Consider the following 121,896-nt stretch of genomic DNA (forward strand, 5'->3'; position numbering starts at 1 on the left):
TCTAACATTCTGCAGTTCTATGAAAATATATTGATGCTGATAATGCCCAGGAAAGATTTTACTACAAAATCACTTCTGTCTGACTCAGGTCCTACAACTTAGAGTTTGAACTAAGGATATTTTAAAGCCAAATAAGAATGTTTCTGCATTATTCATAAGCTGATTAACCAAATAAAGGAAGAACAATTTCTCCTAAGACTTTGATGATATGTTTTCTTAAAATAGTTTTGCCTTTCTTTGCTTTATTCTCCTTTCTTTTTCCCTTTTATTCTTTCTTATAATTATATTCTTTGGGGTGGTTCATATGTCTTCTCCCTGAAATATTAAAACTCCAGCTTTCTTATCACCTCTTTGACACTATTTTAACATGCTCTTAAATGGATTTCATAATTCATCTGCAATAAGCCATATTGTTTCATTTTGAACAATTAGACCTGACATCCATATTGAAGGAAAATGAATAGACACTTTAGTTGGAATTACTTGAATTCTTTTTTTTTTTTTGCCCTGTTTCTCTAATCCAGATAAAACTTACATTTCCAAAGAAAAGCCACCTATCTACTCACAGAATATTAGGAAACTAGATCAATCTTGAAGAAACAGGTAAGAAAACTTCACCATGAAATTTTCATTAAAATAAATGGTCCTGGAACAGAGACGTATTCGTTCAAAACATGTTTTTGTAGGTTCCAGGCCTTAGTTCCCCTATGGCAAAGATATTTCGTTTAACAACGAAATATTCATATTATAAAATTCGTACAAATTCAGTGAGCAAGACAGCAGTTGTTCTTTCAGATTTCTTTGAATTGGAAAATGTTCCTACACTATGTACTCTCCTCCTGCTAAAATAAATTCCAACAACCATCCTAACGGCATGCAAACAAGGTGTCATCTCCCTGATTCTTAGAAACACACACTCCCGCCTCCCGAATCCCATATTTACGGTGAGCTGCCGCCTCTCTCTTACATTCACGACCACACATGGGGCAAGACTGCATAGGCATTGTCCCCACTCATCTCTCGCTTCTGCCTCAGCCTACTACAGTCTCACTTTTGATCCCATTTCTCCAGTGAAAATGCACTTCCTCAGGACCACCAAGTTGGTAAAAGCTAATGGAAAACCTTCACTTTCCAAGGTCTTTGACCTCTCATTAACACGCAATACAATCGTCTGTTCCTTAATTCTAAGCTTCTGTGAAAACACTCCTGATTTTTCACCCACTTCTCTGGCTTCTTCTTCTCCACCTAAATTTAAATGTCCCATCTCCTCAGGGACTAATGCTGAACGCTTCTTGTTCCTCATTCTCCATTCTCTCCTTCAGTGGTCCCCTTCCCTTACGTGATTTTCTTATGCCAACTCCTCCCAAATTTACAGTTGGCTTCGTACTTCACTTCTAGGCTCCATGTACAAATACTCAACTCCTTAACATCTCAAGTTGGATGTCATGACAACTGATCAGCTAATTAGCTCCAATGATCATCGTCTCCCTTACCTGCTTCTTTTCTGTTATGTCATATCTAGTTTCCCCTAGAGGATATGTGAGGTCATCCTTGATACCTAACTATTCCTCATCCACATAACCAAACAGTTATCAAGTGCTGCTGGTTCTACCTCCAGTGTCTCACGTGTGTTCATTGTTTTCTCTATCTCCTGCCATCCACTCACCTGACCCACTATCATCGCTCCCCCAATCAGTCTTCCTAGATTGTCTCCCCATATTCATTCTCCATACATTATGAAAATAATATTTTTAAAGTTCAAATTCGATTATGCTACCAATTTAAAGGCTATCAATGTCTGTCCAGGAAGATTAAGATTACTAACCAGGACTACACAGCCCCCCATGATTGGGGCAGGACCTGCCTGGCTAGCCCTAATTTGTGCCTTTCCCCCTCACTTCACACACTCCTAGAAGTCTTGCCAAACAACTTTCTCTTACATCTCCTAGGCACCCCTAGCTGCAAAAGAGGCTAAGAAATGTGATCTTTTAGCTGGGATCCAAGAAAACAGGTTCTGCTATTAAGGAGCAAGGAGAGAATGGATACTGCGTAGCAGCTTGCAGACAGTAAGTTAATTCTTAGGAAGAAAATGAGAAAGTAAAATTGTGCTTATAGGTTTATGAGTTGAGATTCACATACCCCAATCTGCCTCTCTTGACAGATTGTAAACTTAGGAAAGCAGGGTCTATTTCTCTCGTGTTCACAATTTTATCTAAGCATCTAGCCCAATGTCTGCTACTTATAGGTAATCAATATATGTTTGATGAACAAATGAATAAAATAATTAAAGAAAAGAAATGGATAAATGAGTATACATGACCTTCCACCACACAATATCTCTTAAAACTTACTTGACGTTTTAATGCAGTATGACAGTGTTAGTGCTATTTACTGAGAATCTCTGGTGCCCTATATCTGGGTACATGGTAGGATTGCACATCCAGCACTCCTTGTGTCTGGGTGAAGCCCTGTGATTGTGGCCAATGAGTTGTAAGCCCAAGGATTTAATTGCCAACATGAGACCCACCAGCACTCTCATTCCCACTGCCAGAGCAACCAACAACTTAAGAGCTGGTAGTTTCTCCATTTGCTTGGGTTTCTGAGAAAGGTGATATAAAGCAGCCAAGCTTTAGTGAATATGTGACATAAGCAAGACCATATTCCTAGGATTCACAGACTTTCCCCATCATACAAATGTAAATTCTTTTAATATAGTCAACTGAGGAAACATTTTACTTGCTATGAAATACATTAAATTTATGTAGTGGATTCACAACTAACTTGACCTCTGAAACAATAAAGTCAACTTTTAAAAGTCAAGTTAAAAATAATCAGTTTGAAATAACTAGCATAATAAACAAACCCAGTGTGAATGAAAAGAGAACACTTAGGGTAAAATATATTTTCAAGAAAAGCCTTTACCTTAGTATTTTAAAGAACACAGAAATAAATTTTTTTTTAAAAATTAAATACTTGCATTTGAACCAAAGTAAGTAATAGCAGTATAACAAGTGGTACAATTAAAAGAGGTCTTTTTTATCCCTTTTGTTACACATATAAATTAAGCACGTGTAATACATTCACATGTAAATATTATTAAAGAGTACAATATAGAAATACACATTTTTTAGAGACAAAAATCTCACTGAGGTATCTTTAAAATATATTCATCTGGCTAATCTGCTTTGTTTCCCACTTTCTGAATCTATAATTAAATGTAGATTTAGAAAAATGATTAAAAGCTATCATATCTTTTATCCTGAAATTGTGTAGGCCATAAAAATTAAACATAATTTGGCTAATATCAAGCAATTTTTATCCTTCACAAATAGTACAATTAAAGCCTCTATTCTAAAATTTCAAGAAATTATTGTAAGACAATATTTAGCTTCTTCCAAACCAAGCAACTTTAGTTGCTTTTAACCATTTTCCCCTAACATATGAGTCCATGGTTATTATATTATATGATTTGAATCTCCTGTACAGCAATACATTTAACTAGATACTTAAGGCATGTTCGAGATTTGCTACCCTTTTCTGGAAGAGCTGATTATTTTCTATGAGGATGAAAAAGATGTTACATTGCAGTCAGTTGCTTTAGATGACTAATAGATTAACTACCCAAGCAAGAAGTATAAATGGAAATAATTGTGTGTCTCTTTCCTTATAACTTAATCTTATAACTCCTATGTAGATAGTGACATCTGAGTGCAGATTGAAGCTAAACTTGTTAAAGGCTCTGAGATTCAGGGTTGTACACTATTTTTATTCTCCAGTTCATTTCTAAATATAATAAATAATTAAAGAGTTTTATTATCAGTTCCTTAATATAAAAAAGGAAAATCTGAAGGAGTTTAATGGGGCAATGTAGGCAGTGAAAAGATGACACTGTGAAAATTAAAATATTTCAAGGGTCATGGATTTAAAAGATTTGAAGTATTCTCCATCAAACTTTCCAGCTTTTTTTTTCTTTTTTTTTAGCATACTCCATGGAATTTTGGGATCACGTTGAAGATTATAGATCAAAACTTCTCTGTAATGATGCCAGGAAATACAAGGACTGAACATTTCCAGATAACCCGCTGGCAATTCCAATACCCATGTATAAAAGCCTCATTTACTTTTTTTAAAGTGGCCTTTCACACAATCTGAATAAGTATCCAAAGTATCACCATTGTGATTCACATAATATATCTTTGCAAAGAGTCCTGAAAAGTCAGCACAAAACACACTACCAACCAGGCCATTTGGACCAGAAACCATATGCTCAAGTACACCACGAAAAACAGAATTTCAGATAGGGCAGATGCTTGGCAAAGCCTTGGATCACCAGCTGAGCCCTGCTTCCTCCAGGAAACACCAGCTGGGTGACAGTCGGCATCCTTCCAGGGGCAATGGTTCCCATTGGGCCATGAGAGAATGGATAGAGTTTGGGCCCCCTATAGTTCAGTCATCCATGGAGTCACCATGCAGACACACATTGTGAGCAAAATGTGGAAGTGAATGTGCCCAGCCTGATATTTCCCAATGTCTTGTTCTTTGGTGTCCTTTAAGACGACCCATTGCCACAGCCCATTTTGCAGATTGTTGGTCACTTAGACTTTATCTTTGTTTTTAATGACATAATATTCAGTTTTCAAAACTATTAGAAGTTGTACTCTGTGTCTCTTTTGACCTTAGACAATGTAAAGCTATTTCCTTCATAACCTTCTTAAAAGAGCCTTAATGGAATTTTGAATTTCTTTCTATTGTGAAAATTCTTAGGTTTTTGTCAAAAGAGATTTGAAATACCACAGGAAATGATGTACTCACATACCTCACCACCACCTCCAAATAACTGAATTACATAAATAAAACATTACATAGAAAGTGCTTAGCTACAATTTAGGGGACGTAAATTTAACAAGAGCTGGCTCGTTGTAGGAAAATTCAACTTAACTTTTCCTGATCCTTTTATTCTATACAGGGAAGGAAATTTATGTCAGTTAAAAAAAAAAATCTATTCCTGCTTCTCGTAATTGAATCCATTATTTTGCTCTGTGATCCATCAGGTAAAAACAAGAATAATAGATTGCTTTGACAGCAACTTGAACATAAATGTCTCCAAGAATCAAATGTGGTAAGTCAAACGGGTTTCAGGTAGTATAAAAACAAGAAAGGATAACTTTCTTTTTACATTTCAAAATCAGATCTTACTAAAAAATTTATTGTTATTAGCTGCTACAAAAAAAGTAAATTATACAGTAGTTGAATTTTCACAATGAAATGGGAATATTTTAATTCATTTCTGTATATGTTCAAGCAGGATTGAACTCCAAGAAATAAACTCAAAGAAAATGAGCTATTTTCTTTTTATTTTTAATAACTGGTTATTTATAATTTGCTCTTTGCATTAGATTCTATGACTTTAAATAAATAATTGAATTTGTCCTATACATAGTCAACTAATTAGAAAGATTAGTGTTGACCTTCCCTTACAAATATTTGCTGTTCATAAAGGAATCAAGGGGCTCTATAATTGTTAGCTCCATATGACCCATTTTAGTTTCAAAAAAGTTTAAGTGTATATACACATACATACACCTATTTTATATGTATAGTATAGATACTTCATCTCAGGGGACTTTCTCCTTAATGGACACCTACCCAGGATCCAATCTTCTCTAATTTTATTCAGATAAGCCAATCTCCCAACCAGTCTCCAGAAAAGGTTACCATATTCCCAGCTTCAGTGTGGCAGAATTTATTCTCAGTCAGCACATAAGAGTCTATTATTGGTCTAGGGTTAGGCACATGACCCCAGTTTGCCTGAACAGAAAAAATGATTTTTATGTAAGCTGAAAATGCAAAGAGAGAGGCTTCCCATTTTCTCCTGCTGGGTGAAGAGAAGAGGGAACCCCAGTTGGTTCTGAGAGCCATCTATGACCATAGGAATGAGGACAATGCTGATGGCAGAGGGAAGGTTGGGAAAGGACTTGGGTCTTTGTTAACATCATTGAATTGTTAATGGTATTGTGCATGGAGTCCTCTCTATCTTGTTAAATAACAAAAATTCAACTGAGTAAATTTAAAGATCAAATTGGCTTTATTCAGTGATTCGTGAATTGGGCAGCATCCCATTTAACAAATAGAAAGGAGCACGGCCACGCTGTAGAAAAGCAAGGGTTTTTAAAAGCAGAAATGGGGTGGGAAAAGAACATCATTAGCAAAGAATGCATTGTTTCTGACAAGGTCGCCCTCCTGCCCTCCTAAGTGGGATGGAAGGGGTCTATCATGCTGGCCAGGTAATTCCAGGTTGACTGGTTAAAGATTACATTTCTGGGAAATGCTGAAGCTGCAATTAGTTTAAGTATTAAGTCTTGGTTTGCTGATATGGGGCTTAGCACAGGCGACTCCATCTGGGGCCTGTTGTCTCCTTTTTAACAACTTCTGTCTTCCAGTTACAGAGTATACAGATTTACTTAGTGCTTAATCTACTTTGTGTTGGGGTTTCTGTAACCACTTAAAAATGCTCTTCTTCCCCTTTAAAGAAAGATAAAAGAAGATACTCAAAATATTCTCAATATACTCAAAATTGTCTTATGAATTTTTTCATTCATATTGCTTTACATTAGAAGATCTTTGAATATATATTTGATTTTGAAAGCCCCTTTGAGAGCTCTCCCTAATCATCTAATGAGGCACAGAATTTGATACACCCATTGCTTAAGAAGAAATAACATTCTTACAAAGGTTAATGAAAACTTAAGATGAGTAAAAACCCTCTTGTCCTATCACACAAAAAATACAGTTTCATAACCAATGTTATGAAACCTTATTATTCCTTATTCCTACTCTCTAGATCTGAAAGAGAGTTTGGCCTGTTTTGTAGCCTATATAGCAAAGGTACATTTTTAAAATTATTCAGAAATCCCAGGCCTTAGCAATCCTACTGCTCTCCTCTCATTTTCCTAAACTATTTTGATACTTATTTCTCAGATCTGGCAGGCTATTAGATGTTTCTTGCATATTTCCAAGATAATAACTCATCAGCTTTGCAAGCTGATTCTTAGCATTAAGAGATTAAAACTAATGTAGATGAATCTCAGATGACACATACCGAGGTAGAGAAAAATTCCATCATTTCCTTCTACAAAATGAGAGAGATTTTAATTCTTTTTCTCAACAGCTGCTTCATTTTTTTATGCATAGGAAAAAAAATATGTGCAATTACTCCAAGTACAATCAAGTCATTTAACATGTCTTTGCCTTCATTGTAGTTAACAGGATATTTTAAAAGAGAAAAAAAATCTCAAAGCACAGGTCCTGCTGTGCAGCAAAGCAATCAGATTTCTTCATAATAACAGCCTGATGGGATTCAGCAATCCGAGGAATAATGAATAACCACCTTAATCAGTAAACAGGAAAATGCTACAACAGTCACTGAGTAAAAATTCGCTATCATCTGTTGATCCTCTTGAATGGCATTTCAAACAATAAATAGAAATGTGTCTTTTAAGAAGGAAAATAACTTTGTTTAGTGCATTTGATTTTGCCAGGCAGTGGGGAGATGATATTTCATCTTAGACTGTCCTGCAGTATTGCCCAGTTGATAAAATGTGCATATAATCTTTTCTGTATTATATGGCCAAACTTACCTTATCACTTGAATATGTCAAGATAAATTCATTTTTACAGTTGGTTAATATGATTGTATTTCTGAACTGATTATTGAACTCTATTGCTACTCCATTATTTGATGTTCTTCAGTGTTCATCATGCAAAGTTATTTGTATCTGAATCTGAAGAGTCTGTTTCAAAATAATCCTCAAATTTCCAATGCAGTTTCTCAAATGTTGGCCGGTCCTTAGGCTCTGCATTCCAGCACTCCAACATGATGTTGTAGAATTGCAATGGACAGTTAGATGGTTGAGGGAGTCTATAGTTTTGACCCAACATCTGGATTACCTGAGCACCTGTCATACCTAAAAAATATAAAATGGAACCAACAAAAAACAAGTTGGAAATCAGAGTCTTAAATTAATAGATACTGACACTCTAGAGGACAAAGCAAATTGACTTCCCTGGAGAAACTATGAAGTCTACCATCCCCTTCCCAGGCTGCAGAGACTAAACTAAATCCTACAGCAAGTAATGTCTATAAGACTGCAATTCAAGAGCAAAGAAGGAGGCAATAAACCCCCTCATTAATGCAAATCATCATCATCAAATTTTATCTGTTATGCTCCCACAGGCACATGGTGTGGTCAGCCTCATAACTCTGCCCTCTAAGTCTGGGCAAAGCAGTTAAAGTCACACCTAAGTAAGTGACCTGCAGCAGAAAGGCCCACTTCAGAATTAATTACTCACCACTATAAGGCATTTTGCCATAAGTAATGATTTCATAAAGAAGGATTCCAAATGACCACACATCAGACTTAATGCTGAATTTATTAGTACGAATGGCTTCAGGCGCAGTCCACTTCACCGGCAGCTTTATTTCGTGTTTAGATTCATAGATGTCTTCATTATCTACCTGTTAATGCATTAAGGAATCAAGCTAAGTTAAAGTGGGGTTTTTTTTTGGTCACCCTCATTCGTCTGTAACTTGCTTTGCATTAAAATTTAGAGGGACAAGATTCAAAATGAGTTTAGTTCAAATGATAATTACAGTAGCAAATTCCAAATCTGACACACAAGACTGAATAATCTGTGGGAATTCATTAATGAAATATTATTTGAGAGCCTAATATGTGCTAAAAGTAGCACTGGAAGGAGCACTGTAATACATATGGGAAATTCATCTCTGATGACACTGGCTTTACACCTGGTCTTTAGCAAATATAGAAAGTGAAAGCAAAGCCTGTTTTCTGATTTACTGCTGGTATTGAAGAGACACTGACGTTGATAATTACCATGTAACCATTTTCTAATACTGAAAAGTAGGGTCCAAATGATTTAAATTAATATATCAACTCACTGGGGATTTAATTAATTTACAAAGAGAAAAGATGATAAATTCATAAAGATCAAAAGAGAATCATTTACTTGTGTTTCATGCCCCACACTCATATTTTTATGATACAATGTAGAAATAAAAAATTAAATTCAGAAAAAAACACCTACTATTATATCTCCTATATTAGTGTCTTTTGGCCTAATGTCATAAAATGGGAGCGGGGGTGGCAGGATTTTAAAAGCCAAGGTTTGCTGAAGAATTTTGGCAGCATGCCTGGCAGCATGCATATTAGTCTGGCATAAAGTGAGCAACAATGGATAGGGTAACTCTGTACAAAGAGTGCTGCCTTTTTTAAGGGAAATAGAGGCAGACAAACAGAGGCTACTGGTACTGAAAAACTGGTCATTTATTCAACTGCAAACTTAATTATGTACTTTCCCATCTGGTTGATCATCGTTTTTTCTGTTTCTTTCTCTTTGGTGAAGAAATAGAAATAGGGAGTAGTTTGTCTGTAGAGCCCTGGGATCCTGAAATGGTCTATGGACCAATAGAACTTGGAGAAATATGTTGAAAAATAACATAAATCTATTAGTATACTGGTCTAGCCTTTTGACCCATTACTAACTAGTTAAAACAAAGCCAAATCTACCTTAAAAACTCTTGCAAGTCCAAAATCTGCCACTTTGTAGATACTATGTTCACCAACAAGGACATTTCTGGCAGCCAGATCTCTATGGATGTAGTTCTGGGACTCCAGATAGGCCATTCCAGAAGCAATCTGGGCTGCCATGTCTACCTGCTGCATCAGATGGATTTTTGATCCAGCATCATCTACGTAAAAAGAGAAAATAAGAGATTCACTTTGGAGAACATTTTAACTATTGAAGCAAATTCTAAGAATTTTGATGAATGAGCTATCAGTGGGATTAAGTGCCATAGAACTGAGAGAAAATAAATATAACAAGTACAAACCGTTCCATTTCCTGTGAAGGGTTAATGAGGCAACAATTTTCAGAGCTCAAACACATTTCAAAGCTGAGGCCCTCCCTTCCCTAAATGAGCATTATTGGGAGAAAGGAGCAACAGTACCACATGATCCAAACACAGGTATAAATATCCGAAAGAGTCCAGGTATTGCCATTTTTAATACCACACGTCACTGACTCATCTCTTCATGGAAATTGTTACTTGGTTGCCTCTGGATTTCTTTGAAACATTTCATAGTTGTTTTAGTCTTTAAACCTAAAAATAATACTAATTTGCATGGCTGAACCAATGAAAAGCTCTCATTCTTCCATCATATTGTTCTTAAAAACTAGCTCACAAAATAATGAAGGCTCTATATATGTTACATAGTTATAAACTGTGTATATTACATTTGTACTCCATTAAGCTTGATGCATGCATTAAATTTTCCTTTCTTAGCCTGTTATTCTTAGAATAGGTTGCTCATCTCTCTAAGAAGAGAAGGTATAGGCATGATATACCTTTCGTAGACATAGTTTCTCCTCCTGCTGATTCTATATAACTAAGTATAGGAAATTTATGTAGTAGAGTCAGTTTGATCATTACTAGAGAGATTAGTGTTATTTTGTGGTGACTTTGTGAAATGGGGTCAGCCATCCCTGGATAAGTGTTTAGCTGCCATACTGTTAGTAGAGCTCTTCAAATTTCTGGAGAACTGAAAAAGTCTCATATAAATCCAAATTATCATTATCCCTATCTGAATAAGCCAAATATTACCAAAAATGCATTGAATTTATGGTCAAGAGTCCCAGACACAATTCCTGACTTGAGCAACTACAGTACAGGAGTGAGGAAGATTGGTTTGAAGCTAGAGTGCCACAATTTGAATCAAGGCTCTGCCTTACATTTCTTCCTGACTTTGGGTGAGCTGCTTAATACTCCTGTGTCTCAGTTTCTCCATATATATAGCAATAATTATCATAACCTTGTGGTATTATTTGTTAAAATGAGAATTAAAATGAGTTAATACATGTAAAGCACTTAAAACAGTACCTGGCACCTAGGAAGAACTTAGTAAAGCCTACCTGTTCTTATTATCTATCATTGCTGCTGCCTGATCAGAATTAAACAGTTTAAGATTTGTTAAGCTAGAGATGCATATGGATTACCCAAGAGGGAATATCTAAAAGAAGACAAGCATATGGTTCTGAAGCTCAGAGGAAAGCATGCAGCTAGAAATATGGATTTAACAGTCATTGTTTAGGAGCAAGAGTTAAACATTAAAAGTGGGTGAGATTGCTAGAAAGTGATAGAATCATGAGAAATGCCAACATTTACAGTGGGCATATAAAAATAAACCTGCAAGAAAACTGAGAGGAATCAGCCTAAAGAATGAGAGAAGAACCAGAAGAGAACATCATAACAGTCAAAGGTTTGAGAAGAGAAAATCACCACCATTGTCAAATAAGTCCAGCAAGATAAGAACTAAAAAGCATTTCTAAAATATAATAATTAAGAAGTTACTGGAAACATTGGTTGCAGAAAGAGAGTCTCGCTGGAGATGGAGTATAAAGGGTTAAGGGCTGAAGGGGAGCTGAGGATGTGGAGGTAGTAAGAGGAGATGTCAATTTCCAAAATCCTAGTCAAGAAGGGAAGACAAGAAGAAGCTAGCAGAGAAAAATGTAAGTCAAGGAAGGGAAAGCAATTATCATGAAGTTCCTGATAGTGAGGGATTGTCATTGATAAGGTAGTAGAGGAGTTTCTGGGCTGCTGGCTATGTTCTCATTCTTGATTTGCATAGTGGCTACACAGTTGTTTACTTGCTCACTTTATAATTACATGATAAATATATATGTAGAAAGGACGTAAATCGTGCATGTCCCTTCTACATGTATGTCATCTTTTACAATTAAAAAAATGAAATAAATGGAGTCAAGGGAAGTTTTCAAATGGGAAACACCTAAGCACAGTTTGTGTGTGAGTGTGTGTGGTTTTTTAATGCAAGCAGCATATTTAAATAGGCTCTGAGTAATAAAGGCCATTTATGACAAACTTGCAGGTAACATCATACTCAATAGTGAAAAGCTGAAAGCTTTTCCTCTAAGATCCAGAATAAGGCCAGGATGCCCACTCTCACCACTTCTATTTAACATAATATTGGAAGTACTAGCCACAGCAACCAACAAGAGAAAGAAATAAAAGGCATTCAGATTGGAAGAGAAGAAGTCAAACTTTTACTATTGGCAGATGACATGATACCATATACAGAAAATCCCAATAATAAATAAGATTCATTTATTATTAGAACTAATAAATGAATTCAGTAAAATTTTAGGATACAAAATTAATATACAGAAATCTGTTGTATTTCTATACACTAATAATGAACTATCAGAAAGAGAAAACAATAAAACAATCCCATATGCAAGCAAATAAAAAGAATAAAATACCTAGAAATAAATTTAACCGAGGAGGTAAAAGACCTGTAAAACTAAAAAACATTGATGAAAAAAATTGAAGATGATACAAATGAATACAAATGAATGGAAAGATGTTATGTGTTCATGGATTGGAAGAACTAATATTGTTAAAATGTCCATTTTAACTACCCAAAGCAATCTACACATTCAATGCAATCCCTATCAAAATACTCACAAAATACCGACAGAGCTAGAACAAATAATCCTAAAATGTGTATGGAACCACAAAGGACCCTGAATAGCCAAAGCAATCTTGAGAAAGAAAAATAAAACTGGAGGTATCACACTCCCTGACTTCAGACAAAGCTATAGTGATCAAAGCAGTATGGTACTGGCATAAAAACAAACACATAGCTCAATGGAGCAGAATAAAGAGCCCATAAATAAACTCACGCTCACATGGTCAATTATCTACAACAAAGAATATATAACGGGGAAAAGAAAGTCTCTTCTATAAGTAGCATTGGGAAAACTGGACAACTACATGTAAAATAATGAAACTAGACCATTTTCTCATATACAAAAATAAATTCAAAATGGGTTAGAGACTTAAATGTAAGACCTGAAACCACAAAACTCCTAGAAGAAAACACAGGCAGTAATCTCTTTGACACTGGTCTTAGCAATATTTTTTTGGACCTGTCTCCTCAGGCAAGGGCAACAAAAGCAAAAATAAACAAATGGGACCAAATCAAACTAAAAGGCTTTTGCATAATGAAGGAAACCATCAATAAAATGGAAAGACCGTCTACTGAAAGGGAGAAGATATTTGCAAATGATATATCCAATAAGGGGTTAATATCCAAAATACATAAAGAACTCATACAACTCAACATCAAAAACAGATAAACAATCTGATCAAAAAATGGGCAGAGGATGTGAATAGGCATTTTTCCAAACAGGACATACAGATGGCCAATAGGCACATGAAAAGATGCTCAAATCACTAATCGTCAGAGAAATGCAAATCAAAACCATGAGATATTACCTCACACCTGTAAGAATGGCTATTGTCAAAAAGACAAGAAATAGGGGTTTCCCTGGTGGCGCAGTGGTTGGGAATCCGCCTGCCAATGCAGGGGACACGGGTTCGAGCCCTGGTCCGGGAAGATCCCATATGCCGTGGAGCAACTAAGCCTGTGCGCCACAATTACTGAGCCTGCGCTCCAGAGCCCGTGAGCCACAACCACTGAGACCACGAGCCATAACTCCTGAAGCCTGGCACCTGGAGCCTGTGCTCCTCAACAAGAGAAGCCACCGCAATAAGAAGCCCACGCATCACAACAAAGAATAGCCCCCCCACTCGCCGCAACTAGAGAAAGCCCGCTCACAGCAACAAAGACCCAACGCAGCCAAAAACAAAACAAAACAAAAAAGACAAGAAATAACCAGTGTTGGCAAGGATGTGGATAAAAGGGAACACTAGTGCTTTGTTGGTGGGAATTTAAATTAGTGCAGCCACTATGGAAAACAGTATAAAGATTCCTCAAAAAATTAAAAATAAAACTGCCACATGATCCACCAATTCTATTCCTGAGTATTTACCTGAAGAAAATAAAAACACTAATTTGAAAGATATATGCACCTCAAAGTTCATAGCAGCATTGTTTACAATAACCATGATATGGAAGTAACCTAAGTGTCCGTCAACAAATGAATGGATAAAGATGATTGGAACCCCGGCTGACACCGTGACTGCAGCCTTGTGAGAAACCCTGACCCAGAAGACCCGGCTCAGCTGCACCTGGATTCCTGACCACAGAAACTGTGAGATAATAAATGTTTGCCACTGTAAGCCACTAAGTTTTGGGGTAATTTGTCGTGCAGCAATAAATAATAGTTGGATATTAGGAGAATAATATCAGTGCTATGTATATGGTTAAAAGCATGGACTATGGAGCCAGATTTCCTGGGTTTGAATTCTTGTTCAACCACCTTGAATAAGTTACTTAATCTCTCCATACCTCAGCTTCTTCAACTGCAAAATGGGGATGATAATAATAATACTTAGTTCATGAGGTTGTTAGAAGAATGAACTAAAATAATACTTGTATAGGACTTAGAAAAATTCCTGGCACACAGTAAGTGCTATATAGTGTTTTTTAGAGGAAAAAAAATTAAAATATATATGCTCCTCTCCTGCCACTATCCCATATGGTTGATTTTCCAGTAAATCACCTCATTTAATACTCAGAACAACTATAGGAAGTATTTTGCCCTGTTTGATCGGTGTCCTACCACTCAGAGGAACAGGTAATAATTTATAGAGTAGAGATTCAAATCCAGGATATGTTGGAGGCTGAAATCTCATGCGTCATAAATTTATTCTGTACTGCCTCCCTAAAATCCACCTTACACTCCTGAGCACCCAAAGTCAGGGGCTATGAAGAGACTTCCATTCATGCAGACAGCAAATAGTTATGGAGTTGTGTTCAGTTAAAGGGTATCTCAGTGAAAGCATTCCTGTCTCCTTCAATCCACTTAACTGAACTGTCTGTGAGAACGATGAACAACATGCTAGGACTTGATTTGTAAAACAAAGAAAATATACTGACATATACTAGATGCTCTAGAAGTATTTATTGGAAAGAAAACAAGCCCAGCTAAAGTAAAAAAATTGCAGATATTTATCCTCTTTAAACTTCAGTAAGAAATACCAGGCATCAATTACCCTTAGTGCTAAAGTTTTTTGACAAGCCTTTTCCATTTTGGAGAAATGTATTACAAAAAAATATTCAGCCAAGCTTAGGGACTACAAAGATGGTTCTATAGAGAAATGTGTGTTATTTCAGCTATCAAATACAACATCTAATCCTATTACAATAGATATAAAAAGGTTTTCACTGACAGGCACAATAGTGAAGGAAACTGAGTAGTAACATATTTCCTTCCCTGAAAAGTACAGTGGCCTAGGAACTGCATACAACCTCAGAGCACATTTCTAATACAGCAGCCAGATGTCAAAACTGATATAAACATTCATAGACCTGTGACAATTTGCATCTGCAGCAAGGAAATATTTTCAGTTATGTTCCATTACTCAAGAGCATTTCAGCTTAATAATATTTATCATTATGGGATGTTTAAGAGTGGCAGATACATTTTAAGATCACTTTGTTGAAATCAAATCCTCTTGATTGGGAAGGGATTATCTGTAATGAGCATGCCTTCATTACTCCCCCTGGCTGCTAAGTATCCAGGCAAATGAAGGCCTCTGTAAACTTGACCCTGATAGTTCAACCCAGAAGACGACAGAGTTTGTGCTCAACCCTGAGTAAAACACATCAACAAACCACAGAAATCCTCAATGTCAAAGGAGTTTGCAATATACTAAGCGTATCTTTGCAAGCTGATACCAAGCGCAACAAAACAAGTCCCAACTGTATTAGGTTCAGGATAGCCCTGACTTAATCTATCCATTAATTTATTCATTCACTTAGTCAACACACAATTAGTGTACACCTTCTGTGTGCCTGACACCGTTCTAGCACTAAAACAAGGAAAAATCTCTGTCCTCTCCAAGTTGTATTTTAGAAGACACTAAAATAAGCTACATAAATGTGTCATGCATTATATGACGACTAACAGCTAGGAAGAGAAAACAAAAAGCAGGAAAGAGGAATACAAAGAGTCAGCAAAGGGAGATTAAATCTTAGAATTTAGAGGGTGACCCAGGAAGGACTCGCTGTAATGGGAATACCTGAGTAAAGACTTTAGAAAGTGAGGAAATGAGCTGTGCGGATAAGTAATGGGAAAAATTTTCAGGTAGAGGAAACGGCAAGTGCGCTGGGCCTGCAGCAGAGCACATGTGGAAGATACAAAGAGCAGCAAAGAAGGGCAGTGTAGTTGACAGAGTGAACCAGGGCAAAGCTGTGGGAGAGGGGGTCGGAGAGCTAATGCAGAGCCGGGTCAGGCAGGACTTTATGGGTTACACAGAGAGAACCAAGGAGTCACTGAAGGTTTGGGGCTCAGGAGGGACGTGACCTGACTTACATTTTAACAGGATCTCTCCAGCTACTGTGTTGAGACGAGACTGAAGGGGTCAAGAACCAAAAGAGGGAGACAAATTAGAAGGCTACTGCAGAATCCAGGAGAGAGTTGATGATGACTCGGACTGGAGTAGGAGTGTTGAGAAGTGGTAAAATTCTGGATATATTTGGAAAGCAAGCCAGTGGGATTTGCTGGTTGGTCATATAGAGGATGTGAGAAGTAGAGGTGACTCCAAGATGTTAGGCCTGTGTGTTGACATTGTCAGAGAAGGAAAGACCACAAGAGGTGCAGATTACTGAGGATAATATCAGAGATCGGTTTGGGGACAAATTATTTTGAGATGTCTAATAGACATATGTAGTAGAAATGAGAGCTGTTTGCAAACTTTTGTTTTTTCCTGCTTTTAAGCACTTTAGAGGGCTGTACTCCCCTACTCCCTTTGACTTGATTTAACCAAATGAAAAGGGCACAGAAATTACCTCTGTCACTCCTGGTCAGAAACTTTAAGAGCCAGAATGAGAATAGTCATATCCCCTACTGCTGCCAAGGTGATCAAAAGACCTGAGCCACCGGCCAATCTATATCTCACATGTAGCATGAGCAAGAATAAACACCTGTGTTAAGACTCTGAGATTTGGAGGCGTGTGTTACTGCATCATACCCATATTATCCAGACTGATACAGTGCTCACGTGGAGAAGTTAAGAAGGCAGTTGGATATATGATTCTGAAGTAATGGAGGGATATAATTTAGGCAATTGGTAATACATAAATGTTATTAAACAATAAGACTGGCTGAGATTAGCAAGGAAACTGGTGATGTTGCAAAAGAGTCTTGGAAAATTCCAAGATATTCAGAAGTGTAGGAGATGAGAGAAATCATATAGATTGAGAAGAACTGGCAAGAAAGGAAGATAAAAGGACATTGGATGAAGTGTCCCAGAAGCCAAATGAAGGTAGTGTTTCCAGAAGGTAGTGTTACCAGAAGGAGACAGTGTCCATTGAATTGAATACTATTGATAGATCTGAGGATTGAGAATTTACTGTGAGATTTAACAGCGCAAATGTTTATAATTTGACAAAGCATTTTCGTTAGAGATGACCTGAAATGGCTCCTGTACTTTTGTCCCTGGGAATAAGGCAAAAGGAGTCAATGGCTGAGGTTAGTCTCTCTATGGTGGGTAACACAATCTAATACTGTTAAATTTGATATCTTTCTGCAAGGGAGCTAGATTTATTTTTGTTTTTAACAGCAGTTAGCAAGTCTTATGTTCTTTGTTCCTATCTAGTCTTGCAATTTAATATCACCAGCTTCACAAGTCACCCTGAAATGAGAGAATACTCCTATCTTTCCGATATGTTTGCTCCATTATTCTCACCTCCCTTTACCTCTAGACATTCTATCAGTCCCACTCTGACATTCCAAGAAAGTATAGAAAATGCCTCTTTTTAAAGCATGAATTATTCTCTCAGTACTTCATCTCCACTTCTTTGAACATCTCATTTTAATGCTTATAATATTGTGCTTATTAAATTATTAATTTGTAATAAACATCAAAAGTCTACAGTGCCCTTAAGTCTTCTCAGACTACAGGAAGCAGATGTAAAAATAAAGTAATAGTATATTTCTGCTTTTTAGTCTGAATATTCTAATGTTGCCTAGCAGTTGGAAGTATTTTAAATTCCAACAAGCACAATGTTGTGCAAAACTGGCAAAGAGAAAAATGAGGGTACCTTTCCCTCCCTTCCCCCGAAAGCATTCCATGTCCCCTAATTCTGGGCCATAGAAAATACTGGTCCATGACTGATAATGTGCAATTAGTTATTGTAGGAAACAAAGCATCGTGAAAAACATCTCTTCTTCAATTTTCCACATGACATTTAAGTACTCTGATATGTCTATGGTGAACAATTTGTTCTTCCACTACATAAATATTTTTCCTCCCTTTGAGTACACAGTATATATCCTATTAAAGAGTAGTTGAGCAATTCAATGGTAAGACATTCATTGTCACAGATATACCATAGTAGATATCCTTTGGGTTATAGAAGCCTTGCTAAATTGACATTTATAGGACTAGCTAAACTAAATTCCTCTTTTTTCCTTTTATTAAGTCTTTAGCTTACTTTGGAGATATTCTTGCAGACTTCCATGTCTCATCAACTCTGTAATAATATAAATAGGCTCTTCTAAAGTGCAAACAGCATAAAGCTGGATAAGCTTTGGATGTCTTAGGTTCTTCATTATCTGTGCCTCCCTCAGGAAGTCATTTGGATCCATTGAACCTGAAACAAGAAGAGGGGAAATCACTTTATGTTACTGAGGCATTCCTATCCTCACAGAAGCCTGGTGGGGATCACCAAGATCGCTTCCTGCCTCTCAGTAAAGTAAGAGCATCAGTGTCACAAATCTTCAGATTTATCAAGGAAGAGAATCAGTTCAACCAGGGCAACCTAATAACTGATGTGTTGGTGCATCAGGGCTGTGCAGCTTATGTATTATGACCTGTAGGTGAAGAGAGGTTGATTCAGGTCCATGTGAAAAATGAAGGAAAAAGGAAACACTGATGGTCTAACTGACAAAACAAGGCAGGCATCTTAGGAACACAAAGAGAAGACATTCTATTAACATGAACACTGGAAGACACTGAATGTTTAATTACTGCAGCGAGTTTTTCTGTCCAGGATGCAGAGAAGACTAATAGTTGCCCTGTCCTTGGTACCCACTGTGGGAAGAGCTGGATAACTTTTCTAAAAAGCAATGATATTCTACCATATTTATGTCTTTAATTCTGCAAGGACATATATCCATAGTATAGGCCAAGTAGAAAACATTCAAGGGCCACTCCCAAAACTTAGTGTTTTTTTCCTCCTCTTGAAGCTGATATTCAACATTTTCTCCTGTATTAATATCTCCACAGTTGGTTTTAATAGCCTGACCAAATGTTAAGGGAGATATTGGAGCCTATTTTGAAGACTGATCTACAATTAAATTGCACTTAAATGGCTCAACTCTGACTCACCATGCAAAGTGCCAAGTATCAACAGTTAACATCAAATAAAACCTAAGAGAAAGAAGAATACCTGGAGTTACCTTTCATTAGTCATTTAAAAATCTTTTATTTCTTTTAGGATATGATGTTTCAGAGCCATTGTTGTAACTGAAGGAATACTGTTGTTTCACATCTCAGTATTCACTATGGATAGTGCAAATATCATTTTCACTGATGCTTAAAGAGTCTGTTTCGTTCCTCATTCTCTCATATAGAAGACTTCGCAGCTAATATTTGAACCCCAGGGGCTTCCCTGGTGGCGCAGTGGTTGAGAGTCCGCCTGCCGATGCAGGGGACGCGGGTTCGTGCCCCGGTCCGGGAAGATCCCACGTGCCGCAGAGCGGCTAGGCCCGTGAGCCATGGCCGCTGAGCCTGTGCGTCCGGAGCCTGCGCTCCGCAAGGGGAGAGGCCACAACAGTGAGAGGCCCGCATAACGCAAAAAAAAAAAAAAAAAAAAAAAAAAAAATATTTGAACCCCAGGCATGGATAAGCTTTGACATTCCAAGCTAACACTCTGACTGTTTATTAATATGCAGTTAGGAAGAGTTACATGTGACCTGCAGATCATTTCACATAAAGCATTTAGGCAATCTATCCTTTGGTATGCCTTTTGAGAGTCTAGAAGTTCACTACCCAGGCTCGATCAAATCCTAGCTCACTGTGTGATCTTGAACAAGTTACCAAATGTCTCTGAACTTCAGTTTCTTCATCTCTAAAACATGGCTAATAATCCTACTGACATAAAATCATTGTCAGGATAATAGCATTGTCATGCTATTATCCATATACATATGTGTTCAATGAGTGTTGACTATATTTGTATTATTATTAATAATAGGCATATTCTTAGGAAAACCAGACAGATCAACTGTAAGCATTTCTTCACAGGCTGAGGGGAAGAGGCAAGGACTTACAGAGGGAGAATAGGGGGAAATGGCCTATTCTGTTCTCCATCAATTTTTGCTGAGCTCCCTCACTTCCATCTCTACCACTGTTCTGCTCCACATAATCAAATAGGATTAAAGTCATGAATCATTGTGGCAAAATGGAGCTAAGAATAAAAGAGGCATCCAAACCATAATAAAGGACTGCTTTTGGTTATTATAAATAGTTTGGCCTATGGTTAGTTACGGATATAGTAGGATCATTCCCCCACCCCTAAACAATCTGATTGATGAAGTTTCCAGTGATAGCAGCAATTATGATCTCCATTCAGATGATTTATTTACAATATGTTTCTATGTTGATGCTTTGGGTGGCCATCAGATTCATGGAATGCAGGACACTTGAATCATTGCCAAATCACACCATTCGCTAGAGCTGAAACCATATACGTCAGGAGCCTCTGCAGGGGAAGCCTGCTCAGAGCACTCCTTAGCTATGCTGGTTACAGCTGACAGCTGCATAGCAAAAGAGACCCAATCTCAACTCAGCTAGTAATGCAACATTAAATATTAATTTTTGCCTGTCAAAGCTACTGTGGGAGTTGATTTCAGGCTCGTCTTTATTGCGTGGTAGTCTGCTAAGCAATAAATAGCTGAGAAGATTGATTAATGGCCCCAGTGAAGTGAAGACATTTAAGCAATCACCAAAGCTGTTTGCTGCTATTACACTGTAAATCAATAATAATTATTCCTCTTGGAGAGAAAACTATCATGGCGCTATTTTTTAATATAAGAAATCTGATTTTTTGTTCTCTTTTGACCTCCAAAAGGCCTTCCTTAGAGAGCAGTGTTAGGATGGATAGCTAGCTGCTTCTTTTTTGGAAAAAAAATGATCAGATTGGACAATAAAGTTTAGTCTCCGTTGTTAATAAGATTAGGATTCAAAATCATAATCATACCTGCAGTAATTCTGAAAATCTCAGGTGCTGGGATAGATCATTGTGGTCACTATAGAAAGTGATTATAACATTTGCTTGGTGCCCACACTGGCTGTCCCATGACCTCTTGGACATTTACAGTGGCAAGTTGAGCTTATAAGTATCAACATATGCCATTTAACCTTTGCCATTCTTGTTCTCGTACCTGGTTTTAATGTTTTTACTGCTACCGGAGTGGTATTGTTCCATAGGCCCTCCCACACTTCGCCGAACTGACCAGATCCTAATCTCTTCATAAGTAGTATGGAGCTGCGGTCAATCTCCCACTGGTCCACGGTTTTATATGACAAATCAAAGGGAGCTGGGACTTGTATCTGCTTCACAGAATAATTAGAATACTGGTAAGAAAAAAGTTATATTCAACAATTTTTTGGTTGAAAATAACAGTCTAGGTACTTTTAAAAAGAGACATCATTTTTAAAAACAAAATATTGTAAATTTTATTCTAATTACTTTTAAATGGAAAGCAATTGTGGTAGAATCTATATCTTTGCCTCTTCCAGCTGATCTCCCAAATCCTGCTAAGTCAGGCACCTTGCTGTCCATCTGTCCCAAATGACACCCAAATACCTCCCTCTCACCTATGTGGTGGGAGTTCTCTTTGCCTCCTTGCCTACATAAATCAAGTTTCAAGGCTAAACTGAAGTTCCATCTCATCCATAATTATCTCCCCAACTCTTTGGCCTATAGCATTTCCCATATGTATCACAAAATTTCTCATAATTAATTTCATCTTTTTTCAAATTCATTTACTTATTTGTTCACTCATTTACTCATTTATTTAATAAATAAATATTTTTCAAGCACCAACTAGGTTCCATTCTGTAAACAAAATAGGCAAGGTCTCTGCTCTCCTAGAGTGCATAGTCTAGTTTGTCATCTGCCTTTAGAAATGTATCTTATCTCCTCCACTAAGTCATCAGCATCTTGAGTGCACAGAAGGTCACCTATGCTTTGTAAACCCTTTTCCCTACCAGAATTCAACAATATTGGTTAAACTAAAAATTTTTAAGTCATATCTTTGTATCAGTTGAACTATTTCTTAGCATAAGCTTAGATACTCTTGTGAGGTCATTCCTATTCCATCTAAGATGTACATACTTATACCAAAATTGCCTATTCACGTCTCAGGATTTAACTCATAAATTCCCTGCATACGGGACAGAATTCTTCAGCTTCTACTTGTCTGTAGAATTCTAATCAGGCATCACAAGGAAGCTTTCACCGGTCATCCAGGTATAAACCACAGGGTTGGCTATACCACTGACAGTACATGAGACCTGAACTCTGATGCGGAGCTGAGGGCTTGCCCCACTGAGGTGTATGACCACTACTTAGCTTTAAATACATTTAGGTAAAACATGCAAACAACGGAATTTAATGACAGATGTAGATTAATTCTATAAATGTTACCTCCTCCCACCAAACAGCCAGGCCAAACAATCAAACTGTTAGAACAGTTAAATGATATCTATATGCAGACAACCAGATAATGAACCTAGTCATTTCATGTTAATAATCTTGAATACAGATCATCTAAGTAAGAATTGTATTCCATAACTTTTTTCCCCTCCAGCCATATCATTAAATGCTGCAATAACAAGATACCAGATTAGTTTCTTAGTGCAAAGAATGAATATTTTCTGTGTTCAGTGGTTGCTTGAGGTCAGGACTTGGCAAACTTCTTCTGAAAAGACTGAGATGGTAAATATTTTAGGCTTTGTAAGCCATATAGTCTCTGTTTCAACTATTAAACTCTGCCATTATAGCAAAAAAGCAACGACAATCTGTAAATGAATGAGCATGTCTATGCTCCAATAAAGCTTATTTATAAAAATAAGTGTGGGGCCGTATTGGCTCAGGGGCCACAGTTTGCCTATCCATGACTTGGGTATTCAATGACCTTCTTTTTCTGAGCTGACATATCACATGACAAATAACTCCAACACCTGAAGGAAAAAAATTAACTTCAAAAATAAAGGAAGACAGTTTGAAAGCATTTCACCTTTAAGCATGGTTTTTCCAGCTGGACACACAGGCCATCGCTTGTCTTGGTGTAGTGACTCACAAATTCATTCAGTGTTGAGAAGGTTCTTTTCCGGGTGAGGAAAAAGCCCCCTTCATCCAGTCTTCTGATTCTGTAGTGTTTCACAACCCCTTCGTCTAAAACTGGAACCCAAAATAAGTCCTTTTAATAAACTTCTTGCCAAAGCAAAGGAGATTTGCTTGTTTTGTGATGATAGTTTCAATGCATGGAATAAAATTTTAACAAATTCTATTTATTTCTCAACTTTGTTTCAGAAAAGACTTCAGGAAGCTTATAAAGGACATACAGCAGACTAAAAAGGAAAAATGAATGCGGAATCATATTTTAAAGGAAATATAAAAATAAAAGAGTACAGTTAGCACCAAAAATAAACTGTGATTTGAGGCCTAGTATACTTGTTTAAAACAAGCTATAAAATGGACTCTATCATTCTAGCAATATTAAGAAGGAAAGAGTTTCAGAAACCACAGTGTTCATAAGATAAAATCACAAAAGATGTTTAGAAACAGTTCTTTCTGGTACAGAGACAAAGGAGAATTTCCTCCCATGAAATTCTATAACATGGACACTAAAATAAAATAAACAGTGTTCTCAGAAAGCAAAACCTATGTGTAGATATAGATATAACTACAGGTAGAGATGGAAAGAGGGAGAGAGGGAGTAAGGGAGAGAGAGATATTATTGAGCCTTAAAAAAAGAAGGAAATCCTATCATTTGCAACAACATGGATGAACCTTGAGGCTATTGTGCTAAGTGAGATAAGACAGAGGAAGACAAATACTGTGTAGTATCACTTATGTGTGGAATCTTTTTTTAAAAAAAATTAAACTCATAGAAACAGAGTAGAAAAATTGTTGCCTGGGAGTGGGGTTGGGGAGAGCAGGATTAGGGAGAAGTTGGTAAAAGGGTAAAACTTCAGCTATAAGATGAGTATGTTCTAAGCATCTAGTATATAACATGGTGACTAAAGTTGATAACACTGTATGATATAGTTGAAATTTGCTAAGAGAGTAAAACTTACATGGTCTCACCAAAAACAGAGAGAAATATGTGAGGTGATAGGTATGTTAATTAACTCAATGTGGGGAGAGGGAATCCTTTCAAAATGTATATATATTTCAAATCATCATGTTGTACATTTTAGATACCTTTTAATTTTATTTGTCAATTATACCTCAATAAAACTGAAAAAAAGCATTTCATCTGCATACAGGAGAATATTTTATTTTCAGTTCTTTATAATAAAATGCAGAGAACAGGCAAACATTTAGCTCCTCCAAAAGTAATATAAGCTTCTTAAATTACAATTTTTTAAGTGTCTGGAACACATCTTTGTACACTCTGATCTGTCAAATTACCATTCCCACTGACTATAACTCTTGGGGCAATGTTAATTGCCTTATATAATCATCACCAAACGGAGGGGCTTTATTAGGATACAGAGCTAAGCTCATTACAGATTCCGTTTATGGATTAAAAGGCTAACAAAAAAATCAAAGAGAGATGTAAACAATATTAGCCCCAATTCATTTCTCCACAAAGTAATAAAAATATTAGAAGTAGAAAGGTAGCTAAGTATAAATTATACGTGCAATTTATATAAATTGTTGGCCTGAAAATTCGTTTGCCATTTATCAAAAAGAAAAGTGCATAAAGTATGACTGAGATGTCTAGCAAGCCAACAGATCTATAATTGGAAATGATGGGAAGCAATAAAAAAATTCTCCTTTTTTAATCAATATGGACCATATCTGGTTCCAAACTGAAGTGGACTACATGGAAATTAAACTCAGGAATTCCCTTTTAATGCATCACAAAAGACTTCATGATTTCTAAGCTAGAAACTAAAGTCAATAGACGACTGAAGGGTTAAAATACTCTTTGTGATTTTCTTAATAAGGGATGCAAATCCCAATGATTGATATGGCTTTGGCAATTGCCATTGATCATAAAGAAAGCCTAAATAAATGTTTGCCAACTATTTGTAGATAAAGGTTTAAACTCTCAACTGTAAAAACCAATACTTTCAGTACATCTAGAGTTGTCAAGCACAATAAAGGTAATTTTGTTTAATAGAAAAAAGCTATAGACAGGAAGATGGGAGACCCAGGTTACAATTTAACTAGTATGTGACCAAAACATGGCAATGTCACTGGGCCTCCATTTCTTCATCATTAAAAGAGCAGGCTTTAAGAAAACTCCAAATTTCCAAATGTTTCCACTCTAATATTCCAACATTTCTAATGGCTGTTGCTTTCTCTCTCTGAATTCTCATTTATTTCTGTAGTGCTTTCAGAAAACTACAAATTGTGAAAACTACACATTACCAAAAAAAAAGTAATTCTCACCTTGGAGCCTTGAACACCACTTGAATGCTTTTTCTATGAATTTTCTAGTAGCCAGCCCCTCTTCAGGTCTCAATTTAAATCCTCAGAACCAGCCTTCCCCATCACCCTGTTGCATGTACTCCTCCCAGCTCCTTTCTGTCACATTACCCAGTTTAATTGTGATGGTGGATTTATCTCAGTGGAGGCAGCTCTGTGAAGGGCAGGGACTCTGTGTCTTGAACTAATACCTACTCAGAGCCTGACACAGAGTAACAACTAACATAAACATCTGCTAGATGTCACTAACTCTTGGATTTGAAGAGAAATGTAAGCTTCTGCAATGTCTGCTGCAAAATTAAACAGGTAATTATACAAATACTTTTAAGTCAAGTCTTCCCTGGAATTTTATTTTTAAATAGAGGAAAACAAACTTAGTCCCAGCATATAAATACTATTAGAGGACAGTCATTCATGTTTATATCTAATTATTTGAGCATTGCAACATAACACAGGAATAAGTACTCCATCTCTGACTAGCGTCATAGATTACTTATATGCAGTTCATTTAAGTTTTCAGACTAGCCCAGTCTGAAATATATATATATATATATATATATATATATATAAAATTTTAAAATTAGATCACAGAAGCTACATCAGAGAAATTCAATACACCGTAGTCAGGATGAAGGCACTTTTAATATTGTATTCCTGAGTAATCAAATCCAAAATAAGTGGGTTTTTTTAAGTGATTTTAATTTGTTAGTAGTGAGTCCACACATTTGCAAACTGTCATTCTTAATAAAGACTGAATTCAGAAGGTCTCAGAACTAAGGAGAAATGAATTTTCTATTCCTTTTCTGGTTTGCTTTGATCTTTATTATTGAACCAAACCTATTCCAAATTCTACAGGCTATAAGTGAATGATAATGCTTGTGCCATTCTTATTGTGAATTACTATGAGTTCAGATTAGTTAAGCATTTTAGTAGTTTAACTGCAAAACATGTAAACATTATATAAAATATAACGGAATCATCCATCAACAAACTCAGTAGCATCACAATTGAATGAATTGAGGTACTAAAAGCCAGGCATCCTGAGTTTACATCTTGACTCTCATTTATGCTGTTTGACCTAGGGGAAAATGTTTCACCTGTCAACTGCTTAATCTACCAGAACATGTCCAAGAATTAGGATATATTGCAGAGATGCAGGTAAGTATGTATGAAGAGTACAATAAAGGTTTGTTGAACATTGAAAGAATTCAGCTATTTCTGCCCATGACCTTCTATAAGGACCATGGCACTGGTCACCTGATTATTTGGCCACCTTCACATCCAGGGTAACTGATTCTGCAGGAACGCATGTGATATAGATGGAGTCTTATGATTTCAGTCCTAAATGCCAGGCCCAAATGAATTTAGAAGGAGTTGGTGGCAGACGCAGAAGCCCAGCTTTCTCCTAATGGTGAGATCTTATCGTATAGTCTCTGATGATAGAAAAGAGTTTGTCTACTACTGCACAAAGGTGTGAGATTTCATCAAAAAATACTTTCAAAGAGTTTTTATCCTCAATTTACCACACGACTAACACATTATTCAGAACATATTACATAATTATAATATTCCAAAATTAAGTTTTTAAAAGACAGAACCCCCAGAAATTAACTAAAGTTAATTTTAGTACAATATAAACATTAAGTTAGAGGCTATGTCTGCAAAACGTGAGACAACCTATTAGGCTTAGTGAAAAATATCAGTATAACAAGTAGTTTGGCATTTTACAGATAAACAAATGATTGAGCAGATTTTCATTTTTCAGCTAGTCTTCTGGCATCATCTGGGCACAGCCTTATTCTTACTGACTGAAAATAATCTGTTCCCATACTGGGTAAAACAATATGACTTAGATGATTAAGCAAAGGATTGAAAATCAAGAACTCACTGCCCTAATCTAATTCTCCCAGTGATTTGTTCTTTGACCTTTGGCAAGGAATTTCATTTCAGTTTCCTTATCTAGAAAATGAAAATAATGATCTTATCTATATACTCTCACGGGGTAGTTTGAGTGTCTTTATTCACAAAGGATGATAGACATTTCTAAATGTGCAATGTGTGAGTACTGTACTAGAATATCAGTATTATCAAATAGCATTGTCAACAAGAGAGCCACTTCCAAAGTAAAAGTTTCCACTCTTTGCACAATAAAGGCTACATAACATAGTGGCTACCAAACATATTAAGTGAAGAAACTGCCATTAATTCTGTGTGAGAGAACTCCTACACATGTAAACTCCTGTTTATTTGATTTTTCTTTGGAAGGGTGGTTTGTACTTTTCAAAACTATTATAATCATGATAACACCTCCTATACCATTGCTTTAGAAATCATGTGAAGATAGTTCTACACCAGTAAGTAAATAGCATTAAATTGAGTTAGTACAGTGTATCCCCCATTAAAACAGAATCTAACACACACACCCATTTTACACTGTGTTTTGTTCTACAGCAAACAGAATAGAATTCCTGTATGAGTAGTTTTGAAAGAAGAAATTACACCTGTCTCAAAATATTAAAGTGGTATCATGTAGAAGACTTGTTCTTTTCTGATGAAAAAAAATCCACTAAACCAAAAGGAACAAACAGATTTGACTCTCTTCATGCATAAAACTCAACTACTGGGTCCCCAAGGTCACCTGTCTCCCAGCCAGGCATATTCAGTGTTCTGTGGACATCAGTCAGTAAGTTTGACTACTAAACTGCTAGGTTAAGTGAAGACTCATTAAGAGAATGTCTACATTAGGTGACTCAAAAAACTTAAAAAATCTATTTGAAGATACATCTGATAGCTCTCATGTCCTGAGGGCTTCAGCATTGTTACTGGTCCAATAGACCAGCTGAGGTACTTTTATAGTCAAAGACAACACAATCAACTACCCTTACGTGCAAAAATCAACTATCTCTTCCATATTATATAGCATGGAAATCCATGAGCCTGAACCACATATCTGTCCAAATACTTAGGATATTTTTGAGAAAACTGTTGGTCTTATCCTCAAGACCCCTATGGTCTAACTCCTTATTAAAACAGGCCAATCCCCAATCAAAGCTGGCTCTTAAATTTTCAGAACAAAATGTCAGTTTTGCTGTTTATACATATGATATCTTATGAAGATGAGCATCACTTTAATTAATACACAATTATAACATTCAATATTTTGTCATATAATTTAATTAAAAAGCATCTACCACAGTTTTACATGAAAATAGCATTTGCAGCAATTAATATTGCACAGAAAGTCTCTGGAAAACAACTTGACTCTTTATTCCTCTTGGGACTCTTAACTTCTCATTCAGCATTATATCTGCTATAAATCATCAGGAATTTACATCCGTGGATTATATTATCTCAATTTCCTACAGAAAGTCTTTCACTGGATTAAGATTTAATGTGACATGAAAGCCAGTGCTTCTACTTTTCAAAACTTACCCTAAGGAAATAATCCAAGTATTTGCATGCATTCATTTAGTTATATATTTGCTTTGTTCCAGAAAGATCCAAAGGCTTGCATAAATTATCAAAATAAAATGAAATTTAAGATAAGTGGACAAAAAGGAAAGGAAAGGACAATGACTCCAGGAACAAGGCTGGTATGCTTTATGTAAGGTATTCTTTAGATTTCCGTCCATGTTTGCTAGATGTGGGCCAATTTTTGACAGCTCAAAACCATGAGAGAAACTCATTCAGTTACCTGATTCCCTGAATAAAATATTAATAAACTGTTACTCAAAAAAAAAAAAAACCCAAAACACTATTGCTGGTACTGAAATGAGAAACTTTTCACATAGGTCTTCATAAAACACACACACACACAGAGAAAAATGTAATGAGCAATATCATCATCAAGATTCTTAATAGTAGGGCTTCCCTGGTGGCGCAGTGGTTGAGAGTCCGCCTGCTGATGCAGGGGACACGGGTTTGTGCCCCGGTCCGGGAAGATCCCACATGCCGCGGAGCAGCTGGGCCCGTGAGCCATGGCCACTGAGCCTGCACGTCCTGAGCCTGTGCTCCACAACGGAAGAGGCCACAACAGTGAGGGGCCCGCGTACCACAAAAAAAAAAAAAAAAAAAAAAAGAATATTAAGTATCATTATAGTCAGTGTCTTGAGAAGTATATGTGGACATCGTCTTAGGAAGTTAAATCTTATGTGGCCTCTCTAAAAAAGTGGGAAGCATTATGTATATATTTTTATTTTAAATTCACTATACCTTCATTACAGTTGGTTTGGAAAAACAGAGTGAGTAAAATACTCACAAATCTGCCAATCTAACTCAGGTGTTACCATGTTGGCAAATTGAATCATCTTGGGCCTCATGTGATTATGGTTTTCACAAGGAACCTCAGCTGGGTTCCTTCAGCAGGAAAAGGCTCCAGGATGTGTGAGCAGCCAGATGTATCCTCATGTTTAAAATAATACTATTCTCTTAATTTTGTATCCCAGTTATTTCACTTAACACATTTTATTTCACTTAACACATTATCTATTTTTTTCTTGTTGCTACATAATTTTTATGATTGTAATATTAACTCTTAATTTTCAGATTTGCTGCAATTTTCCAGTCATTTAATGCTGTAAAAATGCTGCAATGAACATTCTTATACATATTGCTTTCCCTGTTTTGGCTGATGAACAGTAGTGAACAGCCCCGGGCTCCACACGCGCAGGCCCAGCGGCCATGGCTCACGGGCCCAGCCGCTCCGCGGCATGTGGGATCCTCCCGGACCGGGGCACGAAGCTGTGTCCCCTGCATCGGCAGGAGGACTCTCAAACACTGCGCCACCAGGGAAGCCCCTTGATATTCTTTATATAAAGACCCCCATGAACTCATTTCTCTTTGAACTTAACGCTTAAGATATAATGCATCTCTTCTTACGTAACCCAGTGAGAAGCACAATATGGTTCCCTTTCTGCCTTAACTGCCAGAGAACTCCCAGCTAAACTGATTTCTAAACTGTGATACTTATCTCCCATTTGAGGCTCAGCAAGATCTATTTCTCTGTTCTTTTTCATTGATTTGCCTTTTTTATGTTTAGCTGTATTTTGCACGGTGTTTCAGCAATGTAAGCCAACTTAAATCCTTTCGTAGAAGTAAACAAACACATTCACAAATGAAGTGATAAATAATCAAATAAAATGGCACATCTACTAAACATAAGAAAGAATTTCTCATGAAATGAACTGTCCAACACCAGAATAGGCTGGTTCTCTGGGGTTTCTGTTCATGGGAGGTTTGATGCTCCCCTTAGAAGTTTCAAATTATAAGAGATCTCAGAAAGGGCAATATGAGACTAGACAGTTTTTGCAAATCCTACTATTCTATCAACAAAAGGAGAATATGATATATGAATGACAAGAAATTTTAAAGATGATTTAGTCTAAATTCCTCTTTTACTGATGAGCCTAGAGTTTCAAAATAAACTACTATTTGTTCGCAGGGTTGGAATCCAAGTCTAGTCATCTAGGGTGTCCTGTGAATGACAGTAGAAATAGTAGAAACCTTTAACTGTTTATTTCTTGTTTCCTGTTTTGTTTAGTTGTTTTCTATTTTTTCAAGTAATAATTTACTAATTTCTCAGAAGAATGTTTTAGGACTTTTAGAATGCCATCTTTCAAACTCTCCCCAAACTCTTGGGAAGCCTTTTCTATTATGAAGGAGAACTCAGTCCCTGAATCTCTCTTCTTCTCTGAACCCCATTTCGGTAATGAGGAGACATGCTAAACAGAGTGAACATGAAAGTCCTGGAGATATGTAATGGATGATAATTGAAATACCTTGAAATCAATTTTTATCTTCTTGTGAAAATACAAAGGACCTTCTTGTGTATTAGCTAATTGATTTTCACAGCAGAATACTGTCTCCTTCCATTTTTTCATTGCTTTTACATATGCAAGACAACTTTTGGTAACTTGCTCATTATTCCTTCGCGTTTCCAAAAGCAGAGGGCTCTCATTCTTGGAAATTGCTTCATATTAAATGAGGACCCTTGATATAAGATACATTCCTGCTATTTATTTCAGACAAGTATTAGGCAAAGTTTACACAAGTCTGTTTAGATTTGGTTTCATTTGTCATAACTTCCGGCCAGCACAGTTCAGGCAGGTCATGTTCAGGTAACACTTCATATAAAGACAAACCATCTCCTAGTTACAGGCTACACTTTGAAGGCTGGCCAACCATCTTCCTAATGACTCTCATTAGTTCAGGGGTGAACCAGGTAAACAACCGTGGGTACTCAGGATGATTCACCACTACCCCAGAAAAACAGTTCAAAGTACACGTTCCAATGCAAGGTGGGCCAACAGCTCCATCTTTCTGTGCAAAAGGTAGTACTCTTGACGCATAAACATAAAAGCAATTGGATTTTTATTGAGCACCTGCCTTAAGCAAGCACTGTGCTAAGTGCTTTTTCATGAAGTATTTTATTTAATTCTCATACCAACCCTAAGGGATATGGATATTATTTTCATCATTTTACAGAGGAGAAACTAAAGTCGAGGGAGATTAAGTACTTTTCCCCTGGATACAAAGCAGGTAAATATTCATTTTGTGAGTCAAAACCAGGGAACAAGACTCTGAATCCCACACCACACTCTTTTTTTTTTTTAATTTTTTTTGCGGTACGCGGGCCTCTCACTGTTGTGGCCTCTCCCGTTGTGGAGCACAGGCTCCGGACGCGCAGGCTCAGCGGCCATGGCTCACGGGCCCAGCCGCTCCGCGGCATGTGGGATCTTCTTGGACCGGGGCACGAACCCGTGTCCCCTGCATCGGCAGGCGGACTCTCAACCACTGCACCACCAGGGAAGCCCCCACACCACGCTCTTAATCCCTCCACCAACTGTCTCCTTCTACTGCCAAACAGCAAGTATTTTTAGGCAACTCTCACAAGACACTGCTCACAGCTCTGGGAGCAAGGAGGCTTATTGGTACTATTTAATCTTGAGATGAGGATAATGCTGCTGAGAAGGTCTATTTCTGCAACTGACACCTTTAAAGGGAAACACAGGTTGAACATTCCTCCATCTAACACAGTGATTCTACTTTTATTCTTACTGGTTCTCAGGCTTCTCTGCCTCCATCTTCTTCTATATTGGTTCTCACCTGGGCCACCATATCAGCTCTCACAACCATTCTTAGTAATATTGCAGACATTTGGCTTCTGATGACTGTACTGAATGTGTAATGACTCCCCAGTCTCTCTCTGCTAAGCTGCTCACTCAACTTCCTAGCCAGCACCTCAAATGTACCAAGTCAAAATTTTAATTCACATTATCTTATTCCCTAAGTTTCCTCCCCAGCTTGAATATTCTATCTCAGTGAATGGCACTGCCATCCTGAAACCCAGACAGTAAAGCTAGAGATTTGAGGGTCATGCCTCTCTCTGATGAGCATGAGAGAGAATTCCTCTGTCTCCCTGATTTCTCATCTCTGACCGAGCATTATGTCCTGTCAGCCTGTCAGTACTCTCCACTGCCATCACCTTGTGGCGTGCCCCTTAAAGTCTCTCTTCTGGACCACTGCAGTAAGCTCATATACTGTTTTCCCTGTGTCCTGCAACACTGTCCAGCTTCCACAGTCTCCAGAGTCATCTTCTAAAACACAATCTGAATTTGTTATTCTCCTTTCTAAAGCTCTTCAAGTGCACCCCATTGCCTAAAGTTCACACGCCTTAACGGAATTCTCTCCTGCACCCTACCCTCAAGGTTTAAACACTTATCTGTAGTTTCCTGAATGCACCATGGTGTTTTCTGTTTCTGTGCATTTGCACAGACTATTTACTCCAACTACGATGTCACTCTATTTACGTGCTATAGACAAGTTCATTTTTCAAGGCCCATTTCAGGCGTCTCCTCCTCGATTAAGCCCCTGGACTCAAGCAAGCAGAGCAGCTCACTTGGCCCTTCATATCCCACTGCACATCGACCTCTGCTATTGAATTCATTCACAGTATTGCTCTTGTAATTTATACTGTACCTCTCCTACTGGATTTTGAGCCCTTTGACTGCATTTACTTATATGAGACATGAGGTCAGTGAATCATTCTCTCTTGGCCTTTGCAATGGCTTGCAATAGGTGGAGCATCATTCCCCATCACATTAACTTAGGATGCAGCTTTGTGACTTGCTTTGGAATGTGGGCAAACACAATATATGGCACATCCTAACAGAAGCTTTAAAGAATCTGAACAGTATGTCCTCCCCTTCCCCCCTTGCCCTTCAAAGGAGAGTGCCATACCCAGGCTGCAGAGTTTATTACTGTTTAATGGGAGAATCCAACTGACACTCTGATGACCTCATCTTCCCAACCAAGATAATCTTAGCATAATATTCTGCTTCCAGATTTCTCTCAAATTTCCAATGTAGGAAAGCAATCCTCATTTCTACTCCAACCCATCATTAGTCTGTAGAGAAAATTAAAGTGTGGGACTTCTTTGGTCACGCAGTGGGTAAGAATCTGCCTGCCAATGTAGGGGACACAGGTTCAATCCCTGGTCCAGGAAGATCCCACATGTCACTGAGCAACTAAGCCTGTGCGCCACAACTACTGAGCCTGTGCTCTAGAGCCCATGAACCACAACTACTGAGCCCAAGCACCACAACTACTGAAGCCCATACACCTAGAGCCCGTGCTCCGCAACAAGAGAAGCCACCAAAATGAGAAGCCTGTGCACCTCAACAAAGAGTAGCCCCCACTCGTCGCAAGTAGAGAAAGCCCCTGCGCAGCAACAAAGACCCAATGCAGCCAAAAAATAAACAAAAATTTTTAAAAAAGAAAGAAAATCAAAATGCTTTCCTTGATTTCCACTATTTGCTTAGTCTTGTAAAAACCAGAGTAACACAACAAATAAGTAGATATCTTTCCTAAACGAGTGTGTCTTTTCTATTTAGTTGGCATCTCCCCTCCACTGCCAACTAGAATATACACTTCATGAGGTCAGGGATGGTCTTGTTTACCACCGTAGCCCAGCCTTCTGAATACCAACTGCACATAGTATGCATTAAATAAGTATCTGATGAATGAATGAATGAATCCCAAGTTCTTTAAGGCCTGGATCATCATTTTGTTCAGGATTATACACATAAGAGATATACAGAAAATGATGCTTACTAAAATTATATGAAAATAGGAAAATAATTTTTGCTTCTTTTATGTTTTTGCTTCCTGCATATTTTATTTCTAGCAAAACATTTTTAAAAGCATCTGCAGGTGAAAGGGAGATAGCTAAGAGAGAGGATTTAAGGAAAGTCCCTGCCCTGGTGAAAGAAATAAGGAAATAAATTTAGTCTCTGTCATGCATAGGCTTTTAAGACAACAGAATACTTTCTTAAATTGTAATCCCTGTGCCAAAGCGCCTAATAGCTTAATGCAAAGCACGTTTCTAAAATGCATTAGAAATGACTTCATGATAGATGCAATGCTGACAAATAGAAAGTAGCTAATACACATATATCATTTTTAATACACTGTTTAAAATTAGAGCCTCTCTTTTATTAAATTGGACTGTATTTATTTCATTCACTTTTTACATTATGATCACATCTTATGTAACTTTCATTACAAAGAAACTAGATACCTGAATCATTAAGAAAAATGTAAACCCTGGTCAATTTTTTGACATTAATAAAGGAAGATTACTGCCAGTCGGGTGTTTTTAATATTTATAGTACAAGTTGCTAGAGGTATTTTAAAATTATAAACTTCTTTTCAACTAAAATCAGATATTCTTCCCCTTCCTATAAATTAATGGGTCATGAAAACAATCTAAACTACTGTTTCCATGATGGCATGCAATTTCTTGACATGCCACAAGAGGGGGCACATTTTGACTGAAAGCCCTCAGTAGCTGCAGTTGTAAAGAGTGGGGAGCAGAAAGCAGAAGCCAGTATGGTGTTTTGGTTTTAAAATAAAGGTACACATATAGCATTCAGCATTGCAGACAATGTCCCTGTTTGTATAAACACCATGTGAAATATTCTGGTTAAGCTTAATTTTACAATTTTTTTTTCAATTACACATATTTGCCACTTAGAGTAACAAAAAGAAATTGCTTAGATACTTTAAGAATCAGGTAACCTTGAAATGTAAACGTCTATTTAGCTATTATTTCACTGAAGTATAAAATGGACTAAATTGCTCAAGCCTGGCGGTAAGGAGGAGTAATTGGAAGGCCTGCTGGTCTCTGACTTTCTGTTCAACCCAAAGTTCAGCACCATGCCTCAAATGTTCTTCCTTATCTATACCTCCTTTTGTATTCCACTGCTCAACTCTGCTTTTAATCCTTCCCCCTTTTCCCAGTTTGAGATCATTAAATTTATATATTATCAAAGTCCAAGATCCAGAGAGAACTGGTCGGGCACCTCAGGTCTGGTAATGTCTTGCTATCCAAAAATATAACCCATATTGAATTTATCATGATCGCATTTATAATACATACAATCTAGCACCTTGTTAGTTATTAAAGCATGCTGATGGCAATGGATGAACAATTTACAGATCTCCGTTTTATTTTTTAAAGGGTTCAAAAGTGCATCACAGAAAATGATTTATTTTTAATCTAAGGAGCATCACCTGATTTTTCAAAGGAAGAAAGATTCTTAAGAATGAACATTATCTAAAGAGAAAAATAAGTTTTATGCATGCTATTGTCCATTTACTCTTACTCATGATTTGGTATAGTGTTGACTGTTGTCTCATGTCCCTGTAAGGCCCTCCTTTTTTAATCCCTTTCAGAAAATAACAGTTCTCTTTTCAGAATTCTTAAAGCACTTTGCATATTAGTGCTTTATATGCATAATAATCAAGTGAATGTTATAGTGTGAACTGCTTAGTTGTTTACACAATTATGCCATATAGCAAACACAAATGAAAGTTCTATGATGAACGGGTGAATGAATGAATCAATGAATACATGAATGGTTAAAAAATAATTCAAAATATTCTTGCCAATATTTTTGAAAATTGAGTTTTTATATACAGAACCAAATGCAATGCATAATCCTTTATTGCATCAAAAAGCAAATAAATAAACAAAGGGCTAGCAAGGACATTTGGAGACATTTGAGTATGTATTCTATGGTAGATAATATTATTGCATTAGTGTGAAAATTTGGGGGGTTAATAATGGGGTTATAATAATGTAAGAGAGGGTCCTTATTCCTGGGACATACATACTAATACTAAAGCTTTTAAAGGTGAAGTGACATAATACCTGCAACTTACATATATGTTACATATATGAGACATATATAGATATGTGAATGATGGAAAGTAAATGTCACCATGTGTTAACAATTGATGAATTTAGGTGAAAGGACATAGTTATCTTTTCAACTTTATCAATAAAGTTAGGGAGAAACAAAGACTCTATATGTTTATATTGAGTTTTGGTATTTAGTGGTGTGGAGTTGTTTTTTTTTTTTTTTTTCCTGGACGCTCAGAGAATTTTTCCTTTATGCCTGATATTAAAGTACTTTGAAAAGATACCCTAGGTATGTATCTTCTCATTTATGCTACTTAGAACAAGTAGGAGTACTTTTAATCTACAAGCACAGATTTTTTTTTAACTCAGGAAAGTTTTCTTCTACTACATATTTAGCTGTTGCTTCCATTTAATTATTCTACTACATGTCAAAGAAATGTCTGTTTGTGCATGATCTACCCTTACATATTTTCATTGATTTCTCTCCTCTCTCCAGAGAGCACCTCAAGTCTGCTCTTTACATCCCTAAAGTGACAATTTCTCTGCTTCCTATCTCCCATCTATTGCCTTTTCATGCTCCTTTTGATGCCTAATTTCATAGTTTGTGCTTTCTTGTATTTTATAGTTTCAAATCAAATGCTTTCAATTTTTTCTTCTGTTTCTTTTAGTGAATATGTCTCAAAAAATGAGTTTTCTCTACATCTTCAGGTTATTGTTTATCATCTGTTACACAATTATTTTTTCCCAAATCATGTTTGAGAGAAAAAGAAATGGTTCTATGATCAAGTAATTTGGAAAACTCTGGGTTGAAAAGCTAACTTTCTTGGCTGTAGGACTTCTGAGACTTTAATGTGCTTTTGTTGAGTCAGGGCAGAGAGGATATAATATGAGGTGTTCTTCAAATGTATTTAACTCCTGAACCCTCTGTCCCATGGAATGCTTTTGACTTACCAAAGAATTCCTGTTCTAGAACATAAGTTGGAAAATTTTGTTATTGAGCATCCAGAATCTCATGACTTTTGTTTTTATTATACTCATCCTTGAATGCAAAGAAATTTGATGCTCAGGAAAAAAACATATGCAACCGGTCCTCCTCTCCATCCACTTAGATGAGTGTACATTTCCTTCCCTTAGCACACGCACAGCAGGGCTGCTAACACACCAAACCTCTAAACATACTTCCGATGCCTAGCAAATGTTCAGCTCCTGTGGCTTTGCTGGAGGAAGGGTGGATATTCTCCTACTCACTTGGCATGCCTGCCATAAGAAATAGAATCCATTCCTTTGTAATTGTTATGGACTGAATGTTTGTTTTCCCTTCAAATTCATATGTTGAAGCCCTAATCCCCAATGTGATGGTATTAAGAGGTGGGTCTTTGGGAGGTAATTAAGATGAGGTCATGAGGGTGAAATCCTCATGATGGGATTAGTGCCCTTATAAGAAGAGAAAGAGACCAGAGCACTCTTTCTCTCTCTCTCTGCCATGTGAGGATACAACAAGAAGGCAGATCAGGAAGAGAGCCCTCACCGATATCAAATCTGCTGGCACCTTGATCTAGGACTTGCAGACTCCAGAACTGTGAGAAATAAATATTTGTTGTTTAAGCCACCCAGTCTGTGATATTTTGTTATAGCAGTCCAAACTAAGGCAGCAATGCTGAGTTGTTTGTTTAACCAGAAGATTGTATGAAAAACACAATCACAGGAGAGCAGAGTTCTTATTTCCTTCTTTCTTTAAGGTTAACTTCACCTAATTTGCAACACACAGTCATCATCTGTCATCTTCTGCCCTTATAACATTTACTGGATGTAGAAAGGTGGGGGGGGGGCTATGCACAGATGCCCAGGGAAGACCAAAATCACTAAGTCGGTTCCAAAACAGTGGCTGCCTGGTTTCCTGGTATCTGCATGTCCTGCCTCTCTAAGATAGGGGCACATACTGAGCAGGGGTCAAAGCAGCCTCGCACCTTCTTTATGACTAGCCCTGACCGATGCAAAAGTCAAAGTCTACTCCTATATGTCAGTTCACCTGTATTCACACTGAAGTTAGGAGAATATTTACCTAGAGTCTAACAAATCATTGATTGATAGACTCAGTTTACAGGGCTGCTCTGATTCTGTATCTCTTATGTATATTCTTGAATAGAATGTAGGGGATGCTAACTTAAATGATTGTTAGCTAGCCGCTATCTTCATTTGAAGTACAACATTGGACAAAATGTAAATAAAGGATCAATTTAATTTGTCAGCCAATAAAATGAAAAAAAAATAAGAGAATGGAATATGTCATGAAGTATGAAAAGGTAGCAATTTCACCAACCTCCACATGACTTATCAACTTCTTATTTATTTAATATCTGGAATTGATTACTATAAAGTTACATTCAAAGGGTAATAATATGCATCAGTTCTTTGTTGTGCTTGCCTCCAAATAGCTCAAACTACTCATACAGAAAAGATATTTTTAATAAACAAAATAAGGTAAGCAGAAGAGAAGAGAAAACTTAGATGAGTCAACATGTGGTGTTCACAGAGAAGCAAAAGAAAAAAAAATGCAAGCACCCTAAATAATACTGCAACTTCTAGAAATGCTAGCCATGGATTTTCAATAAAATAAAAGATTTCTCCATGAGCAGTGCCCTAGAGAAAAAAGTTCTTTGCCTGTGCATCTGTGTGTGTATGTTTGTGTACACACACAGACACAGGTATATGTACTATATAATAAAATGTTAATTTAACTTTATAGAGTATTTAAAACATCTGAAATATAATTTATCAGTAGTAACATTAAGAAAAGGCAGCATATACGATAACTGACCCAAAAAGCCACTTGCTATTATAGGCAATGATATTTGCAATTAAGTTGAACACAACTAAATTATGACTTTAATTAAAAGGCATTTTCTAAGATGGCACCAACATGTTTAAAATTCAATACATTTTATATGAGGTACTGGAGTTATTAACAAAAATTTCTTTCTGCATCTTGTATATTTTTTAAAAAGCAAAACATCATCTCTAACCAATATCAAAGTGCTCCCAGAATCCATAGACATTTCATTGCATAATAAATTCAAGGAGCAATTTTTTCCAACCATTTAGTACTTGCCCCTCCTTGGGATATACAATTGTATTTACATCCATGGTTAATAGTAATAGAATTCCTGACACACTCTTATGGCCACTATGTCCACATTAATTTTAAATGAAGAATAAATGGAGGCTCAGAGGACTGACAATGAAACACACAGCCTTTTGCCATTGGTCAGCATCAGATTAGAATGAATCAGCAGGTCTTAAAAAAGTTTGGGAGAAATAATGGTATCTCAGTGGCTGCTGGAAAGTGAGTTTGGGTCTGAACCCTGTGCCAGGCAGAGAGAGACAGGGTCACAATGCAAGTGACATCCTTTTCCAATTTTGTCTCCTCTACAAAAGTCTTGTTACTGGGAAACAACTAACGTGTTAAGGTGAGAAATTGTCTTTCTAAAATAAATCTGAAACACAGCAAGGAAGAGGATTATTTGTGATCTTACATGGTCCAGACTTCAGAGGTTTAAGAATATGACAATGGCCTTGCTTATCTTTGCTCTTGGTAGATGACAGGGTAAAGAGGTGTTTGAGCATCTACTGTCTTTACAAACTGTACTAGAAACTATGGAGATAGAGAAGAAGCATGAAACAGAAGAAATAAAAGTATGTTGCTTCGGCTCAAGGACTGTATAACCTAGTTTGAGAAGCATATTTTTACCTACAGTGAAAGAGTTACTCATAAATATAAAAGACTCTTTGAATACGTAAGTTCAACATGAAGGATACACACAAGGTCAACATGAACAGATACACATCTTCCCTAATGAAGCTGCTGTTATTCTCATTACTTTTTGAATTGCCTTCAGAATTAACCTGTAAGGCATGCAGAAATATTTACAAAGTTACAAGTCCATGGTTTAGCTCGGGTTAATCATCCATATTATTCAGAAAGTGGCTTCAGATAATTCTGGCCACTTCCAAGTATCAAAGTTGCACTTAATGAACATATAATTGCCCAGCTAAGGCCTTTAACATAAAGTGATATCCTTTCTGTAAAGGGAGTTCTACCATTTGTGCAATACTTAGAATAACAGCAGTCTATTCCTTTGAAGTATAAAACATTTATTTGGTTCTAAAATTTCTAGTATATTTATTTTAAAATTAAATTATGTTGCTACAGAGACCTACCTATATTCTCAAGAACGGACTTCATAGCAATCACAAAGTACTATTACAAAAGTCCTGCACGTTCCATGGGACCTACATGTTCACTGTAATGGAGATGTATCACAGTGAGTTCTCAGCTCAAAATCAGCAGACACAAGTCAAAAAAGAGATAATGGCCCCTTGTATGTCCTCCTGCAATTACTTCAAACACCTCTGAACTTAATTCCTATGGTCCCCTCTTCTCTCTTCCTGTAAGTATCTCCTCCCATGGACCTCATCTTGGCTCAATTGACCACTATCCCCCCATCACTCAAGTCAGAGATCTGCAAGTCATCCTAGATTCTGCATTCTCCCTTATTTTACCCCATTTCTGATCAACTACCAATTCCTGTTGGCTCTATCTTCTAAATATTTCACACCTCCATGCCCTACCCTCTATTTGCCAAAACTGCCCTGGATCAAGCCATCACCTGTGGAGATAAACAAGACTCTCTAGCAAAGAGCCCCAGGAGCTCCTTCTAGATGGCAATGGTAATGGGTCCACTGGGCCTGTCCCACCATCGCCCCCTATTGCCAGCAAGAAGGACTGCAGCTGAATTCAACTTCCAACAGGCCCTATGGTTTCCTTTTCTACAAAAGAGAAGCTGCAATTTCGCATGGTGCCAAAGTCCAGAGGTGCTGGGCTTTTCAAACCACCCTGCAAATAGTTGATGTCCAAACTCACTTTTTAGCACCAAAGCAAAGACTGCTATTGAGAGTCCTAAGGCCATTCCCACACTTGCCCCATAAAAAAAGGAGAGCAACAGAGGGGCCGTGAGGCATCTGTGGACAGAGGAGCATTAGTGCAGCCAGCTGAGTGTAGGTTCCCTGGCCCTACTCCGCAGAATGCTAACTGACTCTTCTGTCTCACACCTGTGACTTCAGACAGCAGCAAGTGATGCCTCTCTGTTTGCCCCGTCACTCCTCCCCAGACTATTATCTATAAATCTTTCATCCGTTCTGTTCTCCACTCTGTCATCAAAGGTCAGACCGAGTCACTTTCTGCCTAAAACTTCCCTCTATATTTGGACCTGTAGAAAAAGCTCCAAATTCCTCAGCATGGTGTACAAGGCCCTGAACAGTCTAGTTCCAACTTTCCTTTCCAGGCTCATTTTTGGCCATTCCTCCTCTCCTCCACCTCTGCTCCCCATCTACACACACGCGCACACACACACACACCTGCACTGGCCTCCCCACTCCCTACCCTCCACTCTGTGCATTTGCCTTGCCGGGAATAATCCTTCCCATGCGGCTACCTTGTGACTCAAACTGAACACAAGTGCCGCCTCCTCTGTGAAACCTTCCTAACTCTCTCTGAGACTTGGCCCCTGCCTCCTCTTGTCTCACCAGACAGCTGTGTTATCACCTTCCTTGAGACTGGGCCAGGGACTGTGCCTCACATTCCTTGCTGCCCTAGACCTAGCAAAAGCCTGGCACAGACTAGGCACTCAAATATTTGTTCAAGAAATAGACAGTGTATAAATAAATGATATCAGCTACTAGATGCATCACCCTGAACACTGCTGATGAGCTTTTTTGCCTCATGTCCTCTGTCATTTTTCAACTATCTTCAGTCTATTATCATTCGTTCTTAAAAAGCTTTCGCTGAGGATGAATCTGGAATTCCCTCTACTACTCTAGAGATTTTCCTATGCAGAGCTGCCTAAAGTAAAATTACAATGTGCAATGCAAAATCCTTTCTGAAAAAACTCGCCTGAAATTCAGTTTTATCCCTCAAGGTGTATTTTTCCGAAAGTGTACTTTAAGCAATAATATAAATGCTCATGGAATGCCAAACATCAAATTTATATTAATGGCAATAACAATAATAATTTCCTTTAAAGTAAATGATTGAAGTCAAGAAATAGCCAAACCAGTTGACATGCAGTCAGAATTTTATATTTTTCATCAGAAAAACAATTCTCTACCAATGACAAATAACAGTAAGGCCCCTAAAACTACCTGTCATGCATCTAATGAAGACGGATTCTCTGGCTACCACGTATAATACGTAATATCCAAAAGCACTGCTGTAATTCACAGCTAATTAGTGTCTTGCCGTTATGAGAGGTGTCATAGCCCTAACTCTCTCCCCAGCTCTCTACTCAGACCTCACAAGAGCTGACAGCCATGCAAGGATCACAACAAGCCAATTAGCACCCACCCCAACCTTGGGCTGCTGTTTCTCAGCAGCCTGCCGCAGCATCAATAAATCATGCCCCCTCATGAAGCATTTCTCTGACAGCTGCGAGCCATTGTCGCCTGAGGAATAAAGACAATACTTCTAAGGAAAACTCATGTGGGGAAGACAGAGATAGAAAAGGGATATTATTTGCCTTCCTTTAGCAGCATAACTGTCAGCAAAATTGAAGACCATCAATTCAGACTGATTAGGAGACAACTGCCCTGAGAAATAAATCTATGACTGGTATACCTGAAGATCCTTAGTGGTAATCAACAGTCAGCAATCGGGTTGTTCACTTGTTTGTTCGTTTTAATGTAGATTATATCGAAGACCCTTTTCTTTCCATTTTTCTCCTGTATAGCCCTCCTTCTGGCTAATAAGAAAATTATCCTTTCAGTAGACATAATGGTCTGCATTTACTTTGTCCCCTAGTGAATACACAGCCATCAGATAATTTGTTTGAAAGACTCTAAATGGTTTGACTTCATTGAAAAGGAATCTATAATGTTACGCTAGTCTCCAAGTAGGGCCTACAAAGCTTCCTAAACCCATAAGCAAGGATTACAGTATTCTCAGCACATAACAGCCAATATCCTTGTAATTTTGTCCTAAGCCTGTAAAGCTGTTTTGCTCCATAATATTCTACTAAGAAAGTGTTCAGAATAGTCACTATAGCTTGGGAATTATTCAAAGATATGACTCAGTTAATTCTACTTTTTCTTTGTTTTCCTCATGGAAATATTCTACTTCTATATTTTTAATGCTAGAATCTAAAACATTTAATCTAGCTTTTGGCTAACTAATGACTACCTAATATATAAGCACCTGTAACACTTAAAGATAATTCTCAGGTCTCCTGTGCTTTTTCTTTCCTAGGGTATTGTAAAGTAAACATGCACTTGACTCTCAGTTGGAAAACTACATTTGACCGAATGTTACATGTCATTGGTTAATTAAGCACATTTGCATTCAGCATTTCAATTCATTTTCTATTTACCAGGCAAAGACAAATGAAATGCAAAAAGAAAAAAAAAAGGTATTATGGCAAGATCAATTTTGACAACAGTTTGGATTTTGCTTCTTTTTTTTTTTCTTTTTGCGGTATGCGGGCCTCTCACTGTTGTGGCCTCTCCCGTTGCGGAGCACAGGCTCCGGATGCGCAGGCCCAGCGGCCATGGCTCACGGGCCCAGCCGCTCCGCGGCATATGGGATCCTCCCAGACCGGGGCACGAACCCGTATCCCCTGCATCGGCAGGCGGACTCTCAACCACTGCGCCACCAGGGAGGCCCTGGATTTTGCTTCTTGCTTATCATTTCCCTAAACGGATAGGCTCCTAGATAATGCAAAAGCGAGAAAACACAGGCAGATCTATATATTTTTCATCTCATACCTAGAGTGTGTGTATTTGAAACATTTATAGTCACATCTAGCCACAGACAGAAATTGTTTTGCTAATTTTTATATTACTCTTGAGTAGTTCAATAGATTTAATTTTGGTACTATTGTGAAGATAACAGATAAGTCAAATTTAAAATTAACATGTCCATGTTCACACAGAAGGTTCATGACTACAGACTCTCAAATCCACATTTAAATCACACAGGACAATGCCCATACCTGAAAGGGAGAAGTTGCCTTTCTGACTTTCACTTTCTCTGATTAGAAAAGCACCTGTCTGATTTTCTGAATATAATAGTTGTTTTTCAGCATCTGCCCTCTTGATTGCTCCAAAGAACCACCTAAAAAGAGAGAGATATAAACATTAATTAACCAGTCAACATTCTTTTTTTTTTTTTTTTGCAGTACGCCTCACTGTTGTGGCCTCTCCCGTTGCGGAGCCGGACGCGCAGGCTCAGCCTGAGCTGCATGTGGGATCTTCCCGGACCAGGGCACGAACCCGTGTCCCCTGCATCGGCAGCCGGACTCTCAACCACTGCGCCACCAGGGAAGCCCCGACATTCATTTTTTTTAAGGAGCAAGAAGTTTGGCAAGAAAGTTCCAATATCAGAAGGGCTTATACTCTTTAGTGAAACTATAACAGGTATAAACGGCAGTTTTTGATACTTGACATGATTTTTCTGGATGTCTGCTACACTCACCAGGAGTCTTTAATATATTACAAAATAGGAATTTGGCTGATGCCTCTGCTACCACATGTCTTCTCACACCTGCATTCTGTCTGAGAAACCCTGTGTTCTCCTGTCAAATCCAAAGCTTCTAGGGCGGGCCCACCACTCAGTAAGTTTGCCGTGTTCCACGCTCTAAAACTATTCACATCACCATCAGACTGTCCACTGCCTCTCCTAACACCTTCTAGGTGTTAGTAGGCAAACATTCCAATCCAGGGATTCATATATTTCACATCAAAGTGTGAACAGTAAAAATGTAGTTCTCTGGGTTTTAATTCGCATCTTTCTCCCCTCCATCACTGCCCAACCCCCCCGCCCCCCATAACATAAGATGGTTTTGCATGTTTAAAAGAAAATTTTCATCGGTGGAGAGATTATGTGAAAAAGATACTTCTGCCTGCGATGTGTCTTCTTAGTGTCCCCTCCACTTCTCATCTTTACACTCTTATCCTTAACATTCCAGAACTACAAGAGTCAGTAAATGTGAATGTGATCAACCCCAACAAAGCATTACGGATTTTAATATCAGAACCAGTTTAAAACGTATATCAAGTCAGCAGACATTAATGTGATAAGAGGAAACCGAGACAGCCAGCTTTGCGTTAATGACCTTTCCCTATAGGGTCATAATGTCGATCTTTATCATAACAGACTTCAGGTAAAACATTTATCTTTCTAGGCATCATCTTTAAAAATTTAAACACTCAAAGAGAAGAAATGTAGGCTTGAGGGAAGAAATACAGGCCAGGTGAGAAATTGAAGGCTGGGAGAGGACCTCAAAAATTGGTTCCAATTGGTTTGACAGGCCATGGGTATTGGGGAATACGAGTACATTAAGGGTGACACAATTGAAAGGAAGAGGGGAAGAAATTGAAAAAAAAGAGACATTAAAATATAATTACCTTCTAACAAAAGTAAGATGTTTGTTTACCATTTTTCCAATCATCAAATTGCAAATTACACAATATTAACTTTATTAGCCAGGAAATGCCAGATTATATTGGAACAATGAACAACTCCAAAAGTCTCAGTGGTTTAAGACAACAAAGATTTGTTTTTCACTCAACTGCACGTCCACTGAAGGTCATCTGTGCCATGTCCATCTCTATGTCCACCAAAGAATTTCCATCTCCATGCTTCCAAGATTGACTAGGCAGGCTGGATTGGAAAATGTGGCAAAACACAGGCTGGTTCCTGGAGCTTCTATTTAAAGCTTCTGCTCAAGAATGAGCCCACTGAGAAATAAGTTGTATGTTCATACTAAATTCAAAGAGAGTAGAAAATGCAATCCTACTATTTCCCTGAAGGCAGAAAACTGGAAACATTTGGTAGACTACACTAATGACTACCATATTGATTCAATATCAGGAACCAAATTAATGTCCATAGGCTATTGTTTGTCCAAATGAAATTTTAAAAGGCTTGGAAACATTCCAAGGTGGCCATGGAATGAATTCACAGAAAAATAGAAACATATGTTTTCCACTATTGCAGAAATAAATAAATATCAATAGAATAATGGAACATAATAAAAAACTCAAACAGACCCAAACATACAAATTAGTGATGAAAGGATGGATTAGTCAATAAACGATGTTGGTATCAATCATAATCCATATAAAAAAATTAATTGTGCTACCTATAGCATACACAACAATTTTACATAGATTAAAAATGTAATGTAAAAGGCACATTCTAAAACTTTCTGAGACTATAAGACTAAGGAAGTTTTCTTCCACAAGACAAAAAGAAAAAGAAGACATACAAGCCTTAAGGGAAAAGATTAATAATATTTATTACACCACAATTAAAAACTTGCAACACCAAGATTACCATGAAATAAAATTAAACTATAAGCCACAGACCTGGAGGAGGTATTTGCAGAGCATATAAACAAGAATAAGATTAGTATTCAGGTTATATAGAGACCTATAATCACTAAAAAAAAAAAAAACACAGTAGAAAAACTGACACAGTATATAACTGGATAGATCACAGAAAAGAAAAACCCAATAACTAATAAAAATAAGGAAAGAAGTACAGTCTCTGTCTATTGCCAGTAATCAGGAATATTAAGAATATTAAATATAAAAAAATGAAATGCACTTTCACACTTTTCAGGCTGGACAAAATTTAAAACTCTCACATTCAGGCACTGGGAAAACCGTGAAACAAGAACCTTTATATAATACTAGTGGCAATGTAATTTGGTACAACTAATTCAGAGAACATTTGGCAATATCTAGTAAAGCTGAATATTTGTATGCTACTTAATTTCACTTCTAGATTGTATACTCTATGTTCTCAAGGAAATATACCACAAGCACATTCACTGAAGAATTCTAGCATGGAAAATTGGAAACAACCTAAATGCCCATCATAGGGAAATAAATAAACTTAATTATGGATATAAAATGGAATACTATATGGCAGTTAAAACAAATAAATTATTGAGGGACAAAAGGAAGTTGAAGAATGATACATACCTTTATAATACTATTTATATACAGTTTAAACAAACACATTAAAAACATTAGATATTTTTATGGATAGCATGCTTAGTGAAAGCTAATAGTTAAAATACTCAGGCAATTTTTTTTTAGACTTCATTTCCAGCAATGGAAAAATTTCTTCACACAAATATTTCAAGCAAAGAAGCAACATGGATCAAATATACTTATCAACCTCATGCATTTTCCTGATTTCTAGTGCATTAATTATGCAGCATCATTAAAATGTTTGGTCCAAATATAAGTATGTAAACCTTTACAAGAATTACAATTTATCTAACAGATTAAATTCTTAGAAGTACAATTATATCTCATATATCTCATAATTCTAAAGAATAAATACTCCATTATATAAGCTTTACATATATACATTACATTTGTATTTTGGATAATCAAGTTTATAAAATGATGTCTTTTCTCTGCTTAATATATGTATAAGCAAGCAGGTTTTGTAAATCAAATGATTAAAGATATAATAATTTTACTACATTTTTAGAGAGGAACTGTGTGATGAATTTTTTTTTAATTCTCTTCTGTCTCACCAATTCTGGATTCTTTTTTAAAAAATTTTTAATTTAATTTTATTTATTTTTTTATATAGCAGGTTCTTATTAGTCATCCATTTTATACACATCACTGCATACATGTCAATCCCAATTGCCCAATTCATCACACCACCACCCCCACCACCCTGAATTCTGGATTCTTGTACAATCACTTTACAAGGCAAATCACATCAGTAATGAATTGATAATAACAATGAAATACATGTAACTATTTGACTGGATGCATCAGCTCACTTAATACCTGGAATTTTACTTGGCTGAGCTACCATCAAGAAGTGAAGAAAATAAATAATTGTTTTCTGGATGTAGTGGCATTATAATGCCATCTTTCATACTCAAAGATGATGCGTCTGCTATAGATTGTGATTGCTAGAGCATGTGCTGCTGTACAGACTAATGGGCAACCGATAGTTCGGGCCACCCTCTGCACAGGTGAAAACCGTTCCTTAATTTGTGGTTTGAGCCATGGGCAGAACTGTCATTCTCCTCAGTTCTGCCTTTAGAGCCCCTGCTGGTCCCACTCTGGAAGGGCACGTATACCCCAGGCCTCGTTGTCCACCACAGCCATTTTCAATGCTCTCTTTAAGCTGTAGTTCTTATGTGCAGTAAACAGTGAGTGCTGAGAAGAGATCAGGATACCCTAGGAGGTAGAAAGCATCAGGGGAGAGTCTTATAGATCGTGATCCTCGAAACGTGGATCAGCATCAGCATCACACGGAAACTTGTTGGAAATTTGCAGGCTTCACGTCATACCAACTGAATCAGAAACTCTGAAGGTGGGGCCCGGAAATCTGGGTTTTAATAATTAGTCCCCCAGTAAATCTTATGCACACCAAAGATTGAGAACTACTGAGGTACAGAAATAGTAAAGAAGTTGGAAATTTACACAAGACATCCGAAAATAAGTTAGATTTGGCACTTACATGTAAAAATTATCCAATAAAATGATACTACACACACTCACACATACATATTTTATTGATATTTAATGAAAATAATCTTTATTACTATGCCATACCTGCCATGAAAGAGATCTTGATTAAGAATAACCAAAAAGGAGAGGAGATCCATAATAACCTATAACCTTGGAGAAAAATGCTTCAGTTAGGTGAAAATGGAGCAAAAACTACACTGCCTGTTTTAGATGAAAGGAGTATGTAATTGAAATCTAAGATTCATTCTGCAAACATTTTGAGTGTCTATTGTGTGTAAATTCTGTAGCATGGACACAGAAAGATCTGCAAGATATACTGCTGAATGAAAAAGGGTAAATTGCAGAGTACTAGGAATATTATAGTCTTATTTATATTTTAAAAACCAACAAACCAAAAATTATATGTGCTTACTTCTCCAGAGATTAGGGAGAGATGACAAAATAGATGACAAAAGACTTTCACTTTTTACTCTGCATTCTTCTCTATAATTGGATGTTTACGATAAGATGTAGTTATATCATTTCACAATTTATTTATACACAAAAAAATGAAAGAAGTCAATCAGGTATATGCTACAAAAACCTACATGTCATAAAGATCTGGACTAGAGATTTTAGCAGTTAGAATTGATAGTTAAAAGAAAAATCTCAAAGGAATATGGGATGGGTGATTATAGATGAGCAGTGAAACAGATGGAAGATCAAACATGACACCAGGGTTTCAAATCTGCATGACTAGAGGACAATGTACTCAGCAGCACATCAGAAGCCAGAGTGTAATAACAGGTAATAGCTACAGCATCTCACTGGGAAAGTTATGCCTGGATTTTCTCATTTGTAAGTGGGACTAATAATCATTACCCTATAGGCTTGTTTTGAGATGAAGAAAAATAATGTGTGTAAAGTGCTTGATGCCTGGCCACATTCACACTTAATAAATAGCACCTATTTTAAGAGAACTGATTTAATGGAGAAATTATATATTTGGTTTTAGACACGATGGATTTGAGGTAAAGATAGAACATGAGTGAATATGTGAACATGATCTCACTTCTCTAACTGTATATGTACTAACTTTGCTGTTCTGCCTGCCCAGTCTTGACTAGGTCATGCTGCCACCAGGTGGCAGTATACCATTTTATTAAACCAAAAAGGCTAACGAAAGCTATATGGTGATTAACTGGACGTTATTTTACAAAAAAAGGCACAATGCGTCTTTTAAAAACAAAAAATCAAAATTTATGCAGTGTTACTGAATATCAACATTTAAATAATATATATCCACCAGAGGGCAAACAGCGGAAGCAAGAAGAACTATAATCCTGCAGCCTGTGGCACAAAAACCACATTCACAGAAAGATAGACAAGATGAAAAGGCAGAGGGCTATGTACCAGATGAAGGAACAAGATAAACCCCCCAAAACAAGTAAATGAGGTGGACATAGGCAACCTTCCAGAAAAAGAATTCAGAATAATGATAGTGAAGATGATCCAGGACCTCGGAAAAAGAATGGAGGCAAAGATCGAGAAGATGAAAGAAATGTTTAACAAAGATCTAGAAGAATTAAAGAACAAACAGAGATGAACAATATAATAACTGAAATGAAAACTACACTAGAAGGAATCAATAGCAGAATAACTGAGGCAGAAGAACGGATAAGTGACCTGGAAGACAGAATGGTGGAATTCACTGCTGCAGAACAGAATAAAGAAAAAAGTATGAAAAGAAATAAAGACAGCCTAAGAGACCTCTGGGACAACATTAAACGCAATAACATTCACATCATAGGGGTTCCAGAAGGAGAAGAGAGACAGAAAGGACCCGAGAAAATATTTGTAGGGATTATAGTCGAAAACTTCCCTAACATGGGAAAGGAAATAGCCACCCAAGTCCAGGAAGTGCAGAGAGTCCCATACAGGATGAACCCAAGGAGAAACATGCTGATACACAAAGTAATCAAATTGGCAAAAGTTAAAGGCAAAGAAAAATTATTGAAAGCAGCAAGGAAAAAATGATAAATAACATACAAGGGAACTCCCATAAGGTTAACAGCTGATTTCTCAGCAGAAACTCTAAAAGCCAGAAGGGAGTGGCATGATATACTTAAAGTGATGAAAGGGAAGAACCTACAACAAAGATTACTCTACCTGGCAAGGATCTCATTCAGATTTGATGGAGAAATCAAAAGCTTTACAGAAAAGCAAAAGCTAAGAGAATTGAGCACCACCAAACCAGCTCTACAACAAATGCTAAAGGAACTTCTCTAAATGAGAAACACAAAAGAAGAGAAGGACCTACAAAAACAAACCCAAAACAATTAAGAAAATGGTAATAGAAACATACATATCGATAATTACCTTAAACGTGAATGGATTAAATGCTCCAACCAAAAGACACAGGCTTGCTGAATGGATACAAAAACAAGACTCATATATATGCTGTCTACAAGAGACCCACTTCAGACCTAGGGAACCACACAGACTGAAAGTGAGGGGACGGAAAAAGATATTCCATGCAAATGGAAATCAAAAGAAAGCTGGAGTAGCAATACTCATATTAGATAAAGTAGACTTTAAAATAAAGAATATTACAAGAGACAAGGAAGGACACTACATAATGATCAAGAGATCAATCCAAGAAGAAGATATAACAATTATATATATATATGCACCCAACATAGGAGCACCTCAATACATAAGGCAACTGCTAACAGCTATAAAAGAGGAAATCGACAGTAACACGTGTATAAAATGGATGACTAATAAGAACCTGCTGTATAAAACAATAAATAAATTAAGTAAAGAAAAGAAAAGCAGGATGTGCTTATACACACTCTTGAATATTTATAAAATATTTGTGGAAGGTTACCCAACACTGTTTTGTACAGTTTATTTTTTGATTGTGTGTATGTATTACATTTTTCCTAAAGAAAACAACATTTAAATAATATAGATAGATATCAATCAACATTGAGGGAACTCAACCTGTTAATCCGTGTGGTATCTCCATGAATGTTTCCTCATTTCATTTACTGGAACTGGAGTCTTATTCTATCCACCCTGCTGCCTCACTGACTGGCATGAAGTAGGACACTCATAATTCCAATCAGATGGAGGTAATTTCCTCCTACATTTTTAAAAAGGGAAAACCCATCCTTAGTAACTGCTGGCTAAGGTTTACAAAATTTAACAAACAATTTCTTTCCCCAATGTCTCCCTAAAATCCAAGACAGCTGGCCTTAAACCACAGTAGACAGACCCTCAAAAAATAAACTCCTAAAACAAGTCCCAGAAAAACACATGGATCTTCCCAGAAACGGCAAAAGGGAAAGTGGGTAGATCAACTTGACACATAGCCACCACTGGGAAGGTACCCTGGGCGCCTCCCCTGGTGGAATGCAGGCTAGGGGTGTTTTTATTGTTGTCATCACAGTTACACACGTTATCAGGGATAAACCCACCTATTGTCCTCACCAGTGTGGTTTGGGAGGATCAGTGACACTAACATTTTTGCAAAATAACTACAGTTTGCCGGGTACACTCAAAATCACATTTAGCCATTTATGGTACCTAAATGTAAGGCTTGGAATCATGACCCCTTGAGCTATGGAAGTTCTATATGGCTCGCCTGCATTGATCTGTGTTTCAGCAACATTGACAGGAAAGCCTCTATCGAAGTTCCTTATGGTCCAGGTAATCATGTCCCTTCCCCTCTCTAAAAATCTCCTTAGGCTCAGCATCCCTCTTGGCTTGCAGTAAATGAACCCTGTCACTTTTCCCCACTCCCCTACCGTGATAAGGACAAAATAATAATAATAATACTGCCCCGTGTATTTTCTTATTCTTTCCTTCCTTTCCATTTCCCCCACCGCAAACTTTGTCCAATGCATCATCACTATTTGGACTCTGGTAATATTTTACTATCTCTTATCTTTAATCTTAATAGCTTCCACTTCCAGATCACACACAAGGAGACAGGCACTGTTGCTACAAGTTGTATGTGCATCACCTCAGTCTCTCTCCCCCTTGCTTACACCACCACCACTAGATTAATCATCTGAAAATATGACCTGCTACATCTCACTGGTACATACACATTTTAAAAGTTTTAAGGGTTCCCTTTGCTTATGAACGAAAACCCTTATTAACCTGGAATTCCAAGCCCACCTCCATCTAGATGCCAGCCATTTCTTCCATCTTATCTTCCCTACATCAACTGTGCTCCAGCTAAACACATCTTCTCACCGCTGTTGGTGGTAGCATTACTTAAAACTGCCTACTCACAATTCCCACAGTTCTCAGCCTCTACCCCTCTGGTTTGGAATGGAGCACACAAAAGCTAGTGCTGCACAGTTTTACTTTTTATTTTTAGATTATTCCCTGTGTTCACCTGAGGCTGCAGACTTTCTTGGCACAGAGACTGAGTCTGATAACACCACATATGCCTTTTGGAGCAGTTAAATAAATACTTGTTGATGAACAGTTAACAAGTTGTACCTCAATGTGGGCATCTTATATAGTCTTTTGGTTTATACTGAATGTTGGACTTTAGATAACACCTGTGTTTTCATGTAACCTTTCATCTGTGCTTGCCACAGTGCGTGGAGGGTAAAGCACTTACCAGAGAAGCCTTATCTGCTCTGGGCCAGTTGCAGTACAGATTCGAATGTTAATTGGCCTCAGACCACAGATTCCAATCTGACCACTCTCTTCTCCCAAAGGGGAAAAACACTTCCACATGAATGTAGAGACCAAAAATGAGGCTGACTCTTCTGTTCTCCAAAACACAAGCATGTCAGGGCTGCACACATGAAAACCGTGCATGATAAACTGACAATGTCACATCCAATATCTGAAGTACGTCTTGCAGTCACAGAGAAAACAGGAAATTCCTTGCATGGGTCATTTGATAAAGCTTTTTTGTTGCTATTATTCACCTTTATAGTCATCACAAAAGGGAACTTTTGAAGGAATTTTCTTAGGGAGGAAGTAGGGTGAACTAATTGGTACTTTCCCCACTTGAGGAAGGTGTGTACTGTGTGTTTATGAAAGAATCTGATTGTAACCTGAATCCACTTCCCTGAGTCCAGTCATCAAAAGTATGCAATTCCTCACAAAAGATTTACAAAGAATACAGCAAAGTTCAGATGGGCATTTAATCTCAAGGCAGTGTTTTTGCTTCACAACAATTCCCGACTGTGTAAAAGGAAATAAAAGCTAATATTGATGTCTCTTTTAAAATAAAAAACAAGATGTGCACATACATTATGGTATTTCCCATCATCAAGCCTGAGATAAAAGCGTAAATTTTAATCTGTCTGCTTTGTTTTTGTACAACATTTGTGATAATGTTTGTCCCAGAAACTAGAGGAATATGGATTAGAGTTGAAAGCATTAACCATTAAATAGTTTCTACCTTTGTCCCATCCAAAGAAAGTATATGCAGTTGATTTTATAATTCCTGGGGAAATGCTTTACTTCACAAACACCACAAATGTTCATTCGGATTCCTTATATCAATAAGCTTTGGGGTAGTAGCGTTTCTTTTTAATAGTTATATGGGTCACTAATTTCAGAGTGACAGCCCCACTTAGTTTCCTACCAAAAACATAGTTACCTACCTTCATGAATCATTTCCTTTCTCACTCCAAGACAAAAATAAAAGGAACTTTTAAATTCACTTAACTTTAAAGAATTTTAATTTCTGGTGTCATGAATGATATTATCTCATCTCACTTTATTTAAGCCACTGAGTATCCTTTAACAAGCTACAAAATAACTTGTTCTTTGGGAACTACTTTCATGGAATAAACAAGACCAAACATTTCACTCTAATCAGCTGGCAGTCCCTGTGTGCATCTGCTCTGGATGGGTTAATAATGCTATGCTTTGGACTTGCAGCCCAGTCTGCATTTACTGGATACAGGTTTCTCATACAAAAAGAAAAAATGAGGAGTATCTGTCTTCTTTTTTGCCAATATCGGAGGTGATATTCAAAGTATTTTATGACTGATACAGCACAGGTACCCACTATTAGAACAGACACCAGCAAAACCAGAGGTTCACATCCACATTTCAGCCGTGGTACTTATCATTTTAACACTAAAGGATGCACTGTGTCATCCCTTACTTTCATTAAATCCTTTATCCAAATAAAAGATAGTAAACATCTTTAAAATATCTTAACCTTCTTATTACCCTACAGGGTAATATTGATATAATTTTCTATGTGCTTTATAAGCTGAAATATATCAGTAATATTTACTTCATAATATCTATATGGAGAACAGGTGAAAAAGCAAAAGAGGAAAAGAAGGGTGTATTTCCTTTCCTTTGAGAATCTTAGAGTATCGAGGGAGGGATAAAAGACCTTTTTATCTGAGTAATAACTCAAAAAGAAAGTGATAAAACAAAAAGAACATTTAATCACCAAGAGTGTACCGCCAGAGATATGAACAACTAACAGTGAGTCAACGATGGAAGGCTTCTTAAAGAAAATACACTTTAAGTGTATTTTCTTAAGTGAATACGGATTTGGAAAAGATGAGAAATCCAAAGAAATGAAGGGCAAGGGCATGTGCACAAGTAAAGAACCAGCAAGGTGTCTGTGAGCAGATTGGTTTGGTGGGCAACAGTGGGGGAGAAGGGTCCATTAAAGGAAGAAACAAGAAAACCATTTCTTTGATGTTTATAGGTAATTCCATGTGGAAACTACTAACTCCATGGAAGAAGTAGATCTTCAGCAAAATTCAAAAAGTTCATTAGGAGGATAAGATATTGCATTTAAGATTTAGCATGGTAGAGAATATTAAGTTTGGGGCACACCAGCAAAAATGGTAGAAAACTTTGACTTGTTCTTTAAAACTTATTTAAACAATAAATTTAAGAGATGACAGTATGGAGGGTGGGAACAAGGAAGAATTCTCCTGTGGGAGGACACAGCAGAGTTGATCAGAAGGTTAGAGCTGGAAAGAAATTTTTATCTGGGCCCATAACTCTTTGAAACTCACTGTAAATGTGTTTTAAAGAGTACATGCATTTTTCTGGGAAAAGAATCCATCATTTCATTAAATTCTCAGTGATGCCTGTGACAGAAAATACTCATCTTCCTTAGTAAGGCTAAGTGTTTTTTCCAGGTTCACACAAGAGCTGGTGACAAAGCTATAACCAGAGTCTACCACCATAAAATTCATTCACTCATTCATTTTTCATTCAACAATTACAACCATTCATTCAAGCACCTACACTGCACCAGGCACAGTTCTAGTTGGTAGAATTACAGCAGTCAATAAAAGAAACAAGAAATGCTGCCTCTGTGGAGCTCACGTACTAATGGGGAAAGACAGCAACAAACAAAGTAAATGAGTGATTATATAGTGAGTTCGAAGGTGATAAGTGCAAAGGAGAAAGAAAAAAGAAGCAAAAGAAGGAAGAGGGAGAGTGCATTTTTAAAACCACTCTTAGTAGGCAGCAGTAATTCCAGAGGGTTTTCCTGTGTGTTCCTAAAGTCAAAGTAATCAGAATAAATAGAGCTATGGAGAAAAACTGAATTGAATCTTTGAGAGAAGTAAATGAGTGAGGATCATAATCCACTCTAGGATTGAAGTCAATATCCAGGTTTTTCAACTGCAGTTTGGCCAAGATCTATCAGCAGTTTTTTTTTTCTAATTAAGGAATAAACAGTGTCCATCAACTCCACTCATTTCTATCACTGATGTTTATGGAAATGCAAAACACCAGGAGCTATGAGTATCCTCCAAGGGTCTTCTTGGAAGCAAGGGCTCGTTAGCCAAAGAAAAGTAAGCAATCTGTTTAAAGGGAAGAGCACCATTTTATGAAAAATAACTATACACAGAATAGAAATAATATTTTTGATTCTAATAGAATAAATAATGTAGGATTTGTTCATAGATATCTCTTAAATCCATATAAAAATCAAAATGTTTAAATGAAATTGTCTTTCACATTTGGCAAACATACAATGAAAAACAAAATCTCTACTGGCTAATCTTTATCCCTATATGGCACAGAGACACACACATATATGTGGATGTGGAAGTATAAGTGTGTGTGTGTATGCCTGCAGCCACCATCACAGATGTGCACTAATTTCACTGCTTTTTTAGGGGTTTAAATGAAGCAGGTGTTCCCAGGCAGACAAAGAGTGAGACAAAGAGTTCACTAAAGGTCAGAAAAAACAGTTTTTTTCTTTTCTAATAATTTGACCCTGTGCACCCAGCTACCCACTAAAGATGATATCATTAATAATTACCAATAATAATGCTAGCATAAATAACCGAAGTTTATAACCTATGTAAATGCCACCCACTGGACTTTGAAATGGTAGAAGCTGAACACGTCCACAAAGCAGCTGGTTCTTGTCAAAAGGAAAGCCAGAAGCAGTGCCAGAAAATACACCTTTTGTTTTCAGTGTCAACAAGCTATTTGTCAGGAAACAAAAGGAAGGCTTTGCCAGCCCTGGAGGATTTTTCTGAACCTGAAAATTGGTTTTCTGCTTGTTTTTGCTTAGAGTTAGAGGAAAAGACAGTTGCACAAGTATATTAAAGCTCCATTCCTGGGAACTGTTATGAGGAAAGGCTGCTGAGAAAAGCAAAACTGTCCCTCACCTGCCGCACACACACCAGGGCCACTTAACTTCCTCCAGGGCCTGAGTTTCCAACCCCAGTTTGCCTAAGAATGCCAGGAAGAATGTGTACAAGGCAAATGCCCCCAGGCCTGAGGTGGAGCTCGGGATGCTGCAGGTTCCCAAGAGCAGCACACAATTCAGAGGCTTGGAACCAGGTACCATGGTCTGAGAAGTACAGCCCTGTTTTCTGAGTGGAAAGCCTTTCTCTTATGTCTGTATCATCGACCCCAAACCTTTGTTCCCTCGGGTCTACTCTGCCCCACACTGGACTTCACTCTCTCATTATCAACCCATCCAACAAGTTATAAATTCAGTCCAAACTTTATGCAAAATTTGTGAAGAGCAAAGATTTAAGTACAATCTAGAATAGAAAACAAGTTCAAACATGTATCAGAAATCTCTGTTCTTAGAAATTTATATCCTCTCCCCTGAGGAGAAAATTTCCCATCACCTCTTTTCCCTCAGGTCCAGGGCCACCTGCTTTTACAACAAAATACCCTCTGCTTTTGTATGCAGAGCAATTTGGTTCTGGGGCTCCTTCTGGATACTCCAATAGACATTAAATTATTCTGTCCAATAAAGGCCCATCCACTCCAGGCCTTGATTCTCATCAGCACCAACAGTCAGAGTTTTGAAAATAGAATTTTTTTCAGCACATCAAATCCTTAGGCAGAGCACCTCTCACACCATAGCCCATATCAGAGGGCGGCGATGTAGTTACGCATTCTCTTGCTGACAAGGACAAGGACACACCCAAGCGTAAGGGTGAAGGGGCAAAGTTTCATCCAGTTACAATTTATGCTTTAAATAATGCAACTTTATTAAAATAATGAATTTCTTGAATTAGGTTAAAATATTTGCTCTCTCAAAGTGTCTTCATAAGGGGACAAACTCCAATGATACACAATGTAAATATTACTTATAAATAGCACATAAGCTATTTGTACACAAGTCTGTGTTCTAAGAAGCTGAAACATGCCCTGCATGGATGGCCACCTTACTCATTAGCCAATTGCACTTCAATAAGGTTTCATTTCATAATTTTGGTGATACAAAGACTTTTCCAGCCACTAAAACACTATGCTAACATCTTGGCCTGGGATTAATTGAAGAACTCAGTGAAATACAGAGTACACTAAACTCTGACCTGTCAGTTGTGTCCCAGAAAAGAGATTTTTAAATCTTACACATTTGAAAAGAATTGCTGTTGGAATGAGAGCACAGGACAGGAATACCCTAGAGCTTCAGGACTGGGGCCCTCAATAAGAATGAGGGGCAGGTTTTGGCGAGGCTGAGTGATGGTAGGTTTATTATATGCGACACCTCCTTCCCATTCAACTCCTACTCCTCCTTTGGATTGCAGCTCAAGCCTCTTGGGCTAGGAAATCCTTGTCTCCGTACAATACTTGTAAGTGCCAAGAGAGCAAACCCCTATCTTTCTGCTCATCACTGCAATGCTCAGAGCCTAGCACAACACCTGGTATTAAATATACTCTCAATAAATACCATGAATGAATTAACAAATTATTATTTGGGGATATGAGTCTTACCAAGTTAAAGTGAGGCTTACGAAGTTAAAGCTGACCAAATAACTTCAAAAAATAGATCATTCTTATAGAGAGAATTGTCTGAAGGTTTGGAACAGAGAGCAAAAGAATAAGTCAGATTTTATCAGTCATGAATATCCTCATAGCCAATCAGATGATCACAGTCCTATAAAAAAGGTGACAATAACAACAATCACCATAGGATAACATTTGGATTTCACTTTACAATTCACAGTGTCATCACCTACATCATGGCACTCATTCTCATGGCAAATCTTGGGGGAGTCAGAGCAGGCGCTTCAATATCCCCATTTTGTGGAGGAGGAAACTAGAGAAATGGCATAACCTGATCAAGTCATGCAGAGAGCAACCAGTGCCAGTGTGTTGGTAGATGTCCAAAGCAGTTAGGTATGACCTCTCTAAAACTGTGCAGAATGTGGAGTAGGAAATGTGGACTTGTCCTCAAATCAAAATTTTACTCTACAGAGTGGGTCAGAAATATAAAGAAACGATTGCATAAAGAGGAGCATCAGGTTGAAACTATTATAAAAAGACATTTTTAAAATGTTACCTAAATTCTTAGAAAACTGCCCCACAATGTGGTCTTAGTAGAAAACAGGATGTTTGGGGACACATCCCTTTCATTGTGAATAGATAAGTTCTCTTTTAGCTATCTCCCAGAGAGAATGCTAAACAGAGTGAACCATTGCTTTGGACTATTGTAACAAATCATATACTTTCATTTTTCATTTTTTAAATTTCCCTTCAACTTCACTGATTTCCCACCAAAAAAAAAAAAAAAGAAAATCACATGAGGATATTTACCCTTCATTTTCTTTGACATTCTGCCTAAAAAAATATTATATACAACACGAAGTATTGTTCACTTTCAATAGTTTTGACTTACTAAGAGCTAACTTATTAAAAATGTTCCCTCAGGGACTTCCCTGGTGGTCTAGTGATTGAGACTTTGCCTTCTAATGCAGGGTGTGCAGGTTCGATCCCTGGTCAGGGAACTAAGATCCCACATGCCTCGCGGCCAAAAAACTAAAACAGAAAACAGAAAAAATATTGTAACAAATTCAATGAAAGACTTTAAAAATGGTCCACATCAAAAAAATCTTTAAAAAAAAATGTTCCCACAGAATAACAGAGTATACTTTTTTAAAGTTAAACACTAATTCCTGTTTGTTGTTCAGAGGTAGGCTTGGTTACATAAGGATCAAAACTTGAAAATGGAAAGCAAAATAAGATTCAAATACATATTTAAATAAGTAAAACAATCCTAAAATTATAGATGATATTGCAAATAATGAATTATGAAGCTTAAAGCAGCTTTTCTATACTATCAACCAAAAAATTGATTAAACATCTCAAAAATAAAACAAAATTATCACTTATTCTTTCTATAGAAAATGATATTACAAAATCATTTTCACATGAAGAGCCAATCAAAGAAAATGAAGTCAAAAAAAGCAGGGGAAAACTTTATAGAGAATGTAGTTCATTAATATCTTACTATAGTTATAATGTTTATTATTTGTCAGCTTCGTTAAATAATTTGTAGTGATTTCACCTTCTGCTCTTGATAAATATTCCCCTTCTTACCAAATTTTGTCTACATAATTTTGAATTCTTTTTTTTAAAGAGAACCTCCCCCTCCAAACTATATAAGCTATAGGCCCATGAAACCTAGATCCACCCATGTTCAGAAATATTTTCTTAGACAGAAAATCTCAATGTCAAGACACAAGTTTCCCAACTCCTTTAGTTTCCATGTACATACTCATAACATTTTTAAACTTTGCATTATAGTAATTTTCAAAGACAGTCCAAAGTGCAGAGAATAGTTTAATGACCCACTTTTATCCAATAGCCAACTTTAATAATTATCAACATTTTAAAAATCTTATTTCTTGTAGCACAGGCATACCTTGGAGATATTGAGGGTTTGGTTCCAGACCACTGAAATAAAGTGAATATCACAATAATAAAGCGAGTCACATGAATTTTTTGGTTTCCCAGTACATATAAAAGTTATGTTTACACATTGTAGCCTATTAAGTATGCGATAGCATTATGTGTACAAAAACAATGTAATACCTTAATTAAAAAATACTTTATTGCTTTAAAATGCTAACCATCATCTGAGCCTTCAGTGAGTTGTAATCTTATTGCTGGGGGAGAGTCTTGCCCCCATGTTAATTGCTGCTGACTGATCAGGGTGGTGGTTACTGAAGGCTGGGGCAGTTGTAGCAATTTCTTAAAATAAGACAACAGTGAAGTTTGCCACATCAATGGACTCTTCCTTTCATGAACGATTTCTCTGTAGCATGCAATGCTGTTTGATAGCATTTTACCCACAGAATTGCTTTCAAATTTGGAGTCAACCCTCTCAAACTCTGCTGCTGCTTTATCAACTAGGTTTATGTAATACTCTAAATCTTTTGTTGTCATTTCAACAATCTTCATAGCATCTTCACCAGAAGTAGATTCCACTTTCTTTGCTCATCCTTAGGAAGGAATTCCTCATCCATTAATGTTTTATCATGAGATTGCAGCAATTAAATCACATCTTCAGGCCCCACTTCTAATTCTGGTTCTCTTGTTATTTCTACCACATCTGCAGTTCCTTCCTCCATTGAAGCCTTGAACCCCTCAAAGTCAGCTATGAGGGTTGGAATCAACTTCTTTCCAACTCCTTTAATGTTGATATCTTGATCTATTCCCATGAATCACAAATGTTCTTGATGGCATCTAAAATGGTGAATCCTTTCCAGAAGGTTTTCAGTTTACTGTGCCCAGATCCATCAGAGGAACCACTATATGGCAGCTATTGTCTTATGAAATGTAGTTCTTAAATAATAAGATTTGAAAGTAGAAATTACTCCTTGATCCATGGGCTGCAGAATTGATGTTGTGTTAGCAGACATGAAAACAAAATGAATCTCATTGTACATCTCCATCAGAGCTCTTGGGTGACCAGGTGCATTGTCAATGAGCAGTAGTATTTTGAAAACAATCTTTTTTTCTGAGCAGCAGGTCTCTAAAGTGAGCTTTAAATATTCTGTAAACCATGTTGTAAACAGATGTGCTGTCGTCCAAGCTTTGTTATTCCACTTATAAAGCACAGGCAGAGTAGACTTAGCATAATTCTTAAGGGCCCTAGGATATTTGGAATGGAAAATGAGTGCTGGCTTCAACTTAAAGTTACCAGCTACATTAGCCCCTACCTAACAAGAGACAGCCCATCCTTTCAAACCAATTCTCCTATCTAGCTATGAAAGTCCTAGATGGCATCTTCTTCCCACCTAAGGCTACTTCATCTTCATTGAAAATTTCTTGTTTAGTGCAGCCACCTTCATTAATTATCTTAGCTACATCTTTTGGACAACTTGCTACAGCTTCTACATCAGCACTTGCTGCTTCCCCTTGCATTTTTAGGTTATGGAGATGGCTTCTTCCTTTAAGCCTCATGAACCAACCTGTGCTAGCTTCAAAGTTTTCTTCTGAAGCTTCCTCACCTCTCTCAGTCTTCGTAGAACTGAAGAGAGTTAGAACTTTGCTCTGGATTGGGCTTTGGTTTAAGGAAATGTTGTGGCTGGTTTGATCTCTGTCTAGACCACTAAAACTTTCTCCATATGAACAATAAGGCTGTTTTGCTTTCTTATCATTTGTGTGCTCACTGAAGCAGTACTTTTAATTCCCTTCAAGAACTTTTCCTCTCCATTCAGAATTTGGGTGTTTGGCACAAGAGGCCCAGCTTTCAGACTATCTTGACTTTCAACATGCCTTCCTCACTGAGCTTAATCATTTCTAGCTTTTTATTTAAAGCAAGAGACATGCAACTCTTCCTTTCACTTGAACACATAGAGGTTATTATAGGGTTATTAACTAGCCTAACTTCAATATAGTTGTGTCTCAAGGAATAGGGATGCCTGCTGGAGGAGAGGAAGAGAAATGAGGGAACAGCTGGTTGGTGGAGCAGTAAGAACACACACAACGTTTATCAAGTTCTCTGTTTTATATGTGGTACATGGAGCCCCCAACAATTACAATAGTAACATCAAAGAGCACTGATCACATATCACTGTAATAAATGTATTAATAACAATAAAGTTTGAAATGTAGCATGAATTACAAAAATGTGACACAGAGACACGAAGTGAGCAAATGCTGTTGGAAAAATGGCACCAATAGACTTACTCAACACAGGGTTTCTAATATTTGGTGGGAAAATTGGAGTAAAAAAAAAAGAACTACAAAAATTTCAATGGTTTTACGTTGCTTTTAAAAATGATATTTTATGATCAACTAACTTTTAAAATCAGATTCTTCATATTCTTTAGAAACTAAAAAAATAAATTTTAAAATGTTTTAAATGCTGAGAAATATCTAAAAGGAAAAACGTTAAAATAAATAAACATTTACTGAGGCCTACTCTGAGACTATGCTTGCTTTTACAAATTTACATTATAATTGGAAAAACATACATGTAGATCAGGAAAAAAAAGAAAAAAAAGTCAAAACATTTACACTACCTAACCATATCATACATCATTTTGATGTCAGATAATTGGAGAAATACATTTTAAAAGAAATGTATTGTGAAGTGTTTCATAATTGACATGTATGATCAATATGTCAATGGTGCAGAAAAAATTTCACATATAGTGGCTGATAAGGCAGAGACTATAAAAAAAAAAGACTAATGCTGTATATTGCCTGAAATATATAACTATACCTCTACTTTCAAATTAAAGTGCTATTTTTAGGAGTTTGATTTGATTTTTCTGCCTTATAATTTCTCCATGCTGCCTACAATCTTCATGTCCATTGTATGTAATTAACTGAAATTAAATTACAGCAGTAAACATATCACTTGAAAAGAAATCCCTGATAACAAAAATAAGATTGCAAAACTGTTTAACATAAATTTTCTAAGCAAACGTATACATATCTTCCTAGTGCTTTTTCAAAACCGTACCAGAGAGCCCCTTTAAACATAATAGAAAAAAGAAGAACAAATTGAACCTAAGAGACAGATGGAAAGAAATAATAAAAACAACAGTGGAAAAAACAAAAAATAGAAAAAATCCACAAGACAAAAATTGATTTTTTTCAAAGATTAATAAAAGGTATAAACCTCTAGCAATATTGTTCAAGGAAAAAACAAATTATCAATATCTGCAGTTAAAGAAGGGACCATCACAGATTCCCACAGACATTAAAATAACAATAAAGGAATATTGTTAACAACTATATGTCAATAAATTTGACAACTTGGATGAAATAGACATGTCCCTTGTTAAATACATCTTACCCAATAACACAAGGAGAAATATAAACTTTTAATAACCTTACATTCATTAAAGAAATTGTATTCATAATTTAAAACCTTCCCACAAAGGAAACTCCATGTCCCCAAGGCTTTACAGGTGAATTTTACCAAAATTTAAGGAAGAAATAATATCAATCTTACATACAAACCATTTCAGAAAATACAAGAAGAAAGGATATTTTCCAATTTATTTTATAAGGCCAGAATTACTGTGATATCAAAGTCAGACATTTTAAGAAAAGAAAACTACAGATAAATATTTCTCATTAGCCCAGATGCAAAACCTTTAAAATATATTAGTAAATTAGATCCAAATATATATATATATATATATATATATATATATATATATATATATATATCACAAATCAAGTGGGGCTTATCCCCACTCGGGGATAAAGACAGTTGATTTATATTTAAAATTCAATGTAACTGACCATGTTAATGGGCTAAAAATAAAAACTACATAACCTAACCTAACATCACAGTCAATGGTGAAATAAGAACAGGATAGAGATACAAGTAGATATATACCTTGTAAGAGGCAAAGTGTGCAGCTAAAGCCCAGTAAGTTTAACTATCTACTAAGATAGAATGCCACTAATTCTCAGAAGAATGTGACAGAATCTAGAGTAGCTGCAAGAATGTCCTGTATTCAACCAAAAATTAGCAGTATTGCAAAGAAACAGGAAAGTGTGATCCACACTCAAGAAAAAAATGCAGTCAATAGAAATTAACTCCAAGTAGGCCCAGATATTGGGTTTAAAAATGGGCAAAAGACTTGGACAGGCACTTCACAAAAGGAGGTATAAGACTGGCCAACATCCAAAGGAAACGGTGTTCAACATCATTAGTCATTAAGGAAGTGCAAATTTAAACCACAGTGAGATATTTATACCCAGTAGAAGGGCTAATATTAAAAAGACCAAGAATATCAAACACTGGCAGGATACAAAGCATCCCTCATATGTTGTTGTAAGAGTGTAAAATAGTACAACACTTTGAAGAACTATTTGGCAATATCTTATAAAGTTACACGTACATTGACCCTATGATGCAGCCATTCCACTCTTGGGTATTTACTTAAGAAAAATGAAATCATGTCCACAAATAGACTTGCACAAAATACTGATAGCAGGTTTACTCATGATGGGCAAAAATGGGAAACAGCCCAAATATCCATCAAAGAGAAAATGAAAAGGCAAATTGTGGTACAGCATACAATGAACTAGGACTTAACACTAAAAATCAAACTAATGGTAATACAACAACATGGTTGAGTCCCAAAACCATTATACTGAGCAAAAGAAGCAAGACACAAAAAAATAAATGTAGAACTGCACTTATGTGAAGTGCCAGAATAGGCAAAACTAAGAAATCACAATAGTGTTTGTCTAGGGGCAAGGGAAGAGGGAGTGTCTGGAAAAGGACTATGAGGGAACTTTCTGAGGTAATGGGAATGTTCTACATCTTAATTGTTGTGTTGTTTATATGGGCGTATGTATACATTTATCAAACTTCTTCGAAATGTAAGTTTAGGATCCATGCATTTTGCTGTGTGTAATCTGTACTTCATAAAACTTACTTTAAAAAAAAACATACTATGTAGTTTTTATAATGCCAATATTTCCTTAGTTATACTTGAAAATAAGTAGGCTGGCATTTGCAAAAAAGATTCACTTGGAAAGTTTGACCTCCTCAGAAATCTCCCTTTAATAAAATGTATCTGTGCTGCCTTGTGCACCTACAAATGTCCACCCTTTTTAGATGCCCCATATGAATATAACTGTCCTGGCTCTGCTTCTTTAGGATTCTATTCTCAGGTAAGGGATGGGTATGGAAATGTGAGTCTCTTGAGGATATTAATATCTACTTCCCTGGTAAGATATTTACCTTTTTAATAAAGATCTTCTGCATAGAAGGCTTTAACTCAAAGGACAGCAAAAATTCCAGGCTCCATGAAAAGGAGAAGCTGGGATTAGTGCAGCCTCATAACATCTGTCAAATGATACCACATAGGCTGCCACTGCTTCTTTGATTATGACAGTATAGACATATTCACATTTTCAGGAGACTAACTGGTGCTCAAAGCCTGAAGTCAAGAAAGTAAATATCTAATCTTCAATATGTCATACAAAGCTATGCTTCTGGTTAGCTAGTTTTTTTAGAAAGGAAATATTAAGACCAAGAAGTAAACAAAAATACATTGTTTGCTTTCACTTTTATTTGAAAAATGACTATAAACTTCATCTTAAAATCTATATATGAACTCTATGCTTATTTAACTGTAAAAAATTATTTTAATTTTCAGTTCTAAAAGGAAATTACCACTACTGATGAAGGCATTGTGAACTTATGCCTGAACCTTGAACATATTTTCAAAGTAATCAAGCCCTTTTCAGAAATAATAAAGCTTGAAGCCACACCTTTATAATTTTGACCTTTTTAAAAGACCAGGCTTATTAGAAGGCCCAAACACCCAAGGTATGTGATTATATCTTTCTCTGATAGTCTATTTTTCAGCAATGTTTTTACCTATTACTAACCTTTCATGGGTTATAATCCTTTGTTGTTAGGAGTCATGTTACATTGATTCTGTGATTCTGTAATACAGGACAGTAAACACACTTAGGAGAACAAGCTAAAAGTTCTCAGTTTATGCTTGAGTCCAAAGTCTGCCATTTACTCTCTGGAAATGAATATGTTTTACATGCTGCATGACCTCTGACCTCAGCTTCCTTCTCGACATTTCTATTGGATGCCTCTTATTCTGGTAATCTACCAATAACTCTATAAGGCACAGAGAGCAGGAGTCCTATCAATCCATGATCTTCTTCCTTCATGACAGTACCTATAGTAGAGGCACTTTGTGTTTCTTCACAATGCTAAAACCATCAAAAATATTTTTTAAAGACTCCAGCGACATAGACTATGGCTAATTCATACATTTATTCATTTACATAGTTTTTGACTTTGGAATCAAGACTACTGATTTCACTTCAGAGGAGTGCAGCAAGTAAGTCTCCAATTAAAATGCACTAATGTAAAATTAAAAAAAAATCTTCAGAATCTAGGGCTATGCAAAGAGATCTTAAACTTTTCACCAAAAGTATGATACATAATAGGCAAACATGATAAAATGAACCTCAGCAAAATTAAAAACTTTTGCTCTGGGAAAGATCCCATTAAGGAGATAAAAAGACAACCTACAGACTGAAAGAAAATATGTACATTATATGCAAACCACATATATGACAAAGGGTTAGTGTCTAGAATATATAAAGAATTCTTAAAACTCAACAGTAGAAAAAAATCCTTTAAAAAAATGAGCAAAAGACATAAAGAGACACTTCATGGAAGAGGATATACAAAGGGCAAATAAACACATAAAAAGATCTTCAACATCATTAGCCACTAGGGAAATGCAAATTAAAATCAAAAGATATCATTACCACTTATCAGAATGGCTAAAATAAAAAATGACAATACTAAATGTTGGTAAGGATGCAGAGCAGCTGGATCACTCATACATTGCTGGCGGGAATATAAAATGCTGCGGCCACTCTGGATAACAGTTTGGCTAATTTTTATAAAACTGAAATGCAACTACCATATGCTTAGCAATTGTACTCTTGGGCATTCATCCTAGAGGAATGAAAACTTATGTTCACACAAAAACCTGAGTAAGAATGTTTATAGAAGCTTTACTTATAATACCCAAAACATGTAAATAACTCAAATGCCCTTCAGTGGGTGAATGGTTAAACAAACTGTGTGCATCCACATCATGGAATACTATTCAGCAATGAAAAGGAACAAACTACTGATACCCACAACAACCTACATGAATTGCCAGGGCACTACACTGGGCGGGAAAAAAATCCAATCTCAAAATGTATAATTCCATGTATGTAACATTCTTGAAATAAAACTAAAGAAATGGAGATTAGTAGTTTTCAGGGGACGGGGCCAGGGGCTGGAGGGACCAGGACTGGGGTGGTGAGAAGCAGGGAAGTGGCTGACTATGAAAGAGTAAGAAGAGGGATTCTTGTGGTGATGGAACTGCCTGAATCTTGACTACAGCGACATCAATATTTTGGTTCTGATATTGCAGTATAGTTTTCAAGGATGTTACCATTAGGGAAAAGAGGGGAAAAGATATACTGAATCTCTCTGTATTATTTCTGTCAACTCCATGTGAACCTACCATTATCTTAAAATAAAATGTTTAACTTAAAAAACTGATGTTTACAACTATTACATTTACAATGGATAAACAACAAGGTCCTACTATACGGCACAGGGAACTACATACAATCTTCTGGGAGAAACCATAATGGAAAAGAATATTTTTTAAAAATGTCTCTGTGTGTATAACTGAGTCACTTTGCTGTACAGCAGAGATTGGCACAGCATTGTAAATCAACTCTACTTCAATTAAAATAAAACTGATTATACACTACCAAACGTAAAACAGATAGCTAGTGGGAAGCAGCTGCATAGCACAGGGAGATCAGCTTGGTGCTTTGTGACCACCTAGAGGGGTGGGATAGGGAGGGTGGGAGGGAGGGAGACGCAAGAGGGAAGAGATATGGGAACTTATGTATATGTATAACTGATTCACTTTGTTATAAAGCAGAAACTAACACACCACTGTAAAGCAATTATACTCCAATAAAGATGTTAAAAAATAAAATAAAATACAATAAATAAATAAAACTGATGTTTACAAATTGCCCAGTCTCTTAAAGCTCAGAGTGGAATCAGTTATCCCACTTGCTTATAATTTAATATGCCTTCTTGTTTAATAAATAAAAGAACTAGAAAGAAGAAACTGAGGTTTATTTTATATATGCTGCAGGCATTAATGGTTGTAGCAATTATAAATTACTGTGGCACAAGATGTCAAAATATCAACTGTGTGATATATTTAAAGGTATCCAAATTATTAGTTGAAATTGAGTTGCTACACTTTTCAAGGAACCAAATTTGAACAGCAAGCTAAAATAACATATATTGATAAAGTAAAAAAAAAAAGGTAAAGAAAAAGAACAAGGAGGAGATAAACATCCATTTCTAGAAAGATGACAGAGAAAAACCCACAGGGCACCAATTCCTGTGCCCCAGTTTTCCAGTAAAATGTTTGAAGTCAGTGAGATGACAAACAAGACATACTGATAAGTAAGGAAATTCTAAGTGACTGAAGAAGAGATGCACCTAGAGTAATTCTTGAGTAACAGTGCCCAGAAATTTGATGTTGTTGCTGTTGTCGTTTAAGTAGTTCCCATATTCATGGCCAAAGCATAATAGGGACAATAAAGGGGCCAGAGTAGATCAAACATCAGTTACCATAAGAAAATAACAGATGATAGATAGATAGATAAAGATTTGTTTTCACTGATGTAAAAGTGTCAGGTATGTGAATAAGGGGTCCTTCAAGGAGCCAAGTTCTTAGGGATTCAAGTTAGAGAAAACTGGCTACTCTTCCCACAAGAATAATCAGAAAAGGAAAGATCTTGAGAAGACAAAAGGTGAGTTATTAAAGAGATAATCCTCACAAATGATTTACCAGAAGAAGGAAAATGCAGCCTGTAAGTAAAGGATGCCATGACTTGGGACCTGGAGAAACAGAGAAAGGTGTCAATATGGGGCAAGAAATAAGGGTATGGAGTAGGGAAGAGATGATAAGGAGTTCATAATAAATCTCAAAAAGTATTGGACACGGCCATCATGTTTGCTTTATGCAGAGTGATGTGCTCCCACAGGGTTAGGATCAGGCCTTAAAGAGTTGGCCATGGACCACCCTAAACTGACTGATATGTCGAAGATAATAATTACTAATTACATGATGAAAGGACTAATGAGAAAACATATTTAAATCATCTAGCAGTGTTTAAACACTTCTACTGGGGGAAGGGTAAGCTGTGACAAAGCGAAAGAGAGGCATGGACATATATACACTACCAAACGTAAGGTAGATAGATAGTGGGAAGCAGCCGCAGAGCACAGGGAGATCAGCTCGGTGCTTTGTGACCGCCTGGAGGGGTGGGATGGGGAGGGTGGGAGGGAGGGAGATGCATGAGGGAAGGGATGTGGGAACAGATGTATATGTATGACTGATTCACTTTGTTATAAAGCAGAAACTAATTAAAAAAAAAAAAAAAAGAGAAATCTAGAAACAATAAATGCTGGAGAGGGTGTGGAGAAAAGGGAACACTCTTGCACTGCTGGTGGGAATGTGAATTGGTACAGCCACTATGGAGAATGGTATGGAGGTTCCTTAAAAAACTACAAATAGAACTACCACATGACCCAGCAATCCCACTACTGGGCATATACCCTGAGAAAACCATAATTCAAAAAGAGACATGTACCAAAATGTTCATTGCAGCTCTATTCACAATAGCCCGGAGCTGGAAACAACCTAAGTGTCCATCATCGGATGAATGGATAAAGAAGATGTGGCACATATATACAATGGAATATTACTCAGCCATAAAAAGAAACGAAACTGAGCTATTTGTAATGAGGTGGATAGACCTAGAGTCTGTCATACAGAGTGAAGTTAGTCAGAAAGAGAAAGACAAATACCGTATGCTAACACATATATACGGAATTTAAAAAAAAAATGTCATGAAGAACCTAGGGGCAAAACGGGAATGAAGACGCAGACCTACTTGAGAATGGACTTGAGGATATGGGGAGGGGGAAGGGTGGGCTGTGACAAGGCGAAAGAGAGGCATGGACGTGTATACACTACCAAACGTAAGGTAGATAGATAGTGGGAAGCAGCCGCAGAGCACAGGGAGATCAGCTCGGTGCTTTGTGACCGCCTGGAGGGGTGGGATGGGGAGGGTGGGAGGGAGGGAGATGCATGAGGGAAGGGATGTGGGAACAGATGTATATGTATGACTGATTCACTTTGTTATAAAGCAGAAACTAATTAAAAAAATAAATAAATAAACTTAAAAAAAAAATGGAAAAAAAAAAAAAAAAAAAAAAAAAAAACACTTCTACTCTTTAAGATGAAATAACTTCTATCTGTCATATTAGTAGAGCAAAATAAAAACAGTCCCAAAGAAAGACCCTCGATAGAAAAGAGACAAGGAGCTATAATTTTTAAAGTGTCAAATAGGATGATAAATGACAATACTTATAACAATAAATATTATGTAAGCAAATGAATATTATATAATGAATAATGGATATAAGCAGCCTAAATGGTCCATCAAGTCATAGAATTTAAGACTGGTTTAAAAGACCAAATATAACTGCATGTTTTACTATTTGGGGCACCAAAGGTAAAAAGATACAGAAATAATAACAGCAGAATGTTAGATAGATGCTTATCCACTTAATTTTTTTAATCTTGAAAAAACAATATTAATTTAGAAGAAGTAGACTTTGGAGGTTTTTGAAAGCATCAGAATAAAAAGGTCACTGTAATTGATAATCATAATTAAAAATTAAAATATGCTAATATATATAAAATAGTATAAATCAAAATAACATAAAGCAAGAAGTACTTGCAATTAAAAGGGAAAACAGAAGATTTTTAATCCAGTATTATAGGTCTACAACAGATTCAGTAAACAAAAAAATGTTAATGGCTTAAAGAAGAAAAAATATGATTAAAAAGATTAAGATTTCTTAAAATTAGAAGAAAACTTCAAAGTGAAACAAGAACTTTTAAGGGTTTTTTTTTTTTCGTTTAATGCTAATATACAGGAGTAAGTCAGGGTAGTTAGAGACACTGGTCAAAAAGAACTATTCAGAGGTAGGATCAGGGGTCGAGGGAGAAGCCAGCCAGTATCTACAAGAAAGGAAAACTGAAAATCATTATAATATTCATAAAAAATGTCCAAGGTGGGGACTGTGCAACATAATGTCATGAGAGGATGAGCAGCTAAGGCACAAAGCCATTCTAGCCACAAGCTGCTTGAATGAAAACTACCGGCATAGACATTATAAGTGAACAGAATCCACAAATAGCACCACCTGGGGAATGCTTTTTTGCTGAGTTCTTGGATTCATTGGAAGTAAGTTAGCAATATCATAGAGTGCCAGGCATACCACACCAAAAGAAATAGCATTTTGTGGGACTCCTGAGGTATTATTCTCCCTCCTTTCTGCTTCCCCCCTCAACTCCCCGGTGCACTTTGGGACTTAAGAAAAATAAAATACTAGCATAACCAAAATCAAAAACAGAAGTCAGCTTTGCTTCTCCCAGAACCACACCTCTAATCAGCCTCTCACCCTGTATACTCAGACCATGGAACCTGTCCTCAACACCACAATAGCCTCAGGAAGGAGTAATATCTACAGAACAAATATAGCAGAAACTCAAGATTCATATAGTAGGCATAATAAACCTGTTTAATAATGCAGCATTCAAAAACAAATCTTTAATAAGCATGAAGTGTATTGATGAATGTGCCTAGTCTACTCAGCATTGTTATTACACTTCATGCTTAAGGCACTTTACATTGTTAATTAATGTTGTTAATATTCGAAGTCCTTTTAATTACAGCTAAAATGTCAAGTAGCATTACAGCAAGAACGTATTTATTTATATTTTCATGTTTGTGTTTAATTTCTTAGGGGAAGGAGAAACATATTTGAGATGCAGAAGGTAATTTTACATGATGACAACACATAATTACTCATAATTTTTGTAGCTATTTTTAGATGTGCATACATTGCATTGAATTCATTAAGAAAAATTCTCCTATAAAGACATAAATAAGAGAAAAGCAAATGCAATGTCAAGGATCTTAAAATGCCTGGGACTGAAATCTAAATACCTGTTTAGTAATAACACAGCCTTTTGCTGATGTTAGTACAAGAGGCCAATTTGTTCAACTCCCAGATTTTCCCCTTTTGCCCTCAGCATCAATGAGCAAGAAAGACTGTGTTCTCAAAACTACACAATGGCACATAGGCTGTCCCTTATTAAAGAGAATCAGTGTGAAATGCCAAACACAGATGAAACATCAGCACAAGCTAATTAAAAGGACACTCTTCAATTCCAAAATCTAAGTGAAAATAATAGTCTTTCGTACCTGATCAATAGACCTGAAACTGGTTATGTTCTCCAATATTCTTAGGATGAATATACATATTCATGGACCAAGGAAGACTTCCTCTCCTTAATATCAAAATTAATGATTTAGGAGTAATTTGGCCACACCTTGTATATCAATGGTTCAGGGTAGAGCAAGTTATTGCATCTACGAGAACACCTACAAAGTTCTTTATTTCTCCCTATGCCTTACAAGTTTAATGAGCAATAAAAATTCAAATTCCAGACTCTAAACAAAATTTTACAAAATCATTTTCAGCTAGATCCACACTCCCCCTCCCCCCAAAAAAGTCATGTGGCAGAGGTAGAAGCCAGAGGGAAAGAAATGAGGAGTGAAGTCAGAGAGGTAATGGTAGAAATGGGGTGGTGGGTCACTGCAAGGAGACTTGGGAGTTAGCTCTGAGTGAGACAGGAAGCTGCTGGAGAGTTTCAAGCAGAGAAGTAATTTTAATTTTTTGGCATTTTAAGGGTCACTCTGCCTGCTGGGTTGGGCATAGATTATATTTTAAGGCAACAGTCAAATCAGAGAGGCCAGTTAGGATGCTATCACACTAAGCCAGATTGAAAGATCAAGATGAGTTGGACCAGACAATGGCAGGGGCTGGTAAGGTACTGATTTGTGGATATTTATTGAGGATAGAGGCAAAATGATGTTCTGACTGATGAGAAGTGAGGTCTGAAAGGGAAATGGCAGTTGGTGATTCCAAGATATTTGGCCTGAGCAAATGGACACATAGTTGCTATTGACAGAGCTGGGGAAGACAGTGGGACAGGTTCATAGGAGGAATGTAGGAGCTAAGTTTTGGAAGTGTTGGAAATGACTGGAATTTGGAAACTTCCATTAGGATATAGTGATGTCAAGTATACATGTCTCAAGTTGAACGAGATGACCAAGAAAATGAGGCCAGATAGAGAAGAGGATCAAGGTCAGAGGACTGGGCACTCCGATATTTAATGGTCTGGGAGAAGAGAGGGTGCCAGCCCAAATGTCTCAGTCAGTTATGCAGGAGAAAACCAGGTGACTGGGTATCCTGGAGATCAATTAAAAGAAGTGTATTAAGGATGGTGGAGTTATCAAGTGTGTTAAATATTATAGTATTGGTAAGATAACTAAGATGAAGACTAAGAACTGAGCAATGGATTTTGCAATGTGGAGTTTCTTGGTGAGCTTTAATAAGAGCAGCTTCCTGGAGTGATAAAGTCTAATTACAGTCAATTCAAGAGAGAATCAGTCAGCAAAATCCAGCTTGGGAAGCAAAGGAAATACATTTCAAGGAATGAACCAAGAATGAACATAGAAGAGGAATCCAAGTTAAGAGAGATTAAAAGGTACAAATAAACCAATTGTAATGTATGGGCTTTATTTGGATTCACAAACAAATCACAAAATAAATCCACAAAAATTTAGACTCAAACCAAATATTAAGAAAAGGTTTATAAAACTATGGGAAGTTTCACACTGACCAGATATTTGATGATATTAGGGTTACTTTATATTTTTAGGAGTGATCATTATACTCTAATTATGTTTGTTTGTTTGTTTGTTTAAGAGTATTTCATGTATTTTATAGATACTTACAAATGAATTTACAGATAGAATTATATGATGTCTAGGATTTGCTTCAAACTAACCCATGGTGGGGTGGGAGTAGAGGTGGGAAAAAGGAGTATAAGGATATTTGTTGAAGTTGAGTGAAGAGACATGGGGTACTGTTTTCTACAGTTTTGTAAATGTTGGAAAATTTATATAGTAAAAACATTTAAGGAAGGAGTGTGGTTGAGAGAGAGATAGAGAAAAAAAAAATGAAAAAGACCCCAAGTAAAGGCAACTTTTTCAAAGGTTTGCTGTAGAGAAGAGATTATGTGCAATAGCCAGAGGGGGAGAGGAGTTAAGGGTTGTTTTTAAGAGTTAAGACTGTTGATTTTATTTGCTTGCTGCTGCATAGCTTTCCAAGAGGAAATGAGTTCTGAAAAATAATTTAATTCTTTACTAACTGGAATTTAAATTATAGTGGTGACCTTAAGAGAGGTCAAGAATTTTTATAAGAAATGAATATCCATAGATTCAATTTCAGTTGAAGCTACAGAACGCTTAAGGTTCAGGCCCATTCTAAACTTGCTAATTCTTTTTCAATATGCCCCCTCAGCCGTTATTCACTCCTATGCACCCACCAAAAACATACTACCAGAAACTTTTCACCTAATAACATTGATTGAAAAATTCTGTTTCAAAGTTATAATCTGCTAACATATTTGATTAGCAAAGTATTGTGCATTATAGTCAATACATTTGGACTAAATGTAACAAAATGACTGAATCAAAAAAGGTAGAAGAGAAACTGTCATATAAATTGTGTAGCCACTCGTTAAAATCAAGCTTTCCAACTCATTGACCTCTTAATCGAGCTATTATTAAAGGTTTTACTTAATACTCCACTGTACTGATTTTCTTTTTTCAATATTAGTGGCTAAGCTAACAGGTAATGAATTTTTGTGTTGCAACAAATTCTCACAAATAAATAGTGAGCAGGGTGAATGTCTGTTTCTGTGGTTTCTATTAACAGTACAGAAGAACATGCTCAGTGATTGTTTGACACTTGTTACTTTCCTTTGTAATAGAAATTGCCTTCTCCTTCCTTATGCTCTCCTTCATCTCCTCTGTCTTGTCTTCATTCCATCTATTTTCTTTCTCTTCATCTGGCTTTCTCAATGACCATTACCTCTAAGTTCCATTAAACATGATTTCATTTCAATTTTCCATTCTAGGAAAAGTGTCTGGACAGAAGAAGGACATGCAGTAGATCTGTCTGCTCTTTTTTTTTTTTTTTTTTTGAAGTATGCGGGCCTCTCACTGTTGTGGCCTCTCCCGTTGCGGAGCACAGGCTCCGGACGCGCAGGCTCAGTGGCCATGGCTCACGGGCCCAGCCGCTCCGCGGCATGTGGGATCTTCTCGGACCGGGGCACAAACCTGTGTCCCCTGCATCGGTAGGCGGACTCTCAACCACTGCGCCACCAGGGAAGCCCTGTCTGCTCTTTTTTAATAAGTTTGTCAGACCAAATACTTGGTTTCTAAAAATAGAAAAGCAATTTAAGAAGAAATGACAAAGTTACCTTCTTTGCTTGGACAAAGCCTCTCTCCATGACAAAACCTCCAGTGATAAGGATAGTTTGCTCCCCTCTTTCAGCAGGGACTGAGATCCATCAGATGGGTTAAGCTCCAGGAATGCAGTAACCTTGCCAATTACTTGGGTTACCCTTAGCAAATACTTACTTTCTGCTGGATCAAACTAAAGTGTATATTATTTATACCCCTATTTCTTTACAATGGCACAAAATTATAATAACCAAAAGTTACTAAAATATGTCGAATGGATAAGAACATAGGTTTGAAAAACAAGTTGGGATCATTTTTCTCATAACAACCCCTGTACAAAACTAAAACACTAAGCATGTTCAGTGATCTCTGTCAGCTGCAACAATGCAGTTAGAATGTTAAAACGAAACGCTTTTTGCAATATTTTATCTTCCTAGAACTGTTAAGCAAAGATTCCTGGGAGATGTTCTTTCTTTGCATTTGAAGATTAGCTTCTATTAAGTTAATTTCAAAGTCAAACTGAAAATGTTCCTTTGAAAAGGAAAAAAATAGTATTTTGTGCATTAAATAAATGAAATAGCTTTACAAGAAAAATATTAGTCTTCTTAACTGCAAATGTAAATGTATAGATAAGGTAAGCAAAGTAAGTGACCTCTGTCCTAGGAAAAGTCATCATTGGAACTGTGCAGAAGCTTATGTAAACCTTCCCTGATAAATGTTCAGCTATCTATTCTTTTATTTCCTCAAAAAGAGATTTCATAGTCTACATGTGAACATGTCAGCAGAACAAAAGTTGGTTTTACTATTATGAACATAGTATTTCCCTAACAATTAAATCAGCAAATAATAAATCCTTGTTTGCCCTAATGGAGTACTTTCTTTGTGAGACCTTCTCAACCAGTGGGAGCAAGCAAGGCTGTTAATTTCCTCTAATTCCCTACAGAAGTCTTCTGTTTTACCGCTTTGCCTATACAGCCAATTTTCCATTAGTGAATGTAAAAGACTTCTTATATCACTATCAATTTGCTTTAATCCAAATTGCCCACAGTCCAGGCAGGAGGCCAATTCATTGTTAGGTCCCTGAAGTCACTTGGTTTCATTCTCTGTATGATGAATACGCATATTTTTGTGGGTTTTTTTCTTTTTACATTGTGAAAGATGATGAACCCTAAAATATAACAGATCTTTTGGGTGGTAGAAAGAGGGCATAGAATGAGGGAAGAAAAGGGTTTAACTCACTTTCAGTGACAATGATTAGCATTTTATTTTCTTCACTATGGACCCAACAGAAAGCCTGCCTTTGAAAAGTTACGTTGCCTATAGTCTCCTTAGTATAAACGTTTATGTAACACAAAAGCAAAAGCTCCAGGAATACTTATTTTAATACAGTTAAATACAATAAGCCTAGAATCATGAACTTCCCTACAGAACACATTTGTCTGACATACTTCCATTCTTAGCATGGAAATGCTAAGTATCCTTACCTAGTCTTCCCTCAACTACAAACCAAGCCATATTGTCTGTCTGCTCCTCAATCCTCTTTCCTATTCTCTCTAATTTCTCACATACTCTCACTTTGTATTCCTTAAACATTAGCTTCATTTTATTTTATTTTATTTTATTTTAGCTTATGGGATCTTCGGTTTGTTCCTTACATCTCCTTTTCTGATGTTTATTAAAAATTCATCTGCCTTTTTTACCGACATTTTAAACTACTATGTCCCTTCCTTCCCGTTGTCTCTATTTTTTTTTTTCTTGGCTCCTTGTGTGTTTCTCCTCTAAAGCATGTGGGTCTTACACAGGGCTGAAGCCTCTAGTGAGGGCACTTTTCTGCCTCACTCTGCAGATCAAGAGATAACCAGAATGAATCCTACACATGTGCATAAACGCAAGCTGACTGCAATCCAGGAAACAAGGAGAAATGGTGGGGAGGCTGTATCAAATTCTCCAGCAGACAAAGATGTGTGCCCTTGGTTGAAATTGAAAAGCAATGAAACAAACAAGTAAGAGGCAGGGGAGACAGCACCAACCAGTGTTAGAGCCAGAAAAGCAAAGTGGGAGCAAAGTAAGGGAGTAGCGAAGTAGGTTTTTGGCCAACAGTCTTTAATTGTATTCTATCAAACTACCTGTCAGTTTGGCTTAGAACCAGTCGCTCAACAAAGCTCAGAAAGACAATTTTTTAAAGTACTCTTTAATTAGTATATAAAGATATAAAATTATTTTTATTTATAATTTAAGATCCTAAAACATAAAACATGTCTAGACTGATCATCAGTATTTACGTATTAAAGTAGGTTATAACAACAGACCCCTACAAAACTCAATATTATGTTCTATAAAGTAGAAATAAAAAAGAATTCAAAAAAAGAAAGAGAGAGAGAAGGAAGAAAATAAGCCAGAATTAAGGTCAAATACAGTTATTGTGAACAAGCATTTAACTGGACTCTGAGCTTCCTCGTAGCTAAGAATAAAAATGTGATGTATAATAAATTAAGAATTTATTATTTGCTATAAAGAAGTAAATAAATTTTTCAAGAGAAACAAACAAACTTTGCCTGTGCTAACTTTACAACAGGTTCTTACACTTTTTAAACACCATTCCTTTTAGAATATCATAAAACCTATAACCCCTTATCCTAAAAAATGCACAAATATACATCACACAAATTTTATATGCAATTTCAGAGGGTTCATAGACTGTCTCAAGCCCCTCTCTGGAAACTTTAGGAGTCCATGGTCTAAGGTTAAGAATTCTTGTCACTGGAATTCGGGGAAGGAGTATCTTAAAAGTCAGAGTGGATAATGACAACAGTAATTGCAAAAGCTATAAGTTTTTTTTTAAAATAAATTTATTTTTTAATTTATCTTTGGCTGCGTTGGGTCTTCGTTGCTGTGCGCGGGCTTTTTTCTAGTTGTGGCGAGCTGGGGGCTGCTCTTCTTTGAGGTGTGCGGGCTTCTCATTGCTGTGGCTTCTCGTTGCAAAGCACGGGCTCTAGAGCGCAGGCTCAGTAGTTGCTCACGGGCTTAGTTGCTCTGCGGCATGTGGGATCTTCCCGGACCAGGGCTCGAACTCATGTCCCCTGCATTGGCAGGTGGATTCTTAACCAATGCACCACCAGGGAAGTCCCCAAAGCTATAACTTTTTATGCCTTTCTTATATTAGGAGGGTAATATTAAAGGATAATTCAGTGAAAATAGTATTGTGAGGAGGGCAGAGTCATAAACAATATCTGATCAATCACAATATCTACATTTGAACTTTTGGCCAGAATATTTGTTACCTTTACTTTTCATGATTGAATCATGAAAATCATTCTTTTAATCGTTTCTTTAAATGTTCAACAGAAGCATAGAATCTACAATACTCAGATAAGTAAATCAAATAGCTGTTTATCATTCCCCTACTTTATTTTATAGTTTACTAATATACATGCCCAAACAATATATGATTTGGTTTTATTTGCAGACTTCATAAACTAGAATCATATTATATGCCATCTCTTGAAATTTACTTTCCACTCAACATATTTCAAAAGCATACCTATGGGGCTTCCCTGGTGGCACAGTGGTTGAGAGTCCGCCTGCCGATGCAGGGGACACGAGTGCATGCCCTGGTCCGGGAGGATCCCACATGCTGCAGAGCGGCTGGGCCCGTGAGCCATGGCCGCTGGGCCTGCACGTCCGGAGCCTCTGCTCCCCAGCGGGAGAGGCCACAACGGTGAGAGGCCCGCGTACCACAAAAAAACAAAAACAAAAAAACAAAAAAAAACATACCCAACCTGTTGCATGCCACTCACTTCATCGTTTTCACTATTGTATAATATTTCATTGAATAAATAAACCACAATTTATCCCTTTCCTATTAATGGACATTTGGATTGATTCCAGTCTTTCGCTATTAGAAATTGAGTTGCTATCAACATTGCCTAGGAAAAGGTTTTACTATAGAGATGGGGGAGGGGAAGAACTCATAGACTCATTGTTAGTAATAGTCTAGTCATAGGCTAGCTGGTTAAATGGATGTCCATTAATCATCATGCTTTAAATCTTACCTTAAAGTTGCACATATTATTTTCTATTTATCAAACATGTTTTTTTAAAAAAATAAAGTTGTTGTTTTTTTAAAAACCATCAGTAAACTAGAATATTTTCTAATATTAACATTTTCAGAAAATGGACAATTATGCTTTAAAAGATATCAGGGGTTTCAGTAAGCACCAAAATTATCATAAGAGAAAAATCACCTGTTGGGATCCTTTGATCTCCATTAATTATCATGTAACTATTTTGCTTTCTACCATTTTACCAGGACCTGCGAAATTAATGGCATGACTTTCCATTTTCCTAAACTACTGCTTTTTAAAGTGAGGCTTTTAATAAGAGGTAGTACAGAGTTCAGAGTGATTCAGCATCAACCTCAATATGTGCCTGATTCCTATAAACTACTGCCTAACACAGATACAAGATACTGAGTCACTTTTCTATTGTTTTTATCTGAAACATCATTGTATTCTCTGCATGATAATAGCCTGAAGTTAAACCGAGGAATATCTTATAACTATAGTATGTCATAGAAGACAACAGGGCTTACCTTCACAGACAAACTTCTTTAAAAGTTACATATATTTGCTGCCTGTACTTTAAGACCTTGAACTAAGCTCAGTCTTTCCACATGACCCCAAAACTCGGAGAATAGCACTGAAGAGAAAAATTCTTTAACTTTGCCAACAATTTTGGGAAGGCCAAACTGCACTAAAGGTAAACTTTGACTTATCCTCACTCTGCACCAACTTCTAAATCTAAATATCTAAACTTACCAGAGGATGTTTAAAAGCTACAACTTTGATGCCCTAGAGAAGGTGAATTTTTTGGTAAATCCCAACCAAACAGACATAGTCCTTAGGACCCTGCATACTCTGCTCAGAGACAGAGGCAGCTAAGTTCCACTGCCTCTTTTAATTTTGCTTTTCCTCGGCTCAGGTTCTCAGGATGGACCCAAGTCCCACGTGTAGAGCCCTATCATACAATACTTTTTCTATGGCTCAACCCAGCCAAAACCTCCCAATGCAGAGTCCCAGACAGAGCATGAAGTTCCTTGTTATAACTCGCTCACTCTCTTTACTGAATGACATCATCTGTATTTACATTATAAAACTGCTTTTTAGTGTCACCAGTAATCTTCCAGCAAATCTAATGGTCTTTACCTCTTCCTCATCACTCTGACCTTTGTTTAGCATTTGACCCAAAACCTCCTTCTTGACATTTTATCTTATTTTGAGTAAGAGGCTCATTGTTTCCTTCAGGGGCTCTTCTTCCCTGTATGAGTTAGGTTTTGCTTCATAACAACTACAGTCTTCCCTCCTTATCTGAGGGGGATTGGTTCCAGGATACTGATATCTGTGGAGGTTCAAGGCCCCTATATAAAATGGTGTACTATTTGCATATAACCTACGTACATCCCTTAAAGGTACTTTAAATCATCTCTGGATTACTTATAATACCTAATACAACATAAATGCTATGTAAACCGTTGCCAACATGTGGCAAATTCAAGTTTCACTTTTTGGAACTTTCTGGATTTTTTTTTCCAACTAGTTTTTATCACATTTAGCTGAATACACAGATACAAAACCTATAGATATGAAGAGCTGACTGTGTTTGGTTAACTCAGGAATCTAAAGGTGAGCAATTTGGGATGGGCTCCACTGACCTTAGCTGGGTTCATGAGTCTCCACTCAGCTGGTAAGCCAGCTGGGACAAAATAGGGCTTCTCTTCACATGGTCTTCCCTCCTCCAGGAGGTTTACTTGAGTTTTTTCATAGTAGTTACAGAACTCCAAGAGCAATAAGGAAGCAAGCCCCAACATGCAAGCCCTTTTCAATCTCTCTTTTTGTCACGTTTACTATCGTCCCATTGGCCAAAGCAAGTTCCGTGGTCAACGAAGATTTTGTGTGGGAGGAGACTACCCGAGAGTGTGTAGTAAGGAGGTATAAAACACAGGGCCATTACTACAATCTACTCACCGCATCTACTCACATAAATTACGGGCATTTCTATAGAGTTAATCTTTGGCCCCTTCTCCTGTGTCTTAGAGTCTCACACTATGGTTCTCATAATCCTTGCAAAGCCTACAATGCCCTGCAGTTCATATATTCCTGTAATATCTATAACACCTCAGTGTGAATGCCTTCAAAAATCTATCTTCACAAAATAGACATTTCTTTTTGCCCAAAGTTTTGTATTGCTACATTTCTCCTGGATACTGTCATTGAGATGACTTATTAGTACTTCATATTCAACATACCTAAAAGCGAATGTGTTGTCAGCTTTTGTTTCAACCACACCCCCTAATGAGAAGTACTTTATGAAATGTATATTTCTCTTACTATTTCACGTGGTCCCAAATAACATTTTTAATTCTCTCTCTTTCTCTTCTACATCTAATTTGTAGTTTTGCCTCTACTATTTACCAGATAAGAATGCTCTTGGATTTATTTAAATTTGAGTTTCAATTTTCTCATCCTAAAAACAGTGATAAGAAAACCTGCCTTGCAAGGCTATTATAAAGATTAAATTAGCTCATATATATGGTTTTGTGTGCTCAGCACATCAAAGGTACTTAAAAATGCTAATTATTTCCCTTCCCCTAAGTCCTCTCAATTTTTCATTCCTGAGATTGTTCATATTCCTACTCTTCTTTTTTTTTTAACAGTACCACAATTAGAAATTAAACCCTGACAACCTCATGCTGGAGACATTTGGTACAACTTCCTTACTCCTGCCTAGCCTCTCTCTTCTCCATTCCATTCTCACATCATCACTGCCTTTTCAAAGTTCTGATTTCCATCTATTTCCTATCAGACAAAACTCAAACTCTTTAACGTGGTACACATGGTCTTTTCCAAAACCTCGCCCCAACCTCTTTTTCCAGATTTCTCATTGCTCTCTCCATAAATGCTGCAACCAAACTGTACAACTTCCCATTCCCTGAATATACTTTTTTATTTCCCTTCTGCCATGTTCAACAATTTGTACTGAATTGTCCCGTCAATAAGCACTGAGTAAAACTGAATGGGACAGTGCTTCTACTACACAGAATCTACAACTTCAAGAGGAGATAGAGAGTCTCACCTCCTGAGATTATAAATTCGCTGGAGCACAAGCACTGTCTTAAATAGTTTTCCAGGCATGATACAGGAAACACAAGTATCCTGCCCTCAAAGACTTCACAGTCTTATATGAAAGAGAGAAGTTGTACAACTAGCCATTATACGATAAAAGTACAAGCTCCAGAGGCAGGCTGGAAGCAGGCAAATCTTTGAGCACTTTACTTAAAACTCTTTCAGCTTCAGTCTCCTCATCTGTAAATGCAGGTAATAAAAGTATCTACCTCAGCAGGTTGTAACATATAAGGTACTACAAGTGCAGTTATTTTGTGTGATCAGTAGCATAATTGTAAACTCTCAATAAACATCAGTTATTATTTATCACTGCTCTACTAACAAGATATATAAAATCATGGGGGAAAAATATGAATTCTTTTTATGAAGGTTAGAAAAAGCTTCTTAGAAGGGGGTCATGAGAGCTGAACCCTGAAAGAAAGGTGTGATTCTCCCCCAAACCAGGACTTGTCTCTTCTATGTCTGCATACATTCAGCCATGTATTTGTTTCCTCATTCATCCATTAAGATATTATTTTTAAGTGCATGCTATGTGACAGACAGTTGTGTGACTCTACAGCATTTAGCAGCATCTGTATTATGCTGGCTGAAAAAGAGAAAAGCAGACCCTAGCGTCCAGGAGTTTGCCTGGCACTTATGACTAGGCCTGGGTGTTCTCCTCTTGAACACAAAAAATGTCACAGAATACCAACATCAGAAAAGGCCACTCTGTGACCATGATGGATCAGGACAAAAACAAGATCGGATTCTCTCTCTCTCTTTTTTTTTTTTTAACATCTTTACTGGAGTATAATTGCTTTACAATGTTATGTTAGTTTCTGCTGTATAACAAAGTGAATCAGCTATACATATACATGTATCCCCATATCCCCTCCCTCTTGTGTCTCCCTCCCACCCTCCCTATCCCACCCCTCTAGGTGGTCACAAAGCACCGAGCTGATCTCCCTGTGCTATGTGGCGGCTTCCCACTAGCTATCTATTTTACATTTGGTAGTGTATATATGTCAATGTCACTCTCTCACTTCGTCCCAGCTTACCTTTCCCGCTCCCTGTGTCCTCAAGTCCACTCTCTACATCTGCCTCTTTATTCCTGTCCTGACCCTAGGTTCTTCAGAACCTTTTTTTTTTTTTTAGATTCCATATATATGTGTTAGGATATGTTATTTGTTTTACTTTTTCTGACTTATTTCACTCTGTATGACAGACTCTAGGTCCATCCACCTCACTACAAATAACTCAATTTCGTTTCTTTTTATGGCTGAGTATATTCCATTGTATATATGTGCCACATCTTCTTTATCCATTCATCTGTTGATGGACACTTAGGTTGCTTCCATGTCCTGGCTATTGTAAATAGAGCTGCAATGAACATTGTGGTACATGACTCTTTTTGAATTATGGTTTTCTCAGGGTATATGCCCAGTAGTGGGATTGCTGGGTAGTATGCTAGTTCTATTTTTAGTTTTTTAAGGAAACTCCATACTGTTCTCCATAGTGGCTGTATCATTTTACATTCCCACCAACAGTGCAAGAGGGTTCCCTTTTCTCCACACCCTCTCCAGCATTTATTGTTTGTAGATTTTTTGATGATGGCCATTCTGACTGGTGTGAGGTGATGCCTCACTGTACTTTTGATTTGCATTTCTCTAATGGTTAGTGATGTTGAGCATCCTTTCATGTGTTTGTTGGCAATCTGTATATCTTCTTTGGAGAAATGTCTATTTAGGTCTTCTGCCCATTTTTGGATTGGGTTGTTTATTTTGATATTGACTTGCAAGAGCTGCTTGTAAATTTTGGAGGTTAATCCTTTGTCAGTTGCTTCATTTGCAAATATTTTCTCCCATTCTGAGGGTTCTCTTTTCATCTTCTTTATGTTTTCCTTTGTTGTGCAAAAGCTTTTAAGTTTCATTAGGTCCCATTTGTTTATTTTTGTTTTTATTTCCATTTCTCTAGGAGGTGGGTCAAAAAGGATCTTGCTGTGATTTATGTCAAGAGTTTTGTGCCTATGTTTTCCTCTAAGAGTTTTATAGCGTCTTGCCTTACATTTAGGTCTTTAATCTATTTTGAGTTTATTTCTGTGTAAGGTGTTAGGCAGTGTTCTAATTTCGTTCTTTTACATGTAGCTGTCCAGTTTTCCCTGCACCACTTATTGAAGAGTCTGTCTTTTCTCCATTGTATATCCTTGCCTCCTTTATCAAAGATAAGATGACCATATGTGTGTGGGTTTATCTCTGGGCTGTCTATCCTGTTCCTTTAATCTATATTTCTGTTTTTGTGCCAGTACCATACTGTCTTGATTACTGTAGCTTTATAGTATAGTCTGAGGTCAGGGAGCCTGATTCCACCAGCTCCATTTTTCTTTCTCAAGATTGCTTTGGCTATTCGAGGTCTTTTGTGTTTCCATAGAAATTGTGAAAGTTTTTGTTCTATTCTGTGAAAAATGTCATTGGTAGTTTGATAGGGATTGCATTGAACCTATAGATTGCTTTGGGTAGTAGAGTCATTTTCACAATGTTGATTCTTCCAATCCAAGAACATGGTATATCTCTCCATCTGTTGGTATCATCTTTAATTGCTTTCATCTGTGTCTTATAGTTTTCTGCATACAGGTCTTTTGTCTCCTTGGGTAGGTTTATTCCTAGGTATTTTATTCTTTTTGTTGCAATGGTAAACGGGAGTGTTTCCTTCATTTCTCTTTCAGATTTTTCATTGTTAGTGTATAGGAATGGAAGAGATTTCTGTGCATTAATTTTTTATCCTGCTACTTTACCAAATTCATTGATTAGCTCTAGTAGTTTTCTGGTAGCATCTTTAGGATTCCCTATGTATAGTATAATGTCATCTGCAAACAGAGACAGTTTTACTTCTTTTCTGATTTGGATTCCTTTTATTTCTTTTTCTTCTCTGATTGCTGTGGCTAAAACTTCCAAAACTATGTTGAATAATAGCAGTGAGAGTGGGCAACCTTGTCTTGTTCCTGATCTTAGTGGAAATGGTTTCAGTTTTTCACCATTGAGAATGATGTTGGCTATAGGTTTGTCATATATGGCCTTTATTATGTTGAGGAAAGTTCCCTCTATGCCTACTTTCAGGAGGTTTTTTTCTTATAACTGTGTGTTGAATTTTGTCGATAGCTTTTTCTGCATCTATTGAGATTATCATATGGTTTTTAACCTTCAATTTGTTAGTATGGTGTATCACATTGATTGATTTGCGTATAGAGAAGAATCCTTGCATTCCTGGGATAAAGCCCACTTGATCATGGTGTATGATCCTTTTAATGTGCTATTGGATTCTGTTTGCTAGTATTTTGTTGAGGATTTTTGCATGTATGTTCATCAGTGATATTGGCCTGTAGTTTTCTTTTTTTTTTGTGACACCTTTGTCTGGTTTTGGTATCAGGGTGATGGTGGCCTCATAGAATGAGTTTGGGTGTGTTCCTCCCTCTGCAACATTTTGGAAGAGTTTGAGAAGGATAGGTGTTAGCTCTTCTTTCAATGTTTGATAGAATTAGCTTGTGAAGCCATCTGGTCCTGGGCTTTTGTTTGTTGGAAGATTTTTAATCACAGTTTCAATTTCAGTGCTTGTGATTGGTCTGTTTATATTTTCTATTTCTTCCTGGTTCAGTCTCAGAAGTGTGCTTTTCTAAGAATTTGTCCATTTCTTCCAGGTTGTCCATCTTATTGGCATATATTTGCTTGTAGTTATCTCTCATGATCCTTTGTATTTCTGCAGTGTCAGTTGTTACTTCTCCTTTTTCATTTCTAATTCTATTGATTTGGGTCTTCTCCCTTTTTTTCTTGATGAGTCTGGCTAATGGTTTATTAATTTTGTTTATCTTCTCAGAGAACCAGCTTTTAGTTTTATTGATCTTTGCTATCATTTCCTTCATTTCTTTTTCATTTATTTCTGATCTGATCTTTATGATTTCTTTCCTTCTGGTAACTTCCAAAATTTTTTTTTTTGGTCTTCTTTCTCTAAATGCTTTAGGTGTGAGGTTAGGTTGTTTATTTCAGATTTTTTCTTGTTTCTTGAGGTAGGATTGTATTGCTATAAACTTCCCTCTTAGAACTGCTTTTGCTGTATCCCATAGGTTTTGGGTCGCTGTGTTTTCATTGTTATTTGTTTCTAGGTATTTTTTGATTTCCTGTTTGATTTCTTCAGTGATCTCTTGGTTATTTAGTAGCATATTATTTAGCCCCCATGTGTTTGTATTTTTTACAGTTTTTTTCCTGTAATTGATATCTAGTCTCATAGCACTGTGGTCAAAAAAATCCTTGATACAATTTTAATTTTCTTAAATTTGCCAAGGCTTGATTTGTGACACAAGATATGATCTATTCTGGAGAATGTTCCATGGTCACTTAGGAAGAATGTGTATTCTGTTGTTTTTGGATGGAATGTCCTATAAATATCAATTAAGTCCATCTAGATTAATGTGTCATTTAAAGCTTGTGTTTCCTTATTTATTTTCAGTTTAGATGATCTGTCCATTGGTGAAAGTGGGGTGTTAAAGTCCCCTACTATTATTAAGTTATTGTTGATTTCCCTTTTATGGCTGTTATCATTTGCCTTATGTATTCAGGTACTCCTAGGTTGGGTGCATAAGTATTTACAATTGTTGTATCTTCTTCTTGGATTGATCCCTTGATCATTACGCTGTGTCTCTCTTTGTCTCTTGTAATAGTCTTTATTTTAAAGTTGATTTTGTCTGATATGAGATTTGCTACTCCAGCTTTCTTTTAATTTCCATATGCGATATCTTTTTCCATCCCCTCACTTTCAGTCTGTATGCGTCCCTAGGTCTGAACTGGGTCTCTTGTAGACAGCATATGTATGGGTCTTGTTTTTGTATCCATTTACCCAGTCTATGTCTTTTGGTTCGATCATTTAATCCATTTACATTGAAGGTAGTTATCGATATGTATATTTTTATTACCATTTTCTTAATTGTTTTGGGTTTGTTTTTAGGTCTTTTCCTTCTCTTGTGTTTCCTGCCTAGAGAAGTTCCTTTAGCATTTGTTGTAAACTTGGTTTGGTGGTACTGAATTCTCTTAGCTTTTGCTTGTCTGTAAAGGTTTTAATTTCTCTGTTGAATCTGAATGAGATCCTTGCTGGGTAGAGTAATGTTGGTTGCAGGTTTTTCCCTTTCATCACTTTAAACATGTCCTGCCACTCCCTTCTGGCTTGCTGAGTTTCTCCTGAAAGATCAGCTGTTAACCTTATGGGGATTCCCTTGTATGTTATTTGTTGCTTTTTCCTTGCTGCTTTTAATATTTTTTCTTTGTATTTAACTTTTGATAGTTTGATTAATATGTGTCTTGGCGTGTCTCTCCTTGGATTTATCCTGTATGGGACTCTCTGTGCTTCCTGGACTTGATTGACTATTTTCTTTCCCATATTAGGGAAGTTTACCACTATAATCTCCTCAAATATTTTCTCAGTCACTTTCTTTATCTCTTCTTCTTCTGGGACCCCTATAATTAGAATGTTGGTGTGTTTAATGTTATCCCAATGGTCTCTGAGACTGTCCTCAATTGTTTTCATTCTTTTTTCTTTAGTCTGCTCTGCAGTAGTTATTTCCACTATCTTATCTTCCAGGTCAGTTATCTGTTCTTCTGCCTCAGTTATTCTTTTATTGATTCCTTCTAGAGAATTTTTAATTTCATTTATTATGTTGTTCATCATTGTTTACTTGTTCTTTAGTTCTTCTAGGTCCTTATTAAACATTTCTTGTATTTTCTCCATTCTTTTTCCTAAATTTTGGATCATCTTTACTATCATTACTCTGAATTCTTTTTCAGGTAGACTGCCTATTTCCTCTTCATTTGTTTGGTCTGTGGGTTTTTACTTTGCTCCTTCATATGCTGTGTATTTCTCTGTCTTCTCATTTTGCTTAACTGACTGTGTTTGGGGTCTCCTTTTCACAGGCAGGTTCATAGTTCCCATTGTTTTTGGTGTCTGCTGCCAGTGGGTAAGGTTGGTTCAGTGGCTTATGTAGGTTTCCTGGTGGAGGGGACTGGTGCCTGTGTTCTGGTGGGTGGGGCTGGATCTTGTCTTTCTTGTGGGCAGGGCTGCATCCGGTGGTGTGTTTTCGGGTGTTTGTGAACTTGGTATGATTTTAGGCAGCCTCTCTGCTAATGGGTTGTGTTGTGCTCCTATCTTGCTAGCTGTTTGGCATGGGGCGTCCAGCACCGGAGCTTGCCGGTCGTTGAGTGGAGCTGGGTCTTAGCATTGAGACAGAGATCTCTGGGAGAGCTCTCGCCAATTGATATTACATGGGGCCAGGAGGTCTCTGGTGGACCAATGTCCTGAACTCAGCTTTCCCACCTCAGAGGCTCAAGCCTGACAACCAACCAGAGCACCAAGACCCTGTCAGCCACATGGCTCAGAAGAAAAGGGAGAAAAAAAAGAAACTAAGAAAAAATAATAAAATAAATAAAATAAATAAAGTTATTAAAATAAAAAAATTTTTAATTGTTAAAATAAAAAAAATTTTAAAGGAAAAAAAAGAGAGCAACCAAACCAATAAACAAATCCACCAACGATAAGAAGCACTAAAAACTATACTAAGGTAAACATAAAAATCAGAAACTAGTTAGTCACATACAGCAAACCCCAAGTCTACAGTTGCTCCCAAAGTCCACCGCCTCAATTTTGGGATGATTTGTTGTCTATTCAGGTATTCCACAGATGCAGGGTACATCAAGTTGATTGTGGAGATTTAATCCGCTGCTCCTGAGGCTGCTGGGAGAAATTTCCCTTTCTCTTCTTTGTTTGCACATCTCCTGGGGTTCAGCTTTGGATTTGGCACCCCCTCTGCGTGTACGTCACCTGAGGGCATCTGTTCTTTGCTCAGACAGGACAGGGTTAAAGGAGCAGCTGATTCGGGGACTCTGGCTCACTCAGGCCGGGGGGAGGGAGGGGTACGGCTGCGAGGCAAGCCTGCGGCGGCAGAGGCCAGCGTGACATTGCACCAGCCTGAGGCACCCCGTGTGTTCTCCTGGGGAAGTTGTCCCTGGATCTCAGGACCCTGGCAGTGGCAGGCTCTACAGGCTCCCAGGAGAGGAGGTGTGGATAGTGACCTGTGCTTGCACACAGGCTTCTTGGTGGCTGCAGCAGCAGCCTTAGCGTCTCATGCCCGTCTCTGGTGTCTGCCCTGATAGCCGAGGCTTGCGCTGCTCTCTGAAGCTCGTTTAGGTGGTCTTAATCTCCTCTCCTCGCACACCCTGAATCAATGGTCTCTTGCCTCTTTGGCAGCTCCAGACCTTTTCCCCGGACTCCCTCCCAGCTAGCTGTGGTGCACTAGCCCCTTCAGACTGTGTTCACGCAGCCAACCCCAGTCCTCTCCCTGGGATCCAACCTCCGAAGCCCGAGCCTCAGCTCCCAGCCCCCGCCCGCCCCGGCGGGTGAGCAGATAAGTCTCTCGGGCTGGTGAGTGCCGGTCAGCACCGATCCTCTGTGCGGGAATCTCTCCGCTTTGCCCTCTGCACCCCTGTTGCTGCGCTCTCCTCCGTGACTCCGAAGCTTCTCCCCCCCCACCCCCGTCTCTGCCAGTGAAGGGGCTTCTAGTGTGTGGAAACCTTTCCTCCTTCACAGCTCCCTCCCACTGGTGCAGGTCCCATCCCTATTCTTTGTCTCTGTTTTTCCTTTTTTTGTTTTCCCCTACCCAGGTACGTGGGGGAGTTTCTTGCCTTTTGGGAGGTCTGAGGTCTTCTGCCAGCGTTCTGTAAGTGTTCTGTAGGAGTTGTTCCACATGTAGATGTATTTTTGATGTATTTGTGGGGAGGAAGGTGATCTCCACGTCTTACTCCTCTGCCATCTTGAAGGTCGATCAAGATCGGGTCACTCTTAATCATATCTGAACACTCACAAAAGCCTGGACATTGTCCAACAGCAAAAATAACCAAGCATCCACCTATCTTTTTTTTTTTTTCTTTTTTCTTTTTTTTTGCGGTATGCGGGCCTCTCACTGTTGTGGCCTCTCCCGTTGCGGAGCACAGGCTCCGGATGCGCAGGCCCAGCGGCCATGGCTCACAGGCCCAGCCGCTCCGCGGCATATGGGATCCTCCCAGACCGGGGCACGAACCCGTATCCCCTGCATTGGCAGGCGGACTCTCAACCACTGCGCCACCAGGGAGGCCCGCATCCACCTATCTTGACTAGTATAAGTGACTGCTGTTTCTTTACCAATTATAGCTTTAATCTTGATCTAGTCTTCCTTCTTTCTCAATAAGATTAATTAAAATACACAATCATACAGTTACCCTCACTTCCTGACAGCAATCAATCCAGAGCAAAGTCTTGCTTCCTTAAACTCTCCCCAGAGTCACAACCCCAAATCCTGTAATGTGTCCTTTCTAACACACTCTTACTGAGATGCTCCACTGTTGTCCGTGGTGTGTGTTCTCCTCCCCTGAAATGAACAATAAACTACTACAGGTGTGTTTGTGGTGGTCTTTGTCTAATAGGCATTGACATACATTCTTGGTTTAATAGTCTTACCTCCAGAAATTACAAAATTCTCTGGAGGAAAAGAATTGTCTTATTCATTTGAGGTCTCCTATTGCTCAAAAACAGTGCCTTTAACATAGTAAATATACACAAAAAGTTTATGGAATGGATCCCATAGACTGTATCTTCAATGACTACAAATGCTGAAAAGATTTTGGAGAAAGTGTCCTGAGTCCTCCTTCACAGAAATGACACAGGCACCCTTCCGAGATGACTTCCTGGCAGTGACTTTGCAAGCAGCACAATTCTGGGGATTGCAATAATGTCCTTCCTGTAATGGGAATCTTGGTATGTCATAACTGATTTTCAGAAATGGCTAAAAGTATATGTGATATTGGAACAGCATTAGAGTGACTTAAATCTATTGAATTACTGGCCTTTCATTGGAACTATATAGGATTCTTCTGAATCATCCAAATCATGCTGCCAATGTGCTATGCAACATTTGTGTTCATGGCAATATTTATTTTGAAATAAGATTCTAAATGCCTTTCAAATTAGCAACCTAATAAAAAGTTCAGAAGTTCTCAGTAATACTATTTCTTGAATTGCATTCTCATTTTACCCTTAAGAAGGCACAAAATTAATGGGAAAAAACCTCTAATTGAGAAATTTAGTCTGGATTTAAAGGCAGTATAAAAGATGTCCTATCAATAAAAAAGAAAGCATGAATAAAACAATTAAAGAAGCTAACACTAAAATCAATTCAATTTTTAAATAGGAAAAAAAATCTAACTGAAAAACTTTGTAGAAAAAAATGATATTACAGAAGCGGTAGTCTAAGTGCAGTACCTGGAATTAGCCAAACAAGCAAGAAGTTGGGTAATACAGATCACATGTTCTATGTTTGCATCTATGCATTTTAGCAAAATTCTTCTGTTAATCTTCAAAGAAACATTCACATAAACTAACTGCTAAAGTTGCAGTCCCAAGAAAATAGCCATCAGGAGGTCTGAAATGTTATTCAAGCTGCTATTAATCTGCATAACTACCTTTCCCAGAAAAACTGGCCCAATCTTTCCAGTGCTAAGAACTCCCATTAAAAATGGGAGTCAGAGAATGCTGCAGAGAAATTAGCAGCTGATCAGTAAGAAAACTAGTGAAAAGAACATGTAATTATTCTGTTTGGTAATGTTTTAGAATGTAACAGTGAAAATCTACTAATATTCAGTAAAAGAGTCAAACTTTCAGCATGCACAAACTGAAAAATATTTCATATACATAATAGTTTGAAATTATGTCTGTTCACCATAAAAACTGAAATTACAACTCTGGCCCCCCAACATTAATTTTGCAAACTGGGTTTTGGTTTTCTGTCCACGAAAAGCTCAGGCCAGTGATTCCTTTACTTTAAATTAACCACAGTATAGTTTACCATGTATATATGTCATTTTTAGATATCACTTCAGTGAGATTCACAATCAGTTCCTGGCTTGATATTCATTCTACACTTCAAAGAATACACAAATCAGTCTGTGACACCCTTAGTATTTCTCCTCTAGGGACAGAGTAAAGCCACTAATTTCTAGGAGCCTGTAAATTATACTATTATGACTATGAGTCCAACCAGAAATTGAGGCATGAACAATTCACTGAGAAAAGAATGCAAAATGGCCTAATGCCTTTAACAAGGAAACTCAGTAGATTTTCCTGGTAAGTAAAAAAGCAACTCAGAGAGGAAAAGTTGAAGAAATGAGGTGGCTCTGACAGCTGCTTTTTAAAAGACCTGAGATTGGTAGATAAGCGATCATCATTTAATTATTCATTTACTCAACCAACATTTATGAGTGTTTATTAGGCACAGGCACCACACTAAGCTCCAGAGACCAAGGCAATAGCGCCTCTTCGCCCCTCCCCATCCAGAGCTTACAAGTCTTACAGAAAATAAATGAGAATAATGACAAATGATGCTAAAGGCTCTGAGCAGGAAGACCTAATGTAGTCTAGAATGTCGGGAAAGGCTTCAGGGAAAGAGGAATAAACACTAAGACCTGAAGGATGAATGAGAGTTGGTCAGAAAAAGAAGAGGCAGGAGAGTTGGCAAGCAGGAGAAGAGCCCACTCTTATAAGAAGCCCAAGACCGCAGGTGAAGGACAGTATGGAAGAAAGATGTAAAGACACTCTGCATGTGAGTGCTGTTATAGGGAGAAAATATTGTGAGCTGAGGCTGGAGTGGAGGTGTGCAAAATATTATATATTTAGGCAGAGGTGAAGGAAGAACTGCCCAGCTAAATAACAGATAACATTTCTCAAACCCTTACTATGGTCAGGTTCTCTGTGGTGCATGCTTTCTGCACAAATAACCACATTTATGTCACATATCGATCCTATGAGATAGGGGTCATTTTTGTTCCTATTTAATATAAATTGCTCAAGGTCACACAGCTAAGTTATGACAGAGCCAGATTCAAATTCAGATCTTTGGGGCCCATAGCCTATGTTTTTAAGCACACCACAGGGCAGATCAAAAAGGGCGACCAGCATTATACCTCTGTACCACTAACGCTTGGACCTAGTTAAAATATCCACCAGAAAAACCCAAAAATTTATCTGATTTTTATTTACCATATAGATTCTCACTGTGGTATTGGCAGTTGGAAAATACAAAGAGAGTTTTCTGAGCTGAAAACCAGACAGTTAACTGAGGCAAAGTCTTGTTTGTTTTTCTTTGGGGACCCTCAAGACCTAGTACACAGGACATACTAGTTGCTTAACAACAGTCCTACTTTACTATATAGAAGGTTGTGTCTACTTAGATGTCAGTTTGGTGAAATGCTTGAAAAAGTAACACTAGGATATATCTACAGAGACAAACAAAACATTTTAATAAATTCACTTGAACAAAAACAAACCAATTTGAAAAAACAAACCAATAGAATCTTTCTTTTTTTTTTCAAAGAATGAATTCAATCAAGTTGGAATTTAGGTTCTAATCTTTAGGACTGAAGCAAAGTAGTTTATGTGAGTTTATTTCACTCACATAAAATTTTTTCCACTACTAGTAATTTGTTAAAAACCTGAAAAGAAAAATATAATCAATGCTTTTATTAAGAGAGTGTGGTTCTGAAGGGCATATTGCAGTTGAAACTTCCAGAGTATTATCAATTTTCCTAGAAAAGATTAAGAATGACTCCTGACTTATTTTAATGACTCCATACTATGGCACTTCATTGCTTCTCAAAGGTATTTTGAAATGCATGTGATCAAGTTTTACTTCTATTAACCAACTATTTTAAACTGTTATTAATTACACTTATACTTTAACTGTGACTTTAATGAAGTTCAGTTGTTCCTCTTTCCCTCACTTCTGTGATTTTGCCAGTTCTTATAAAATGCATATAATTTAGCAGTTAATTATCATTTTTCTTAAAAATGGTGACAATGTATATAAAAATGCATTAAATAACTGAGATAAACAGTTATATAAACATAAATGTAATACAGTTATATTAATATAAAAAATCATATAACATTATACCTGAAATGTAATTTTTTACAAATTATTTTAGCAATCTATTTGTCATATTGTTATTTTATATCAAAGGATAAAGAAAGAAGACTACATCATAATTCTATAGATGAATTCATAATTCATCTGTAATTCTATAATGCAGTCATTTAATAATAGAGTTTTCTAATCAATCTCGGCATATAAATATGCTTTCGTTGATTTAAATTATTTGTCTTAAAATTCTTATCTTGGGATTATCCAAAACATTTAATTTGATAAACAGCCATATGTATTTTTTTAATGCATTTAACTTATATACATAAACGTCTTTTTTAGTTTCTTAAACTATAGATCTAAGTATATTTTGTCTTAGAGGAAAGAAACTAAAAATGTATTGTTTTCAATTTCTACATATATGCATTTAGTCTTCCCTGAAACCTAGCACAAAGAAAAAGAAATAAATGATCTGGATTAAGAATATTTATAGGAGGGACTTCCCGGGTCCAGTGGTTAAGACTTCGCCTTCCAATGCAGGGGGTGTGGGTTTGATTCCTGGTCGGGGAGCTAAGATCCCACATGCCTCGCAGCCAAAAAACCAAAACATAAAACAGAAGCAATATTGTAACAAATTCAATAAAGACTTTAAAAATGGTCCACATCAAAAAAAATCTTTAAAAAAAAAAGAATATTTATGGGACTGCTTGCTGATAGGTGATTTTCTAGTGATTTAAACTACTCATATCTACTCAAGTAGATATGTCAGACTGGTTTGTGAATATTCTGATGCCTTTTTCTTTATTTATTTATTATTAATAATTTTAATTTTTAAACCACCTTGTTCCTCTATCTTTAAGATTCAAAAGCAGGCTTTATATCCCAGCAGAGAAAGAAATCCACTGACATCTAGACTGAAGATGACTAGGAACACTGTGTACAACTTGTATTAGATAATTATTAAATTCAGCAGTATTCAAATCACCAAATAGTAAAGTTGCAATTGTATTTTTAGATGGTGGTATAAGAGAATTCTTTTTGTGAGCATATACTACTTTATTTCTCCATGCAACTCTCTTCAATCCAGACAATGGCAATGACTTTAAATTAGATAAAATCTTGACAGCACTCTAGTCTGACACATTAAAGAGGACCATGATTAGGAAAATATTCCCTAAACAAATATTTATTCTTGAGATCTTTTTCAAGGCAGCCCATAAAATGGTGAATAGGAGAGGAATTGGAAATAATCTACCTTTACAAGGCAGTAAGAGGAGTAGGAAAATTTTTCCACAAAGTGATTCTGAGCCTAGAGCAATTTAGCATAAAGCACACTTAAACAATTAGGCAGACAACTTTTAAACTCTTTGTAAATGAATGACGTTTTGTGTAAATTATACAGTTGCTGATCATTTTGCTTTTCATCAACATATTGCATTACTTGAATTTTTTTAATAATAAAAACAATGCAATTTAAAGCCATTGCTCTTGGCTCCATGATTCGTATGTAATTTCCATACCATTATTTTTTGGGTAAACTTTAACTACATCTCTAAAAACACTATGAATTTTAAAAGTATACAGAGAGTACTGAGTAATCAGAGCCTAAGAGCAAGATTTTTGAGGGATTCCATGTTGAAGATGTGGAAGGAAAACACTCCCTATGAAGGGATCTAGGAATTCAAATTGAAGATAAGATAAAACAATGATTCTTCCTAGAAACAAAATAAATCATTAAGAATGGGTTTGTTATATCACTTAATGTAAAATATTCAGAAAAGGTAAAGAATTTCTAGGTGGAATTTAATAGTCAATTATAAAATTGCTTTATCTTTTAATAATAGTCTAGTTCTTTTTTTTAACATCTTTACTTCCTAGTGTTAAAAGAAACAAAGAAACAAACCAAACACTGAAACTTACATGATTTGCCCTGCCACTAATAACTCCAAAAGTGTTTGCACAGTCTTCTTATTAATGCAAGTCAAGAATAAAGGCATTAACAGATGAACACAAAAATGCATTCACTAAACTAGTCTAATAAGGAACTAGATGACTCAACTTTCATTGGTTTCCCATTGCCTCTCATCTCACACATGTGAAGATAAACAATAATCTTTACTTAATACTGTATACTGAGCTCGTAAAATAAACGTTAACTTTCATAGTATTCATAAGGAAAAAAATGAAGTACAAGTTTGAAAACTCATATAAGAAAGTTATTAAAAGAAGTTTTTTTTTTAATAATTCCCTGGGGCCCGCGAGCCATGGCCGCGGAGCCTGTGTGTCCGGAGCCTGTGCTCCGCAACGGGAGAGGCCACAGCAGTGAGAGGCCCGCGTACAGCAAAAAAAAAAAAAAAAAAAAAAAAAATAATTCCCTGGGTATTAAGGCACTGTGGGTCACTTGGACACCCTCACTTAGAAGACTAAGTTAAAATTGCTTCTACTTGAAATGGGGTGAAATTCTAGAGGCTACAGCCACCTGCACTAAAAGTATTGAAGCAATTTTGCCATTTGGTGGCAAGAACCCTCATTAGCAACCTGGGTTCACAGGTGAAAGCCATGGTGTACACTTAAAAGGAAACAAGTTGCTCAAGCTGACCAGGAGGCATAACAGCAGCACCTGGGCAACAAGTTTTTATCCCAGTGGATGCAAAGATCCCAAGAAAAGCCCACCACAGAGACACCAGATGGTAGTGACACAGGGGAACACTGCTGAGAACAAATTCCAAGAGGAAAGGTCAGGAGTTATATACAGAGGGAAAAGAGTATTCTTGGCTACAGACAGCCCCTGAGAATGAAAAAATATCCACAATACTTTAGTTGTCTTATTTTGTCTTTGATAGGCAAAAAGAATCCAAATAAGTGAGGGTGTTGTGCTTGATCCTGTTACCCAAAACATTATCTCTTTTGAATTGCTTGTCTTGTTTCAATTTACTTGCTCTCTTCAGCATTTTGCTGTTCTGTCAGGTATGAATGTAGCTGAACCACTACACTTGAAACATAAGAAGTCATGTTCCCAGATAATCAAGGAATCTAGAGGGCTAGGAGAGGGCTAGGAGACCCCAGAGACCTTACAGATGAGGAAACGGAGGTCCTAAGCAGTTAAATGAATTGAAAATATCCAAGACTAGTAGATTATGAATTCAAGGCACTAGTATTAATATTACAGCATTAATTTAATAGTATATGTTACACTGAATATAAAACATACATAATACCGTACCTTACATGGAAATCATGTAGTAGTGAAAATCATATCATAAATGCACATAACTAAGCATTCAATGAATAAGTAAGGATATTTCGTATAGATTATCACAGAAATAAATGTTCATACAGGTGATTTTCTCATTTGAGAACTGATCAATTCCATTTGTCAAAATTCTAGATTTCAGTTCATTTCTATCTAGGTGTAAAATAAGTCGTTTCCTAACGTTTCCTTGGTTCCACTATAACTCATAGGATTTATTCAAATATCAGGGTAAAGTCTTAATCTCCTTCTCTGGAGAAATAATGTCATTATTTTTCTTGTTAAAGTTTCCTAAACATCTGTAGCTGGCTAGTTTTTAATCATAATAAAACCCAAAAGATATCATAATTTGGGTAGCATAACTCCATATCTGGGACTCAAAGAAAAATATCCAGTCATGATTTCACTGGGAAAATGTAGCATCTTCTAAATGTGACCTTCTACATTAGTTACCCCTGTGTGTGCCTATCAGAACAGGAGTTGCTGCTTCCAAAAGTTTAAAACAAGAGAGAGCTGGACTTTAGATTTGCAAGTGTAGTTTAAGGAAGATCTATGATATACCTGCAAATAAAATGCAGTTCTGTGTTAAAGTGAGGCATGACTTATTTTACAGCCAAAGAAAAGACAGAGCATTAAATGCACCATTCGTTTATGTTGATGAAAACGCACTCAGGGCCTGTGGGTATACAAACTGTTAATAGAAGTCATTTCAACAGTTACCTTCCAGTTTCACTCTCACCTAGCAGGGGAGGTGTGTTTCAATTAGAAGATTCTTGCCAGTACTTCCTTATACTTTCCTGGCAGCTCTTTGAAAATTAGTGGGTTTGCAGGTAGGTAAGAAGGAAACCTCATTACCCGCCCTCAGAGAGCTGAGAAATAAAATGTGTGTACTACTCACGGCTCTGCCTGGAGGCTCCTGTCCTCAGCCACATAGTTAGAAGGAATATAGCCCTGCAGCGGCTGGCCGGAGCCGTCTGCCCTTTTTTCCAAGTGCCTGGCGAACCACCAACCCTCGTGGGACGTGTCCAAGACTTGGAGCTTGTCGCCCGCGCGGAAGCTCAGGTCCTCTGGGGTCCGAGCCTGGTAATCAAACAGAGCCACAAAGTACTGGCCCTGGCTTCTCTCGGGTTCCGGACTCGGCGGCCGGGGAGGATCGGGGGGGTAGACAGTCCATGGGTTCTGAATCACCACCGACTTGTCTGCCTCCTGAGACAAACAGGGAAGACAGGGCTCCAGGTACGTCCGGAGCCTCAGGCAGATGTTACCCATGGCGCCCCCGTGGGCAGTGGGGGAGAGGGGCTTCTCCCTCTCCCCTTACTCTCTGCAGATCCACTTTCTCTTCCTCCACCTGGAAACTTTGAAATCAGCACCAGTCCTCCAGGTTTGGGGAGCGTGTACCAAGCCCTGGTTCCCAGCAGTCCCGCGGACCTGCTTGGAGAGACTCACCGGCTTGCTTTCTGTGGCCGTAGCTGCTGCCCCAGAGCAAAACCGGGTGGGAGCTGGGTTGAGAGGGCTTTATTTAGACAAACGTCTGAGAACAGAAGAGTCCTCTTGCCTCTTGTCCCAAGGAAAAGTTACCAAGCGAAAGAGGTGAACTCCAGGTAAGATCTCCACGTTTTACCTTTGCCAGCAGCTCTCTCCCGCATTAGGTCTGTCTCTGTGGTTTGACCAGTCCTGACTCCCACTGCTCTTTTTTTTTGGTCAATGAATAACCAACCGGCCCAGGCTTCTGCCTTTAACATCCTGAGCTAGGAACAGACTGTAATAATTTCTTCTTACTTCCTGGTCCTTTTGTGTCTGTGATCTAAACGGGATTCCCGTCCTCTCTACCTCTCCCTTCTCCCACACCCGAGAGACTAGCGCCCTCACCAGGGAGCCAAACTCTTAAAAGCAGCTGTCAAAATCCATGCTCCTGGACAGACAGACTAGCCCAGGGAGCATTTTGTCCTGCTATGCTACCAGCACAGAAATTAAAGGCAGAGATATTTTTCTTCCATAAGGACGAGTAGGATAGTTTTGCCACCACTAAGGGGAATAAAATGGAAAATTAAAGTGTTTGGGTATTTGTTACTGGACAAAAGGGCAATTGGGAAAGAGCCATTGAGTTCCTACCTTTTTTTTTTTTTAATCACTGTGAATAGATTTTAATAGCCTCAAAATACATTTACAGTCTGGAAAAATGTAAGAGAAGCTGACTAAAACGGTGAGAAACCGAAACACTGCATTTTCCCACAAAGACATGTAATTTCCCATCCTTCATGTACTATTTCAGAATCACACACACACACACACACACACACACACACACACACACACAGACTAGGTGACCAGCGGAGAGAAAGAGTAGGAGGGCTGCATGTGAGCTGCTGTGGAAGCTCCTTCTATTCAACTTTGACTTCAGGTCTGCACTAGCTCTTGCTAACTTCGCTGGCAGGAGCTCAGGGACTAATGAAGCCGACATCAGGGCAGCCATCGCGATAGGCAGTGAGTTTTGCTCTACTTCCCCTAGTTCAGGGCAGCTGTCTCACAAATGGGTGCCCTGGATCCCAAGAACACCTAGGCAGTAAGTTTAGATGGGTCAACACAAGGCCATTTTCACTAGTAGAGAACACTGCAGACGTGTTTATGATGTGTCACTTCTTTTTGTATAAGGCCTTTATTACCAAGTTCCTCTCTTAAAAACAATTTCTCTAAGTGTTGCTGGAGCCTTGAACCTGGCTAACCTAACCCCAGTACAAACTCAAAATTCCTGTTCTTTGTCAAATAGCAAGGCACTTTTAGTAATCAGAATAACTGAACTCAAGAAAAAGAAAAAAAGAAGAAAAGAAAGACAACCAGAGGACCGTGGCCTTAGCCCCTCCTGCTATTTCCTTGTACTAAAGTCAGGCATTCATGGCGGACAGATCATTTGGTTAAAACAAGATCTCATGTTCTAGGTTTCTCCAATTGTCTTCAGAGTCAGAGTAGAAAGTACTAATTTGGCAGGAAGAGAAAAGCCAAAAGCCAAGCCAGGTTTGTTTGTGTGTTTGTTTGTGATATGGGACCAAAAATAGAATTCCAATATAAAACAGAAGAGAAAATAATGATTATATAATATTGAAAAGCCACAAGAATATTTTGTTCCAAACACAATATTAATTATAAAAAAGTGTAGAATCCTATTAATGCCCCTAAACAGAGGTATAGATGCTAAAGTCCTTCCAGAGATATCTACATGATCTAGAATATGAAATAAGAATTGGAAGCCACTAGAGAGATGTATTCAAAACCAATCTGTAAGTGGAGTTTAAGACTTAAGAAATTTGAAGTTTTGAAATTCAAATATGCCTCCATTATGGTTATGACAAGGCATTCCAGAAAAAGACAGAGTGGCAGACCTGCACAGCACAGTCACTGAGCTAGTGAATGAAATTGAAAAAAGAAACCAGCCATCCAAAGACATCAGGTAAGCAATGGCCTGAGAAACCTGAGGCAAGGGGTGGGGAGAGAAAGGGTTTCCTTGTGTCGATAGCACCAGAATTCTACAGTCACCCAAGCTTGAAGCCTTGCAGTCATCTTTTACTCTTTCCCTGGTTTCTTTGAGCTAATCAATCACTAAATTCCATTTGTCTGTCTTCATTTATTCTACATTTTTTTTAATTCCTTCTGAATGACAGCAGGGTGTTGGACAAAACAAATATTCTTCCCTAGATTATTCCAGAGGGCTCGTAACTAATCCCCTTTCCTCCAGCTTATCTCGTATTTCTGACTCATCTTGCACACCACTCCCAGAGCAGTTCTTATAATAGTAACAATGCCAGAGGTGATATGAGTACTAGTAAAAGTAGCTATCAGTTTTGAGGGCTTTCTATGTGCCAGGCACTGTGCTAAGAATGTTACAAATGATACATCATTTAACTCTCAGAAAATAAAAAACAACAATACCTGTGAGGAAGGTAGTATTTTTTTTTTATTTTAGTGAAGAAGAAACTGAAGCAGAGAGGTTAAGTAACTTGCCCAAGGTCACACAGCCCCCATGTGGCTGAACCATGAGTAACACCCTGGTCTCAATCTGCCTCCAGAGTCTGAGATTTTAACTCCTGTGTTTCAGTGACTCTAAAAAAAGGCTAATATTCTTCAGTGTAAAATCCTTCAGGGATCTCCAACATGCTTGGAATAGAACCTGCTGTCTTTATCAGGACACACAAGGCTCTGGTAACTTCTCGAACCTCACGGCCCTTTACTCCTACATCTACACACTGTGATGCAGGCTCACCAAGCCACCAGCTGCCCCTGAAGCCCAAGGCCCTCTTTCCTGCTGCACCTTTGCTCCTTTCTCTACCTGCTCCCCTGGTGACTTCCTTGTGATTTTTCCAGGCAGGTTCAAGTAGCACCTTCTCTGCCATAATAGATTAGGGGCCTCTACTCTGTGTGCCCCTAAAACCTGGCACACACACTTCTACTTGGTCTCCTATTAAATTCCACTTGATACCCTTACTTGTTTGCTTTTCCCAGGAGAATAAAATTTCCTTCTTGGAATCTTAAGTGCCTTGTACAATGTCCAGTATGTAAGCAGTAAATGCTCAATAAGTATTTGTTGAAGGAGGGAAGGATGGAAGGAAGGAAGGGGAAGGAAGGGACGGGAAGGAGCCACTGGGGTAAGATAAACACATTTACAAGTATTCACGAATGAGAGCAAAGAGCGTGAAAAGAGCTGGGACCACAAAGGATAGTGACTTTCTGTCTATTGTCTCTTAGTCCCCTTTTTTCCACGCATTGTTTCCCAAATGTTAGATTCCTTTGCCAGCCTCCTAAACTGGTTTTCCTGCCTACAGCCACTCTCCTTCCCATCCTTACCGCACACTGGCACCACATTAATCTTAAATCACTCTCCTGCACAATAACCTTCAAGGGATCCTCACTGCCTGGAAGATATGGCTTGGAATTCAAGACGAAAGAATTTGTACTTTATCCGATCTTTATCAGACGTACCCTTTCAACATCCTCCTTCCATTACTGCCTTATGTTAACCCTCCCACTCAGCCAAATAGGTGTACTGTGTCTCCAATAGGTCTTGTTCATTCCCACCTCTGATCCTGTCTCCTTTGCCATGCTTTTTCTTGGTATTCCTTCTCCTCCCAACAGACTTCTGCCTGCATTTTGAGGTCTGAATAAAAATCCCATACCTCCTTTAGAACCTCCTTGTCCATTTCTGCCAAAATAATTTTTCGTTCCCTTGAGTTTTATTAGCTCCTGCAACCCCACATCCAACATACACACAGCGTTAAATGAATTTAGCCATGCTCCTGTATCTGATCTGCTGAGCACTGCAACAGAAAAAATCCCACAGCTACTCAGTTTTATACCAGGACAAATTAATGATCTCCAACTCCTGCTAAGCCCTTAGCTCTGCTCAACATTCCTTTACATGCCAGTCCACTTAGATGCAGTTCTCCTGATTTTCTACTAGCACTCTTCCACATCGTCCACCATTCTTCTTAGACTCTCTGCAGATATCCTTTTTCTCTAATGATGAACTTGTCACAGAAATTCCAAATCTGTTCAATATTAACCGATTCAATGTCTTTTCCTTGCATCAAAAAATGTATCTACATCTGCAAATCCTTGCACTTTCTTTCTCCCTGAGACAAAAACATCTACTTGCCTATCCAATGTCCAGTTGGTTCTTCCTACTAACAGAACCTTACTTTTATAGAAGTGAAAGGCTGCAGACTTCTTACAACTAGAAGTGGCCAAGAAGAAAGTAAGCAGAAGTCATTGGGTGGGGCTTCAGGAAAGTCCCTTAAAAAAGGCAGACTCAGGGCTTCCCTGGTGGCGCAGTGGTTGCGAGTCCACCTGCCGATGCAGGGGACGCGGGTTCGTGCCCCGGTCCGGGAGGATCCCACATGCCGCGGAGCGGCTGGGCCCGTGAGCCATGGCCGCTGAGCCTGCGCGTCCGGAGCCTGTGCTCCGCAACGGGAGAGGCCACAGCAGTGAGAGGCCCCTGTACCGCAAAAAAAAAAAAAAAAAAAGGCAGACTCAGCTGGAGGATCTACTCTCTTTCCCTTCCCTCTCTTCTTTTTCCTCTTGCCTGAAGCTCAGTTGAGATGGCTGGACCTCCAGCAGACATCTTAATTATTAGAAGCCAACATGGACCCAAAAATGAAAAAAGAAAAAAAGATGCCAAATTAACCTCAATTTTCTTTTATCATAGGAATTGCTATTATAAAGGGGACATTTTTCACTTACAGCAGCACTTAGGGAATATCAAAGCCAAATGCTGTTCGGCATTAGTTGGAACAAGCTAAAACTGTTGAAGGATATGAACTCGGAGGAGCCGTTGCACGTTAGATCCTTACTGTTCGTAACTGAAGTATTTCTCCTGACCAACGACAGTGGACTACTTTAAACATCAGCCAACACGGGACTCATTCTGTCCTAGCCGAAGGGTATGTTTTCAATACTTAAAGAGTATAACCAGGAAACTCCATTTCTAACACTTCAGAAACCATGACATTTCCCCTCAGTGAGCTATGCAGTGAATTTCTTTACTGATAGGAGTTCTCTTGCTTGCAAGTAAATCAGTTCAGCTTGGAAGAAAAAATTTAAAAAGTTTTTAATTCAAAAATGGTAGAACCTCTTTAAAGCTCTTTGCTTCTTTCTTTGGCACTATCAAAGACATGAAATAGGCATAGTATGTCTAGATTTCAGCATGATACTGAAAAAAATATTCTAGAGATATCTGTAAAGGGATAAAGAACTTGCTTTCTTTTTTTTTTTTTTTTTTTTGCGGTATGCGGGCCTCTCACTGTTGTGGCCTCTCCCGTTGCAGAGCACAGGCTCCGGACGCGCAGGCTCAGCGGCCATGGCTCACGGGCCCAGCCGCTCCGCGGCATGTGGGATCTTCCCGGATGGGGGCATGAACCCGTGTCCCCTGCATCGGCAGGCGGACTCTCAACCACTGTGCCAGGGAAGCCCGAACTTGCTTTCTTTTTATTATTTTTTATTTTTTATCTTGGGCCACACCGCACGTCATGCAGAGTCTTAGTTCCCCGACCAGGGATCAAACCTGTGCCCACTGCAGTGGAAGCGCAGTCTTAACCACTGGACCACCAGGGAAGTCCCACTTGCTTTCAAAAAGGACTGAATATTCTCATGTATACAATCTCCTAGAAGCAGCTGATAAGCCTTTTCTAAAATGGAAAGAAGTAAACATGTTTTACCCAGGTGGTTTGTCCTTGCCTGTTAAACAAATACTTCATGAATCAAGGTTCTCATCTATCCAGCAGCAAAATTATTTTAGTAATCTTGAGGACTCTCTCTAGTCTGTTAAAGACCATCACAATTCCCCCAAATGATAGAAAACGCAAACACCTAGAGGTCTGTTTGTTTGTTTGTTTTCCTTAAGCCCTTCTGATATTTTGACGAACCTGCGATAGAAAATTTGTGGCTGGGTAGACAGAGCATGAGCATATATAGTGTTAAAGTATGATTCCTAGGGTTAATCTTTTAAGTTTCTTGGCTAATTCCAAACTCCATGTGCAAAATAAGATTAGTAGAGCCATGACTCTGCTGGGGTTTGACTCCTCTCAAAAGATTAACCCTTACTCAATATTGCTATGGAAAAGGCTTTTCTAATGTACATGAGATAACAGGAAAGTCAGATAGAATCACAACTGGCTGAAGAAATGAACCCAAATAGCATAGCTTGTTTAACTGATGCCGTTTGAGTGGAGGTCTCTGGGGCACTATCACAAGGAGGCAGCATGGCTTGGGGGTGAGAATTCCTGTTCCCTTGGCACTCTTTGACTCTGTGGTCTTGGATAAATTATTGACCGCCTAGCCTCAGTTTCTTCATCTGTAAAATGCTGACAATTCCTAGACACTAACATTTACCTCGTAGAGTTATAAGAATTAAATGAGAAAATGCATTAAAATATTTAGCCCACAGTCCAGGACATGGTAGCTGCCCAATAAATATTAGCCGTTATTATGAAAATATGTAACTGGGCCACCCCTGGGGTACCTGTGCCCTCTCCTTGTACTACTAAAAACAGTTGTAGGAAATCATCACATTCACAGCTCACTCCCACTTCAAACAAAAGCAAAATGCAGGCAACATATCCAATTCCAAAAGCACTGCTACATACATAGCTAAAACTATGGATCTGTGAGGATGTGAAGGAGACAGTCACACTGCATGGGAAAACATCCTTTTAAAACCTCTTTTAAAATCTCTGGTTTTCCCCAGAAATTCTCTCCATATGACTGCTATCCCACCCATCATTTCTTAGTTCTCACCCTCTGCAGCTGTATCCCTCTCCCCATCTCTCATCATCCGTTCATTCGCATATTTCTTTCAGGAAAATATCAACTTATAAGTTTGTATGAACTAAAATTAAAATTACAGGACTTCCCTGGTGGCACAGTGGTTGAGAATCCGCCTGCCAATGCAGGGGACATGGGTTTGATCCCTGGTCTGGGAAGATCCCACGTGCCAGGGAGCAGCTAAGCCCGTTAGCCACAACTACTGAACCTGAGTTCTAGAGCCCACGAGCCACAACAACTGAGCCCACGTGCCACAACTACTGAAGCCTGCACGCTCTAGGGCCCACATGGCACAACTACTGAGCCCGTGTGCTGCAACTATTGAAGCCTGCACGCCTAGAGCCTGTGCTCCGCAACAAGAGAAGCCACCGCAATGAGAGGCCTGCGCACTGCAATGAAGAGTAGCCCTTGCTGACCACAACTAGAGAAAGCCCACGTGCAGCAGTGAAGACCCAACACAGCCAAAAATAATAATAATAAATAAAATAAAATTACACCTGCATCGCCCCCAGTAGATCAACTAAAGTATGTTTCAATCTTGTATTTTATGTTAAGATTTGGCATTAAAAGATTCCAAAATACCAACATTTATTATAAAATTTTAAATGATAAAATAATGTTATAGAACACTAGGATGCTTTTGTTCAATCTATTATGTCCTAGCCCCATGGATGGGGTGGAGGAGTCTCTTTCTTGCTCTTGCTTTCAGCATGGAAGGACCTCTGAAAAGTTTGAGAATAGGTCTGTATGAGCCATGTAAGTTAACAGCCTCATTGGTAAATAGATTGTGTGTTTGTGTGTGTGCACGCATACACGCAGGCACCCCAATTTCTCTGTTAATGAGATAGGTTGGAACATACAGAAGAGAAATCTATCCCAGATAGGCATGTTGGAAAAGAGGGCAGTTAGAAATAAGAAATGACATCTAAACTGAGACTTGAGAAGAAAGAATATGAGTTACCCAAGTGAAAAGGGGAGTGAAAGAAAGTGCCCCAGGTAGAGGGAAAGCAAGTGTAAAGATCCAGAGGAAACACAAGAGCTGGTGTCTTTTGAGAACTAAAGGCCACCCTCACCTGACATTTCCAGGAGGTCTTATCCAGGTACAGAGCAGACTCAACTCTGCTTAATTTGTCACATCAAACAAGAAAGGATTCAGGCTGGGAAACCTGCAGATGGTTAAGCGAAACTGGCTGGGGCTTTGGGCTACCTTCTGTCTCTCTCACCTTTGACACAAAGCAGAGCTAAGCAGGCATCAACATTCACAAACCTGATCTAGCCCAGCTGCTCCTCAAACTTGAATGTGCTTGTGAACCATCTGAGGATCGTGTAAAAACGTAAATTCTGATTCCATAGATCTGGGGTAAGGCCTGGGAGTCTGCATTTCCAACGAAGTCCCAGAGGATGCCCATGCTGCTGATTTCTAGACCACAGTTTGTGTAGCAGAATTTAGTGACAGCTTGCTTCTCTGAGTGGGACATCAGCAAATGCTCAGCTGACAATCATTTACCTTTGAAAGTAATGCTATCCTCTAGTCTCTTTCTATCCTGAAAGAGATTCTAAAGACCATTTAGTCCAATTACCTCGTTTTAGAATGAAGGAAATTGCTCAGAAATGAGGAAGTGACTTGCTGCAGGTCACTGAGCTACTATACTGATGATAAAGGAATACCCAGCACTCCTGCCTGGGAGGATCCTTCCTCTCCACCACACGGCAGTCCTCTTCAAGAAGTCCAGTCAAAAGAGGATTCCAAGGCTTCCCTGGTGGCGCAGTGGTTGAGAGTCCACCTGCCAATGCAGGGAACACGGGTTCGTGCCCCAGTCCGGGAAGATCCCACATGCCGCGGAGCGGCTGGGCCCGTGAGCCATGGCCGCTGAGCCTGTGCGTCCGGAGCCTGTGCTCCACAGTGGGAGAGGCCACAACAGTGAGAGGCCCGTGTACCGCAAAAAAAAAAAAGGGGATTCCATACAATCTGTGGTTGTCATAGTTGGGGGAAAGAGGACTTAAGGAGTAGAAGATGAAAGGACCAAGGATCATTTTGATGTGACCCTATCCAAGATCCCAGAAGAGGATTATGTGAGCTTTGGGGTAGGACTCCTATCTCCTGATTTTCAGTCTGGACAGCTTATTTTGTATCCTTCTAATTATGATGTCCATGAATCATGTAGCCTGAACCCAGGCTTCCCTTTCTTATAATGCTGCATTTATGATACAATAAATCCCAGTAGTAAGTTTTTTAGCATTCTTAGTATTTTTTAGTATTTGCAAAATTCCAAGAGTATTTACAAAATCCTAACCCGAGGGGTGAAAAGAATATTGCCATACGTCTAACAGGCATTCTCCAATTGAAAGCAATTGTAATAGATTTATTTCTGTTAGTCATTAGCAACAATAGCAAATGTACTGGTTCTTACTTATACATACATGATTTTATATAAAAACAAAGAAAAAAATTATTATACAAAACTTCCCAGATTTAGAATTTTCCAATGTCCATGCCAAGTAATTGGGAAGAGCTTCAAGAATTTCCTGTTCAGCTAGGCCTTTTTTTGTGTCTCGATAAGTAAGTAGTATATTTGGCATTCTTTATTTTGATATTGAACTATTCCTAAGTAAGCACATTCAGGTTTCCACTGCTCATATAAATGGTTATTGTCTAATTATCTCATGTTTTTAAGCATTTCTTTTCATTTGTTCCTTGATTTAAAAGAAAAACCAATCCTATTATCTTCATAAATTCCTACTATTTAAAGTCAAGGTTAAAAAAATATTTTGGTTGACTCCAGATAAATATCTCTAATAAATTTTCAAAAATAATAAAAGACTTTAGATGGTTAGATTTTTTTCAAGCTCTTGGAATTTTAATAACTAAGCTCATAATAATGATGTTTTAGCAATATTTATATTGAAAATCTCTTGTTAAAACAGGTAATATGTAGAGGCTTTTATGGCACAACAATTTACAGACTTGTACTTGGTGTAATTTCTGTCCTGGACCTTGAAAAATGGTTGATCATCTTGGAAATGTAACCAGGGCTCAGAGGATTAATGCTCCTTGGAGAATCATCAAGGTAAATATGTTCAACATATTATAAAAGCCTATGAGATGGTAGTTTGCATTTCCTCAATTAAATTTAAACCATAAGTAACATCTTGACCCCCATGTACAGAGTGATATATGCATTTGTTTCACGTTAGCATGAAAAGCCTATAATCTGTGTGCTATGCTCATCTTCAGAAAGTATTCATTACAGTACGGTTGACTGTACACATTTTTACATCTCCTCAGTTAAGAGAAATTACAGAATATCAAAACTTAAAAGAGTACATATGAATTGAGTGACAAATCCATGTTACAAACCTAGCCCCAAATGTATAGAATGTGACAAACCTCCCTCTTATTACCCTTCACTCTGGCCTCCAGCAGAGGGTCTGTCTCCAGCCACTGGAGGTCATCTGCTAAAGCTCCACTGCCCAGTTAGTGTTCGATGCAATCAGAATTTTGTTCAGTTACAAAAACACTCATCTGCTAAATTATCAGAAGCAATTGTGTGTAACACTCACACTTTAGAAGATTAAACCATATGTTACTAATGGACTGGTTGAAGGAAGTACACTCTAGTGACTGCTATAAAACTGTGGCTTGCGTATTGGCAATTATTTATTTCAGTCATCCTCAGGGCTTAGCTCCTTTGCTTCACTGAGTCAACAAATATTTACTGAGCTCCTATCATGTGTCAGGCACTGGGCTAGTGTTTGGGGTTATAATATTAAGTTTAAAAAAAAGCATAGTCTGTCCTGTGTAAGGACGTTATTGCAAATCAAAAATGTGACCAGATCAATACTGTCAGTACAAAGGGAGATACAGATCTAAATAAGGAATAAGTTTGTTTGGAAGTAATGTCTCCCTCTTTGACTTCCACAAGAATTTTCCTCTTTTATAATATATTCAGTACATAATCATTGAAACATCACCTACTGGGTATCAGGCATGGTGGTGCTTGCTCTTGAGAATATAGACAGGAAAAGAGATACAGCCCATATCCTATATAGAATTTATAATCTAGTGGAGGAGACAGTATTACACAAATAGCTATAGAAACAATTAATCACCACTTGCTAAGGACTATGAAGCAGAAGTACCAAGTGCTATTAAAAAGACTGTTGTACTCTATTATATTCCAGTCTTTAGATCTATACTTGTTTCATCTTTGTATCTTCCACAGAGCTTGGCAAAGTAGACTGAAAAAGTTGACACTTAAGTATTTGTTGAGTGACTGAGCCCTTAGTTTGAGAACCAGGTCAGAAAACAGCACTCCTTAAAAATGGAAATATTAATCAGAATAACTAGATGTGGTATTTATTATTACTGTTCAAGGACATTTCTAGTCCTCCTCCTCCAAGCACACGGTAAAACTGTACTTTCCTATCCTTTTGATGATAAGCATGACCATATGACTTGCTTTGACCAACAAAACATTACTAGAACTAGTATGTATCACTTCCAAGTAGGAAGAATGTAGTTAATTGCACACTTAAGGGGAAGTGTGCAATTAACTACATTTCCTTTCCCTACCATGACAACAATGTTCCAGACAAAAGGTGATCTATTAGCCTGCATCCCTGGCTGAGCAAAGCATGGAACAGAGCCTCACTACCAGCCAGGTACATATAAACTAATGAAGCAATAACCTTGGTTGTTTTAGGCTTCAGAGTTTTTAAGTATTGTTTCTCATAGAGCTTAACCTAACGCTAACTGACTGATAAAAGTTAGACTTCTGCAGAAAGAGTACTAGGGATTGGGGGTTGGGCAGTGGGAAGACATCTAGAAGAATATTAAATAAACTGCTGATAAGATTAGAGCGATTCTCGGGCCTCCCTGGTGGTGCGGTGGTTAGGAGTCCGCCTGCCGATTCAGGGGATACGGGTTCGTGCCCCGGTCCGGGAGGATCCCATGTGCCGCGGAGCGGCTGGGCCCGTGAGCCATGGCTGCTGAGCCTGCGCGTCCGGAGCCTGTGCTCCGCAGCGGGAGAGGCCACAGCAGTGAGAGGCCCGCGTACCGCAAAAAAAAAAAAAAAAAAAAAAAGATTAGAGCGATTCTCAAATCTCAGCAAAAGGCTTAGGGTACTCCCTGAAAAAGGAAGTATCCCTTTGAAATAGATCCTAGTAAACGTAATATGTTTGTCATGAGGAAATTCGTTATGTAATTATGAAGGATTTTCTGTGCATGTTACCAATAAGAAACATTGAAAGAGAAGAGTAGACAAAAAGAATATTTCAATATGTCTCTACTGTATGTACTCTGCTTTTAGTTACCGGTTATAATTATAGAATTTTGGTAAGAATGAGAAAGGCTCCCATTCTAAGACATATTAGAGTGAAGTTCTCATCTGCTTGGTAACATCCAACATCTGGTGATTGGAGACAACATTGTCAGTGTCTTAACTAAATAGCAGCTGTGGCTGGAAAGAGTTATGTAGGTTGAAGTTATGAGAAATGAGAGAAACATTTACAATAATAACTTTGGTCTTAAACATGATACAGAAGTTAAATTGTTAAATGCTAAGTTGTTAAAATGACTGCTACTTCCCTGCTGTCACAACACGTGAGGCAGAATTTTTAAAAATAATCTTTCTGAACTGGACTATCTTTCCACATTTAATGTATTTATTTTTTACCATTTGTAAAATACTATCAAGACAAATATTTTGAGAATTGTTACTAATACGTGTTTTATGAGAAAGGTATTATTTCTCTATTTTACATAATTCATGAGCTTAACCAAATCCTTAAGTATAATTTTATTATGCTGAAAATCCCATTTTCTTCCAGTTAAATATACTTTTAATTTTATTCAGAAGAATGTAAGGATGGGGCAAGAATTCATGTAACAGAAATGTGATGCAATGATCTTGGCTAGAGAAATATCTATTCTTTTAAGCAGTGGGTTTCAATAGTTATTCTTAAGTAATGACAAATGTCCCTTGTATACTGGACAAATTTCAGTGGAGGAAAATCATAGTCAATGATTTAGAAAATCTTAACTGGAAATAAAGAGATGTACTGAATTTAACAGGAAACAAAATGTATCAATACAATAATAATAAAAATAAATTTAGCAGAAATCACTGCTGAGAACATTAAATAACAAAACACTAAGCTTATTAAAGATGAAAGGGAAAGTGGGAGACAACTGATCATTATTTTAAAACAGTTCCGAGAAGACACTACAGTCCATGGCTTATTTTCCTTTGTGCATAATATTATATAGGAAACAATTTTTCAATTCATTCAATAATATTTCTACTGTACTTTTCCATTTAAATGTGTTCATAAATATTAATCAGTTCCCACAACAACACTGTGAGATAGCTAAGAATTATCCAGAGTTGACGGACTGAGAGCTTAAAATGATGTTTGGCTATGATGCCAAGGACTGCTGAGGGAATTAATAAAAGAGCTGACAACATGCCAAGGACTGCTGAGGGGATTAATAAAAGAGCTGACAAGAAAGTCCAGAATCCTGGATCCTGGCTGTTGCTAGGGCAAAGAAGACTGTCAGAGAATTTCTTGTCCTGTCCTGACTCCTCTCTTCCAGTGACACAGAAGTCAAAAGCACCTGCTCCCACATTACCCCTGCCTGGTCAGCAAAGCTATCACAGATGCTTCTTCTAGCCTAGTTCTTAGTGTTTCATAGAGTTAGGTATCTCACATCTCCCTAGAAAATAGTTAAAATTTTTTTAAATCCACAATTCAGAGGCCTGCTGACGACTCAAGAAATCCTCAATGAGTCCGAATGAGGAAAGTCTACTTAGAGCTTAAGAAGGAATATTGTGCAGAGCTACAACCAGTCATACTGGGACTGACTCATCTGAATTCCTTTAATGTTAGGGAGATGTGGTTTGTATGCAGCTGCTGCTGACCAACGGTCCTGGTTTACCAGGGACTGAGGATCTCCTGGCACAAAATACTATCTGTGTTAAAACTGGGGAGGTTTCAGGCAAATCCATATAGTTAATGAGCTTACCTCTCAGTAATGAAATATGCTGGTTCTTCTTTGCTTATTTTATGTGACGAAATGAATTTAACCAGTTGCTTTATTTCTGCAAGTAATCAGATATATAAGGGGCAAAATTAAATTTGAGGAAAAATTTTTAAGTATTTTTTAAAATACTTTTTTATTGCATTATGGTCAAATTTTCATAGATAGCAAAACTTCATATACAGTATTCAAATTGCCATGGGGACCATCAGTAGGCATAAAAAGCCATATTAAAAACTTGTCTTAAGATACTTTCCTTGGGCTTCCCTGGTGGCGCAGTGGTTGAGAGTCCGCCTGCCGGTGCAGGGGACACGGGTTCCTTCCCCCTGGCTGGGAGGATCCCACATGCCGCGGAGCTGCTGGGCCCGTGAGCCATGGCCGCTGAGCCTGCGCGTCCGGAGCCTGTGCTCCGCAACGGGAGAGGCCACAACAGTGAGAGGCCTGCGTACCGCAAAAAAAAAAAAAAAAAAAAGATTCTTCCCTTGTATAAGAGTCAGACTGGAGAGGTCTAAGTCCCCTTGTCCCATCCCAAGGCCTCTTCTCATCTGTAGCTCTCCGCAATCTTACCTCAGAGCTCTATTCAGGGACAAAGGAAAGTTCCTACTCTTCTCCAGGATACAAGAGAATCTGAGCTGCTGCCCTGTTTTATCTTCAATGGCTCCTCCCTGCCGTGACTTGCTAGGTGAGGTCTTCTCTGGTTACAGCCTAGGAAGCAAGGAACACTCACTGCAGTGGGGTGCCCCATCATCCTCTCCCTCGTGAGTGCTCAGCCAGAAGGGGAGGCGCAGAGATTAGGCTCATTTCAACCACCCGCGGGGGTCTCTGCTCTCACCAAGGCCCCTCTGCTTCTCTTCTTCCACCTGCTTGCTGAACTCTTCTCTCCTTCTGGGAGAAAAACCGGCTCTTACATCATCATCCATTCATTTCTCTGCTATGGATGGAATAGACTGCTAGGTCACGAGGTTTTTGTCGCTTCTATGGCTACGTACTATCTATGTGACTATAAGCAAGTTTGAGGTTTTTTTTTTTTTAATCTTGTGATGCCCAGTTCCTCATCTGTAAAAATGAGGATAATTATAGTATCTACACCATATGGATCATTGTGAAGATTAAATGAGATAATAGATGTAAAATGCTTATAAAATTTTTGACACAAAGTAAGCCCTCAATAAAAGATAGTTAATAATATTATTTATCTTCTTTGATTATTTAAATCCAAGCTTTAGAATTATGAAGCTAGTAACGCTTTTCTTCTCACCTCTTACCTCATTCAGATGTGTAATTTGATCCTTATAGTAGGTTCACAGTGCTATTTCAATATGATCTTTCTGTAAGTTATGGTCTCCTCTCCTCTGATTTAAACTGTAATTACCCCTTAACTTCTTTCCTGATTATTGTATTTATTTATACATTCCCTTACTCGTTAAACAAACATTTTTTGACTGCTTCCTATATGCCAGGGACTGTGCTGGCACTGGAGAAAGCCTGTGCTTCTTTCTTTCAAAGAAGATGGAGAATCACCTTCACTTGGTCATAGATCTTGATGCAAATCCTGCCTATGACCAGATTCCTTCATTTGTTCTGACCCTGCCAGATCAACTCATGCTCTTACAGCAGTTACACAAAGCTGGACACTGACATGTCTTACAAGACAATGTACATTGGAGAATGAGAACTGGAGGAGATGGCTTTTTGACCCAGGAGTAGATTATCACATCTTCTGGACACCCTCAATATCTTCCAACAGTTATGAGCATGGCATCCAAGGGTTTATTACACAGAGGTATTTAACTTGTTGGCTACCATTATTGTTTATTCCCAAGATCAAAGACAATAGAACACTCCCATAGGGACAGTCTTGTTCTGCTTCTAATGCCTCTTGACCAATCTGGAAAAATGAGTCTAACCAGGCTGGAATCCAGTTATTAGATACAGGAGGACTCATAAAGAGTTTGGGATGGACACACAGACTCTTAAAAACAAATGTTGGTGAGGAATTTTTATGGTTCCAGGCTTTGTATTAGGTTTTTTTTTTTTTTAATGTATTTTGTCTCTTGAGTTAGTTTGGGTTGGGTCCTTAATTTATTTTGTCTGATATGCTGTAGTCTCCCCTGCTTTCTCTTTTTTTTCTTTTAGCCATGCGCGTGGCTTGTGGGATCAAACCCATGCCCACTGCAGTGGAAGCCCTAACCACTGGACCACCAGGGAATGCCCTGTGTTATGCATTTTAATACACACAACACCCCATGTGAAATAAATGCCTTATTTAGTTAAACTTTCAAAACTGTGATGTACAGCAAACATACAAAAAAGTGCATAAAACTTAAACTTGCAGTTTAATGAATTGTTGGAAAATAACACTTATGTAACCCCTACTGAGATGGTCTTCCCCGCTTGTCCTGTAGTTCACTGACTATAGGCTGGGATGGCTGGAGTGACTAAGATAATGTCTCATCATCCAGCAGGGTAGCCCAGACTTATTGAAATGGCAGTAGCAGGGTTCCCAAAGAGTATGGAATCCCTCAAGGCCTCTTGTGACTCAGGCACAGAACTGAAAAAATGTCTTCCACTGCATGCTGTTGGCCGAAGCAAGTCACAGGCCTAGACCAAATTCATAGAGTAGAGAAGCAGACCCTATTCCATGTGGGAGGGTTTGCAGAGTCATATTGCAAGGGGCATAGATACAAGGAAGAGAAGAATTATGGTTGTTTTTGAAATCTACCACAACCAGTGTTGTGATGTTTTTTTAAGAGGTGAAAAAACAATATAGGAATTAAGGATGTATCAACTAAGTGATTATAATGATTCTCCACGAATATTCAGCTTGGCAAAAGAAGCGAGAACATAATGGCAGTGAAGGACAGTGAAGAGGAGATGGGAATCATTGGATTGTAGATATCAGTGGACTCAAGTATTGTTGGAGCTGGAAAACAGAAACGGGTAGCAAGAGAGTGGGATGCTTGTTTTTGAGATTATAAAGAAGGTGGGAGTGGGCCACTGAAGTGGTGTGAGTGACAAGATCATTGTAGAAGAGAAGTTAAAGGAATTGAGAGGCTAGGGTATTGGAAACATTCAAAATTAAGAGAGAAGTGGAGATGGAAAAAATTACAATGAGGTAAGAACTAAAATCTTCAGGAATGGGAAATATGAAGGCAGGGACTGAGGTAGGTTGATAAATATATATATATATATATATATTTAAACATTACAAATATATAATATTTACATTTTTGTATGTTGGAATAGGTCTGTAAGGACACTTATTCAATTTACAGCAGTTATTTCTAGGAAGATAAATTATAACTTGTTGAGTAATGGTGAAAGACAATTTTCACTTTCATTCTATTTGCTTCATTGTTGTTTACAACACACATGTATTATGCATAAATAACTATAGTGAAGTAGAGCTTTAAAAAAAGAAGTGGCTGCCTTCTTGTCACACAGATCTGGATTCGAATTTCATCTGTAAAATGAGTACGCTCTTACCTACCTCTATGTTGTGATGATCAAGTGAGGTCATTACTTAATGTTCTTAACACAATGACTGGAGCATGGAAGAAGCTCAGTGTTGTTTGCTATTCCTCCACTCATCGACAAGCCCCCCTACCCACGTGCAAGTGCGTTGTGTGAGTGTGTGCACGCCCATACACCACAGAGAGAGAGAGAGAGAGGACAGAGGTCATGTGTGCACCCAGAGACTCTGTAGCACTTGTGTACTCTCCTTGGAGTACTGTCATATTTGGGGGCAAGAAAAAAAAAAAGGAAAAAATGGGCATATTGTTTATATTGCTTACCTGGCTAATTTCCAGAATAAACTAATAATAATAAATTATGCATATATTGACACTTCCACTGCAAGCCAAAAGCAGAATTTATTCAACCGTTCTCATTAAGAACTGTTTGCATGTCCAAATGACATTTTAAAAATACAGCTTTAAGAACAAGAATAAATTACAGTGTATAAAAAAATGCTATTTTCCAAGGGTCAACAGTTCTAATGAAGAGTTTAATAGGCAGTATTATCTTAATATAGGCAGCATCTATTAATGGAAACTAGAAAAATTCTGTGAACCTCACAATAAAATATATAAACCAAAGTTTTTAAAATGAGTATTTTTCTACACGATGCACCGTTAAAAAGTAAGTGTGACTGGGGAAGTTAATTCTTAGGTTCCCAAAATGTTAGCGTAGGCTATTTTTACCCTGTGATAATTTATACAGCCTGCATGAGAGCTCTTATGTAGACAGTGAAGAGTCCACCAAAGGTCAAATGAAAAATTAGTGCCTGATACACTTATACTAGTATTTGACAGGACTAAAAATTAATGGTTGTCAGAACACTGCCTGAAACTGTGGCTCCAAGAGATTAAAATCTTTATTGTAAATCTGTGAAATCCTGATTTATTGATTACTGAGAACATGGATTTAGAGTGTCAGTGAAATATAGTGTCTCCTGCCTCCAAGTAAAAGCTTCCTTGAACCCATTCAAAAATTCACAATGGATGAAGATGGAAATTAGGAAATGGAAATTCACACATTCATTCAATGGGCATTATGTGCCAGGCTGTGTGCTACGAACTGAGATACAAAGATGCACAAGACACAGGTCCCAGTCTGAAATAACTTACAGCTGGTAGAGAAGCCTGACACAAAAACAAGTAATAATAAAACAACCGTAAAGAAAACATACTTAATGCACTTAACAGTAATAGGGAACGTGTACCTTACAGAAGTGGGAGGATTTCCAATTACTCAACTCCATTTCTAACTAGTGCTCCTGTTATGAGGCAGAACTAGCTAATGTGGTCAAAATGAGTGGAGCTTTTCTTTATGCTAACAAAAATGGTGAAAGGATTAAGAAGCACAACCACAGAACGACCACAGAATTGCTCGTTGTACTTCCCATTCCCGATCCTGACGAGCCCAGCCACGTTTTTAAAGGACTGTAAGCCACTTGTGAGTGGGAATTGTGTTGATGGAGAAGGGGGCAGGTGTGGCCTGGAAACCCACCTTAGCCAACCAGATATGTTTGTGATTGTGTTTCCACAAATCCCAATACCAGTTTCTGTGGGTGGGTAGGTATGAAGAATAGAGAAAAGAGGTTAAAAGCAACTCAAAAACAAAGATAGGGGAGATAATACATGATTTACTTTTTGCTTCCTGTCTAACAAGTCTTTTGACTACTAAACTGATTTTGCTTTAAGATCTAGAAATTTAGAAATCTAAGCAACAGTCCTTCTTTGTTTATATCTTTTATTTTTGTTTATAACAAGTCAATTTATATAGAAATATGTTAGAGAAAACTAATAAAGCGGATTACTATATTAAAGTCTTTCATGATGGCAGATACCTCATGGTGCATCTCCAATATTTCCAAATGGTATTTATAGCTTCATGTGTAAAGTTGGTTTCTTTAGATGCCGTACTCAGATCTTGCTTTTTGAACAAACCTGATAACCTCTGACTTTCAATTGCAGTCTTTAGATAATTTACATCTAATATAATTATCATTATGCCTGTGTTTAAATCTACCATATTGTTACGTGCTTTCTATTGCTCCCAACTGTTAAGCATTCCTTTCGTTTTTTTCTCTTTGTCTGCGTTCTTTTGTATTAATTGAATGCTTTTTAAGAATCCATTTTAGAGGAATAGTGGTTGGAATGTTTAGCTGAAACACAAGAGTGGGTCATATTATGGAAAAGTATATCAGTACCATTACCCAGTTACCCTGTTACCTGATGTTTTTCTGGGATAGAGATCTTAGGATGGATGTCTAGAATTGGATTAAAGATGTCAACACATATAAACCATTTCTAAGACTCGTGATACTCATTTGTATGTTGCTTTTCGAAAGGGTTGGTGTGGAATATTTTTGTTACGAGGCGTTTACGAAAAAACATTGATAGAGAAGGGTGGATGAGCAATAAAATAATCAATTTTGAAGGTCTTTTTTAAAAAATAATAAATAGATACCATTATTTAAAAAAAACTTTCAAATACCTGATTCTACTGGGGCAAAGTAAAGAATCAAACTATATTAAGTTATGAGAGGTGTTACTCATTTAATGAAACTTTTTGTACATCATAAAAAATGCATGATTGGAAGGAGATAAAAGGTCAAAAATGAAAATATACAGATAAGATGCATTCAGTATTTGTCATGAAAGTAAACATCCTGCTTGAGAGGTTTGGAGACAAAGAAATTATGGATTCATGCCTGAGGGAACTCCACATTGACTGGACCACACTTCATAAGGGGTTTCTGAGATATGTTCATATTTGGATGCCTGTGAAGAATCGAAACTTTTACTCACCTAAGTACTTGAAAGGCATTCTGTATTTTATCTGACAATGTGAGTCCAGGGAAACAGGATGGAGAGCATGGGAGCGAGCCATTTGTATGGGTCTCTGAGAAAGGGACCCTACATTCTGTCCCACTGCAAGGTTAAATCCCCTGTATGGAAGGCAACAGAACCTTCCACATGAGCTTGAGAGTCCCAAAGAGAGAATCGAGTCTTAATTCTCATTTGAAATTCTAAGAGAAAAAAAGCTTTGCAGAATGTCCTATGACAGTACAGGACAATCACTAGAATAGGAATGGTGGGTCACAACTAGGTAGAAAAAGGGTCTGAGGTAGCCAGACTCCACCATAACGAAATCAAAAGTCTCCTGTGAAAGTTTCCTGGAACTGCTCAAGAGAAGAACAGATGTTGGCTGAGTGTGGAATGGTTTCATGGTTTGGGTGAAACTAAACATTTTCCTGATGGCACTGTAACTAGAGGTGTTTCAGAGTTTATGCAGCAGGGATGGTTGCTGATGGTGTGGCCAATGTGACCAGAGGCAACCAAAGACTGGCAGGGATGGTCTAGCTGAGGAAAAGCAGTTGTATGGATGCTATTAACCAAGGACCTAAAGTCTCTTCCCAGACTCCTTGACAACATGTTAG

At 37.6% G+C, this 121,896-nt stretch overlaps 1 protein-coding gene across 1 annotated transcript; it reads right to left on the reverse strand.

Moving 5' to 3' along the window:
- Nucleotides 1–6,074: 6,074 nt before the first annotated feature.
- Nucleotides 6,075–101,268, reverse strand: FRK (fyn related Src family tyrosine kinase). The gene is made up of 8 exons (XM_081250803.1): nt 100,503–101,268; nt 44,982–45,103; nt 23,314–23,477; nt 21,454–21,622; nt 18,501–18,659; nt 9,588–9,769; nt 8,350–8,515; nt 6,075–7,964 (listed from the first exon to the last, which is right to left on the reverse strand). The coding sequence occupies exons 1-8, from the start codon at nt 100,871–100,873 to the stop codon at nt 7,756–7,758; spliced, it is 1,542 nt and encodes a 513-aa protein (XP_081106929.1). The 5' UTR covers nt 100,874–101,268; the 3' UTR covers nt 6,075–7,755.
- Between the last annotated feature and the right edge of the window lie 20,628 nt (nt 101,269–121,896).

This window comes from Mesoplodon bidens (genome assembly GCF_964165515.1).
Source record: "Mesoplodon bidens genome assembly, chromosome: 12".
In the NCBI taxonomy this organism is placed as follows: domain Eukaryota; kingdom Metazoa; phylum Chordata; class Mammalia; order Artiodactyla; family Ziphiidae; genus Mesoplodon; species Mesoplodon bidens.

Excerpts from the sequence above, each read along its gene's own strand:
- FRK (XM_081250803.1), bottom strand. The coding sequence starts at position 100,873 with ATGGGTAACATCTGCCTGAGGCTCCGGACGTACCTGGAGCCCTGTCTT. Across the intron at positions 45,104-100,502 it reads AGGAGCCTCCAGGCAGAGCC|GTGGTTCTTTGGAGCAATCA; the intron begins GTGAGTAGTACA and ends CTCTCTTTTTAG. Across the intron at positions 8,516-9,587 it reads GACTTGCAAGAGTTTTTAAG|GTAGATAATGAAGACATCTA; the intron begins GTAGATTTGGCT and ends ATGCATTAACAG.